This window comes from Manduca sexta, chromosome 18 (assembly GCF_014839805.1).
Source record: "Manduca sexta isolate Smith_Timp_Sample1 chromosome 18, JHU_Msex_v1.0, whole genome shotgun sequence".
NCBI lineage: Eukaryota > Metazoa > Arthropoda > Insecta > Lepidoptera > Sphingidae > Manduca > Manduca sexta.
The window spans coordinates 8,227,856-8,372,034 of NC_051132.1; the positions used below are offsets into that span (position 1 = coordinate 8,227,856).

A 144,179-nucleotide genomic window follows, 5' to 3' on the forward strand; every position below is an offset into this window, starting at 1 on the left:
ATGATCCAAAGCATTGCTTAGGTTTATACGTACATTCCAAGTTTACTACCACAATAATTACGACAAGTTTTGGTTCTTTATCACTATCCTAAATACAGAAAAAATATTACGTCACTGACATTATTGCAATTTATAATTGGCATTGCGAACAATCAAGCCATTCGTTTAACCTTAGGACTCCATTAATTTTAAAACCATAATGTATGTAGTATGTGTATGCAGTTTAAACGTTTCAATTAAAGAGTGACAGTAAAATCTTAAAGCGGACTAGTTACCGTATTTTATTGGAGGTCTACCAATATATGTATATCGTTGATTCTATAATATATTACATATATGTTATAAAATAGCTGATTTAGCTCCAATTGTCATAGACAACGCTGAGGTTTTTGAAGCTAAACTATAATATGACGATTTTGATAGATGGATCTCTAAAGAGTAGAAAATTACTAGGTTCATGCAGTTTAAAATCAAGAGGTACCAGTTGGTACATTTCTTCTAGTAACCTATTCAGAAACACGTGTTTCTGATTATGATGTTTAAAGCAATTATAATTACAATTTTTAGACGTTCTTTTTTTTATAAGAACTTACCAATATTATCCTGATGTAACATCAAATCAATTGATGGAAGGTCAAAAGTTACAAGTCAATTGACACACGTACATACACACAACATGTACGGAAACGAAACATCCGCGAACATTCGGAACGTACTACGCAGAAGATCCATGACCATCATCCCTAAATAACAATATGTGTTTATGATAAAACACTATTTATATCGCATTAAACGTACAGTGGCAACTGGAGACTCTAATGTACTTGGATGTCGTCCAATAGTTCAATGTGATGGACCAATGTCGCCTCTCGTATGCACTTCCTACTGGCGTTTGTACGCGCGGATTTAGAATTAGAAATAGAGGCTCGTGTGTTTCGGTTGGTAACACGAAAGACATGTATATATATACATACTAGGATAGATGTATATAAGTGACGAATGGTAATCACTTTAAACGATTCCATATATTCTACATGTTATATCATTTTGGTGATACATAAATAGACTGAAATTATGATTTTGGCCAAACAGAAATTGATCAATAATTATCAATAGATGTTAATTAAAATCTGATAGTAAATGGCTTGATGTGTAAGAAATAGTAATATAACATTTAAAGAACTAAATACTATGTTGTTTCACAATTAAAATTCAAAAGTAAATTGTTTCATAATTTGATACATGTTAAAAGCTTTGAGTTCATTTCTTTAACACAGCATACGTTTAGCAGTGGCACATGTACAGTCAGCTACAAAAGTAGATAAACTAATTTAAAATCGCCGTTAAACATTATGGCGCGTTTTAACACCTTGCGAACGGTGGTCGCTATCCGGGCGAATATAAAATATATCCTACCACCAGCAAAGATTTTCATAACAGTAGCTTACAAGGTTTTAAAATTTGCCAAAACGACCAACAATGATACCAGGCTGGGACAAAAGTATTTCTAATGCAAATTCTCAAGTGATTTATATACTCGGCGTATTTAAGACACGGACAAAGGAACATAAAACACTTTACATCGAGTTTATTAACTGGTAACTTAAAATATTACTTCTGATATTGAAAAGATAACTTTATTCAATTCCCTATAGGGTATATTATATGTTTTGCTAATGCCTTCAAATATTAGAACTTATAACTATTGAAACATTTTAAAAGAATTTTAATGCGATTTGACAGGATTTCATAAATTATTTTGCTGTCCCAAAAGGAATCATTTGAAAATATTACTAAAATCTTGCAATTTTTAAACTCAGATAACCTGTAGGTATTTGCTTAAATTCAAAATAAGGACTTATTCAAAAATTCTATTTTATTCACATATACACCCTCCTAAAGCCGTTTCCAGACGTGACAAGTGATAAATGTGTGAAAGAGGCTCCACTCGCAAGTTTTCAATGGGCAATTTAAAATTTGCATACTAGCTTAGCTATTCTGAACCCTATCGCCTATCCGATAAGGTCCATAAAGTCATGCAGATAATATAATTTATGTATGTTTGACAACGATTTATGTTTTTTCGAAAACAACGAACTGGACGCACCTTTTTGTATTGAATCGTAGTTGCGTGATGTATTGGTAAACAAAATAGATGGGCTCACAATAGCTGTGCTGAAAAATAGATAAAACATGCAAGTGACAAGTTAGTTTTGTGGATCATACACATTCTAAAGTATACTTTATGTTCTAATACCTAAAGTTGAAGTTAATTTTACACTGATTAGATTTGTATTTTAAAATAAATATTATATTTAAGTACTTAATTATAATTTGGTTTTCAAATCTGTAGCCTTTGTAGCAAGAAATAAAGTAATTTTTGTTTTTTATTATTTTACTTCTTTACTTTATTGTATTCAAATAAGACACAGCCTAGGCTTATTTTAGATGTAAGTATCAATTTAATTTTGAACTAAAGGTTTATATAATATTATGTGATAATGAATATGATCATATTATAGTATGATTATTAAAAATCAAATATCCCAAAAGAGCGGCGATAGCCTAGTTGGGTGTGGAACGAACTGCCGACACGAATGTCAGTAAAATCAATCCCAAGGGCACACACTTCAGAATTTTCTTAAATTTCGTGTGTAATTTTTGTGAATTATCGTCTTAACGGTGAAGGAATACATCGTGAAGAAACCTGCAAACCTGAGAAATTCTCTATAGGAATTTTGAGGGTGTATGAAGTCTACTAATCCGCACTAGGCCAGTGTGATGGACAAAAGCCTAATTCTTTTCAGTAGTAGAGGAAGCCCGTGCTCAGCAGTGGGACAGTATATTATACAGGGCTGATATTATTTGTTATTACTGACTGACTGCGTTTGCTGTTAAATGTTCGACTTAGAACTTAGAAAATGCAAGACACAACTTCTCAAAATCAAATCAAATTTCAATAATTCACTTTGTATTGGGTGCAGTAGCTTCAGTCATTTGAAGGATAAATTTAGCTGTCCTTTAAGTGGATGAATCAGACCGTAATATCATTATTAATGCTGGCATTCTTCTATGTTGAGGGGCTCCTGTTTCCGCACTTAGCCTGTAGTAGGTCGGGCCGTTGATGCTGGCAATCTTTTGAAATATCACTATTTTTCAGATTTTTTCGCAGTATTTTATATTTTAATTTGCTTCCGATGTTTCGCAGACTTTGTAGCCTACATAATCAACGGGGAAACTGAGGTGTTGGTCGTCCGAAAAGCCATACTTCATTCTACCTAAATTTTACAATTAAGTATATAAAAAAATCTTAGTACTCCTGTAAAAACATGGTCCGCTCATACGAAAAGACTCTAGCAGTATTTCAATATTAAGTATAAATTGAAATAAAAGGTGATGCAACATATTTTGTGCTAGCTGAAATAGCACGGACTAAACTGTTGATTAAAACAAAAACAACTCATTGGTTCAGGTGAACCACTTAAACAGGTGTCTAACTAATTGCTTACAATCAGTTTTATTTTACCAGTTTGTTCTTCGATGTGTTGTGTAGTTAAACAGATAATATATTAGGCAAGTGTTGAATAAAATATCAAAAATATTATACGAAACAATCTTCGTTTATTTTGCAAAAAGCACATTTTATTACATGCACATAATATTAGATGTTTCACTTAAAGGTTAAAATCTCGCCATGCATCGTTTTAATTTAAATAAATTAATCAATCAACTACAGGATTCAAGAAAATTAAGCTTATTTTTACAATAATTAAATTATTTTTACATTTTGATTTTAACTTCACAAATACTATTTCGAAATACGAATAATTTTAAAGGGTATTTACTATTCAGGAAATTAATTGATTTGCTATAATTTTATTGAATCCTATGTGTTACATAATAGCAATAATAATTACAATATTAATTAATTTCATCTATATCACGTGAGATAATCAAATGAATATGTACATCGCTTATCAAATTAAATTAAATTTTAATGTTGTGTGACGTTTATAAATTATATTATGAGCAAAATAATTATTCTATAACATTGACTTGATTTTTTTTTTGGATTTGAAATAAGAACTATTTGGGTGCGTTTTATAATAGACGGCCATTAATGTAGTTCACTATTATTGTTAATGAGCTACAAACACACAAGATATAGTTATTTGAATATATTTTTTCACAACATATCCGATAATAAATCATAACTATATTTTTATAATGGTTATATTCCAATCCAAATATCCAAAACAAAACCAAAGGTAAACCAATTAAACACAACTTTTAAAGAACATTACAACAGCAACTGAACTATCACAGACAAAATAACTGACGATAAAATATCATCCGCTGTAACAAAACACATTGACTATAGATTCGCGATAGCAAATCATTATTAATCACAAACAGCTCAGCTGGACAACAGGGAAGCTGGAATCTATTCTAAACACGGTCTACATAATACGCTAAAACTGTATTTATAATATTGCTGTTCACTAAATTCAATAAGGGCCATTTTTCTATGGCCCGACGTTGCTATATAAAAAGCTATAGGCATCGTCGCCTGATATAGACATATGATAGACACAAAAGCGCAATTTGGTATAAATAGGGATGCAGGTATTCGATATTGATAGTGGAGCATTGATTGTACCAGGTCGATATTACTGGACAGTTTAGTTATAGTGGACATTGTGTATTAATAAAAAGTCGTAAGTTCAGAATTTAAAAGTACAATACTAATGTGAATTAAGGCGAAGGGGCCCTATTCCGTTTACAGGGGTATATCCGTCTTTTTGCAATCACTGGCTTTCTAATCGAAGGACAGCTTTGATGGCCGTATAGGTAAATAGGAGATTTGTAACTCTCTTATCTGTACGGCTAGCAAAGCTGTCCTTCGAATGGAAAGTCCGTAATTGCAAAAAGACGGATATACCCCCGTAGACGGAATAGGGCCCTTTGATCTTTCAAGATTTCACGATAACATTATCAAACCTGCTAAATTGAATCAATCAACCACTCTCAATATGCCGATTGCTTCAACATACGAGATCCACGACAAAATACATCTCCATAGGTTCAAGAAAATTGTAACATCTAATTTATAAGTTCGATACTGAGACTATAATACACATTTCTAATATTAATTCACATTTTCTACAGACATTGCTAACAGATATTAAGGAATCAAAGATCTAGCGAGAGAGAACGAATAACATAATACAATGGACGGATTTTAAATGAAAATAAAAAGATAAAAAAGAAATAGTTTGAAAAGTTATTTTAAATGATTTTTCCGAACCAATCATGTGAAATAATTAATGATAATAACATTATTAAGTTAGTAAGAATTTTTTATTCTCACAATACTTTCAGAGATTTATATAATCAGAGAAATAGATTTTCAAATTTACAAAGGCCCTTGATTAAACAATGAAACATTAAAGGCGACATGTCGACAGTTGTAATATCTAAAGAAGTCACAACCATATATTATTACTTTTTTTTACATTTACAGCCTGAAGTGACCATTACAATGTCGGGCACTATACAGAGTTGGGCATCATTTGATTACAAAATATTACATTTAAATTACATAGTATTATTGCAATAAATATGAACAAGACCTCCTTTACACTTATTGTATTGAAAAATACAAGATTATTCAATTATGCCCAACATTGAACACTAAACAGACACTATGATTCGCTATACAATATATTAAATTTTTATACATCTAAACGTTCCACATATATATTTTTGAGCCTAATTACTTACATAAAAGGAAGACACATTGAATTTACAATAGCTATTGTATAAATTGGGTGATTTGAAAGTATTTATAATATATTAAAACAAAACTTTACCAACCACCCATTCTGTACAATATCGAGAACGCGAAATTTAATACTAAATTAATAAGGACACTGATAGGATGTAAAAAAACTTGTATATTTAATTGCTTATAGAAATTTTAACAATTCATAATATAATAGGAAAAAGAACGCTACGATTTCCGCCGTCCATACAAATAAATAAACTCTTAATCAAAATACAATTTTTTAAATAATTTTTGCCAGTTACAGCGATCAGAAACCCTTTCAATATAACGCATAAACAACCTTAACACATGACAGTAAAGGATAATATCCTAAACATCATGTTAATTGGGCCAGCTGTTTGCCCAACCAAGCTGCAAATAAACAAACTTTCTGATTATGTTTGCGGTATCTGTCCCGCACATCATTGCTGTGGCGTATGTTACCCTAAACATCGGAAAAAAATATCAGAAATTTATTTTCTACATGTAATTAAAGATGCGGGATTTCCTTTAAAATATCTCTACAATTATGATGCCAATAGATGAAATCGATCACATCGAATACCGAGCTTACGAACAGCCTGTTCCCTAAGTTAGTGTAAAGTCAACACGGCCATGTTATCTTCGTTAAATTAGCTAGGAATTGGTATTATGTATATAAATTTTATTTGTCATAAACGCAATACATGCGATGCGTGCCAGACGACCCAGAATGACCCAGAGCTCTAAATGAAAGTCCTTAACCACATGTGGTAGTGAACAGAGCTCTACACTACAGTTCTTAATAACCTATTTTTAATGTATCATGCTAACATCGGAGTCCGTACACACGCCAAAGCTTACGTTAGACAACTGCACAGATAACCCACTTCGAATACTAAGAAATTAACGTTGTCTTTGGATTCTCGCAAGTGAAATGCCCATTAGTTCTGATTGCAGGTATTCGGGTCAGCCATCCAGACCAGCCATTAAGGAATAAGCCGTCACACATCGCTGCCCAATTTCGGAATATCATTCAAGCTGCATTCGTTATTTTGACTAACTTTTCTGAACATAACTGGCGTACGCTTTCCCAATTTTAGGAAACATGTTTGAAATCATCAAAATTTGGTGGCAATTTGTTTTCTGAATTGAATTCAGCAGATGTATTGATTCACAATATAACTCTTCATAAGCGTGGTGTCGATGCGCAATTAATATTTAGGAATAGCGAGAGATTTAAAAAAAATATTTATTTTATAAATAAAGGCTCTATTAGATTAGAATTTAATTTCCTGCTAATCTACTTTCAAGCATGTCTCGCGATTTATTTATATCATAAACATAAAAATATTTACCGTAAACCGTTAATAATTAAATAAAATACCATGTTAATGTTTACTCATGACTCGCATAGGACAGACTTAGCCTAGTGTGGGAGTCACTGTTAATTATTACAACTTGCCTAAAATGTTCTTTTGGTAAATACAGATAAAAGAAAAGATTACCAAATTCGTTTTCTATAAACGTGACGGCAGAAAATCTAACATAATTCAAACAAAATTCAATTCTCGTAAAGTGCGAAGGGAAGCAGAAAGACAATCACAAGGTTAGTGATGTTAGATTCCATTAACATACTAACATTTACTTCACGTAACACGACACTGACACCAATCTAATGGGTTTTTGTTATAAAGTTAATAGTAGCACATCAATTATTTTAAAAATCGTTTTTTTTCTCTATTGAAGCGTTATTTGTCCCCATATTATCGTATCTTCCTAAACAAATTTAAAAATACGTCATATAAATAAGTTATCGCTATTCTAGACTACTTACCTATCGCTATATTTAATTTATTTATTTACAAAATCATGCAATAAAACGTTAAATAAATTAAAATAATTTATTCCCTATTTACATTACATTAGAATAAATAATTATTTACAATTTATTTAAACTGTAATTTAAATAAATAATATTTTATATTTAAATCAAAATAAACCCCAATCTCTAATAACTTATTGTTTAATGCTAATACAAATTACAATACTTTAATATTGCACTTACATTATTATGCTAGAATATAAAACAATATATAATTCAACTCAATCTTAATATAAATAAATATACTTACAATAATTATCAAATTACTCAATTATTTACAATAACTTTGGCCTCAATCTGTTTAATACAATTAGGCCAATACACAAATAATACTATTTTTACGAAATTACGTCTATTAATTTGATTAAATGTTTGACTCTATACACATCACTATGGAATGATTCTATGAAAATTTATAAAAGGAGTCAAAGTTTTCGAAGAAATAGGAATTACATTTTACATTATATTTTAGAAATAAGACGATCTTGTTATGTATACTTATAGGATCTAGTTATATACATAATTAACATATATATTTTTAGGTTGGTACAAACTTGAAATAAATGTTTAACGCATTTCATTACAATAGGACAAAATCGTGTCTTTGATCAAACTATGGATCAAATAAAACATACCATAAATTATTAACTTATAAAATTACGTAATTTGACCAGAATAGAGGAAAACAAACCGTTGTGCTAACAAATTATTATGAACTAATCAACACTAAATAAATGAATTTTATGATTTCTATCGCTGCAAAAAATATTTCTAATAATCCCTTGACTATTTTTTCTTTACATAATAACAATAGTCTAAAGGTTTTGTAATGCTAAATATATGTATATAGTTAATTATAGCTAAAGATCCACATTCTGACTTATTGATTACATTTTTAAAAATCCCCATGACTTACAATCAACACACTATTTGTATCTACCGTGTTTTAAAACGTATTTTTTGCAATACGATTAAAATCCCTAAACTTCATTTAAGTGTAACGAATTTCAATATCTAAAACGGTATACAATATCCTAAAATATTACGTATAACTTCATATTTACACTACAAGAGTTATCAGTCACAAACTTGGAATACTCGTAAGTACATACACCGATCTACTTCGTTGAGACTAGGCCTCTCACACGGCTGTCACCATACGGTTTGGCGATATTCAAAGGGACGCGAGGTCCGAAGTTCTCCGAGAGGGCACTGGGACTCGCAATTGCGCAGAGCCTCTTCTATCAAGTCTTTCCATCGCATCCAAATCTGAAGCACTGCGTCTGCAAAAACTGCAGAAAGCACACGCCAACGTGTTCTTGAAGGCATTACGAAAATCTCTATTAAAATACGCGTAGATAATCGGATTCAATGCTGAATTGAAATAACCAGTCCAGAACATGATGACAGTCACTACATCCGGACACTTACAAGTGTCACACAATGACGTCGACACGTAAAAGAGAAAAAATGGCAGCCAGCAAAGTATGAAGGCTCCCATGATGATGCCGAGGGTTCTGGCAGCTTTGTGCTCCCTCTTCATTTTTAATATATTTCTATCTTTGGTTGGAGTTGTGGCGTTGATGTGTAGAGCGCCATTTTTGTCGCCAACTTCTCTAGAATGTCGATGCATTAGCATCGCGTTCCCAGCTCTAGCGTGGAGGGCTTTCTCCTGTCTATTCGCTTCTTTGAATATAGCTAAGTATGTAAAGATCATTATCGTACATGGGATCCAGAATGAAATGGAGCTTGATATCACAGCATAAGGTTTGTTCACTTTGAATTCGCACTGATTGCTGTGCTGCACTCGGAGGTAGTCACTGGTCGTGTACCAACCCATGAATATTGGGACGTAGGATATCGTAATTGGGCTAAGCCACGTTGCTGCTAACATTATAAACGCCATCTGAAACAATAATAATCATGAATAAACATTCCATTCAAACTGTGTTCAATCAAATTTCATATTGTCGAAACTGATAGTAATTAAAATTGGTGCTAATTAATAAGTGAGTTTAAATAAATCAAAATATTTAAAGGAAAATATGAATTGTTGATGAAACATTCATTAAGTATTTCATAATTTAATTTATGATGATAGAATAGGGCTCGTTCTGATGTTTTTATAAATACGAGTTATTGTGTTATTTAATGCTCTCTGCCGTCCTATTTATATATTCATTTAATATTATTAGCCTGATATAATTGAACTTTATTTATTTGCGAAACAAAAACTGCTTAATTATATTCAATATATTTAAAAATGTTTGTGTTATAATTTACAGTGGTTGATCTAATCTATTTCATACATAAATGATCTAAGTAAATAACAGCTACTGTACCTTTTTTGTCATCTTAGTGGGATACTTCAATGGTTTGACGATAGCGTAGTACCTGTCCACCGATATACAGCACAAGTGCAATATAGAAGTAGACGTGAAATAAACGTCCGAGGAGTTCCACAGATCGCAGATGGTCGGTCCGAAGACCCACCTGCTGTAGAACTGGACGCTGAAGTTGAACGGCATCACCACCATAGCGACCAGGATGTCAGCAAACGCAAGAGACACGACGAAGTAGTTTGTTATGACGCGGAGTTTTCTGCAAGAAAATATTGATATTGAACAAATGTTCGCACGACTAAAGCCAATTCTGAATTGTGATTTTCTATTTTAAGCATTACGATAGCATTTTCAATGTTTAGATCAACGAGATAATGCATTTATTTGAATGAAAGATAAAAGCTAACCCCCTTATTCATAAACGTTATTTATCTAAGGACGGTCCAACGCTGTGATAACAAGTCTGTTTCTCAGTACTGACGGCATGGCAGCCTTCGCAGTGTGTAGATATAGGGCCATTATGATTCGCTAATATTGAGATACAACTTGAATCTATTTGGCTGTCAGATAAACAAAGTGAACAAACAGCAAGCTGTCAGATAAACAAAGCTGAGAAACAGACTTGTTATCACAGTCATGAATAAGGGGGTAAATGTAAAATAGATGAACCAATGAATTTGTACATAGACATAACCATTAATGACATGTCATTTTCACCTGTGTCTCATAACACTGACAATGACGAGCATGTTGCCGAGCACCGCCATGATGACGATGAGCAGCAGCACCGACATGCGTAGCTTGAAGAACACGCCCAACGACACCTCATCGTCGGTTGCCGTGCCATTCACCGTGGAATTAACAGCCGCGCTGACTGCCTGCTCGGTTGCGTTTTCTCGATCCATATGGGGCGGCCTGAAAGGGTTTCTAGTTGAATAACTTGATTTTCTATCTGTACTATTATTTAAATATTGGGTATGATATACGGATCTGGTAACTCAAAAATGATAGGACATAGCACCCTTGAGTGCTATGGCTACTTTTATTCTAAGAATAGATTTTTACAGATCTACGTACAGACACTATCTTAATATTGAGTTCATACTTTTGGAAAAAAATCATATTAAGATAATATGATTACTATAATATGATCTCAACTTTTACTTTGATTATTTCTAGATCAAATTACGTATTTGTCATTCTCAATAAAATTCGCATAATGTTTTAATATTGAGTATCACTTTAACCATTATTATTAAATTACTTCAAATTCCTTACCTTTTATCTCATCCGTTTTATTTTAAACTCAGAACAGATCCCTCCGTCCTCGCTCCCAGTGAACCTCTTTGGTTCCTCTTCAAGAATCATTATTACAACACCTACTTTACACACAACTTGAAATACTTAAGTTTCGGATGTAAACTTGACGTAACATTTTCTTCTTCACAACCCCTTTCAAGTTTTCAATCACTTTGATGTTCATCTTTTAATGTTTGAGTTTTCATGACGGTGTTTGGTTCTACATCTGAAAAGAAGAGAAAATGTTTAACAAAATTATCAGAAAATTGGGTTTACGACTTGAATTTAGATGAAATATTTTATAGATTTGACCGTCGTAAATTTTCCTTTACAAGGGCATTTTCGAGACAGTATTTAAGTAGAATAGTAAAAATTACATCTCACAAGTCACATTAAAAAATATTCGATAAATTTTATGGGATTTTTACTTTTATAAAAAAAGTCATTTAAATAAAATAATACATGCAAAGGTTACAGGTTCAACAATAGGTTAATCCCTAAACTATGAAAGTCAACATAACAAGAAATAAATCTCAGTCTACTTCAACAACAAGTATTAAAAAAGGACAATCATTTTTTTAAATCACAGAATAGCCTTTATAAAAATGAAAATTTCGTTCATTGTCCTTAACCAACGTGTTTTTTGTCCCAAAATTAATGTTTCAGAAGAGTATTCCATGCAATAATTACGCCGACCGGCCCTAACTGAATAGATATAATTTTTCACCGACACCAAAGCCCCTTTTCTTAATTTACGATCGTAATAAAGATTCACGCCTTGAAGGAATGTCTTTTTTATAAATGTTATAATAAAGTGCTTTATTACTCGGCTTATCACCCATGATGGGCCTTCCATGATAAACCGCTAAGCCTTTTCGATTCACATTTAATGTTTTAGTTCAGTCATCCGCATTATTTTTTATTGACTACTTATAATTATATTATTTGAATCTTTAAATCTGCAGTTTCATTAGAATTTGTATGTTTTTTTTATCGATAAACACAAACATCACGCATTTATCCCCGAAGGGTTATGTAGAGGCGCAGCCAGGGCACTCATTTTCGCCAAATGTATTGCGTCCCATTGAGCAGAAAAACCTAAATATCACTTTATCGACACGGGATTCGAACCCAGAAACCCAGAACGCTGCCGTATCGTGCATGCAGTACAACTACGCCACCGTGGTAGTCTTACCAACAAGTGCGGAGATAAATCCATTGCGATGTTTCTACCTTTAAATTAAGTTATTTGTTCAAATAATTTATTATATAGTTCATAGCAATGCTATTTATTATTCAAATTTATTGATGTACTATTAACTAATTAGTTTACTTGTGAAAATTAGAAACTTTCAACAACTACAAAAACAATTGCGAAACAATACGACTTATTAATTAAATGAAATACAATTTTTAAATCCATAAATTTAACCATTGACAGTTTGGATCTATATTAATAACGGGTAATATTTGCTACAAAATTAAGAAACATTTACCGAAAAACCCGGGACCCTGTTAACGATACTTTATCGCTTATTTACTCCAAAAATGTCGACAATAAATAATATTTTATGGCCTTTAATAAAGGTGTGGTCATTCTTAACGTACATTAAATGTTTGAACATTTGTTTTGATAGTGTTGGGGTAATAAAAGACATAAATATCCAGTAGTAGGTGTTAATAATCGCATAACTATATTGACCTTCGAATGCCCTGGCAAAAGAATAAAGTCTTTTGAACTCATTTATATTAATATATGAAGTGTTTGCTTGAACGTGCTAAATTTTGGAGTAGTGCAAAATGAAAGGAAAATATAATATTAATTATCTCTATCATTGTTATTACACCGGGAATAGATTTTTAGGCATGCAGAACCGAAGCAGGCTTGTCCAATAAAAAAAAAATTACGTCGAATTGAAAAACTCCTCCTTTTTTGAAGTCGGTTAAAAAGCGCAGTGTGACTTGATTTAAATCGTGTCATCTGTTGGATCCAAAATTATCCTTCAAACAAATTTCAAGCTGGAGGTAACTGAAGTTTCGCAAAACTTTTCAATGAATCTGGAGGCTATTTCAGAGATTAGCATCATATTTTCATACAAACATATAACAAATATTGCCAACTTTTCCCGTCCTTTTTTGTTGATTTTTCATAATTATTATTTGATACACACGTCCTGATATTTGGGAACACAAAAAAAAAACAGAGTCAGTCAAGCCGGTCAAGCCTTTCTCAAGCTGTTACATACATGTGTTAACTGATTTTTTTCTGTATACAGCATAACTTTAAGTATAGTCTACGTATATGTTTATCAACCAGTTAGTCTAAAAAATCGGCCCGAAATATATCGTGATAAATCCATCCCGATACTTATTTTTATCTTAAGAGCAAGCGACTGAACCGGCCTGAACAAAATTACCCCAAACAAAGCAGAACGGTTTATTATTAACCCCAGGGGTCGAGTTTACCGAAACGGCACGCGAAGAGTGACCTTTTTGCGGGCTTGTATTAGCTTGTTGTGCGTAATGATTTTTTAAATGACTCCAAAACCATTATAGGGATAATTGTGTACGTGCTGCAATAATCGTATATTTCGGTTTTTCCAGATCGTTGGGTCTTAAGGCCGAAATAATAGAGGCTATTTCTACCTTAATACCAGGCCAGTAACACGGATTTCTGCGGTTTTGAGGGTAGTTGTCAAGTATTATTATTAATATTATTACTTATTATTAATATATATATTATTCAATGTCTCGCGCTACAAAGACTTAGTAATAGAGAAAAATGGCAAATAATGATCAATGTTACAAAGGTCTTTTATAATTTTAATCAAGATAATTAGATCTATTTTTTACTTTAAAGTTTGTAGTCTATTATTGACTTTAAGTCTATTTTTTACTTTAAAGTTTCTAGCTTAAAATCTGCTTTGCCGGGATCTATTAATTGAAACAGGGTAGTATTTTGAACATATGTTCCCAAGTCCTTCACAGTATTACTTTAATAAGATGGAAAGGAAAAGAAGCTTCCTCAATATCTAGTAAGCCAATAATAATTTTCTTTTAATTTTTATCCGCGATGCTTTAGTACTGGCTTATCCAGTTGTAAACGTCCCTGTACTCGAGGTTAAAATGCCTTCTTAGTTCATTATTTTGTCTCCCACTTTGCTATGGAGGGAAGTAGACAATTAATATTATTTCCAACTCCTCCCTATCTTTTTATTCGTTTTTCGTTGCGGAATAAAGAAAAAATTGTGATTCCTGAGACTCGCCGAGCTTCACCGCTCGGTGTCATAAAATGGGTGGCACTGCTGTTCCTGGCTTACAGGAGTTGTAGTACTGTCAGCTGTCCCTTTCATAGTTCTAAGGTCAGCACTCCTTGACCTTGACCGTAAGAATAATCTAACTATTAGCGATATAAGTATGTCAAAATAATGTACTTGGAAACTTGGCGGACACAGTAGTATGAAAATTTTCACCGCTTACGGCCGGCAATGAACAAAAACTTTGTGTTCTAACAAATCTTTTTTTTTGTAACAATAATGAGACGAGTTTGTCGTCTGCTTGTTTTTGGGGAAAGTTTCGTCTGCCTGATCATGCCAGGTCCGTGAAATGGAGTAACTAAACCTAGAAATTAAATTAATTAATCACTATATACACAACACTAATAATTCTGATATATTAGATGTTAATTCACATATATAATATATTAAATTCATGTGCGCCAGTGGCGGAAGGTGAAATCTTCCGAAAAGGAACACGACATAGCATATACTTAGGTGCTAATATGCATTAATGCGGTCTGCAAATCTTTCTGATGAAATTTAAATTTAATATGAATTACGAAAAGGAAGTCGACAGGAATCGGGTTATATGGACCCTTCTCCACTGATGTGTGCACTTGTCTTTCTGGAGCATCGTAGCTCCTTAACGAATGGACCGATTTTGATGCAGTGTTTTTTACACTATCAACTACTGTTTCGAATATAAAGTAAAGCAGACATAATACCATTTGAGTTAATACTTTATCAGTATTGATTATCATCATATTTTAGCTGAAATTTACTTATAGTTACTTAGCGAAGTGTAATAATTTTACCAGGCCAGGAAGAAAAAACACCTAAATGATAACCTTAATCTATACAATTTCTCATTGAATTTATTTAAGAAGTTTCTTTAGTTGATACGACTATTACAAGAACGAATTCTTAACAATAGTAAAAATCGTTTATTCATAGTATTTCTTATATTTTTTCCGAACGGAATTTTTCCTACCAATGGTGCACAAACTGCGGGAGACACCGGGAATAGACGGTAAAAATTAGATAAAGAGAGTTTATAATCTACTTTTACACTCACACTACTATAAATTGAAAATAATGTCTACTATAATTTATACACGATATTACAAACGACTATGTTTCGCTGTTCAAAAATACGACAAAATCTCATATTGGAGTTGGCACTAGTCGCACTCGGCACCAGGAAACACTGAATTAAGGCAATTAAGTTCTTTTATACGTATGTCAGAGAGCCTAATTCCGTCTACGGGGGCATATCCGCCTTTTTACAATAGGTATTATAATCAAAGAAGAGCTTTGCACCCGTGTAGGCAGTCATAAATATCCTATTTACCTATACAGCTATCATAGCTGTCTTTCGATTAGAACGCCCATATCTGTAATACGACGGATATGCCTCTGCAGACGGAATTAGACCCCCTTTATATACATAATGAGTAGTGATTACATTATTAGTGTTTTATAACGAAATACTTTTATGCGGAGAAAGTCTATTTAAACTTCTCCGAGTGCCCACTCTGTTGAACGAGAACGTCGGCGCACTAGAAGTGGCAATAGCTTGACATTTTTATATGATAAAATTATTTTATCAAGCCCCGTGAAATGTCAATGTATTTTGCACTATTGCTCGCGGGTCCGTCCGCATTAAAACCGTTTTCCGGGATAATACTTCAGCTGCGTAATTTTCCTGAGAAAAAAAACAGCCTTTGTGTTATACCAGACTATAATCTTCATTCCAAATTTCATACAGATTTTACAGCCGTTCTAACGTGATTGCGTAACAAAAGTCGATTTTAAGGTCGACAACAGAGAAAAAAAAATCTCATACATTTTACAAACAAGATATAAAATAATTTGTAGGTGTCACACATAGTGTTACAACATGTTTTCCTTCCGTTGATCGATTAATATATGATTATCCATTAGGCATATCTATGTAAGTTTGATGACCATCTACTATCTAGCCATTAGCGAGTAATGAGGCATCGCCTATTTACAGTTATGTTATATTTAGGCTGGACTGTATTTACCATCTACTACCTACGCAATATCATGTTAATAAAAACAGGGGCCTTATTCTCGATGCCACACGATATTATGACAGTGCATCACAAACAAACAAACATGTAACGCACCACGTCGCGTTTAAGACAATAGAAATTGGCATACAGATATTATTCCATGGTAATTACACGAAGTTAACGTAACACTGCCGCGTTGTGAGTTAATACTGTCCTAGGGAATAAAGGGTCTGTGCCTGATAAAATATCACAAGGGGCGTGTACCTAAATTGAATAGTATTAAGTACGATATCAGAAAAATGTAAAATCTTTTATTCAACAGTTCTCACAAATTGCAATCTTAAGTTCTTAAGACGTAAAGGAGAATGCCCATTTTTGTATGAAAGTTAGGCTACGCTTGCGTCTGTACAAAACCTTCACTAAACTATAGGGAATATATCTTAAATCTTATATAAATTGAAAACAATTGGATATTCGATGGGAGTTCGGAGTAATCTGAATTTTTATAACTCGGTTATTTTGAGGTTAAGTATGGACTGCAATAATGTACGGTAGAAAGTACCTACGTGCCTAATTAAGTTCAGTATTGCAGTACCTACTTGATATTGCTATAAACAATTATTGGACATTCTTTTCACTTAGCTTTAATCGGCCTTATAAGAAACTGATAGGTATTAACATATCTGATGAGACGCAGCTCCAATAAAACTTCTAAGATAGTATGGCGGAATATTAGTTTTTCCATTAAGCATATACTATCCGACCCTTTGTGTAAGTACATATTTTTCTGACTTATGAATTATTCTATTACATGGACTAACTTAATCTTTATATTCACCTATCATTATCTCATTTCAATATGGCGTCAACACATATTGTAGAATAGATTCAGCTTAGTTTTTATGGCCGGCCGCATCCCTGACGCCAACCCTCTTTGGAGGATTCCGATCCCAGGCAAGTCATGTTAGAAACATCGAGATAAAATGTTGCTTGGCCTGGAAATCGAACAGGAACCCAGCAACTAACTTCACAGCCTGATTAGGCTAATAGTTACTTATCACAGGAAAAAAATAAAACAAGAAATACGAAATCCGATGTATATTTTTATATAGATGTTTATTTTTGATAGAGGTATATTTTCTTGGCTTCCCAGAAAACAAACAAGAACTTGATGTAGCCACAACACGCTTATAATACTGCTGAAGTGAGTGAATGACTTCTTGCAGTGCTGGTCGGGTCATGTCATATCGTTGTTGTCTGTGAACCTCTCTATTAACTGATCTCCAGCAGGCAGCACAAACTCATTCCAGCCTTGAAACCTAAAATATAATGTAGAAGTTGAGTAAACATGTTCAGATTATTATTATTGTTAAACTGTTTTCTTTAGTTTTTGCAAGATTTTTCCCACATTGTGGGTAGGTTAATAATAATCTACATAACTTACAAAGTGGATAGCTTGTCTAAGAAATATACTTATCGTTGCTGTGGCACCGCAATGGTGCAGTTAATACACCGCCGGGATATGTCGTATCGATTAACTGTCCTGGGTCTAGGCTCTAGACGACTTTGTGTTGCTACCTAAAAAGCTTCCGTCTCAAAGTTCGGAACACACTATACACCTTGTTTCTTAACAGTGAATTTCTCGACTCAACTTTAAAATACACATGAATAACACTCTGATCTTGAGTAAAATATTTTAATAATGAAATGTTTTCATTCAGACAAATCTAAAGTGTCAAATTGTCATTCATTTCAGTTGCCAGTGTAATAAAAATCAGTACCCATATATTCATTTAATTAAAAATAAAGTCCAGACATGCTTAAGCTGACTTTAGTATTTCTTTCAATGCAAGTAAAAGTCGCCATTTGTTTGTTTTTAGAAGGATTAATATTTTATCTTTTTTACCAGCTATTTGGAGTTTGGTCATAATTATTAAGTAAAATATTTTTTTTATAACAATATTTTTGTTTAATTAATAATATATTTAATCCATATATTATAGATTCAAGTACAAGCACATTTATTGTGCATATTAACTTTTTTTATTCCATTTAAAAGAGGAATTTGTTATATATTGGTATCAATTCGCCATATTGGCAGCAAATTATCCGGTGTTTGATTTGCAACAATTAAACAACTTTTTTTTTCATATCTTTAAAACCCCTATTTGCTTAAGACTGAAATAAATACAAATGAAGTAATAATTAAAATTATGATTTTACATGGTTATTTGATTAAGACGCATGACTGACGCAAAGATAGCCTGGTTTTGGGCATTGTCCTTTCAATTTCATTTATAGTTTTTAAAAATGCTTTAAGAATCAAACCAGACACAAAACATTGTTACCATAACAATAGACACTGCCACATTCAGAATTTTATATCCACAACGCGACCCGACGTTGGACGCAGCTTAATGTGCAATTTCCTCACAAAATTCGACCAATCAAAACTTTTGAATGAAACTACGGTGAAAAATAAAGTCCGTAGTTGTTAACGGGACTAGTGGGTTTTTGCGTTCTGTTGAACAACGTCCAATTTTCTCAGTTTAGTGGCTTGGAAGGTGATTTGGGATTGGCGCGCGGGTTTTATTCCCGACTCGTTTATTTTAGTGTTACATGAGCAAATGTGATTTAAAAGTAGATGTATTCTTACTTCACGTGTTATAATATAATAATAATATCAGCCCTGTATTAAATACTTGCTCACTGCTGGCACGGGCCTCCTCTACTACTGAGAGGGATTAGGCCTTAGTCCACCACGCTAGCCTAGTGCGGATTGGTAGACTTCACACACCTTCGAAATTCCTATAGAGGACTTCTCAGATGTGCAGGTTTCCTCACGATGTTTCCTTCACCGTTAAAGCGAACGATAAATTCACAAAGAATACACACATGATTTTAGAAAAGTCAGAGGTGTGTGCCCTTGGGATTTGAACCTTCGGACATTCGTTTTGACAGTCCGTTCCACACCCAATTAGGCTACCGCCGCATTAATTTCAATGCACGTGTTAATTTCAATGTAATTTTTTTTACAGTATTCGAATCACAAACAAATTATAATAAATAGTAAAGAATTATAAATAAATTAAAAATTATTACTTTTATAAATAACTCATATTTTTATGAGTCGAACTTTCTCGTGATGTTCTCAATATTACTAGAGGAACCCATGACCTGGCAACTCATTGAAAAACTAATTATAATCTAGAAACATCCAGAAGTTACATGTGATGTAAAATAATTATATGCTCATGAGAGGACGCGTCCGCCTGTTAATTAATACGATACTTCTTCATTACGCAATGATGACAATAATTCATAATTTAACCAATTTGCGGGTGTGACATGCTGCGTGACATTGTTATTCCAATTCCAGCTGTTTTGTGGTTGAATCAGACCACTGCAACGCATGAAACGCTCTTCACGCTTCATAATAATTTAGTATCATGTAAATTTATAAAGAGCACAGACAGAGGACTTGATAAAGGTCGTAGGAAGTCGTTGTATGCTGACAGTTTTGAACAGGTCAGTCTGAGAATACTTTGGGTAAGTATGTCTTTCAATGACCATACTATTTATCAAGATGGTGATAATGATTTAAATGCACAGGCTAATCGTAGAATATTTATTTATTTTATTTGCCACTTAACAACTACTTTTACAGGGTAGCCCTAATACAGTAGTGTTGAATTTCTTATGGTACTACTTACTTATACTATACTATAACATTATCCTTAAATCTATATTAACTATCTTTAAAAAATAAAGAAGTATCATCCTAAGAAATCTGATCAGTACGACAACAAGTTATTGATTTTTGTTATTTCACTCGTCAAGTATGGTAACGTTATATTATAATGTTATAAAGCATTTGTCAGCCAATTAGAAAATATTTTCTCCATTCCCGATCGTCCTTACTTAAACAAGCGATAGCTGCAATCAAATCGCGATTTTCGTAGAGATGCCCTTGAGCTAGTCGTTTTAAAATTTAAATTTTCTCCCCGCCAGAGATCCGAGCGCTCGCCAATTCATCTGTAAAAGCCATCAGAAGCTATCAGTAAAGTCCAATCGTAAAAGTTATTCTGAATTTATATCTCAAAATGCTATGAAAGGAATGCAAATCAAACAATTCACTTTGCTGCCTGCTTCAAAGCTCCTATCTGTAGGATTATTACAATTTCCAATTTTTTTTTGACATGGCAAAGTGCTACTGGAGTGCAGTTTAGTCGCAGTATAAGTAATTTTTTGTCAATATGATCCGTTTATTCATCGGTTGCTAGAATTATGCCGGTATTAATGTATTTAATGTTTGGTATAGTGTTTGGCACCGTGACTCGAGAGAATCATCCATTTTTCCGGGTTTCACCATTATAACTCAATCGCAGCTCGAAGTCAGAAAGTTGGCAGTGTGATACCCCCAAGCCTCGGAAAGTACGTAAAGCCTTTGGTCCCGAACCTGATCTCCCTGTGGTCATGTCGGATTTCTGTCTCACCGGACCATGAGAATATAGAAATAGCGAGTGCACCTGTGTATTGTGCACACATTCGTGCAATATAATATATCAGTATCAATTCAGAAAGAATACACACATAATTTTAGAAAAGTTAGAGTTGTGTGCCCTTGCGTTTCGAACCTGCTGACATTCATATCGGCAGTCCATTCCACTACCAAATAGGCTATCGCCGCTTTTTTATATTTCACTAGCTGATCCGGCAGACGTTGTCCTGTCTTAACTATGTATGCACGCGCGCATTCTGTAGATCGCGGACAGTTATTTCAAACCACTGACAGTTATGTTAAAAGTATTGTTGTTAAGTTTTCTTAAATTTTCTAATTTTCCGCGCAATTTTTTGATTTTTTTTCTTTCATAAGAACCTTCTGACAATAACAAACACGACAAAAAATTGTGAAATCGGTCCAGTCGTTCACGCGTGATGGCGTAACCAAGGGAAATAGGGATTCATTTTTATGTATATATAGATTACATGATAGCAACTGTAAATTTATTTTCACGTCCAAAAATCCAAAGAGCTCGATCTTACTCATTTCCAATCCATAAAAAATCCCAGATTAAGATGATCACCGGAACCGAGTTATTTTTTATCACGGAATCTGCACAAACATTCGTAGAACTATCAGTTTGTCCTTAATAAATCCGAGTCCATTTGGCCCGACCTCCCCAAGGGTGGGATTTCCTATTGTTATGCCGGGTGGCGATTTACGAGCTCGGGACGCCTTGACCCCGTTCTAAATGATACTATTGCCGAATATTTTTAGAATCGTCGGCTATTTTTGCAATATTTTTTAAGATTTTAATGGATTAAGTTCGGAGTTAAAATATGCTGAAATCGATTTAAAAGTAATACAAATTATTTCAATAGGGGTTCTCATATTAATACAACAAAAGGCATCTCAGTCATGTAGCATTAATTACTTGAAGATAATTAATTAATTTAACTTTTTGTTACAATAATGTAGCATTTATTTTATCTTTAAATATAATTAAATTTACTTTGAAATTTCTACATATTTATAATTTTATTTATTCCACGTATTAATAATTAAAATTTCATTCGTCTATATAAAACATTTAATTATATAATTTCTTAAACGCATTTATAGCCTTCTCTACGTAATCGTATAAGAAGTTTTCTCGTCTTGTTATTTTCCTCTTTGGTCACCTCCAAAGGTCACGGTGAATGACGTCACATGCCGTAATCTATGCAACTTTGAGAGAGCTTTTTATGTTGTTATTACGCTTCTGTAATAACAACATATTTAGATATTTTAATTAACATATCATTAATGTGTATATCCAACAATTATCATGCTAAAGTTTCTGTTGCGATCCCACGTTGGGCAAAATGACAATGCAATATTATTATATGTTATTATTCTGCTTAATGGCAGTCCGAAGTCGGGATCTGTGCCCGGTAAATGTCAATAATACCGCCTCTTTATTAGATGGGGCCGAACGTAGCTGCTTAAATGGGGGTGTACGAGTCTGCCTACCTCTACAAAGGCTGAACGTAATGCTACAGATGTATGAATACTATATTCCTCCTTTTATTTTAGTCGCTAAAAGAGATCGACTTTTACATTTGTTTACAAGTGGAATTACCATGACGTTCATATAATTTGCGCAGTAATTGGTAATTCCCTTAGGAAATCCGAAACGTGATTTAGTAGCTATGTTAACAGTCATGCGCTTCCAGCACCTTTAATCTTCATACTTACCGACTATTCCATCATTCCCTGCAAATCCTGTAAGCTAGTAGTATGCATTTTATGATAGCAACGGGTAAGGTTCGGCGAATCTCTAAGACCACTAATTAGGTTTAGGTTTAAGAATCATTTATTTCTCATAAGATTATAAATTAATCACTTACTGAGAAAACTACTTAACATAGTTATTTTATACAGGTGAGCATTTTATAAAGATTGCATACTGCTACAATGACAAGTAATTAATTAATAACAATGATAACAAAATTACAAATAAGAATTTCATAGTATGAATAATATGAGTACATTCTAATCTACCTTTAACCCGTGTTAAATAAATCAAGTAGAAACATAGAAAAGAGTTGAAAAAAGAATCTTCACATTTCTGAGTTCGGATTGTAATTCAGCTAACATAGCACGCGCAAAAGCTGTACACTCTTGAGTCAGAAGTACGTTTAAGTCGAAATATGCATGTATAACATTTTTTTTGTTAGTAGAACGTTTAATTCAGGATTAGAAGATTACATCATAATAACCCGTCTATTTTAATAGAATTGCAGTTCAAAAATTCCACTTTACAAAATAAATAATATTAAAAATATATACTTGGTAATAGTTATTAAATCAAACATGTATCATCTTGATTAAAATTTACTGCAATTTTCCACGTCATATTATAAATCAAAGAGGCTCAATAGTTGTCTGGGCTGAACCAAATATATTCTTAATAATTCTAATCTAGTACTTGAAATTCAAGCCTATTGGATATTTGAGAAATCAACAACTTGAATATGATCGACATTTAAATGTTCGAATTTAATTAATTAGCAAACTTCAATAATCTAATCCATGTTTATATCTAAAGAGGATTTTTTTTATTATTTAAGACTTAGCTATTAAAGTATTAAAGTCCCAATTCTAATAACTTGTTAGCATATAATATAAGTATATATCACAGGTTTAAAACCCAAGGGCAACTCCGCCTTATCTCAAACTTATGGGTGTATTCATTGTGAATTATCGCATGCTTTAACGGTGAAGGAGAACATTATGAGGAAACCTACATACCTGAGAAGTTCTCTATAACAATTTTGAGGATAAGTGAAGTCTAATAATATCCTATAGTTACGAGAATGAAATATGCCTATTTTTGACCCTTCGAAGACTTTGCAGCCTTCCTGATCACGGAGGGGGGCTGGGATTGGTAAGTCTGCCAATCCGCACTAGACCAGCGTGGTTGATTAAGGCCTAAATCCTCTCAGTAATAGAGGAGGCCCGTGCCCAGCAGTGGTATTATTTATTATATAGTACAGGGAAAAGTCAATAGATACCTCAAATTAAATCATCTCAAATATACAGCAACATTTAATAACATGATGAAGTAAGGTCCAATATTTCTGTAGCACCAAAAGTGATCTGCTTGTATATAAAGCGTTATAGCATAGTTACAGCCCTAAATATTTTCAATATTTTGCACTTTCATAATTAAAACAATTTCGTCAAAAATAAAGAAAGCCTTAACATTTGAAAAAGTGCTAAAGTTGAAATACGCAGATATTTTCCTTATCATAATACGGAGGGACGCAAATTCCTCCCAACAGAGGAAATAAAAACCAAATCAGGCTAAATGAAAACTCTTTCAAGAAATAAGCGAGGGCGGCGCAGTGATCAAATAAGTTACATTATGAAGAGCCGGAACTTTATGGAAAATTCAAAAAATCTTACTTTTTTTTTGTAAAATTTTCAACTTGAAATGCGCGGCCATGTTTTTTAGTTATAGAACGTTCTCAAAGTAAAATTACATAAGAATTCTTGTTAAAATTTTTAATAAAAAATATTAACGATTGGCTTATAAACTCATAATGTCAAATCTGAAAATCAACATATCTATTTATATTATTTTGTGGCTTCAAAACAGCAATATAAAATACAAATCAAAATATTATAAGTAATTTAACTATGACTACCGGTACAAAAATATAACAATAAATATGAACGAAAGTGCGTGATTCCATTCATTTGTCGGTCACGCTATGTAAGCAGAGAAATTTGCGTGCCACAAAAGGCAGTATTGGTTTTAATATATACTGATTAACTTTTATTAAGCGATGATTCCCCCCATGTCCTAGTTTAGTAAGTTTCAATCTGTATGGACAATAAAAACTTGATAAATGTTTCTAGGGCAGGGTAGTTAAATGTTAACGAGCAATTTTCTGAAATAAAAGACAAAGCAAGTGTTGGATGTAACCTTCATGTTGTTCTTGGGGTTTAAAAAAAACGATCATTTGAATTATTTACGCATATTTATTATTTATTAATTTGGTGTATACGAAAGAGTGTGTCATTCATTCATTCATAATTCTCATGATTTGGTTTGACATGTCATAAGTTCAGCTATGCTCGGCTACTTGATTAATACAGTATTTTATTCTATAACCTTTGTGCTCCTGAGGTTCGCTTCTCATGATTAAAATTTTATGATTGTTTATCTATATTAAGCACTTACCCGAAAACATAAGCGAGGATATTTTCAATATTTTAATACAAGAAAAATCTGAGCAGCATTATTAAACACAACTAGGTGTCGAACAGATAACAACTCTATTCTTAAATAAGGATTGTAAAGAATCAAAAAATGAAATTGTATCGAACCTCATCCTATTAAGTTTGATTCATGTTTTTTATTAAGAATCATGTGCTATAATCTATAAAATATAATAGTAGTTATACACTTCTTGGTGAAGAAATAAGTTAAGGTGACTACTCAAACGAAATTCGCAAAAAACTAACTAAAACATCAAATTACATAATTCCTATGCCCCATGCATAAATCCACGTGATCAAAGCGGTCAGTACTAATTCGCATAAACATAAGTCCTTCATTCGTTCAATTACGCTCTGAATAGTTCCATCAATAAAACTAATTGCACTGTTGAGTGAACGATTGTACGCTAACGACCGGATCTCTGACACGCGCGTCCGGACGTACATTTTATTTGTGTTTCCTATAGTTGCAGCACAACAAACTACTGATCGAAGTGTCAATAAGGGAGCGTTGGATTCGCTTGGTCATTTTGTACTTGAATTAATTGGGATTGTAATTTTTAATAATTACATTTTGTATGTTTTTTATTTTAATTTTCTCCCGACGCGACGTTGCGAAGATTTGCATCCTTCGTGGTCATAGGGAGGAGGTGTTGTTCAATCGAAAAGCCAAAGTTACAATATCTACGTACATTTTACAATTATAAAATTTTGTGTTTTAAATTTAGCTGTTAACGGATTTACGTAGAATGAGCTCCCAGTGTCTTGAAGTCATTGAATTTTGTTACATTTTATGTTCAAAAATATAATTTGCGATGTATTTTGTCTTCAAATAATTGTAGTATTAATAAGTCATTATAATGGTACAACTAAAAGAGCCATAAAATAAGTAAGTTGACGTGCATCTAATAAATTACAAAAGGATTAACACGTATCTAAATATTTTTATCGTAGGTGAAATTATACAGACATAACACTATGCGCCGATCAATAACCTCGTCAACGAACAACATTAATAACAAAGAATGCATTAAAAATAACATTAATTCCCCCACTGAGATAGCAGATATTGTGATTAACCATTACGCGAGGTCATCCAGTGGTCAGTAGAGTCATTTTCCATCTGGATACAATCGTAAAAAATATAAACTGATGGTCATAAACCAAAATAGACATTTGAGAGTTATATTAACAGTTCTGAATGAGTTTGAGATCAAATATTTATGCCACTTCAAAGCGGCAGCCAATTGGAACGTAAACTTATTTTTTTTTAGAGATAGGTGCGAACCTATCAGCTTGGACGTTTGACCTCTGTAGTAAGGCATATTTTTTATTGTAAACGTAACAGACATTTATGGCTACATATAAACGTTTACTCCTCCGTTTATTATGACTACTCGATGTATCAAATGTGTCGATTAATAAAAAAATACATATTATAATAAGTAAGTAAGATTAATAAAACTCAGTCATCAAATATTGTGACTTAAGATATCATATTTTGTACTGATGTTAATACAGGTTTTTACGTAGCCATTATCTTAAGATGCTGACCTTAATTTTACATCATCTCAAAATACCGAAGTACACAGCGAAACTGAATTGCATGTGTTAATACAGCCCATATTGGTTCAATTTTGCTTTATATTAATATAGACAAGTATACGTCATATAAAATTTTTATCCAAAAACATATTTAATGTTTTGTTAAAAAATAAAACACTGATGATACAACTTTTATCTATGTCACAATAAAATAAACCAGTAGCTAACTGGAGCGAACTAAAACGAGACAGCTATAAATAAAAAATGCATTTACTATCCTTCACTTACTTTTAACATTTTATTTAGGTACAATCAAAGGCTGCGCCGGTGGCGCTGAAAGCTCCAGTCAAAAGATAAAGCTCGTCGTATCTGCGAGGTAAAGCTTGCCTTTCGGGCTTCAGATAAAAAAAGCTCAGTGACAATCTCTGACGGGTGCCTTTGAGGGATATTTTGTTGCTTTTATTTTTAAAATTGTGCCACGTATGGGAAATATCGCGACAGCCAGATTTAACTGAGATAACGTTAGTTGTAGAGTCTGTTTTTACTTCTTCCCGTACATTGTAAATGCATATTTTTATTTTGTATATATTTAAGGATCGATATTAGTTATTTATGAGCTAGCCCTAACTAATCGCTATTTTCAATCAACGATATCAATCGCGTTTTTCAATCTCAAAAATGGACCAATCAGAACAGTTCTTTTTGACATACTTACAAATGAGTTATTTTGATTGGTTCATTCTCGGAATCGGATTGAAAATTGAGATTGGGATCGTTTTTTGAAAGCAACTGTAGATCAGACAATTTTGGGTATTTAGGTATTTGTTAATCAAGAACTAACTTTAAATGAATGTAATATGAAGCAAATGTTAAATCAAAGCATTTAATTTCGATACATCGTTGAGAAATATAAATCTTACTGTTGATTTTGTTTTTGTGGAATTAATTTAGTGGACCTAGGCTAATTTATATTAATTTGGTACGCAATTGCTATAACCGCTATGAATTTAACGAAAATAACTTATTTATATTACTTCAATTACAACTTAACAAATTTGTTTCAAGTATTCTAAATTCAAATTTACTGTACCTCCGTGGGAAAACATCCACAAAATGTTTTCACGGATCGTAAAATTCTAACTACAATAACAATAAAAGTGTGTTCCATTCATTCGGATATGACCCATAATAACATTGCGATAGAAACAGACAGAAAGCCCTGCTCCTTTATGAGTGCAATCTCGATGTGCGCAGAGGTGGCTTGTTTGAATTCCAATGAAGGACTCATTACCACAGACTTAAGTCTCATTGGACTTAATACTGTTTAAAGAAAATTGTAAAGTTCATTTTTCCTTGTGTCGTTTGTGAAACATGAGATAATTATAAGATTACTTTTAATTTATATATTTTATCATGTAAAATATATCTTTGACAAATATAATACTTATGAAGTATATATAGTGTTTATTTATGAATTACCAGTAAAGACTGCAAATATAAATTGTATAATGTAACACCGAATACATGGAATTTTTGTAAAAAATTGCCATTTATAATAGCCTATTTCTTCAAATAATGTGTTTAAATAAAGTTTTAAGGAAATTAAATTCATGTGTAAATTTTCAAGAAGTTCAAGGTTAGGTTTTGTTATAAAAATCAGATTGTTAAATCCATAACCGTTTATGCTGAATACAATCTCTATTTATGAGCTAAAAAGTACAAATCTAAATTATAATAAAATTACTTTATTTGACATAGATAACTCGTCTTTGGCCCCAAAGAGTTCTATCACAACTAGTTCATATGCATTATATTGAGCCTTTTCTTTATCTAGTTTAATATTGTTAAAAGACCTAGGCCCGTTCAGTTTGTTGAGCTTCATTAATTTGCTACCAATATATCACAATAATGTTTGACATTTTTATTTAGTTGATATATATTTTACGACTCTTTCATATGTTATGAGTATACAACTACAATAATACAACTATACAAATACTTATAATAAGATGTGAGTGTATAAGTGAGTGAGTGATAATGTAAAAGTAGATGACCAAATTTTAATTTTGAAATCGCGTTCAAACTATTTTGTCCGTATGAACAATCGTTTATTTTCACTAAAGAAACTCAAAGGGTTACCTTCGTTTTAAATAAAAAAAAAGAATATTCGATTACAGCAGTTAATGTGTGAAATCGTTTTAATATTATGAATTTGTTCAGCTATATCTAGCGCTGATTGTATTATACCAACTTATATAAATTCACTGGTTAGAGAAATAAATTTACTGGTAGGATATATTTTACATCCACCAGGATAGCAACCACCGTGCACAAATTTTTAAAACCGGCCGTAGATAGATCAGTCTGTGCATCTGGTGTCAACAGGCCGGCATAATTGTTTCAACTGCCCCGGGGTTCATCGTCTTTTGTCGGTCGACATTCTATTGCCCGCAACTCCACTTGCCATGAGGGGTAGTGGGATCAATTTCCCGCGCACGTATACAAAAACATAAAACTATATAGCTACCCGTTTATCTATCATAGAACACAAAATACCCATAATGTACTTTGAGAACTCAATATTACCAACTTTCAAACAAAAATAAAAGTTAATGTAGCCCGAGCGATAAGCCATTAAAATTTTGGTCATTAAAAAGATATCACAGTTTGAGCAACAGCTGAAATGCCTTTGGCCAGAATCCAAATTAAAAAAACTTGCACCCCTGCCCTCTTCAATAAAGTTTCGGATTGACGGCTATTGACTAGATGTTTGGTTCGAAAATTGATGTCTGACTTGAGAGCTGTGAGTTGAGTACTAGGTATATCGAAGAGGATTTAACAGTTATCATATTTGTTTTCTTTACACTGTATTACTGCTTTAATCAACATATATACTGCAGACAGATTTGACTGCTTCAGTGCCGTAGTTGTAATTGTACATAGTACGAGTACAATACCGCGCTGAGTCGCAGCTCGTAGTCAGGTAGTTAGCGATGTAATACCCCTGTACCTTGGAAAGCACGTAAAGCCGTTGGTACTGCACCTGATTTCTCTCCAGTCATGTTGGATTGCCGCCTTACAATTCTATGAGGGCGAAGGAACAGATAGTGCACCTGTGTATTGCGCACACACTTGGGCACTGTAATAAATGTCCTGCGTACTTGGCTGATCTCCGTTGAGATTGGCCGCCGTGTGCGAAATTTGTTCAGGAAGGAGAATTATGTTGGAGACAAATTTATCTGAACCTAAGCTGCACTACATTTAAAATACACTGACATCACGCCTTTATCCTTGACTGTAGCCCAGAGGTGCGACCAAGGCACCCACTCTTCGCCTGTGTGGTCTGTCCCATGCTATTTTAGCGGCATATAGGTTGCCGCCGCTGTAGAGGAACAGATGGTTGCGTTCCTCTATGGAAGGGGAAGATTTCCAGTCAAGCAGATGTTGCGCCTGATCGGCCGCGGCCCCTCCGACGGTTCCTATTCGGAGGTGTTATATATGCAACGCGTCGCTCAAATTGTGCAAGTGTAATCCAGGATCGTCTGTCGCCATCTTGCGTGTTTGCTATGCGCTACATCACTATAGTTCTGTCAATACTATTAACACTAAGTACTATTAACATTAATTACTTAACACTAAGTCTTCTAGAAGTTCCGCTGATGTTGACAAGATGGCGGTATGTATACTAATTGTACCGCCATATTGTGATAGGGGCCGAGTCTATCACCATATCAGGCACACATTTCCGACTGATATTGAGTAGAAAACATCAAGATCACTGCTCGACCTGGGATTCAAATCCGGAACCCTAAAGCGGTCTCGTACCGCGCACACAAAACAATTACGTCACCGAGGTACTCTCATTTAGAATGCTTACGTAATAACCTTGTGAAATGCATTATTATTGACGTCATGCATCTTTTTTCATCAAGTACGTAAATAAGCGGACCAATCGATTGGCAGACACCTGTGATGTCCCATTGCAATGAATTAATACTGCTCGTAGAATGCAGGTCACATGGTGATTGTAGCTGTATGTTTGGAATGCTTTCATATAAAAAAAAAAAAACCTGTATTCTGCTGTAGGAATAGCACTCTATGTTGATGACTTTTACGATGGTATTCTAATGCATTATTTATATTTAAAGAAACTTATCCTTATAACGCGTTTGAAGATCTGCATTTATATTGACAATATAGGAATCTAAATTAAAATGAACTTTAAGGCGTAGAAAAAATTCGATATATTCGATATAATCGAATCCCTCTAATTATAGTAACGGCAAAATAATAATCTACTATCGTGTTCAATGTGACTGATTTATAAATAAGCGTAATATAGAAACATGATTGAGAACAATTATGATAAAACATAGATCGCTTTTTAATTGCGCTTGTAGCGGCATTAAGGCAAACTTCGGTGGCGTGAATTAACTTAATGCTTGTTTGGTAGTTCTGAATGTGTAGTGCTGTGATTATATCTGTGTTTACATTTAGGTATTAGTACTGATGTATTATGAGGCGGGTGCTATATTTATTTTACTCACGTAGGTAAAGGGCATATTTGTTTTTTTTTTTATTGCTTTGAATGACGACACGAGCTTGCCGTTCGCCTGATGGTAAGCGATACGACCGTCCTTAAACAGCAGAAACACCATCCAACATCTAGAATTACAAAATATAGTTCGGTATGCCACTGCGCTCGCCATCCTGAGACATGAGATGTTGAGACTTATTATGTCCAGTAGTTACACTGGCTAGCATGTCCTTCTAACCGGAACACACCAGTGACTACACACTGCTGCTTGGCGGCAGAAATAAATATTGGTGTGGTACCAACCCAGGCGGATTCTCATATGAAAGACCTACCACCAGTACCACCAGTTTGTAGTTACTAAGTATCCATATAAGGCACGATGTTAGTGGAGACGTTGACAAGTTATAGTCATAATTTATTATTATTACTGTCACTTAATAAAAAATATATCATCTCAAATGGTATCTAAAGTTTTGACTTGAGTTTGAGAAAACGTTTGACAGATTTTGAGAGTTTTATGGACTGAACTGGATTGGACGGAACTAGTACATAACACAATAAAATAGAGACGGTCTGCAGAGCCCCATACTTGCCAAAAGGGTTGTGACTTAATATTTTCAGGTTATTGAAATACTTACATACATTTTTTAGATAAAAAACCACTAAGGCAACGAACTATAAAGACATATAGACAAACTTCATGATAGAAGCATTCTCCCCAGTCTAGATCAGTCATGTACAAATGAACAAGGAAATACGCAGTAGGTAGTTATTTTATATTTACAAAAATAACAAGCTAAATATCAAATTCGCGTGCCTCCGTAGAACCGACTAAACGAAACCCATAAATCATTATTTATGTGCCTCTAGTAATTAGACCGATACCGTATAACAAGGACTTAAGTCTAGTATCGTATATAGATTTTTAGTACCTAATACAAGATCATCATCAAGATAGATGTGTTGGAGCATATTTTAGAAATTATACCAAATAACTAGACTGATTATTTTAAATGAAATTTTACAGATAATCGCTTATAATATACGGAGGAGAAATTCTAAAAAAATAAAATATTAATACACAATGTATTACAATGATCGTTCGCACGTTTTCTTTTCGCCCTCATTTGTCGACTCGCCTGCGTGAAGAGCTTTGCCCGCTACAGAAGTCCCAAAATGACTATAGAGATTCATAATTCCATCTGTACGATGCTATCGTTATCTATTTAGAATCATATTAAATAATATCAATTAATTCCCATGAGAACAAATTGCACGTATACATTGTAGGCTATGTGTTAATCCAGGACAAGATCTTTCCATGCGCCAAATTTCAACCAAATTCGTTCAGTTGTTACTGTGTTTACGTCTAACAAACATCCAAACATTACCAAAAACTTTCGTATTTATATCATAAGTAACATAAATAACGTTTAAATTTTCACAGCAACTCGACTTTAAAATTGTAAACTTTACTAAATTCAGCTGGTTAAAACGACTTTATAATTTAAAGAATACGCTTCAAAATGAAACAATCCCACCACACTTTAAACTATAAGCTATTCTTACGGAAACGATCATGAACATCAATTTCCATAATGATATACATTCCTGCCAACACCGCTAGGTAGAAACGTGAAGATAAATCTAGATATCGGAGCGTGCGCGGCATTTCATAATTCATAGACTGTCTATAAAAGCAATTGAGTTTAAAACTGGATCCGCATCACACCGAAATGTTCTGGATAAATTAAATAATTAATAAATCTTGACTTTCGAAAAATATTTGTTTAATAAACTCATACGGAATTCCCAAATAAACTCGTCCGTGAATGAGTCGTATTTTGAGGGTATTTAGTGTTTATATCGGATTTTCCCTATCGCACTAGTAATTTGGCCCACGTTTAAATAAATAACTTGGATGGTATGATCAACTTTCCTGATGAAATATAATAATTCTTCGTCTTTAAATTCTACCTAAAAATGCCGTGGAAAGCCATTAAAATCGTATAGTGTATAGTATAGTGTAGCTACATTTAAATTTAAAAAAAATCCCCACCCCACTTTATTATGCTCATCATCGCTGCTTTTAGAATTGCACTCTTGACGGCTTTTTAAGGCGTCAAAAATATAAAAAATATATATTACAGGACAATTGCTTCATCTATAAGAATTTAGATTTCTAACAGTATACGTTTTAGGAATACGCAACACTATTGCACGATAGCGGCGGTAGTCTACTTGGGTTTGTATTCTTTGTGAATAATTGCTTTTAACGGTGAAAGAAAGCATCGTGGGGTACCTAGATACCTTCTTTATAAGAATTTTTAGGGTGTGTGAAGTTTACCAATCTGCACTAAGCCAGCGTAGTGGACTAGAGGCCTAATCTCTCTCAGTAATAGAGGGGGCTCGTGCCCAGCAATGGGATAGTATATAATATAGAGCTGATATTATTATATAAGAATATATTTCACGATAAGAAATTACGTTCAGAATTTGATTAGAGCGAGGCACGAGGAGTTTTAATAGTATAATCATATTTGAAATGATATTAATAAAGCCTCTGAGACAGATACGAGTTGAAGAGCTAACTTTAAACATAAATCTGTTACTCCGAAACATATACGCTTAATAACTTTGATTATCCACAGTAACTTTCTCGGCAACTTCGTAATGTGAATATTTTGAATCTCTGTTTAGAATCAGGTCGATGTTGATTCTATTTACATGTTTATGGAGACTCTGATTATGTTTTATATAGCCTGTAGGCTCTTATTGCTTGGTATACCATATAGATCTCTCATAAGCTTTAAAAGAATAAAGAAAAAAAATATTGTTTCACCGTTGATCTGTCTTGGCTGTCATTCATTTACCGTTCAGTTTGCTTCATATAATTATAATTCAGAAATATATTGATAACTTCATCCATAAACAAATTTTAGTAAAATTATAAATACAAAAGTAAGTATGTGACAATGTTTATAATACTTTTAGATGTTTATTAGAAGTAAACGCAGTAATAACAGAACGGATATAGATAAAATTTGGCACATATGTACACCTTCTTAATTAATCAAAAGCTACTTTTTATCGAAGTAATGTGCTCCCATGGGAAATGAAGTAATTTTTAACCTGATTTATTCAATTAGATGGTGTTGGCGTCATACTGTGTTTTAGGAATGGTTTTAGGGATTTTAGTAGCGGGAAGGGCTTACCCACGTAAGCCTTTTGCCCTGAATCCGCAAACATCACTTAATAATATATATTTTTTAAAGCATTCAATTTTTTAACCTTCCTAAATAAATAAATTATTTTCACAAATTTTCCTTTAGCTGGTTCTAATAAAAACGGTCAAGACGATCTATCGCCTGGATTATTCATTAACATATTACATTATGGTGTGAGTGGACGCCGATTGCAGAGCTGTTCCTACACCGATAAACAGCAATACGACTGCGTAAAACGTAATGGTCGACTCAGTATCGTAAACAACGCTATTGGACAAATTGGGCCTTGTGTAACGAAAATATAAGAACTATTAAAACCTCTGTAAGTGTTTTCCAATATCGTTAATGATTGATGTTTATTTGTAACTAATGTTAAGAATGCTATTTTTTATGATTTTTAGAACCAGAAACTTCTTGATGGATTCGACCAAACGGGTAAATTAAGTCCTGGACTATATTTTATACCGGAAAAGGCTTTAACGCAGGCTTCGTTGTAAGGCATCGCCTATAAATAATAAGACCAATGGCCAATGTCTATTAGTTTTTCAACATAAATAACAATCATGGTAGCCGCTTGACTAGATTGCATGGTGCATTTACATGGGTTTGAAGCCTGCGAAGTACCGAACTAATGATTAAAATTTATTTTATAAATTTCTTAAAACATACAAGTATTTTCAATCTTCATACCTTACTTCATATAAAAAAAAAACTATAGAATTTATTACAGTATCAATAAATTAACTGATGATCACTACAAATACCTCCACAGTAAGTACAATAGTTAATTTTCAGATAATTAATTCTAGTCCTGCTTTAATACATATAATAGACGATTAAACAAAGAGCTTAGAACTATTAATTACCATCGTAGTCTCTGACAATATTCCCGATCAATATGATAAATGAAATAGAACGACATAAAACCACTGCAATTGGACAAAAGGGCACCCTTGTTTATTCCATGACCACTTTCCATGCAACTAAACAAGCTTTTAATAAAAATTGCATGGATGAGTGTAGGCCTTGCCTTTGTATAGTTTGTTTATAGTTTCTTTGCCAATCGATACTGGTAGCCATGAATAAGTCAAGGTCGATACAGCGATTTCTAAGTTGTTTGCAGTTGAATTAGAAGTGATGGAAAGGTTATGGGGAAAAAACATTTTCGATTCACATTTTCGTTTCCAAAGATTGATGGTAAGCTTTTGGGTAATTAATATCGAATAAAGGAGAAGGAATGTAAAATGAAAAAGGTTTGGTCTCCGACAGTCGATGAGCAGTAGAATTCAGCATATTTCAAATATGTCACTAATGAGGCGGGACATTTAACTATCATAATCCCTTTACCCGATTCGGTTACTCAATGGCTTATGAAACGACATTTGCAAATAGCCTCATAGGCTATTGAACATCAGAATTAACCGGCAATTATGGAACAATAACTCCAAACTGGTATTCACGATGTATTTAGGAGATGATTCGTAGTCGAAAACATTGACTCATTGCACTTCATAGCACATACAGAATGATTCACGCATTCAATACTCGATAACGAAATGCATTTAGTTTAATGGTGAATTAAAATATGTAGGTAGATGAAATCCGTAGTGAAGCGGTTACTTGCAAACAATAAATAGGTATTACTAAAGTTTAGTAATAAAGATTACGGCTTGATGTTATGGGCTAGATATCGAAGGCAGTGGTATTATAATAGAAGACCGTAATGGACTAAATATGGGCCGAGTTATAAAGAAGTTTGTTGATAAATTTAGATTAGGTTTTTGTAAATCTCGTAATCTAGATATTTTCTGTTTTAAGCTACTTGATGTTTTGATGAGCATTGTTTAAAAGGTTTCTGTTTTGGATTTTTTATATTAGTTTTCTTTCAGCTATATGTTCTCTATCTATACATATAAAATAAAGTCCCCTTTTCTGTTTCTCTGTATGTTATCGATTTTCTCAAAATCGACTGAAAGGATTTTTATGAAATTTGGTATGGAGATAGTTTAAGACCCTGGGAAGGTAATGGGCTACTTTCTATCCCGGGGAAATACACAGTGGGACTTTTATCCTAAAAAATACCTTCACGCGGGCGAAGCAGTGAGCAAAAACTAGTAATAAATATTATTTCAATTCTTCACAGTGCAATACAACGTTCACAAACATTATGTAAAAATCTTGTAAATATTATCAAATATTCGTGGATAAAAGTCGTTATTACATAAACCAAACATGGCTACCATTTTGAAAACGGAACATAAAAGTTTAAAGCATCTGATTAAAGCGCGAAACGTCGACAGAAGTTAATATTTTATATTTTGTCGTTTTCATTTTAAACGTAGATTTATAAAGCAATTAAATTGTGCCTGCAATGCGCAACCCTGGCTAAACTGAATTAAACCGACGTTGGAAACATCTGCAGTGAATACTATGTACGAAGGTAACAAGATAATTTCTCCTTTAGATGACTATCTAAATAAGGTTTTCAGAGACGAAACTGTAAAGTGCTGGTCAATCTAATTAGTACGACTTTTGGGCTAAGATTATACAATCAACTGCCATGGAACAATAATAGGAAATAATCTAGATTTAAGAATTAAATATTTGACGATATCCTAATTAAATGCATAAGTTGCAGGAATGCAGTAAACATTTAATACGGGAATGAAAGATTTAATTTCTAATGGACGTTATTACTAACCGCCATTTCAATAAACGATCACAATCGCTTTATCAATCTATCGCAAAAATGGACCAATCAGAACAATGTTTTTTGACATGCTTACAAATAACTTCTCGGAATCGGATTGAAGATTGAGATTGAGATCGTTAATTAAAAACAGCTGTAAATGAGACTATTACAATAATACACATACTACATATTACGTAAACTACAATAATACCCAAGAAAAAAAATATCCTCTATAGCATTATGTAAATTATATCACGGTGTCGAAATAATAAAAACAGCCCAACAGGTATGAAAAAGACCCAACTGAGTGTTTAAAAATCGTTCGCCTGCGAAACGCTTTAATAAAACAGTACAGCGGATAATAACATGCAAATGGAACTGCAATCCTATGTAAAATTGTTTTAGTTTGCATTGTTTTCGTTTGTTTGAACTGATGTGTATAGAACTTTATTGCCAAACGTACCAAAATGGTTTGTGTAATGAATTTGCGTAATTTACGTTAGTAAGTACTGTAGAAGGCAAGATACGTTCGGTTTTGGTTTGGCAATGTTTGTTTATCTTGGATAGATGTATTGCCGTGCTTGTTCATTGTATTTGGTCATGTCCTTTGTACTCGGTTATATTGGACATGCATTAGTAAATTATAATGTGGATTTAATAATGTTTGCTATTATTCAATTACGTTCTATATTAAGATACCGTTGGCAAAACATTTTGCTATAATGAAAGATCTGCCTTGGTGACGCACTTATATTGCCTGATCGGTATGGCTTCCCCGGAGATCCTGAGTTTTGATCCCGGGTCGAGAAAAGTGTTATTTAGGTTTTCTGCTCACTATCAGCCCCATATGGCAAAGGACTCAATCCTAACACATCATGGAGCGAAACATACTTAATGAAAAATTAGTGCTCTGCACCTCGTGCCTATCCCTTCGTGGATTTAAAGGTGTGTAGAGTGTGCGTGTATGAAATAAGCGTGCTTAGAGTTGCAAATTATTGACTTTATTACTAAACTTTTGATTAACGGTGTGATATATCGAGTTAATAAAAAGTTATTTTTTAAAATAAACACTGTAGTATTTACAAAAACAATATGAACAGAAACTAATTCATCGACGATAAAGTAGAGGTAAACCTGTTTTTATTAATGATTGAAGATTTCTAATGAGTTGCCTATTGTTGGGATGTTTAGTATTAACACATCATTACAAACGAAAATATATCACTCTGTGCTTATTTTCACATTATGATTCGTCGACGTGTAATCTAGCAAATCTCACACATTCATATTCGATGACTAGTAGGTATTACGTATTTTTTTCTAATCATTTTTGGCTTAACCCAATTCACTGTCACGGTGTTCTTAGCAATTTGCTACATCGAGAATAGAAAAATAGAAAAAGATCTGTTGTTGGAACAACTTATGCACTAAGAATAATAATATACACTGATTACAAAATTGATTGATGCCAACAATGGGAACCCTCAATTAGCTTGTTGGGGTACAGGCTGAGAATTACATTTAGTAAAATAAATGAAAGTTCTATCAACATGGCTTCTGTTTTAGATGACATTTGTGTAGCTGAAACAACTTGAGGGCTTAATGCTATAGAAAGATTAACATCAAAACAAATACATTTAGGAATGTCTATATTCTTTATCTCATTGTGTCTCAATGCCAACTTGAGATCCTTAGAAGTGTGTAAGGCGTTAGCCAAACAGATAGTTCTTTTTAGCTATAATTCATAACTTACATAATATTAACATGGACAAGAGACAAGTACATGCAATCTGACATATTGTTTATACTTGCACTGCAAAATTACCCCACTGTACCTGATGGTAAGTGATTCCACTTCGTTCTGCGTTCCAATAGAATGTCGACTGACGAGAGACGGCGGTCGACACAATTATGCAGGCATGTTGAAACCGGATATACACAGGCTGACACCGGAACGCGACACACTTTAGTGAATCACCATGACGGCTTTAACACCTTATGTACGGTGCTCGCTATTCGGGCGGATATAAAATATATCCTACTACTAGCAAAGCTCTTGTAAGTAATGAAGCCCTGTTCACTAAGATGATTTGCTTCAAAAGCGCTGATAGTTCTAATAGCTACCTACATTCTTGTCCAGAATTACCAATGTATGCACTCACTAAAGCTACCAATATAACAAAGCTTAAATTTTCATTCACTTTATTCATTGTTCCCGATTTAATACATTCGATAAACAAAAATTAATCCAGCTCGAAGCATGAAAAATAAATGTCCACACGTCAAACCGCCGGATTTAAAAGCCAGTGTTCAAATAAAAGAGTGGTGGAGTGATTGGTTTCTGATTCAGATTTATAACTTTTATCAATTTTCAAGCGATTTTTAATTAACTATTATGGGAATGGATGGACTTTTGGTTGAGAGTTGTGTGGGTTTTCTATACTTTTCATGATTAGATTGAATTCAGGCTTGTGATACGGTTATTATGTCATATATTGTGGAGTTGTCTAAAACTGTTCATCGGCTTTCGGGGTACGAAGAGAAGAATTTAGAACAAGAGTCTGATAGCCATACTTTGTTTTGCTGTTTTATGCTTTTTTACGCGCTTAAAGAAATGACGAAGTCAGGAACTCGCAGTTTAAAGTTAGGTAATTGAATTGCAACAATGATAACAATGATTATGAATATATTTTGACTAGCACTTGCTTGTAGCTTCGGCCGAGTGGATCTTGATTTTTAATAAATATGCAGAACGTAGTCCTTTCTTTCTTGGGGTTTAAATAGAAAATAAAAAGAAAGTTTGACAGTTTTCTTTGTTGAGTTTGTTGTCTCTGGCATATTTTATAGAAAATATATAGATATTTTCTGTAAAATATTCATAAATAATGTTAATATAATAATGAAGTTTGTACATTTGTACATTTAAAAATCAGCGTAGTGATATAATTTTTCTATTGCTTTGAATGACGAGACGAGCTTGCCGTTCGCCTGATGGTTAGCGACAGGACCGCACATAAACAGTAGAATCACCATCCAACTCCTTGAATCAAAAATTATTGTTAGCTACTCCACTGCGCTCGCCATCCTGAGACATGAGATGTTAGGTCTTATTATGTCCAGTAGTTACACTGACTATAACCGCTAATGCGCCAGAGAACCAGATAAATAATATTGTATTACGAAATTGCATATTCCAGAATCCTCTCCCAAACGTTAAATTGATCGATAGTTTCGCAATGAGGACAGCACTTACAATAAAATAAATCACAATAAACGTATCTAAAACCATTCACAGTTGTAAAATGTACCCTTTCAATGTCTTTTTAAGTGATCTGATGTTATAAAGTCTCGTTCACAACAAAGAATATTCTTTTTATTAAATTCATGCGAAGTCAAAGTTACAATATCTACGTACATTTTACAAATATATATAGCATTTTTAGCTGCAGTTAATTCTAGTTTTAACAAAGGTATTCAGTGAAAACTAGTTTTAACTAGAGAAAACGCGTTGTAACTGAGAACGGGTTTTAACTGGAACATATATATTTTTATTTTAAATTTTGACGGTCCGATCTACGCAAAACGAGCTTTCAAGACAGCTCATTCTCCGTAGATAACCATCACCTCAGTCTACCTCGTTACCACGAATACTTTCCAGTCTTTGTAATGTCGGGATAAAATTATAAAAAAAACCCTCATTAAATCCGTAAAATTGTTTTATTTCAATCACAGCTGCTGTCATAATAACCATTTCCTTTTGTGATCAAAGGCAAAGTACTGACTTAATTGAAGTACATGTGTTTAATAATTAATCACTCCAAACCTCAAAATTTAATTTGGCGAGAATAGTTTTAAGGGATGCGAGCCAGTTGAGGCTTCCCACAGACCGACTACTTACACAAAATTGTAGCTTAATTATTCTTAAATGTGTTCATGTTTACCTGATACGGGTTTTAACGAGTAAAAACATTAAAATTGCAACTAATTTGAGCATTTAATCACGTTTACCTCTATACGATATATTAAGCTTCTTTATGTAAGACCTTTTTTAGTTTGACTAGACAAAGTAAGTGCTATTTTATCAGCCAATTTAGAACAGGATAGATAAAAAGAGCCGCCTAGAAAAACAAATAAAGAAAAAACTGCTTTCAGTGAAACGAAAATAAATAGGGGTTAAATTGTAAATTAGTTTATCTTACCTTTAGAGGCGATGATGCTCTTAACATTTGAAACTGGTCTACTCTACTGATCTATCAGCTAAAAGTTATTCCACGTATTTTTACACAAGTATTTATATAAATATATGTATTTGACAATTGAAAAATAGCCCTAAATTAAGTATGTAAGTACGCCTGTGACACTCTGTCGATAGAAGGATAAATAACCGACCCGATAGCGACCACCGTACATAAACAAGATATTAAAATGTTCCGCCTTCAAACACCGCGAACAAATATTCTAAGGTTTGCGCCCTTGTCACGCGCCATACGATTGCTTAATACTATATCTCAGAACTTGGATATATTTATATGTTACCTGTCAGAATTCACTGAAATGGCTCATGAATGTATTGAAATAAATTGTTAAAATTAAATCTGTATAACATCGCATTAGTTTCAACTGTTATGGTGTTATAATATACGTATAAATAAACAAAAATAATAAAAAAAAACCCGCCATAGTGGCAAGTGTGTCGCGTTCCGGGATCGGCCTGTGTATATGCGGCTTCAACAGGTCAGCATATTTATGTCGACTTCCCAGGGATGGCCATTTTACGTCAGTCGACATTCTATTGGACTCCACGCCACTTACCGTCAGGTGCAGTGAAGTCACTTTGACGTGCACGAAAAAAAAAGAACATAGAATAAATATTGCGAAATAAAACGATCACATGTGACTAGATACTAAAAGGTTTTTTGTATTATTATTAAAATGATTCGGTTTAATATTGTTAAGAGGTTTCAGTCTGTATTGTATTTTTGTATAATTATTGTACTATTTCAAACATGTGAATGTACTCAAAAATAATTTCGTGAACTGAATTTTATGAATAATATCAATCTAGTCAAGATTATTTTGATTACATGATGTAATTTATAAAAAAATACTACACCTTTCAAATAAACCGATTTTAAAAACTGTATTTCTAATTCACTCTGAATTATACAAAAACACACACACATTAAACCACGCCTCAAATTCTGGAAGGGTTAGGCAGACCAATAACTTCGGAGTTATATGGTCGAAGCTATATTCTCGTCCATATACATAAAATGTATTCTGATGATGTGATAGAGGGCGAGTCAAGCGTCATATCGAGCACAAATTTCAGACTCCGTACAGTTACTAAGTCGAAAAATCCAATATCACTTTACCGGCCCGCGGATTGAACACAAGGCGTCAACACGGCAGTCGTAATACGATACAACTACGCCATCAAGGTAGTCCAAATTACATTAAGGTCAGGGGGGCTATTCCGTCTACCAGGCCATATCCGTCTTGTTTCCATTTTTCCTTCCTTTTAGTAGTAAAACAGTAAAATATCCCCTATTTACCTATAGGGCTACTAAATATTTACTTCGATTAGAACGCCCGTAACTGCAAAAAGACGAATTCATCCCCACAGACAGAATAGGGCCGGATGGCACAATTTTCAAATCGATAGATTTTTTTTAAACTTTGCCACGATGCAATAGATGCTACTACGTGTTTATTTCTTCGTTCTTTTATTAAAAACTCAATTTGTTGTTACTGTATTGCCATGAAACATTTATTTCAGTTAATTGGAGTACAAACATCAGGTAATAGAAATCCGTAATCGAACTCTATACAATTATAGCTTCTGCGAAATAACCGGGAACTATAAAAATTACAATATAATTGTGAAAAATAATCTCTATTTATATAACAATTGTATAGTTTCAAGAGTATCTTTTGTATATTGAATTATGAGAAATTAGGGCTTCGAACAACATTGAAAAAATGTTGAATAATCACAAAACCTTTTAATTATGTAAATAATTTCCAATCATAAATAACAATTTGTATTTCTATGCATGAATTTTTTTCTTTGCATTTATTAAGATCATTAAAAATTCTAAAAAGCAGTGATAACCTAGTTGATTGTAGAACGGATTGCCGAGACAAATGTTCGCAGGTTCAAAACCCAAGTACACAAACCTCTAACTTTTCTAAAATTATGTGTGTTCTTTGTGAATTATCACTTACTTTAACAGTGAAGCAAAACATCGTGAGAAAACCTGGATACCTGAGAAGTTCTTTATAGGAATTTCGAGGATGTGTGAAGTCTACCAATCCGCACTAGCCCAGCGTGGTGGACTAAGGCCTAATCCCTCTCAGTAGTAGAGGAGACCCGTGTCCAACAATGGAACAGTACACAATACAGGGCTGATATTTTTATATAATTATAAACCTTATCATAGAAATCAATATCATAAAGTAAACAAGAGTCGGTATCAGATTTGATGGTGATTTAATACCAAACACGAGGTTCAAACATGGCATTATACCTCACGCAACGGTGGAATTCCAGTGAAGTTTGATTTATGAAAATGTACGCACGCTAGGTGACGCTTGTTTGTTAAGTTTTCTTTCACTGTGTTTCTGTTTATATTAGAATGGTTCCTGAAAGCATAGATCTAGATAGATGTATAAAATAGTATGAAGGATAATTTTGACTTTAGCTTACTAAACCACATTGGTACCTCCTCTTGGAAATAGAACTGAATAATAACTACTACTACTGTTCTAACAGTAGCTGTAAATAAAAGTGGAAGTTCCGAACAAAATAAATATCAATAAAAAGTCATTTTAATTTTACACGCTCCAATGCCACTTCTCTGAGAGAATTCGTCGGGATTTTTGGCAAATGTATTCTTTATTCGTGGATGATTTTTAGCGCAATGTTAGCAGATTAAGATGAGTATGTGATTTAAATTATTTACGCAATGTAGAAATCAGCCTGTAACAAGAAAACAAGACACGTTACTAATGACATGCACAAAAAGATCAATTTACGACGCATAGTAGTAATAAAGCACAAAAATATATACTAATGTGACAGATGTAATTTCAGTTCACATTAATTGGTTACTTGTATTTCAATTAAAAAATAACACATGATTAATAAAAACAGCTGAAAGAAAATATTGTATTTTTTTTTTAATACAGGATAATAATTGGAAAATTTCATGGAATTGCGATATTATTTCTTTCTTTTTATATAAATTTATTGATAGCACAAATAAACTCGATATTAAACACCGTTGTTTAAAGTGAAATTACAAGTGGTATCACACGCGTGAACGTTTTACCTTATATCAATTAAAAGGTTTTATTCATCACGTTCTGTTAAATATTTTTCAGAATATGTATTGGTCATATTTAAGTAAAAGATTAGTGATTTTTAGGATGTCTAGACCGATCTGTTAAAAGCGGCATGCATTCAGCGGGTTCCTGCGACCTGTGTATACAGAAATAGTAACCTATAAGTCATATCAAGGACTTGATATCTCTATATGCCTTATTCAATTCAAATCTGTTCAGTGGTTTTTGCATTTCCCTTTAACAGAAATCAAAATACAAACTTTCGCTTTTATAATATTACTAGATTTTGCTCGCGGCTTCACCCGCGTGAAGGAGTTTTCCGAGATATTTTTTTTCCGACTTACATCATTATATTATGACCAACTTACACAAATCATTATAAAGTGTAGCCTATGTTTTATTCTGATATATAACCAATATTACTGACATGTTTCATCCAAATCCGTTTAGACGTTTTTTCGTGAAAGAGGAACAAACATACATACAGACATCTTCACAAACTTTCGCATAATATTAGTAGGATTAATAATACATAACGCCGCGATTGACTGTGTCCTGAAAAATGTTCTCAGTATTTTAAAACCAATGGCACAAATCAGGGAATGCAAATTAAAAAAACTAAGCATTCAGTGCACGAAGTGGAAGAAAAAAAGCGACTTGATCCATTTATTTACATAATAGCGGGAAATGCGACGACAATACAAAACTTAACAAACTCAAATCGAGTGGAAAGATAAAGCATCAGTTTGCCTTTTTTTGTTCGCTCAGTTTATTCATTTATCAAGCTCTCTTATCTTTGATGGGTTTTTTATCTTTTTTCCAATAAATGCCAATAGAATCTTCGATCATCAATCTCGATTTTCCATTTAACTCGTATAAAATATGCTTGAAATAATCAGTTTCAAAACTATGCAGTCAATAAGAAAACGAAATGCATCACACGCTTTAAAAAAATTGTTGCAAAATTGATAAACTAAATTGGCTCAAATAATATTCTAAACCTATCAACTTACATTTATTTTAATTAATTACTTTAAAAAGGTAAATCAAAGAATAGGCAACCAGAGTGTTAAAAATGACACAATTTATGAAATAGATCAAAATGTCAGTGACAGATATTTCACCGCAATCTCAGTAATTAAAAATGCTGTACGAGAATATTTTTATCTGAGCTGTGTTAATGAAGGCATTGCGTCAATTATTATAGAGAGGGCTTAGTAACAAGGGCTACATTTTGATAAATCAAAAATTAAAAAGAAAGATTAACTATGTAAAACTAAATTCAGAGACTGAGATAGTTAAAGATTGCACTGTTTAAGCAGTACTTTTGTATCTTATAATGTTATTTCCTAAACACAAATAAGATCTTCTTCAATTTGGAAAAACCGCCACAAGAAGTGGTGCCTGAACCAAAGGATTCGAACCCAGGAACATCCTGCAGTCCATACTTTGATCGAATCCAATAAAGCGTATATAAAAAATAAATAAAATAGAAGATAATTTGTTATATTAAAACTGTTATTTGAACGCGAACAAAGTTCTTCTATCCAAGGATTAAATATTTCTGACCCAAACCAAAACTAGTTTTTAATATAATGATAATGGTACAAACGACAATTCTCGCAGAAATATCGCCGGCCGCAATGCGTTTTAATCATAATTTATTTCACTAATAACACCGTTTAATTTTGCGAAAATGTCGCGCCATAATTTTGAAACATTGGCGTAAGTTCTAAGAGTTAGATTTAAAAGTGTAATTTGTCAGTTGTGGACGGCAATTTTGATACTTTTCAATTTGGTGTACGGTCAGAATTATATTTATACAAATTACTTGAAATTATCTCAATATCATCGTTTTTCAATCACATTACTCTTTTCTAGTCGTAAGTAATCATGTCCACTGTCAAACATAGGCCTCCCTCAAAGATTTCCAGACGGACCTGTCGAAAGCAACCTATAACCAACGTGTTACTGCAACTGCGTTAACTGAAAAGTCAGTTACAATATCTACCTACATTTAACAATTATAAAATATTTATTTAAAATTTTGAATAGTTTAATATTGCTTTAAAAAGTAAGTTTTAAACCAAATCCCTCACGAACCGTATGACGACTGAGCATAATATAGTCTGGAAAATTAATTTACTAATGGTAAATACCGCGAGATGAGACCGATACAAATCACATTCTGGTCCGGCAACGCTCATTGTTCGCCCAAACAATAAATATTTCTCGACAATGCACATCAGTTATTCACATTTCAGAAAAAAAAAATAGCATCTGATTGTTTTTTCAATGAAATGAACGTTTATTTTGGGCATCGTGTTTTCATGTGCAAATACATTTAGGTAAAAATACTATTGATTTATATTATTGCGTAAAAATAAAATTTACTTTATTCACTGAATAAATTGTAAACGTAATTTTTTTTATACTAAATGGTAATTGGAATATAATTTTATATTAAAAATATACATATTGTTTTAGAGTAGTAGTGAGTATATTGTAACATGGATTGGCATTAGAATGTATAGTTACTACCGTAAATCAACATTAATGAACCATCTCGAAGATGGCTACACACGATGCAAAATATAAGACCGGTGAAACCAAAATAACCATTCCACTGACCCTCCAAGTGGAGGTAGCGACGCGTTTTTCGAAAAAAAAGGGTTAAAGACAATAATAATAATTTCAACATATTACGTGCACAATTATAACAAATATAATCAATTAATAATAGCTTTTAACACCATAGTAATAACTACTATTATATCACAACTGAATGCTCACAATGTCCTACATAGAATCAAAATACACATACGTATACGATATAACATCACTAATCACTAACAAAGACAACTAATTCTATCTGTAGACGGTAAGCCCCAGCTCCCAAGGGAATGATACCTGGCTTAGAATTGTACTAGTACAGCGGTCTTAATTGATGACCCGTTCAGTTCAGACTTATACCCGCTTCCTTCAGAGGGTTTCAGAGATCAATATTTGGGTAGACGTTTAAGACAGGTGTTTGCTCACGGTGGAGTTATTTCAGATGTTACGTGTATATTTTGTGTAGTACTTTTTGTTTTTATGGGCACGTAAAGTGACTCTTTTGTGTGGTGGTAATTGGAGTGGTGTCCAGATCGATTGACGAGTGATTATCCCTCGCCAGTTGACAGAATTATGCCGGCCTGCATAATCGTTACTCCGACGGATACGAATATCCTAACAGCAGAATAATAATGAAATCTTTCAGAGTATTCAAGAATTATTTTTGTGGAAACAGTATCCATTTCTAAACTCTCTCAACATACTTAATTTGGGAAATAATTACTCGTAGAACTAATTTAACGAATATTCTATATAATTTTTGACTTAACCACTAACATTTTGGAGATTAACATTAATAAGAAATGTCAAGACGTTTTTAAAACAAAAACCTTAATCTATAGAATCATGTTATCCTAAAATATATTAAAAATAATGACATCTTTTCTTTTCACTATAATCGCCGTAACTTTCACATTAACCTCAAAAGGAGTTTCCGAGTCAGTTTTGTGACTAAAATCTTATTCCAAAGGCACGCAATTAGGGTTGCCACCACATTATAATAAAGTGTTGTACTTTATTTCGGGTAATTGTACTCAGTACTTTATGAAAACAATAAAGTAGGCGAGAATACTTTATTTAGCATGATTTGACTCTTCTGGGATGATTCGTAAGAATTTGGGCGTAAAACGGCAGCAACTCCTACATTAATGGTAGCAAGTATTAATTATGATGATATTTTTATAATTCTGATTCATTTCAGTATTATTTTCTATTTCATTCACAGTGTTTAAATTTGTGTAGAAGAATACTAAATGGCGAGATGAAAGAATAAATCTCCTTTGAATCTGATACTGTTATTTGTCAAAAGTAATTAAAATTATGTTTATTAACGAAATAGCGGACAGGAATCGTTTTTTTTTTACAGGCACATCAAAGTAACTTAAGTGTAAGTGGAGTGGGGTGCAATAGAATGTCGACTGACGAGAAATGATTACCCCTTGACAGTCGACACAATTATGCCGGCCTGTTGGAACCGGATATACTAGTCGCAAAGGGTTATGTAGACTCTTCGCTACTGGTACTTTATTTGTCCAAAAAAGGAGTCAACCCTGCACGTAATACGAAAAAAGTAAAATAATAATGACTACAGCTTATCGTTTGTACTGGCCCCGTCAGCGCTCGTCTCGCGGGACGCATTCACAACGAAAAACAATAAACGTTAAGTTGTCCCCCGCGGGCGAGTACGTGCCGTCGACGATCAATCCGCGCAAATGTGTCCAAATTAAATACGAAACGTTGTACGTTTTCTTTTAAATCGTTCTGCCATGGGACGTGTTACTTTCTGGTTTAGATTTGGTCTGAACGTGCCATCACGTTATTTCATAGTTTAGATTTGGTCTGAACGTGTTATCTCGTTATTTCATGGTCTAGTTTTGTCTGAACGTATTATGACGTTATTTCGTTTTTTTTTTCTATTAGCGTCTTCCAGACCAACGTTAAATTTCTCTGGTGGATTGTCTTCTTATCTATACTTACTATTACCTTATTTTTGTATTAATAAAAATAAAGAGTTTGTTTGAATGCGTCTCCCAGTAACTAATAAATCGATTTTGATTTTTCAGTAAAGGAAACTACGTTACTTCTGAGTTTTATAGGCTATTATCCCAGGAAAATATATATTCCAGAAAAACTATATCACGCGGGTGGAGCCGCTGGCAATAGCTTGTCGAACAAATTTGTCAAAGATTTGATTTTGAAATGGTTTTTAATGGTCCTATAACTAAGTTGACTGAGCGGTTTTATTGCGACCAAATACCATACTAAATATTGAATTATCATACGGAGTTAACTAAGGTCGTAAAACCAAAGAAACTGACATAAGTTTCCTACAGCGGACAACTAAAATGTAATGTTTTTGAATTGACTAATAAACCACATATTTTTTGTGAGAATGCAATTATGCAGTATAATCCGTAGCGTGGGGCATAAATATTCTTTACAAACAATGGGTTCCCTCATTTGCTCACGTCTGCAAGATTAGGTAGACATCTACACCTTAAAGATTTTGAAATGATGATAACGTTTTTAATTTTGTTTCTAAAGGAATACATATTGTGATCGATATGATTTTCTACTTCCCATCAATAAGGGGATTTTCTAAACATTTTAAAATCAGAAATTAGATTAATAATAATAATATTAGCCCTTTATTATATACTGTCCCACTGCTGGGCACGGGCCTCCTCTATTGAGAGGGATTAGGCCTTAGTTCATCACGCTGACCGAGTACTGATTGGTAGACTACTCACACCCTCAAAATTTGTATAGAGAATTTCTCAGGTATGCAGGTTTCCTCACGATGTTTTCCTTCACCGTTAAAGCAAGCGATAATTCATAAATTAGACTAATTTAGCAAGAGTATCGGACGTTTGCTATAATTCGACATCACATCGTCACTGTTAATGCTACAGAACTCAGTTACATTCGGGTGCCGTAATTTCCAAGCCGAATGCGAGGTCGGGTATTAGGGGATTTTAAAGGAACAGTCACTCCGCTCTCCAAACCCACCACAACTAATCCAACTACTTTCGGTTTAGAACTTTATTAAGGTTAATAAGAATGTTGAATAAGTAACTATTTCTAAAGTTGCTTTTTTGAATGAACGGTCTGATGTAGACATAAAGTAACTAAATACAATAGCTACTGGTATCAAATATATTAATACCAATTCCAGTAGATGCGACATCAATTTTTAAAAATTTTTAGTTTATGAAAAATTTATGCTTACTATAAAGCAGAATAACTATGCAATTAAAACTTAAAATATCGTAGAGTACCTATTTTAGTCGTAATATGTTGTAATGCAAACTTCTCGCCATGTTAGACAAGTCGAATCATGAGCAATTTGCTCATTTTGATTTATTGAACAACATATTATGCCCATATTCATAATGAATAAAAGTCAAATTGTACGACTTAGCAGCAAGCGTGAAGCTCTCATATTCGTCACCGGCTATTACAATGAGTTGTAAACATAACTTATAGTTAAACCTTTGTCGAGTTACATAACTCTAATGATGAACAGGGGCCTTATTCTCTATCCCGCACGTTATTTTAACAGTGTGTAACAAAGATAACATGATACGGCCGCGTTACGCGTTTACTCTACCATACAGAATAAGGGCCCAGCGTGGAGTAATTTGTGGATGTGATAATAAATGCCATTTCTCTTAAACCATTGTAGAGATTGAGTGTGCTTAAAGTCATAATTACGTGTTATATAATTGTTAAATACGCCATCAAAACTAATATAAAATATAATAGATTTAAGAAAAAATATTTGAAAATTATCTACTTGGAGATGTACTTCTGCTAGTTCTTTAGATAAATTATTTAACACTATTACAAGTGTCATTAGAAATGGAAACTAACAATTAATAGTATGTATTATAGCATTGTTTATCAGTGGACTTTTGTGGCTGATGATGATGATTATAGCAACCGATTTTATCGGCAAATAATCCAAATAAACTATCAATTATGCATTTTGAAACTAACATAAACTCTTGACCAGCTGTTGGCTGCTATCTCACAAGTTTATACAACTAGGTACCGAACGGTTAGGTTCAAACTAATAAGCCAAAACTTCGATACACGAGAACATCAGGCAAAGTGATCTATAAAACAAATTTACACAGATTAAATATGAGTAATTGAAAGTTGTAGAATACTAGAAGAAACGGAACAGGTCGCGAGAAAACCTACATGGAGAATACTTCATAATTTCGAAGATATGTGAAGTATGCAAACCTGTACAAGACCATCGTGGTGAAAGTACTAAAGTCTGTCAGCAGTAGAGCATCCCCATGCCCAATAATTTCACAGTATTTGTATGTTTGCAGAACTGGTATGTTACTGTAATATTTAAATTTAAAGTAAAGTCCCTACAAATTTTCTCTACAAAAGACCTTAACAGTTCACTTATTTCGTCTAGTACGCTCTAAAAGCCATACATAGCTCTGAACTACGAGTATTATCTGTTCGAATGTTCTCAACTTGTTCTATAGTTCAGTAGTTTCTTCAACAAAAGCTGTTTTAGTTTAATCTACGATTGACTTAAAAGTATATTGTTTAATGGTACAAAAGACTTTCAAAACATAAAAAAAATATAAACATTTTGATCATCCAGCTGAATGTTTATATAAGTGAACATATTTAACTATATAATTAGTAAAGTTATAATTTTATCGTATGTTGTATTGAATTATATTATAATGTTCTATCTCACGATGAAAATCAGCAATAACACGAATAAATGGCTTCAATAAAACACTCAGAATGTTTTTTCCACAATTACAAAGTGCAATGTTTGAAGCCAAGAGAATTCAGTGTAAATTAAAATTTATATGACTGGTTGGCTTCGCTTGAATTCATTGAATACATTATAACAATGAGGTTTCCGTTGTTATTGGAATACTATCGTTTGATTGCAGCTCCGCCTGCATCAAATTTGTTCTTTAAAAGTGGACGATAGCAATAAGGGATAAAGCAGGTCAACAAGACCAATTAAAAAAATTAGCTATCCCACTGAACTATCTTCAAACAAAAAGAAAATAATCATTTTTTAAATTTTATTTGATAGCATAACTACTATAATACATATAACTATCGCCGCACAAAAGTAAACGAATATTGACCTATACGCGACTATGAACTACGAGCTTGTGTCTGTAACGACGTCCATTTCAGGATCTTGTCTATGTTAAATGTTAATTTCAAAAAACATATTTGACGTACACACAATGAAACCCGGTAAGATTTGGTATAATAGCGATATATAACAAAGAGAAACCAGCAATATACAGGAAAAATAATTGTCTATTATCTACAAAAGAGAATACTTGTGACGATTCGTCGCTTTTAGGGCCTCAAAACGAAAAAGTGAATCATGAAGACATTTCCTTAAACGCAATAAACTATAAACAACTATAAATTAAATGTCAATTTTAAAGAAAAACTAGGAGTCAGAAAGGAGAAAAAGTAGGATGGAGCTCCAGAAATCTTATTCATTCTGGAATGCAGGATGCGCAATGCAATAGTTAATTTCAAGTAAGTTGTAAGAAAATAGTACATCCCAGTCGAGAACACCCATTCATGCTCTAGCAACGTTTATTTACAGCCTCACTATACTTAAAAAAAAAAACAATGTTTTAATGCCACCCCCTCCGAAGCAATTATTGTGCGTCAGGTCTCCACACCAAATGCACGCCAATACACGGGGAGACGATTGTCGCGGCCCCAAGTACATAGGTAAGTGTGTATACCTGATGGTTGCCAATTCACATTGAGGCCTATGCCTCGCAAACATTTCCTGGCCTTCTTCTCTCGTCCCATCGTAAGAGGGGATCAGTATCAGATCAGTAATCAATCTTATCATTACTCCACACTTCCTTCCCCAGATATCCCCTTCCAACTTTCCTCCAGGTCCCTGCAGTCGGTAAGCAGGGGAATTGCATTACCCCATCTGCAGGTTTCCCCTGGTATTGACTCCGAGGTTCGATACAAAAAAAAAAGATTTTATGATATCAACAATGTAGGTGCAATAACCGTTATAATCATACTATCGAGTTTTTATTACTCTGCAACAATATTTAATCGTCATTAAAATGTTTACAAAAGCAAGATAAACGGTAACTGTGAGAATTTTCGCATAAAATAACACAAGGAGGTAATTTAAAAATCACAATGCATCGCAAACCGAATACGAGGCACGTTTTAATTGTAGCGTTTGCTGCTGTAATGTCCGCCGGCCATTTGTGCCGCTCTTTTGTTTCATTTCGCACGTAGGGATGTCCTTATCGATATTTGCGGGTAGGTTTCTGATTTAATATTTTTCCAGGGGCTTTTTGTGTATCAGATGGCTGAGAAAAAAAGAATATTGAGCGCTTTAAACATTTACTGGATTTTGTGAATGGGTGATAATTAGAAAATTTAAGCTTTGCTTCCGTGATGCAATAACAATTGGATAATTCTATGATCAAACAGCAAATTCCTTGCTGCTTCGTTCTGTTTTGAAATTTATCGTTTTTTATTTAATATTAATATTTTGTTGGAATCTGCATTTTCTTTTAATTTTGTTAAGGATATAAAATTCTTAATCCTATTGCTATTCTATCGCAAACTAATGCAACATAAGTAATATAGTTTCAGGAATCATCAGATATACATACACTACTTTTAGATTCAAGGTTCCTTTGATGACGTCATCTTGCAGCGAGGCGGACTCTTATGTCACTATAGTCCGAACAAAAGTGGTAGCAATTAGTACAAGAACCTCTTTAAAAGGCGCAGGCCTTGGAGTTAATAAAATATTGCACCAGAACAGTGGAGGTCCACTTCAGGTAGCGGTGGTCATTAGTAAGTTTCGGCCACGTTGGCACGTTCTAGATCTCTTTCAATCTGATAATAATAGTTCCAAAATAATATAATAATATACTTTTGTCATCAACATAATACAATACACGTAGAATATTGCAGACAAAATGTCTTTTTTTGTACGTTTATATATTTTTTTTGTATTAAAAATAATTATAAGTTGCATATCGATGTTTCGCCGTGCGCATCACTAAAGGCAAGCAAAGGTATTGTGTATCCAGCTTAATTTTCTATTTGGAGAAGCATTCATTTATCGGTCATTGTGTGATGTCACTCTTAACATTCTTTTACAAATACTTTGAAATACCTACACTTGTTTGACACAATTAAATTTACAATTTACTTTGCTAGTAATCCGTTTAATTTATCTGGGTCAGATTTATGTGGCCATGAATATAACGTTCGGCAATATCTGAGGTTATTTGATTTTTGTTATAGCAAAACTAACTATTGATCGCGGCTCCGCCCGATTGATGTTTTTTCCCCGGTAAAAGTCTTACTCCCTTATTCATAAACGTTATTTATCTAAGGACGGAGCATTGCTGTGATAACAAGTCTGTTTTTCAGTGCCGACGGCATAGCTGCCTTCGCAGTGCTTAGACATAGGGCCGTCGTGATTGGCTAATACTGAGATACTAGTTTAATCTAGTTGCCTGTCAGATAAACAAAGCTGAACAAACAGCAAGCTGTCAGATAAACAAAACTGAGAAACAGGCTTGTTATCACAGGAGTGCTCCGTCCTTAGATAAAAAACGTTTATGAATAAGGGGGTTAATGCGTACCATTTCTGGATCAGGAGTAGCCTGTATCCTAACAGGGTCTCAAACTACATCCATACCAAATTTAATCGAAATCGGGCTAGCCGTCAAAGGCTGAAAAGATAACAAGCAGACAGGCATGATCACATACGAGCTTTTGTTACACAAAATCCAATTTAATATTCGTCATCTTTCTTTTTAATATTTCTTAAATCGTTTATAAAACATAATATAAGTTGTTTGAATAAATGGTTTTTGATGGCCTAACAAATGCAGCAATTGAGAACATCTGTTGCCAAGGCAGTGTGTTTCGTAATTCGGAAAAATTGTATTCTTTGGCAGCGAAAAACAGTACATAAGAAAATGAAAACGTACTTATGTATTCTTTAATAATTATTCTTTTCTAACTTCTGTGTGGACTGCTAGGGCAAATGTCCGCAGGTTTAAATCCCAAGGGCACATAACTCTGACTTTTCTAAAAATGATGCATATATTCTTTGTGAATTATCGCTTGCTTTAACTGTGAAAGAAAACACTATGAAGAAACGTGCACACCTGATAAGTTCTCTAGAGTACTTTTCAGGGTGTGTGAAGGCTACCAATCCGCACTAAATCAACGTCGTGGACTATAACCTAATCTCTCTTAGTAGTAGAATAGGTCCATGCCAAGCAGCGGGACAGTATATAATACAGGGCTGATATTATTTATATTTAACTTCCATATATTACAATCTTAGTATGAAAACTGTAACTGCTCAACTGAAACCAACTATTAGGGTTTTGTAAAATCCTTTAAAATATGATAAACCCATTCAACTAACTCAAATATAATCAACAATTCAAAAAGGTTCCATGACACTTTTTTATTCAAACGATTTGCAAATATTAATTTGATAAAAGGCTGATGTCTTCAATATTGGGGTGAATTTTTCATGGACGCTCGGCATATTTGTGAGGGTTTCATTCATTGAGGCAGACGAACGAAATGCCTCAGATATACAACCCGCTGTGTCCTGCGGTCCAGACATAAGCGGGTGGGCTGCACAACGCTTATGGATTGACGCATATATTAGAGTATTTATTAAAATAAACGTACGTAATTAAATATTTCTTATGAAATTTATTACGATTTTTTTCTGTTTCATAATTTTTTATTTGTTTTAATACATTGATTCTGTATACTATTTAATAGATTTTAATCACGAGTAAACACCAAAAGGCGATTCGAAACAATAATAACTGAAAGAATTTTATTACGGTATTCAAAGTTTAAAGTAGAAATCCCACAAAGAAGTATATAAAGAGAAGTTTGTACAATCAACTGTTGTCGACTTATTTCGATTTTTGTAGGGGGTGTGGAATTTAACAATAAAATACAGACAATGAAACTTTAATGGATAAAAGCCGACTTCCAGATCTTAAGCTTACTTTAAGCATTTACATTCAGAACACTATTTCTATTTTATTTCCACGTCATAAAAGGAATATTTTATCCTTGCAAAAATCATCTTTAATTTTGCACGTTTTACGGAACATCTATAAACTTATAGCGTTTGATTTTCGCTCACAGGTTTACCGCATCCCAAAGAGGATTATTAAAGTACTCTCTGCACGAGTACTGAATGAAAATTTCCACTCACTGACGAAATACGACGAAAGCGTGTATATATGAAGAAGATACGATTTTTATGATTTTGGCTTAGCTTTATGATAGTTTTATTCGATTCGAATAAAGGTAGCAAGAATGAAATTAAAGTGATAGCATCATGCTTCGATAATTCAATATTCATTCGTTAAGCTTTTTAGACTATAGTTTTTTTTTCATTCCATTGAATGACGAGACCAGCTTTGCCGTTCACCTGATGGTAAGCGATATGACCACATATATAGTAGAAACACTATCCAACACCTTGAATTACAAAGTATTATTTGGTATTCCACTGCGATCGCCATCCTGAGACAAGAGATGATGAATATTATGTTGTTATTGCCCCCAAATTTAGGTTAACCAATATGGTTACACTTAAATAGTATATTATGTTGTATGCTATTTTGCTTAACAGAACAACGTAGAAAGGTTTAAGTGACTGGTAAACATCAAGCAATTTTGACTCCGAAAAGATTACATTTTATTATATTACAGGTAGCATCAATACTCCGAAAGAAATTATAAATTTGAACAGGTTTTACGTGACTTTGAGAGTCTACTATCCGGACTCGCTTTTGAATAATGGGCGTTGAAAATACCGGCAAATGGCATGACCTAATTATTTCCCTTTAGATAAAATTAGGTCAAAATAATGTTACTAGTTTTACTAATAATATAAAAGCGAAATTTGTTAATGTTTGGATGTTTGTTAGAAGTAAACGCCGAAACAACTGAACGGATTTGAATGGTATTGGGCACATTGATAAACCATATCTTGGATTAACACATATGGCTATTTCTTAACCGGGTAATTTGCTCCCAAGGGACATATTGGAATTTTATAATCTAACTAGCTTTTGCTCGCGGCTCCACCCGCGTTATAAAGTTTTTCAGGCTAAAGTTTTCCGTTATAAAAGTATTAGTTTCCCGGGAGCCTATGTTCTTCCCAGGGTTTCAAACTGTCTCCATACCAAATTTCATCTTAATACGTTGGGTAGTTTTTGAGTTTAACACGTTCAGGCAGACAAATTCAGCGGGGGACATTGTTTTATAATAAATTTTTGTATAACTTTTTAAGAGGAACAATCCCATCATACATCATTGTTGCATAACTTTAACCGTTTACGCAGCGCACGCAACGGAAGCTCTCAAAACTAATAAATTGTCCCCGTATTTGCAACATGTTTCATTACTGCTCTGCTCCTATTGGTCATAGCGTGATGATATACAGCCTATAGCACCCCACAAATAAAGGGCTATCCAACACAAAACGAATTTTTCAGTTCAAACTGGTAGTTCCTGAGATTAGCAATTACTGCTCCGCTCCTATTGGGTATAGCGTGATGATATATAGCCTATAACAATCCACTAACAAAGGGCTATCCAACGCAAAAAGAATTTTCCAGTTTGGACCGGTAGTTCCTGAGATTAGCCATTACTGCTCCGCTCCTATTGGTCATAGCGTGATGATATATAGCCTATAGCAATCCACGAACAAAGGGCTATCCAACGCAAAAATATTTTTTCAGTTTGGACCGGTAGTTCCTGAGATTAGCCATTACTGCTCCGCTCCTATTGGGTATAGCGTGATGATATATGGCCTATAGCAATCCACTAACAAAGGGCTATCCAACGCAAAAAGAATTTTGCAGTTTGGACCGGTAGTTCCTGAGATTAGCCATTACTGCTCCGCTCCTATTGGGTATAGCGTGATGATATATAGCCTATAGCACTCCACGAACAAAGGGCTATTCAACGCAAAAAGAATTTTTCAGTTTGGACTGGTAGTTCCTGAGATTAGCGCGTTCAAACAAACAAACAAACTCTTCAGCTTTATATAATAGTATAGAAGTATAGATTTCTTGAATAGATGGCGCTATGAATCGTTACAATGGTGTAGGGTCTTATATAGTGAAAAAGGCTTTCACGAGAGCGGAACCGCGAGCAACATCTAGTACCTTAAAGTGAATAATTCGAGTAATTTTTATACGAATATATTTTAAATATACTTGTTAATACTGTGTGGAAACGTAGCCAAACAGAATCAAACTTACAATCAACCTTTATCCAGATTATTTATTTAATATCCGAATAGTTTTGGTGTATTATTTACAATCGGTTGAAAGCCTTTGTTCAACGTTTATATTGGAATACGGATTGAAAACTGTGTACTTTCGGAATCAACTTAGGCAACATAATATAATTATATTATTTTAAAGCGGCGGCAACCTAGTAGGGTGTGGAACAGATAGCCGAGACGAATGTCTGCAAGTTCAAAACCCAAGGGTTAAGCTTCTTACTTTTCTTTTTTATTTAAAACTTACTACGTGTTGTGTCCATAATGTTATGCAGGCTTTATGACATTTTTTACATTAAATATCGATCGTTGATATATTTATAAACAAAAATTTAACTGCATACATATTTATAATATCTCATCTTTACTCCATATCCCATTTCTTGGTAATGAAGAACTATTAATTTATAACAGAGACCTAAGAAAAAAATTTGAAATAAATACCTAAGAGTGTCAAATACCTTCGGGTTAGTGATGGCTTTGTGGAGCAGTGAACGTAAATATCGTTAGCTATATGCAGTGCTCTATACAAACCTACATAGATAGACGTGTTGATAGATTATGCGATACGCTTCGTTGGTTCCAACAAGAGGTATGGTTACTTATGTCGACGTTTGAAATATAATAAGATAATCTTTGGCCAATATTTGATGAATTATTTATTGACAAGGGTTTTAAAGTCAATCTTGATACTTTGAATAAACCGTGCCAGTGTACGGCGCTCGTTACCTTAGAAATTAAATAAATACCATAATACTGGCTAAAATGCCCTACAAAACGAACCAATGTGCATTCACAGTTGACACTGTAGCTTACCAGCAAAAATAGACGCTATGGATACCCAAACAGATTCGCAGAGGAAAAATCTATCTAAACACAAATAGCGTCACAATCGCAAATCGGAAAACAATCAAGACTTTTTATCCTACAAATCTATTTGTATGCGTCTATTCGCGAGGGTAAAGACCGTAACGCAAGACAGTTTTATTTAAATCGAATCTCTATTGGGAGCGGGAATCGAACGGCGGACGTACGAAAGTAGATTGGAAAAAAAAGTATGAAACGGGTACACAGTTTCTGAACTTTAATTAAGATTTACCACAGTCCTAGTTTTAACTCTTAATGCTGTCCGGATGTCCTTTTCCGCAATAAAATGTAGTCTGATTTTTTTAACTATCTTGTTCTGAATGTAGGTATTCTTTTTTAAATATTGCTTTAATCATAAATTACAATCATTTATTTCTGAAACATAGGGAAATACAGTTTTTATTAATATCCGTAGACTTATTATTTAATTTTGTGTTGTTATTCTAGGTAATAATAATATTATTTCTACATTAAAAATCTTTATAATAGTATAGATAGTCTTGTAAACATTTTAATCAGTGCCTCGTTTAATCAATGGGTTGTCAATACCTTTAATGATTAAATGACGAAGAAAAAATGCAACGAACTGTGGATTTACTTGTATTCCTGCCAAGTTGTCAGTTCCAATAGAGTACACGTAAATGTGTTAAAAATTGATTAGTTAAACTAATAATAGGTATACCAAAGATTGTGGCCACACTTTTGTAGGGATAGGCCCTTTGTCGGTACAGCCGAAGCCACCAGAACATAACTATGAGAATATTATAATTAAATAAAGAATATAATATATTTACATTTTTTTATAAACATACCTACATATAAGTCCATGAGCAATTTGCCCGCCTAAAACTATGTGCCACGACTAACCATAACCAAATACCTTATAATCCAGAATGTAGAATGACAAACCTCGCTTATGACTAAACACATCATCTTGAGATTAAATATGTCTCATAATGCTCAGTAATTACGTTACAATGTTCTCTAACAATACATGCAACGTACGGCTTGAGGCAGAAATAGGAGACGTGATAGTTCCTACTACTTAGAGCCGTATTGATCAATCAATCTTATATTTAAGAACGATCTTAAGTAGGCATTTAATGTATACAACTATTTATTAAGCAAAGTTTAAGTTGTCATTTAGAAGCATGTTCTCAGCTGAATCGGCGTTGTTTAATAAATAGAACTGTTGTCTAAATTCTTCATATAATGTGACTTAAGATATCATGTGAGATGTGGGTATCTATTTATTAAATGCGAACTTAAGATGCTGACTTTAATTTGACAGCATCTCAGCTGATATAGAACTGTATAGCGAAATTGAGTTGCATCTATTATTTCGGTCCCTAGACAGATTATCTCACGCATACAAGAGCTCGAATTCTGTACCATCTTATAATAGGTACAATGTCCTTCAAATAATAGAAATCGATAGCTTAGTTGGGAATGGAACGGACTGCCGAGACGATGGCCTCCGAATTAAAAACCTAAGGCACACATCTCTGACATTTCTTAGTTAGGTATGTCTATGTTGTTTATGAATTGTTGTTTTGAAATCTACATACCAAAGAGTTCCTTCTACATTAGAATTTCGAAGTATATGAAGTCTGCGAAGTAGCACTAGACCAGCGTGGTGGACTAAGGCCTACACCCTCTCAGTAGTAAAGGAGGCGCGACTTTAACAATGGACAGAATAATACAGGGACGATATTTTTATGTCCTCCAAACCAGAATGAAAGTTCTTGCATCGTACTGTTTAGATATAAATAGGAAACGCGGTAGTATCTACTACTCATATAGAAGATTTCATGTATGTCAGAGCCTTTGCACCTATAATCTGAAGCTTGATCTATCAACTTGATTCCTGAATAAGGCACCTGACCTCTTAGTACCACATCTTATTATTACCTCATACCTGTGCAAGCTACATACCTTCTGTGTTATTACCTCTATCTTATAATTAATTGATAATTAACGCTTATTACCTTACTATGGATTATGCTGCGGTGATTCTGAAACAAAGATATAATCTGTCATTTCGCATGATACAATTTTATATTAAAGAATGATGGATAAAATATTAGCATAGATTAAGACATGTAAAGTATTGATTTCTTAATCTTTTCTTTGATAATCATCTTTGCCTGGTTAAAGCACGATATGGGATGGAATAGGGCCTTAATATTTGTAAGTACAAGACGTTAATTTGTATTTCCTACGAAGCAAACGCCTTATACGCCGTATATTGTTCCTTTTTTTGTTTGTATGCTAATCTTTCGAACTAGTGATGTAAAAAATAATCTTATTCATAAGAAAGTAAGAATTCTTTTTTATGAGTAAAGACTGAACAACCACCTTCACTCATCAGCGATCAGTCCTTTTTTTAAGTGACGAGACGAGCTTGCCCTTCATCTGATGCGAAACGACCGCCCGTAAACAGCAAAAACACCATCCAACTCCCTAAATTACAAAGAATTGTTTGGTATTCCACTGCGCTCGCCATCCTGAGACATGAGATGTTAAGTCTTATTATGACCAGTAATTACTGTGTAGTTACACTGCCTTCAATGTCGTTCATTCGTTCGTCATTCGTTCAACCGGAACACAACAGTGACTTCACACTGCTACTTGGCGGCAGAAATAGACATTGCGGTGGTACCTTTTTTTTTTTTGGTTTCGCGGAGAAAGTCCCTTATTACTACCGCCCAGCCTTCGTGGGGGGCGACTGAGCGGTTATGCTGGGGTAACCGTGCCTTACGGCCCGGCGTTGAGCCGCCCGGATTTGATGACGACCTTCGGGCGACCGCCGGGCCGAGTCCCTAACCCGAGTACAATTAACCTATGCACGGCCTACCAGCTAAAACTCCGCGGTGGCCCTCTTCGGCGCATTAGGGACGGCTGCGGGCTTCCTCTGACGGAAGTGTCTAAGTATTCGTCCGCAGCCGCCCCTGCGCGGTGCCGCCTTGCGGCCCGTCTCCTATGGGGGGGGGGGCTCAGAAGCCCCCACGCACCGAAGTACGCCCTCGGCGTCTACGGCAGCATGAGGCCAACTACACACTGCCGTCCATCCCGGGGTCAACCGAAAAATGTGCAAGGATGCACAAAAATGCACTAGGGCGGACAGCCCCCTGCTGCCCGCCGACGACCCCCTTCGTGGCCCCTATTAGTCGCCTCTTACGACAGGCAGGGGATACCGTGGTGGAATTCTTCAAACGCCCCCATTCCACAGGGCGGATTGCGGTGGTACCTACCCAGGCGGACTCTCACATATGAGAGACCTACCAGCAGTAAGTCTTTACCTTCTTCAGTATTGCCATTTTATCAAAACATTAAACACAATCAATATATTTTTGGTTATGGTTGAGCTCTTATTGTATCGTATTATTCCGAAATCCAATCTGCGAATAATTATAATGACATAATATATTCGCGTTGCATTACTGTGCAAAATTCATTATTCGTTATATTATTATTATGAATTTATTTATTGTCAAAACAGCACAATGCCCATCATATTATGCGTTAGTTAATCTTATAACAACATATTATTATGATGGTAGTTTAAGCTCCTGAAATTTGAATTATTGGATTAGTAAAATTCACCAAACATTGTCAGTCATACAATAATTGTTCAAATTGTATTAATGGTAATTATGATAATAGAGTAATTTAGAATGCATAATGGTGAAGATTAAGAGCGGCGATAGCTTAGTTAGGTTTGGAATGGACTGCCGAAACGAATGTCCGCAGGTTCAAATCCCAAGGGCTCACACCTATGACTTTTTTAAAATGATGTGTATCCTTTGTGAGTTATTGTTTGCTTTAACGGCGAAGGAAAACATAGTGAGGAAACCTGCATGCCTGAGAAGTTCTCTATAGGAATTTTAAGGGTGTGTGAAGTCTATAAATCCGCACTAGGCCAGTGTAGACTAAGGCCTAATCCCTCTTAATAGTAGAGGAGGCCCGTGTCCAGCAGTGGGATAGTATTTAATACAGGGCTGATATTATAATATTATTATGCATAATAAGGGAGCTTGTGAGGCCGGGATACTGTCATATGGTCTAGAAGTATTTGACATGTTATGAAGCTCATATTCAGCATTAAACATAGATGATGATGACGATTAGTTTAGTATTTAATTTTATAATATAATGTACCTCGAGAATGAATTAACGCATAGTCACGCATACTTATAGTACAATTAACGTAATGGTTTGAATTAAGTAAATTTTTCTATGGAAATTTGAACAGCGATCCACAGAGGCAATCTATCGTTTAGGCAAACGTGCTCCTCAGTGCTTGTGTTATCAGGCGTATAAATATAGGCATATAAATAGGTAATAGGTACGATTGATGTTATTTAATAAGAGAAATAGAACGACCTCGGTGGCGTAGTTTTACTGCATGCGCGGTACGGGAGCGCTCTGAGGTTCTGGGTTCGAATTCCGGGTCGGGGAAAGTGATATTTGGGTTTTTCAGCTCACTATCAGCCCAGAGTCAGTAATTTGTGCCCGATATGGGCTGTAGGCTCGACCCCTATCACATCACGGGACGGAACACACCTGACGAAATGTGGGTGCCTGGTTGCCCATAGGCTAGCCCCCTATCACTTCATGGGACGGAACACACTTGACGAAAAGTGGGTGCCTGGTTGCCCATAGGCTTACTCCCTATCACTTCATGGGACGGAACACACTTGACGAAAAGTGGATGCCTGGTTGCCCATAGGCTAGCCCCCTATCACTTCATGGGACGGAACACACTTGACGAAAAGTGGGTGCCTGGTTGCCCATAGGCTAACTCCCTATCACTTCATGGGACGGAACATACTTGTCGAAAAGAGAGTGCCTTGGTTGCGTCTCTGCATACCCCTTCGGGAAACGCGTCTTGTGTGTTTGTTTTCTTTGTTTTAAATACGGGAAACACAATATGTTACAAAAAGAACAACTACCGAAAAATACCTAAACGTTAACTCACTCGATATGATCTATACGTTACTATATAAATGGCAGCTAGGGGTAATGGTTAGTGTTTGATATTTCGTAGCTATGATATAGATAGTAATTATGAATATAGCCTGAATAGGTAGGTTCGACCGCAGTGTTGTCACTGTCTCCCAGAATATCAACGCGGTGGTTTTGCTGTTGCTCCTTACATGGTCAATGTTTTCATATTCTTATGCTTTTCAACACTCTTTAATGCTTAGTGGCTAGGTCTATGCGTAAACCCCCATCATTAGTTTAAAGTATCAACCAGTGGCGAAGGGTCCGTATAGCCCGGCTGTATATTCTTGCCGGCTTCCTTTTCCTAATTTATGTAATCACTACATAGTATAAAACAAAGTCGCTTTCTCTGTCCCCACTTTGTATGCTTAAATCTTTAAAACTACGCAACGGATTTTGATACGTTTTTTAATAGATAGAGTGATTCAAGAGGAAGGTTTATATGTATAATAACATCCATTAAATAGTGGAGAAATATTGCACCCGTGCGAAGCCGGGGCGAGTCGCTAGTATCTTATTATAATTAGCAGGATTTGCAGATCGCATTTATGCATATTGTTAGTGTTAAATACATTAGAACTTTATGCATAATTACTCTATGGTATTTTTTATATATTGTCTTAGACGTCTGTCAATCTAAACAATTAATAAAACCGTGTTCCATAAAATAGCTGTATTAATTAATTACATGCAAAATATAACAGTTAGTTCTATATAGTTTGTTTCCATTTTGGAAATTTCACCCTTGGCCACTGGTATTAACAATTTCTTTGGCATTTTGATTATTCTTAGACGATTTGTAGAATTGCTTGATTGTACAAATACAGACTATGGATACTTATCAATACCTTCATCACAATAAAACTTTTGAAATCAAACAAGTTCTCTGACAATCTAGATATTGCTTCATTTACTCCTGGCAAACAATTTGATTCGCTGATATTTAATACAAACTTGTGAGGGCAAAGTACGTCATACTAAGTAATATCCTGCTCTAATGAATGAGTGTTATTTATATTTATTTAAATAAATCATCGTGAAATAGCGACATATAAACACATGTCACGTATTCTATTACACACATGTAAACGCCATACCGCGCTGTATATAGCGAACATAATCGTCTGATATCTCTGGTGACATACGAACGAGTTGAGTTGCGAACTTGTCGAGTTTGTTCTAATTTATAGATGTCTGTGTGAATACTAAAGGATATGCATAATACCTTTACTTTAGATAATTCTGAACCCAATGTTACATAGGGTTTTAAGTGTATAATGAGTGTTATGAGACTATCATACAGAGTAGATGGCCGTAATCTTAATATCTATACATATTATAAAACAAAGTACCCTTTTCTTAAACTCCATTCCTATATTTAAGTTTAACAAATTTTCTGAACTTTATAAAAAAATCGTTCAATAATACAACTAATTTAAAGAAAATTGGAAAACTACTTAAAGTAAATATATCTTTCCTTTTGTTTCATTATTCTACTTTGAAAGTTTATTTGCAACGTGGGAATTGGAACGTGTTTTAAGATATTAACTTATTACAAACTTAATACAACATTATTAAATTTTAAAACTATGTCTATTACGAATACTATTTAGCGATCGAAGTAAAAAATATAATTGCCCTTTATAGCTTACGAAACTAATTAAACTAAATTAAACCCCAAGCAGTAGTTTTAGGTATGCGGTATTTTATTTATTGTCGACGAGAATGTAATTTTCCACCATCATACACTTTTAGTATAGTAAAGAATTGTTCTACGAGAACAGCATTAAACTATTTACAGACTAGACAACAGACTCCATAAAGAATGCATTTCATACATACATAATTTGATTCAATAGCCTAATGAGGTACAATCTAATAAGATTCATGGATAAAATTTCTGGAATATAAATAACATTTTTAAATTTATCCAGTTACTATACTCGGTTATATTCAATAAATAACAATACACTAAAGTGAAACCTCATTATAACGTGTAAACAACTTTGTTTTTGAAACATTTTATTGTTTATTTACGTTGAAAAATTTTCTGTCATTGTTTTTACTTCAACGGGAATATGTACTGCAATTTGTATGCGACTGATTGTGTGGGTTTTATTTCATTGCAATGACGTTGCATATCTTTCCATTCAGAATTTTAAATTTAACCTCTGTCGATGCGTCGTAAAGCGATGGATTCAGCGGTTATCTGCACTGCTGCATGCGAGGGATTACCAAAGATCGTACGTATTGCGACATCGTTCGCGAAGTCAATCTCAGGATGGTAGAAATTTTCAATCATGTAAAATGTCTATACACATTTTCTATCTTACTTATTATATGCCAAAGTTTGTAAGATATGGGAATAATACCTATCAATAACCTTCGCAGATCCTAGTAACTGATCATAATTGTATATCTACTATACTTTAATGGGATGCTGGCTTGCAGAATTTTATGAATAGGGATATGGCGTTTAAAACTTCTGGATACATTCAAAAAAAAGCGCAGGAGCGCGACTGCTACTTTACGTCAATTTTCTGCGTTAAACATAGAAACCATAGTACAGTCAGCCACAAAAGCAGCTGAATAAATTCAAAATGTCAAATAGCCCTTAAATTTTGGTGTCCGTATCAACAATCGCTTTTTCGTCACTAATATAAACATTAAATGGTTTACTTTATTTTATATTAATAAGAAAAATATATCTCAATTGAAGTTAATGCGTTTTGAAGTTTTAAATTTATTCATGTACTTTTATGGTTGACTGGACAAAAGTGAATGCGCTTTATTCGAGCCATAAACAAAAATTCAAGCAATTATTTTTAAAATGTATTCTTTCAAATTTATATAACTACTAATGAAAATACGTGTGATTAACAGTTTCCAAAAAAGTTTTACCCACATTAAAATAAATCTCTACTCTACAATTTTGTCGCTGTATTATATTATATACCTACATGTTATATAAAATAAAAAAAAATGTAAATTACGTTTATCATTTCATGTTAAATCGTCACTGCTCGTTATCCTTACCGCGCGTGTGTCACCTATAATTACAACATAACTACACGCTTTGGTGTACGTTACTCGGTAATGCGGCATGAATGCCCACAGTGACATGCGAGCGGGAGCCGGTGCATAACTAATTGTGCATTGTCTTGTGGGTTTTTAATTGTTCGATGAACAAAGCAACAGTGTGTTAGGCTCGGAGGAACTAACACGGAATATTTTAGGTTATGTCATGTATTGAGATCACCTATTGTATTGACCAGGCAGTCTTGATATGAGTTAACGATCGTTAAGTACTACGGATGCGATTTAACTGTCAGTTAGGTGTCAATTTAATATAAATTTTGACAGTTGATTTCGGTCTAATCGCATGGCCAGGATTTTACGATCGTTACCTTATGTCGATACTACCGCCTAACGTATGTAAATAAGAATAGAAGGAATGATTTAATATTTTAGTAGGCTGTTTAACTAACATAAGATAGTAAAAATATTTCACGCATGTACGAAAAAAATATCTTTACCAACGTCCCTACAAAAGACTTCGTATTCACTTAGTCTGCTAACGCCTTTGAAAATTGTATGTTGTACAATAGATCTATTATAAGTATAGGGAAAATAATACCAGCTCTGTATTAAATACTGCCCACTGTATAGCACGGCCTCCTCTACTACAGACAGGGTTTAAGCCTTAGTCCACCACGCTGGCCTTGACGAGCTGGCAGAAGAAACATACTTTCGAACTTTCATGGATAATTTTCAGGTATGTAGGTTTTTTCACGATGTTTTGCTTCACCATTGGAGTGAACGATATCAGATAAGCAATGCTTGTAACTTCGAAAATTCAGAAGTATATGTCATGATTTTCGAAACCGCGAACATTCGTATCGGCAGACGTACGATCGTTTCATTCCCAAATAGGTTATCGTGGTAGAAAAGTATGTCTTAATAGGAATACCAGGCCAACATCTCGGGTCAACTGAGGCTTCGGATCACTGCCCGGAATATTATAAGGGAGGACTGCAATTGAGCGTATATAGGCCGATTGAAAATATCGCGATTCTAAAATGAAAAAGAAAGCAATTTATTTATAGCTGTTATTTTATTAATACATTTCCGAAAGGTTAATGGTCAAGCTAATGTTTACTGTTATAGAATCATTTATCATAATGAACAGAATGAAATTAATTAATTATTCTTAAGGTGACCAGAGAATATAAACTTGGGTAACAAAGTAATTCAAATGTAGATTAAAAAGATTGATAATGTGTTTGTTTGGTAAGCTTAACTTGACAGCTGTAATCCCATGTAAACAATGTTTTAGCGAGTCTTAAATAATTAATTAAAGATATTTTAATAATAAAGTAATAAATGTAAGGAAAATATGAAACAAAAATCTTCGTTGTTTTAACTCTATCACGCTTGTAACAGAGGCGAAGAATTAACATTTTCTAGAAGAAAACAAACATATCTTATTTACTATTAACGCAATTCACAGTATAGACAATTTCATCCACGAAGACGCGCCCCACTATTATCCCTAATCACTTAAGTGTGCGTGAGAAGCACGAGAGCACACGCACACTACGATGGACAGCGTCGGAAAAAGTGCTTCGATCAATCCCCTTACCCCGCAACGCCCCCGCTCAAATGGTTGTGGGGCGCGTCTTTGTGAATGAAATGCCTACTTCACAAATTTTTAAAGGTACGCCAGTAGAAATGGGTCAATAAGAAATCTTCGCCACTGTTGTAGAATCTATAACTGCCACAACGGACCGCCATTTTTCTTTAATATAATATAATATCAGCCCTATATTATATACTGTCCCACTGTTGGGCACAGGCCTCCTCTACTACTGAGAGAGATTTTTTTATAACATTTCTTTTATAAAACTTATATTAAATATTCGTTAAAATCCTTGCAATGCCTGTGTCGGCACCACGAGTCAGTGTTATAAATATTATATATTAGTAGATAAGAGTATTACGAGCTTGTATCCCCGAAATTCTTTTATTATGAGTATAGATCACATATTATTTTATAACTAGGTTTGGCTCACGCATGCTAGAATTTATAAGATTATTTAAAAAAGAAACATTTCGAATATCGAAGCTTAGTATTTACTCGTACAATATTTATAGTTTATAGTATTAATATCGTTATCATAAAAATACGTGCTCCAAATGTTGGCTGAATTTGCATATCGAATAGTTATAGTACCTATACAGTTTTTTTATGCGAAATGAAATCACATCTATCGTCTTAAAAATATAATTTTATAATAAGTTACTCGAACCGTAGATAAAAAAGTGGAAGTTTCGAACAAAAAAAAAAACAATGTCAGAATTTCCAGTCATAGTGTTTTTGATTCAATAATAGCAGAGTCTAATGACTCGTGTATTTTAAGTCTCTGTGTATGTAAATAAACATTCAAACAACATAAAATATTGCTCCACAGGTTTCATTTTAAAATAACAACAATTTGTTGTTCATAGTAAATGCGAACGAACTCGCGTGCAAAAGTAGGCAATAAATTAATATTAAAATTATGATTATTACGTAAAATGTTGACTCTGTAGATCCTTATTTATTTTTTGTTTTAAAATACGCGAGAAATGTAGGCAAGTTTGTTATGAAGGGTTCTGTATAAACATTATGAACCACTGGAATCTTATAGGTATTTAGTGCAAAGAAAATGTAAGATATAGTATAATTTTAAATATAGGTAAATGGAACCATAATTCAGCAATACTTCGCTTCAATAGGCTGGGGAGAAATATAACTCAAGTGAGGTTGATCAAGGTTTTTCCAAAACTACACATGTAATTTTTTTACCCACTGCACCAGACGGTAAAGGTAGGGTCTAATAGAATGTCGACTAACGAAGATGATTAACCCTCGGCAGTCGACACAATTATGCCGTCCTGTTGGAACCGGATATATACAGGGTGATCCCGGAACGCGAAACACTCGCGTGGTCTACTATGGCGGGTTTCACCACCTTGTGTACGGACCACCGTAGCGACCACACTATCCAGGCGGATATGAAATATATGGTAATATGCTGGTGGTAGTCATCAGCAAATGTGGGTCATATTTTCAGGTCAACTCTTCTAATTATTTTAAGTCGCCCTGCGATAGAAACAATATAGTAAAGCCAAAAGTTTATTACGAAATATCAAAATCAGAGCTAGAAAAAATACATATACCGCTTGCACAACGAACCCTAAAAAAAAAACTGAATAAATCGTCACATATCAGGGCCATTAATTTCTGTGCGTTGTCGCTGTGGGCGTTTTATTTTTGTCGCAGCGTTTATAGAGATGAGGAAAGCGCGCCAGATTAAAAATTACTTTGTAAAATGTATTTTTTTATTTAATCCACAGTAACTGTGGGCGAGAGTGGCGCTTGCATTAAACGTGGATCAAATACTGTGTAATATCAATATCATGCCAATTGGGATATAGTTAATATTTATAACTGGTGCTAAGTGCGGTATCCATATTTTCAATTGCAATGTGCGATAACGTCCACTTTTGATATAGCTATTCTAACATTCTAATAGACTTTAGATTTTACAAACGTTTCTGTTCTATCATATTGTTTTCTTATTTATTCGTTTGCTGTGCCTACGTTACATATTTATGGTATATCATTCCTATATGTTTATTTGTTTTCTATTAGCGTTATGGACAACTAGCGTTAGGATTTCTTTTTCGACCGTGTTCTTGTAAAGGATTTTTAAAATACAAATTCAAAAGATGGCGCTGTATTTGTATACATTAGAGACCGCAGTCCGCGTTGCCTCAACGCGATCTAGTCTAAAATTTGCACTTGGCATTTATATTGTTATGCTTTCGATATTCGTTATCGTTTTCAGAACTGTAACTCTAATGTCCCTTTTTAAATAGTAAGAATTTTTCTTCTTATATTATTTTGGAACTATCAAGCTCTTTTCCAAACTGAGCTTCAGTGTTGCAACATCAAAATTGAAAGCCAAGACTGCTCTTCAAAACATATATCTATTTTCTAACAGTTTCTTTATTGGCACGTTTTCCGATCACGTTTAGATATTAAGGTAAAAAAACAAACGAATTCTTAAATCGGAAGAACTACTAAATGAGACCTAATAAAAAAATCACATTGCGTCAACTACATGGGAACATTGAAAAATGAACAGATAAACAGTAAATTTTATTTTAATATTCATATGTATGTGACACGCGACACTTCGGGATCCCTGGATGATGTCCAATACGAAAACATAAATAGAATGGAGTTTATTAAAAATATACTAGTCATTGAAGCCGCTCTCTGGACTACACTAATGATTAAAGACTTTCTTTTTCCAGTGGACGCGTACAATAATTTTTATTGGGTGTTAAGACTTAATTATTTGAGTGATTATTAATTTCAAATCTTATTTTGTATATCATAAGGCATTATTTATTACGTATCAATTAATATAATTTTAGAATTATTCATTTCATAGTATATTATTTCAGTGTTTTGACGGAATGATTCTCTTTGTCAGCATACTGTAATATTATATTGATTTTTTAGCTTTTATAGTCAGAGAAAGGTTTCTTATTTAGACCACTGGCAAAGTAAACTGCATTATTATTAAATATAATATTTTATTGTTGTTACTTCATTATGAAGCCGTAGTGGCGTCATTCCAGGTGTTCTTAGCTACTTCCTACTAAGTAGAGTTGATATCTCTGTATCTCTCATCTTTACTAATGAGCCAATTAGCCTTCATGTCTTCCGTTACAGTGTGAAAAATAAATGAATGCTATTAATCTACATAACGAAGAGATAAGAGTTTTATATGTAATCTAAAACTTGATTCTAAAAACTCTTTTACTGTACTAACTATATTATCCATTTTCATTGCTCACTTTAATCAAGAAAAACTTTGAACTGCGAGGAAATTCTATGATGAAAATTATTTTATTTTATTAATTTTTTTTTACTTATTATTGTACAGAAGAAATACGGGAAGTAAACAAGAGTAATAGAACATAAATCAGCCATTTTAAAAATTATTTTCTGTCTGTTTATGTGTTTGTTTGTTAACGCATATCTCTGAAGTTACTAAATGGTTTTTCCTGTAAATACCTAATTTTTACAGATGGAAAGACTAGTGATCGAGTACAAAATATATGTTATTTCGTTAAAATTGTATATTGGAGAAATATAAAATATGTGTTATGGTATAAAAAGACGTAAGGCACTCACGCCTTTTCCTCAAAGGGGAAGGGAGAGGCGCAACTGTTGCACGCACATTTAGCTGTGCGTATTCCGTTCCATCATATTTTAGGGGTCGAGCCTATCTTTAAGAAATGGAAGCGGAATAAAGTGGATAGAGTTGCTTGTGGCTCGGCATGTCACTCACCATACGAAACCCAATAGCTGGCATTTGCCTTTTGTTCCCTAAGTATGACGTCAGTCAAACCTATCCAAACTTACTATAGACAGAGAAAAGTACAGAGCATGACTGTACTAATTCCAAATTATTTAAAATAAACTTTATATAATGCATTGAATATTCTTGTAATCTTCGTTTTAAACAGCGCTTCATACAAACAATATTCAAACTTGAAATAATTCGTGTGTATTTTCGGGATGACATATTAAATATGTTGATGTGCGAATCGAAACTGCGACCTTACGTTCCTCAACCTCGCCGACGCCTCGAAAATTATTTCAGTCATCACTTAAAATAATATCACATTTGTCGCGGAAGTTTTTGCATGTACATAATATATAACTATGCATTGCAACATAAAATAGTTTGACTGCAATATTAATATTTATATCAAATATTATTGTAGTGCGCATAGGCCTGGATCAATCATATTAAATAGTAAGATTTGTTAGACCAAGAAATATAAATAAATTTAACCTAACATTAAAAATGACTTCAATGCGAAATACGATAATCAACGAACAAGGCTTGAATTTTCAACCATAATATAAAAATTATTCGTAAGATAAAAAACGCAAACGAATAAAAAATTAGAGTTATTTAATTCAGGGTCATGTTCACATTGAGTTATTAAATGAAACCATATACTAGTCATTACCTCTGGTAACATTGTGCCGAAAATCATCCATAAATAAATACCATAATCAAATATTATGCTTCTATTACTTTTTTGATCTTTTGATAATTTTGTAATTTCGTACAAATACGCCTGCGTAAATGTATTTCTAACAGAAAGTATAACGTTGCTATTGTGACAGATTCTCTTGTAGTCGTATTATTGGCATTGGGCGTGTAAAATTAAAATGCCTTCTTATTTTTTTTATTTTTTTTTTTTTATTGATCACCAACACAAATTACACCAAAACATATTACAATAATAAAGTTATAATATTAACTAGCTAAGTGCCATTGTAGTTATAGGTGAAGACTGCATGCAAATTATATTTGACAAAAAAAATATGTTTCTAAAATTATTAACATATCATAATAATACTCTAAAGATTAAAAATAAGGAAATTAAAATGAATCAATGGAATTGTTACAATTAAAAAAATCTTAGTGACTAATAAAGCCTAAAATTAAAAGAAACAAAATTAAATCAATTATATCACATTTAGTTTAAACAAAAAATATTAAATAAAACAATTCTAATATAAGATAATTAAAAAAATTGAAATATATAAACAATTGATAATATTTATTTAACTTATTGATAATATATATTTTGTTTAAAACTTATACTTTTTTATTTTACATCTACAGTTTGAGTAATTTATTCTAATATATGTTATTTTCAAGAAGATAAGTATGTGATTTCATTTCGTTACGTAATGTGACAATGACTATAAAGTGGTCAATTGGTCTCACTTTTATATTCCATTAGATTAAAATAATATGGTCAAATAACTATTATGCAAAATACAAAAAGATACCAGCTTCAATCTTCAAGCATAGAAGATTGTCGGCTTCGTCGCATATTTCACTAAAGTTATAGAGTATGATAAGTAATAATGCATTAGAGAGTAGTTTAACTTGCCTATTTGCATTCCGTTAGAAGTTGCGATGCGGTTCTCTGGACTCCTATATCAACGAGATGAATTAAATGATGAAATATTTGCATAGAACAATTGTTACGTAGGAACAAGTTGGCTTCACTCGCTAACTGATTAATTCAAGCTTACTTTTCGAATTAATTTGCCATAACTTTCAAGTGTTTATAGACACAATATGCATGTGAATCATGATTTCGTATGTTTACGTGAATATAAGTAAATAAAATTACTTCAGGGATTTATAGATAATTGTTTTTTTTTATTGTTTTCTTATGTTTGTTAATCCTCGTAACTATATTTTACACGGAGGTGGGAGGTGTCAACTGACAGATATACTTACTATGGTAGTTAGAAAATTGTACCTTATTTCATGTACCACATAAAGATTATTATTAGTACATACTATTATTATTTTTTTATTGCTTATGTTTCAAAAACAGCCTTCACGATAAAAGAGGAGAAATGAGACCAGTCCGTAAAGTAGTTTAATTTTAATTTCACTCATATTTTTCCACGTGGCGGGACGAAGCTGGATGAGGACTGCCCTGAACATAACAACCTAGTATGCATTGCAAGAAGCCTACATTCAGCATTGGGTGATTATATAGGCTGAAGATGAAGAAAAGAATATTTTTTTATCCTGGCACTGGTTGGTAATACTGCCTTGTATTGTGACTAGGTCCAATTTAGTGTGCCTAGGCATTAAGCCGATCGTTCATTGCCAACTAAAGTAAATTAGTTTAGTGGGCGGGAGACGATTGGCTTTATTGTATCTGTAATAGAACTCAAATGAAAAATAACCTATCGAAAGCGATTGCCTCCTTCAAGTTGTTCGCCAGAACTATAATGACCTATTTTAGGAGAAAATAAAACCAAAGCAAATTCAAACCTGAAGCGTTGAAATTTTGTGGAAAACAAAATTTTCACGCTTCAATCATTTGATTTTACAAAACACAAAATGTGCCAAAATTTGCGTATTAATGCGTTCTTTTAGCTATTTTGTAGTCTTAGATGCTTCCGAATAAGTCATCGTTAATCTATTTCAATATAAAATATTTCTATTTAAAACATAAATCCAAAGACAATGGAAGCAAAGTTTAGTAAGCCGCTATGTACCTACTCGTCAGTAAGTACATTGTTTGAGTTAGAAGTTACGTTCCGCGACACTGTTACAGGATATTTTGGATAAGCTTGTACAGAGTTTGTGCACGTACTTACTTTTAAGCCTGCTTTTTATACATAGCACGAATATTAGTATAAATATTTTGGAAAATAAAACACAATTTATTAGTATTTTTTTAATCAATAAAAGAAAAGAAGAAGGTATTTTTCCATTGATGATTGATATAAAACATACCAAACACTGGTGGCGGAACGTAAAATTTTCACAAAGGGAATCCAACACAGTATATAGGTAGGTACTAACTACTAATATAATGCATAAATGCGGTCTACATATCATTCTTTTGATGATTAAGTTCTACATTAAGAAGCCGGCTGGAATCGGTTTATGAACATTTCTAAACACTGATGATAATATCAGATTCTACTACAAAATTTGTAGCAAATAGAAACGGGGCAAAAAGGAAATCTAACGCCTAAATTTAACTAATACCAGACCACGTAACCACAAGAATTCTTCATGCGTCAACCTTTCCACTTTAGCTTCTAGGTATTTTAGTAATTTGTTCGGAATTTAACGGATGACATCCCTGTCGATATTTACCGATTACATCCGAATATAATGTGACAAACGGATTAAAACATGTGGATGTTCAAAACTCGTAAATATTGAATTACATCGATAAAAGTCCATTAGCACGGGTCACGGGATAACCCTGCGTTTTTAATAGTATTATTTTGTTTTGATTTGATTCTAAAAATACACATGGCAACATAAACGTGTCGCTTATAACGGTACGGGCAAAAGGATACATACATGCACAGAAGGAACACAAGTAACTATGAATTGGTAATTATATAAGTATACTAGTGTGAAATCATTGGAAAAAAAGGGACATAGATATTGGTGTTACGAAAGATCAAAGAGGTTACTACTTCATCTTCTCTACGTTTTGTCCGTGTTTGTGTTATCGGAAAATCATATCTTTTTCAATTTGAACACGCTATTTACTAATTTTGTTATAATAATGTACTAATTAAACATATTAGGCTGAGCTCTATTTATTATGAAGAAAACAAAACCCATTTCAATTTCTAAAAATGTTAAATTTAATAACACATTTCAACAAATTCAACCAGTAATGTGAGATGTTTTTTCGTAGAATCCATTATTTTTACACGTATTCCATTACCAAGTATCTGTCAGTTTTGATGTCAATATAACTGACACGCCTTGCGTGCGGTAACACTGACAGACATTGTGCTACATTTGATGCGTATGACACTCAGCACAGTATAATAGTTCCACTCGACAACCAGCGCCAGGCACAAATGCCCGGCATTTTCGTGCTGGAACCTTTTCGGCAGTATCATGGGATGCATACGGACTTTAAGTATTACTTGTACTTTGTTATAAAAAATTGTGTCCGTCCCAGTATAGTGTACGAATAAATGTTTCTTTTTTGTTTCTTTCTATGAATGTCAAAATCTATAATGTTTTGTAAAAAGTTTGTTTTGCGATACATAATCCATAAGGGCATTCAATGCTATTTTAGATTTTAACGGCAAAGATTTTTTGTGTACATCTTGTGCGGAGGTCAAACTCCCCAAATTGATACGTCTGTGGAGTTAGCAAAGACGTGCATCATGTTTTGTCGGAGTGTGCGAAGTGGACCTCATACTTTGAATTTCAATGTGGGCAATATAAATAGTTTGCTGTCAGATCTTGCGTTAGAGCGAGCTAAGGTTTTATTATAAAAATGTTTTATAAACGTGAAAAATGAGTGAACACCGGTGAAAGCGTACCTATAGAGCGACATGGTCTTGGAATTACGACCAAGCTTCTCAATTAAAGACAAAAAAATACAAGGGATTTATGTCTATGCCATTTCATATAAATTTTGACATATTATAATTCCACAGACTTTTTATGTCCATTACCATTTATTGTTTGGCAACTGAATCTTCCAAAAACTTAATAAACAAATAAAATGTATGTATATACTACGATATTGTTTGATTTGCATGAAGAATAATATGACCAATGATGATTTAATTTTGGCGTTGATTAAAAAAGAAATTAAAATAAATTACAATATACTATACTATAAACAAACGACATATTACTTATTATACAAAATTATTATTAATGTCATGTAAAGTTAAATTATCAGACAAATGAAAATTAGTTTACTAGGTATTACCTTAGGCATAGGCATTTATGCGACATATCTGAATTTAATTAAAGTAATAAATTCTTATGTATGGTCAACGGGCCCTATTCCGTCTACAAGGGCATATCCGCCTTTGTGCAATTACGGGCGTTCTAATCGAAGGCCAGGTTTGATAGCCATATAGGTATATAGGGGATTTTTGACTCTCTTACTTGTGTCCCTATCAAAGCAGTTCTTCGAATAGAATGCTCGTAATTGCAAACAGACGGATTCGCCCTTATAGACGGAATGGGACCTTATTTCAAAGGTAGCTCTTTAAAAACAGTTGATATAATTTCATATTGTGTTTGCTCCATTAACAGAGGCGAAGTTTCATGAAACCTGCGGTTTGTCGACGCTTACACTACAGTATTTCATAAATCGTAATTACGATTCCAAAAAAGGTATCATAATCATCAGCAGTAGGATGTCCACTGCTGAACATGGGTCTCCCCCAAAGATTTCCAGATCGACCTATGGGAAGAGGCTCTTTTATTCATCTGTCTACCTTTAAAAGTATACAAAATACTAATTATTAAACATGGATACAAGTAAAATCAACAACCAATATACTATTTTGTAATAAATCACTCGTTTGTCATGGAAAAGACGAAATATTCTTGATATAATTTCACAATTCTATCAAAGGAGTCAGCATTAATGGAACGCCTTGGCCAGACGTTACTCAGCTATATTCTTTACACAAAGTCTGCCTAGTTTGTACTATCATAATCGATTTACACAAGAATCTTTGGGATTGAAGAAAAATACACAAATTCCTCCGAGCTTATAATAATTATTGAGATTTAAAATGTATTTTAACTTATAGAGCCAGAAAAATTCACGGGTTGATGATTTGTATTTAAAATTTTCGCGGATATAAAAGAGTTGGAGTTTTTTGTTAATTCTAATGGAGGATCTAATTGCTGCAATTCTTTTATCTGCAAAATGTTTCTCTAGTAGAAAGTTATGATCTCCGAGTACTATAGGCTATTATTGCAGGAACGCCTTTTAAATCGTCCGGAGCCGCGGGCAAAAGCTAATTGGTATTCCATTTTTAAAAACGTGCAGAGTAAAGTGATTTCACTATACATGATGGTAAGTGGAACACGGTCCGGTTCGGGTGATAGAGTGTATTGTCTCCTCAGTCGACATAATTATGCCGGCCTATTTGAAAGCAGATAGACATGAGATACCCACACGCCACACACGCCACACACGTACGTGGACCTCTATGGCGGATTTTAAACACTATGTCCTGCGGTCGTTATTCTTAAATGGTGTACAGGGTCATTTTGACATCGCGTTGCTAAATGAACCCACATACTTATCTACTTGGAAATAACACTTTATAATAAGTTACTTGAGCCGTAGATGTAAAATAAAAAGGTGTAAGTTTAAAAAAATATAACAATAAGTAATTTTACTTTTACGCGCCCTAATGTCACTAATTATCCAAGGAATTCGTCGCAGCGCCAACACCATACATTCACGCAGTAATATACTCACGCACACGCCATATTCGCAATAAACTACAAAATTATCAAAAAAACATAAAACTAAATCCAGGTTTTTTGATGAAACTATTTGTTATTAATGGATGATATTTGGCACAATGTTAGCAAAGGTGAAGACGAGTATGTGGTCATATATAGTAACGCAATGTCAAAATGTCCCTGTATATGTATTGTCTCACTGCTAAGCACGGGCCTCTTCTTCTACTGTTAGTTCTTAGTCCTTAATCCACCACGTAGGCCTAGAGCGGATTTTCAAATTCCACATACCCAGAGAGGGACGATCTACGTATAAAATAGCAGAACCTCGTCCCCCTCCGTCACCTTCAAGAGAACACACCAGTGCAAGTAATTATTATATAATAATTATAATATCAGCCCTGTATTACATACTGTCCCAGTGTTGGGCCGGGCTCTGCCACTGAGAAGGATTAGGCCTTAGTCCACCACGCTGGCCTAGTGCGGATTGGTAGACTTCACTCATCCTCGAAAATTCCTATAAAGAATTTCTCAGGTATGTAGGTTGCCTCACGATGTTTTCCTTAACCGTTAAAGCAAGCGATAATTCACAAAGAATACACACATATTTTTTTACAAAAGTCAGAGGTGTGTGCCCTTGGGATTTGAATCACAACCAACTAGACTATCGCCGCTTCTACGTACGTAAGTTATTACTTTTAACTAATTAATGATTGTCAGTGTAAATATAAAAATCTATTGTTCATTCAAAATCAAAATTTTCATAGAGAACTTATCAGGTGCAGGTTTTAATGATATTATTATATCAAATCATATAGAATTAGCGAAAGGTTATTTTAAAAACTTAACAATCCTTTTTATTTTTGAAAGCTTTTCTTCTCCGACACTATAATAAAACGTGGAGACAAGCAGCGTAAATAATAAAATATACGACTACAGTTAGACGGAGTTCTATTAGTCTTCGTTGGCGTGGCTTTGATATGATTATAACAAATGGCATAACCCACTATTTCATTTTTATGACATGTTTATCTGAATAAAAATGAGACATTAAATATGAAATTATGGCAGAAAAAAGTAGTGCTTAGACTGTATTTGAAACGATTAATGGATAGAAATATAAGTACATATTATAAAATACTTCACAGACGTTACATCTAGCCGAATATTTTAGATGCAAACGAAATAAATGACAATCTCAAAAGGCAAATTAATAACACGATGTACTTCGAACTTCGATTATTTTTTATTCGTCATGCTCATTTAATAATAGCATTATTTCCCTATATTAAACTCACTTTAAATTCAAAGCATAAATCAAATCTGAAACAGTAATTGGTTGTTTACGTATGTGTTGAATATCATACAAAATAAACACTTGTGAAGTCTGTTTATTTGTGTTGGCTATAAAAAAATGTTATAACCGTCGGTAGTACGAGGCAAAATTACACATTCGTATGTGCGAAAAGTGTTATAGCTTTATACGAACAACGACGTAAAAGAAATAAATAGAACCAAATTGGCTGGTTCTTGATATAAATAGATGATAGTATATTGTTCTTATTCTTAAGTGTAATTTACATAAGCAAGTATTGTAAGTAATCAATTGAATTTTATAATTTACAACATGACCGATTGAAACAAGGTCAAAATAAACTTATATAATATGTATACATATATTAATTATCATCTGTAAATATAAAGATTTAAATAACTCAAAATAAAATTATGATAATATAGTAATGATGCTATATTATCTTAACTTTTTTTAATGTTGTTTCTTACTGTGAACATTGTTGTTTTTTATTATTCTTGACGACAAATATAATTCAGAATTCTCCTTCTATATATTTTCGTCAATGTTATTACTCATCCAATTTCGTATTTCACACACCTCGCAACCTTAACAACAAAACCTTGCGGATTGTACGTTGTTAATCAAATGTTATTTAAATATTATTTATTAATGAACCTCTTCTTTCTTCAGGTGTCTCTACATTACTAAAGGTTAGCAGTCAATTCCTTAAACCTTTCTTTGCTCATGGCTAGACGGAAAAGTTCTTCGACCGTTTTTACTCCAGTCCATTCCCATATATTGCGTAGCCATAACTTCCTTCTTCATACACTTCTTTTTCCTGATATTTTATCTCAATGTACCATATGGATTTTTATGGCATTATTGTCAACATGACATGTAATAAAACTAAAAACTGTTTAACGGATTTTATCGCGGTTTTTTATATTATTATTTTCTCCCGACGTTTCGAAGACTTTGCAGCCTTCATGGTCACGGGGGGACTGAGGTGTTCATCCGTAAAGTCAAAGTTACAATATCTACCTACATTTTTCAAATATACAACTTTTTTAAATTTTAGCTGTTGACGCAAACATGACATGCCTTTTGTAGAGGCGAACATATAACCTGATTGCAGCTGGCTTCTCTTCACGGAGAATTTATGTAGAATTTAATTATCATTAGAACGTTGAAGCCGCATTCATGCGTAGTATCTATATGTTGCGACGATAGCTTAGTTGGTTGTGGAACGGACTGTCTAGACGAATGTCCGGAGGTTCAAATCCCAAGGGCTTACATCTCTGACTTTTCTAAAAATTATGTGTGTGTTCTTAGTGAATTATCGCTTGATTTAACGGTGAAGGAAAACATTGTGAGGAAACCTGTATACCTGAGAAATTCTCTATAAGAATTTTCGAGGGTGTGTGAAGTCTACCAATCCGCACTAGACCAGCGTGGTGGACTAAGGCCTAATCCCTCTCAGTAGTAGAGGAGGCCCGTGCCCAGCAGTGGGACAGTATATAATACAGGGCTGATATTATTATATCTATATGTTGTGTCGGGTTCCCTTTTAGAAAATTTCACTTTTCGCTACTGGTCTTCTGTGGTTTAAATACAGAGCAAGAAGACCACAACTATATCCAGGAACTTTTTAACCTCAATGTCAAAAATATCCAACTATGGCATGATTTGCCTGAAAATCAAACCAAAGATATTTTTTTTGTTACATGCCTTAACGTCCCGACCTTGTCCGTCAACCTTGTATGAACTCATCACAGTGAAAAGATCCCAAAATAGTAAGTGTCCCAGCTAATAATGTGGTGGTGTGGCGCTCTGCCAATCTCATTATCAAAAAGCTATCGGCCTTACAACTTAACGATCTATTTACGACTTTAAAACAATGACTTTGGGTTCAAAGTTTGATGAATTATTTCAAAATATTGGCATAAAATATTCAGTGTCGAGTGCAATGCAAATAAAGCAACGGCATATTAAACAAAAACAAATAAGTATTACTTTAATATAAACACTTTGGTGTTAATGACACGTCTTGATTAAAAAGGTTTAGAATATTATTCAGTATTATTATATATTATTTATTATGCATTTTACTATGCATAGGATAAATTATTTTATATACTTAAATTAATTATATCAACACATTGAGATATAACATTTTAGAGCTAATGTAATGTTATTTTTTTCATTGGAACCTAATTTTGTTGGCGGTAGGGTATTTGTGCTGACCACAGTACATAAGGGTTCAACTAGTCATAGTGCCAGTTTAACATGTAAGTGTGTGTAATTGTGGGATTAGTCTCTGTATCCCGTTTTAAACAGGCCGACATAATTGTGTCGACTAACGAGGGATAATCATCTCTCATCAGTAAATACTATCTGAACGCCATACCACTTACCATCAGGTAGTGGAGTCACTATGCGGTGTACGTATACAAAAAAATATTAACGAACTTTGTTAGCGCCAGTGAGTTTTGTAAACACATTTGTCATTTTTATAACCAACAATAAAGGTATAAATAAATGTATAATTCATTGAGTGCAACAGAGAGACACATGGACTGGAAACGTGTAGGTAAGAACAAAATAAAAATATGAATTATTAGTTGGCATTACCATTTGAAAACAAAGATAAGCTAAATTAAAGTTGGTAAATGGAAACAAAAATAATTTTACGGAGATAAATAAAATTACCAAATAAACCTGTATATAATTTTCTTGCGGATTTAAAGTGTCTCTATGTTATTATATTATTGAAAAAAATATTTTAACATGGCGGTAGGATATATTTAATATCCGCTCGGATAGCGACTACCGTACACAAGGTGTTAAAACCCGCCATAGTGGCCCACGTAAATGTGTCGCGTTTCCGGTTCCAACAGGCCGTTATACATGTGTCGACTGTCGAGGGGTGATCATCTCTCGTCAGTCGCCATTCTATTGGCGGCAGCGCCATTCTATGTAACCCTAGTCCACTTACCATCAGGTGGTGAGGTCACTTTGTCGTTCTCGTATAAATAAAAAAACTGTATTTCTAGAAGAGACAGACAAACATTTGGCTTACACACTAACTACGTGTACTACTACGTATTGTTTTCATGTACAAAACATTTGCATGCTAATTCTGCCATATTACAACAAATCTGTTACCAAAGAGCTACGTAGCCAGATACCACGATGGCTTCAAAACTAAATTAATTTTCGTATAGAACTAATACAAGATTTACGCCAACATATTAATGGCATACTAAAATCTTGAAACGTAGTACGTGGAACTGATACTGATCTGAAACATTGCCAGCTTGAACACAGAATGAATGGCTGAATAATCGAGTTTAGAAATAAACCGCACTTGTATCTTTAGTGTGCTGTAATAGATTTTAGAGAAATGTAACTATTAGAGAGTTCCGGGTGTAGTTTCTACCCGGTCAGAGAGCACTTCATAATCGTCGATGTCTAATCCTCCCAATGTTCGTCCTGAGCCGAGGTTCGTGACACGTCAGTGGGTCGCCCTCAGCATGGTCACTTAATTTCTAAGGGTTTCGAGTGTCTAACGCACGCACCCAAAAGTCCAGTGTTTGTATAAGCCGGCCCTGCCAGGCTAACAAACATTAATAATATCAGCCCTGTATTATATACTTGCCCACTGCTGAGCACGGGCCTCCTCTACTACTGAGAGGGATTAGGCCTTAGTCCACCACGCTGGCCTAGTGCGGATTGGTAGACTTCACACCCCTCGAAATTCCTGTAGAGAGCTTCTCAGGTATGCAGGTTTCCTCACGATGTTTTCCTTCACTGTTAAAGCAAGCGATAATTCACAAAGAATACACACATAATTTTTACGAGGGGTACAATATTTCTTAATTGATAGAATTATATTTGCACTACACTATACTTAGCATCAAGTCTATCAAAATATTTGACAATATGAAAAGAATTTGAATATTATATCTAAACAATGTTTTATAATATCCTCTAACACGTTAAATGTAAGTGTATAACGGCAATCCAATGTACCTTCATTTGTTAGTAAATGTATTAAAGAAGAGAACATTACTTCGCGCAGTATAGCCACTTTCATTAATAAAATATGCCATCGTATATAATCGACCATAATCATTATTCTATTAATAGTCCAGTTTCAGGTCCGACATTTTTTACCAACGATACTTATCCATATTACGAAAGTAACTTTAATATAAGAGCGGTAATGTATGACATAATTACTCTAAAAGGATATTGATTGAAGTCCTATTCACGAGCTATCTGCCATGCAGTTAAACCACCGTTCTATCTAACGCATCAAACTATGTTCTAGCTATATTTAGCGTAATTTTCTATTAAAACTGGTATTGTTCGTTGTTTAATTCCTATTGTAGAATTATCGATTCAAAAGCCAGTGTTTGGTGAAAATGAAATTTATTTTAAAAGGCTTTATGATGGAGATTTACATGAGGAATAATAATATGTTATGTGAAATATTGTGAATAGGTAAGTTAGTTTTAAAGTGTAATGTAAAACCGAATCGATTTTACAATTACTATAATCAGGCAATATATAATCTTTTATTTTATTTCTTTTGTAATTTATAACCGAATTAATTTTACTAATATTAGAAGCATGCAATTCCCTAATATGTAATCTTTTATTTTAGTTTTATTTAAATCACGATTAAAATTTTTACAAATTGTTCAAACATTTTGGTTTATCTTAGAGAACTTCATGTTAATTTGATAATTTCATGAGATTAAACTCGAAGATCATGATTGTAGATTGTTGAAGAATCCATCAATCAATGGATTAGACCAGCATAAGTAAAGAACTTTACAATGAAATGATAAGATCCATGGAGCAGACGTTTAGCGCCACCATTTTTTTATCTTTATAGACACACACATCACGCATTTATCCCTGAAGGGGTATGCAGAGGCGCAACCAGGGCACCCACTTTTCTCCAAGTGGTTCCGTCCCATGATGTGACAGAGGGCGAGCCTATCGCCATATCGTGCACAAATTTCATACTCAAGGCTGATACTGAACAGAAAAACCCAAGTATCACTTTGCCACACTCGGGATAAAAAATGTAAAACAGTGTCGTGCCCTTTTTTTTGCGTCATTTATCATCATTAAAATGATGTTATTTTTGTTTAGTAATACATTCGTGTATAGAACTCTTCAGATGATATCATCGACTCATTACTTTATAAATATAACAATTTAAATGCAAATTTCAATTAACTTTGTCTTTCAAGGACCAGGGTAATAGCCTACAAGTAAACAATTTTTAAAACGTGGATAGCACAAATTATTTTAAATATGCGAGTAATTCCCTTGTATCGAATACAATGACAGTTATAAAGGCAAATTTACATGAGGAGTTTTACCTTCAGTTTTGCTTGATGTAAATCTACCTGTATACTACTACGGATTGAAGATTAACGCGCAGCTATGCGGCGTGGCGAGGTGGACGGAATAATTAAAGCTGTTTAATCACATCGGCCAGACTGAAAACTGAACTGATCGCTTAGCAATTTAGTTAGCCTCGTTGCATAAAGAATAATTTACTAAAGATGGCTTCCAAAACTTTTTTATTAGAATGTACCATATTGTTGACAAACAAGAAAGACTGAAGTTCATAAAATCGCATAATAATACTTTTATGTTCTTTTTTATCTTGGAGTAGTGGTAATGACTCTAACAACCGACTTCGACAAAGGAAACACTAATGACATTATGTTTTACAGTTTAGTAATGCTGAGACAGTATAGCGTAATAATTCATTTTGGCCTAACACGACCATTTGTAGCAAACTGGACTGAACTGATCTAATTGGTATGTGAATCAGGCAGAACTGCCTCAGGTTTGTTGTTCAGTTTGCCTTTACAATTTACAGTAGTATTAAGGTTCATGACCCGTCTGTCGTCAAACGTAAACAGTCTCGTATGACAATTATTTTGCGAAATACGACACGTCGTAATTGAATACCTACGATAAAACGTTTCTGTTCTCTGAATGTGTACGAGAAAACAGCTGTTGTGTCAGCCTTCAAATAATAATGATGGTTTATACTTATGGACTTGAAGGATTCCACTGAGGCTTGACTTTAATAAATTGTCCAATATTTTTTATGCCTTATTGCTTGATTTTAATAAAGTATCCATTACATATTTTATTTATAAAGTCACGTTTACTTACAAAGACAGAATTCAAATGCACCACAAAATACAAAAAAAAGCGAATGAATGAATAAATAAACAATATTATATAAATAATATAAATCTCCCGACGTTTCGGGAGAAGACTAAAATATTAATTGTAATAGTATAGAAATAGTTTAATTTTAATGTCTAACATTCGCGTAAAAATACGATATCATGATGAGTCGTATCACTCTATTATTAGAAATCGATACATCTGAGCCAAAAATGAGTATACGTGATAATGTTATCGTGTATCACTTTAAAATGGAACTATATTACGATCGGAAAATCCTTAAATATAATTTCGTTTCGTATTTGTACTTCAGAGAGTGGACAGCCCTATTCGAAATCCACTTGTTAAAATGTTTTGTCATTAACCTAACGTTATTTTATTTATAGATCCATTTATAAGGACAAAAACATATTATGATAACAATCGATTACTATATTTTGTGTTAATTTTATTTTAGCATTCATCGATAAATATAAGGACAGAGGCCGTCACTCTGGGGACCCTACTCCGTCTACGGGGCGAATCCGTCTTTTGCAATTCCGAATATTCTAATCAAAAAACAGAGTTGATACTCGTATAAGTGCAATAGAAAAAAATCTCCATCTTTATGGCTATCCAAGCTGTTCATCAATTGGAACGTGCATAATTTCAAAAAGACGGATTCGCCGTTGTAGACAGAATGGGGCCAACTGATTGTATATGTTTACTGTTGGCTTGATATATTTAGCAAAACTGAGCACTATACATCTCATTAGCACCTTTTGAAGAAAAAGTATAATACAAGTACATTTTATTTAATGATGTTAGACTCTAATTAAGAAGAATTGAAGCTTAATTAAATTTGATAATGTGTCTGAAACAATGGTATTTAATTACATTCGAAATTATTAAATAATTAGATTTAAATTGTCATAAAACAACACTTAAGATGATTTATTTTATAGTCTACGACTTAAAATTATCTCAGTATAATAAATACATTAAAACACTCCGATGAATCAGAAAACTTAATTACAAAATACAATAAAACTTTACTGAAATTAAAATCCATAAATACTTACCTGACTTGCTCTTACGTCATTTACAATTCAACCATCAGAAACTATGTCTAGTCTTTCAAACTCACATCGATTCGTATCCCGTATATCTTATCTAATCCAATTTCCTTTTCGTTTTAAAAATCTGTATCGTAACAACCTCTGGAAACCACATACGAAAGGTCCAACAAAATGGCCGGACATATAAATGAGCACGACAAATCCCTCACCGCGAACTATACAGTAACCTCCCTTGTATGCCCCAAGGTTTATAGAGCTAGTTAGATCTGAAAAGTGTTTTTTTTTTTGGAAGACTGTTAAATAGTGTCTGATGTTTTCTAGATTGATGGCGGTGAGTAGCTGATGTTCTTGATTTATTAAACTGAGTAAGGATAATTTTGACAAAAGGGAATGAAATTGATGAAACAATATATTGTGTATATTCTATGTGATCACAGTTAGACGTTTTAGTATAATAATGATTTAAGTTATGAATTAGTAAATTACTCTGATATTGCCGCGGAAATTTGCAATAACAATTTGATTAAAATAAACAATATATTGTGTATATATTATGTAGTCATAGTGTAACATTTTAGTATAATAATTATTTAAGTTATAAAATATTAAATCACTCCGACAATACCGCGGAAATTGCAACCAAAAAACACATTAAAGTACTCAACTATAGGTAGCTGTGAAACACATTACCTATTCAAATTTATATGGGTATTTATTTTAATTGAAATATAATCCTTATGAAGAAGTTTATTATCTTCGTATGCTCAGTTTAAATTTTAATTAATATTTCGAATAAATTCTGATTAATGACATGTAAAAACAAAATAGCTTTAATACACCAAATTTTATAATAAAATAAATTTCAAACTGCATATAATTCTGAACTTATATTATTATCTACTCCCGCTACCGCTTACATATTGGAAATCTTCCTACCTCCAGTAAAGACACTTTATTCGTCCGCATTTGAACATAAACTACGCTGAATCTAACACAACTTGTTACTGTAAAGAATTTATACACCATTTTGGACTTACAATTCCTCCACTGAATTTTGTTCGACTGCCATTTATCGTGGTCCACTGGCTGGCGAATTTAAGTTGGACCAGATTTTGGTTTTACGTATTACGGCTTTAAACGGACTTTTAGTTTAAATTGAACTGAGATTTGTAACTTTAATTCGGTTTGACCAAGTTTAAATATCTTGAATTTGTGGTTCAGCGAACATCAAATTGCCTGACTGGTTTACTAGTAAATACCAATACCACAAGAAACTCCATATTTGTTAGGTTTCTCGTAGAGTAGTCTTGGCATATATTGCTATTTTGTTTATCTCTGCCACTAATTAGCAACGTACATTGTTTTAGTTTACTGGCACACTGAAGATATAGTAATAACCGGACTGAATTATGAAATCTGACGAACGCAATGTAATGCGGTGCTATGATAACATCTACATCTTATTGGACCCTTGCAATGTAAATAATGTTAATACTAAAAACTATTTTAAAACCGATGGCTTAATAACTGATAGAATAGATCATGACTTATTATCAAAAAGGTTAAAAAGGGCAAGCATGTACCCAAGTAAGAAAGATAAAAATTAGAGTATACAGAAGTACTATAACTTAATGCATAGAATGTTAAATCCTCATAAATGAATTAGTCTTCAAAACTACAGATTATAATAAAGATAATAATTAAATTAACGTCCAACATAATTCCAAAGCGAAATGTGCACGTCCATCCCCACTCAATGAAAATAAAAACATATTTCGTTTCCTTTTAAAAGAAACTTTCTTCTCTCACCGGCCACAAAGTAAATGCTTTTCTAGGTCGTAACGTAGAACACTTTAGCTTCCACATGCTATAGTATTTCAGGCTGAAAGGAATACAGCGCTTGACCTCATTTTCCTACGCCTACGGAGGCCTGCCGTTTTATACGCGAGACATTAAAGAAAATCTCCACATTTTAAAACAACTTTAATATTCATTTGGTGGTTTTAAAGTACATTTTGAGTGGATAGTGCTGGCTAGTGGCCATACATATTTATTGCAATTTAAAACCGGGCTTTAATAAAATGACCTTTAGGCATTAATAAAGTAATTTTGTATATTTTTTATGTATATTTTAAAACTTCACAAATTGCTTTTATCCAAATAGTTCTAAGATTATATTATATAGACATTGGGCAGAATGTCATACAAACATTTTGCGTTTTTGTGATGCTTACTTAGTCTATCGTGAAATAGCAAAACATTAACGTAAAATACTTCATATTTTTCCATATCATGATTCAAACGTTTTTAAAGCGAATATTAGCACATTTTTTGTAAATAATATATTATTTTTGTATAAATATGTATCTAAAGACGCTCTGACACCTTGTCATACGGACATTTCAAATATTTAACTTTTGGAGCAAAATTTGGCCCTGATGCCCGGTCTATATCCAATTATATAGTTTTTGTCTTTGCTTTTATCCAATAAGAGGTTATCTATCGATGTTATCTTTACTCGCTATGTTATATTAGCTCGCCAATTTTCGATAGATCATGTAAATATTTGGATAGCATCAGTACCAAAATTAAGTCTTAATTCTAAATACTTGTTTCATTAGCATTCTCTCGCGCATACAATATCACGAATAATCACAACCATAATCGAGTTATCAAAGTGTTCAAAGTCAGATTATGAAGACGTTACAATTAATTTAATGCCTTCAAAAGGGAAATATCCAAGATCTCCAATTATGTACGCGATTAAAACATCTCGTTGATTATTCATAGTATTATTTATCGTGCTTACAACATTTAATAGATTTTGCTTCGAGGAAATTGACGAAAAGGTTTGATAGTCTGGTGACGTGACATCATTTCTGGTAAAAAATGTTGTTAAATATTTTTTTACGAGTAAAGATTTAATTGCTCAAAAAATTATAATAATCATTTTTAGAGAAAATTAAATATTAGACAAAACCTAATATTCTAAACGAAATTGACATAGTTAGTATAGGGTAGTTGTGAAAGATTCGTTTGAGTTGAAACAGATATCAATTCACAAATGTGTCCAGTAGATGCAGGTAGGCACGGACCCGAAAACAATAGATGTTTTCAAAGGCTTAGTGACGGATGCACAGTTTAATCAACAAATCGTTTGTATCACCTTAGTCTTTTTTTTGTGAAATTATCCTTTATTACACTAGAATGTAGAGTAGTGTGTGTAGTAGTAGAAAATGAAATAATTTTCTCGTTATATTTAATAACATGAGCTTTATGATTTGAAAAATAATATCTATTATCAGTTATACAACGTGAAATTAAATCACTATTGTACCGATAGTCAGTCAATCACATAAGTCAGGTGAGACTTTTCCGTCTAAGAAGGCATTATATCAGCCTTTTTGCAACTACGGGCGTATTATTCTTAGGACAACTTTGATAGCCGTATAGGATAAAGACTAAAAAATACCCTATTTTAGGTATACGGCTATCATAACTGTCCATTGATTAGAATTCCCGCAATTGCAAAAAGACGGATTCGCCCCTCTATAAAACAATTCTATAGCATTTAAAGAGCAAAATAAAAAACACTATAATTAGCGAAGTCAGACTTTATATCACTATTTATTTTAATTAGTTTTTCGTCGTAATTTGCATTGGAGATTATAATATGTAACTGACTGGGTTTTGAGAAAATAGTAACTTAGATTCCAAGAGAAAAGTGGCCGCGTATTGTGAACCTTGCCACCAACACCTGAAGGAAGACCACGACCACTCTGTCAAAAGTGATACTGATAAAAAGAAAAATAACAAGAAATGCATCAAATACGAAAAACAATTCGAAGTATCCGATGATTCTAATTGCCACAAAAGCAGACGTGGATTAATTAAATTTGATAAAGGCGATTTGTTTGTCAAATTCCAACGATTTTCGTAAAGCGTTTCATTATTATGCCATTTCATTACACGGAATGCTAATGAAATTGGAGGGGCTGGGATGAATTATTAATTTAAACGAAGCTTTGATAGGTTAAAGGTCGATGAATCCAGACATGTCCAGTTGAATACCTCTACGATGATCGTATGATGTGGGACAGCTTGTCGATACTTGTCGATAAATCATAGATTTAATAATTATCATCTAAATTAATAAGTGATGTTACGTCACAATACAGATATGACTACGACTTGCACAAGATAGAGAAGAGTGGCGTGACAAAGAAGCCTATACTCAGGAGTGGGTGGATACGGGCTGATTAGATAAATTATTAGAATAAAATATCAAAGTTATAAAAATAGTGGGTAATGAAGATAATACCTTTTTATAATCCTCACATAGTATGCATGACAAACGGTTTCGTACATTATAGTTCAAATAAATTGATGACCAATAATATTGCCTCAGTCAATGGCCGTCAGAACTTAAAAGTATGCCACACCCTCTTTTTACACGTTTTGTCTTGATAGAAATTGGGCGAAAGTCTTTGTTTACCATTTGGAATTATTATAATATTACTTATTCAAATGTTTCTTACAACTTAAAGTTTCAGTCATGCATAATCATATTTTTAATATCGGCTAAAACGGTTTAAATGACAACGATTTGGTTGCGAATAGTAATTATTCCATTGTCATAAATATGAATCGTTAATTATGTACGTTAAGCTTAACAAATTAGTTAAAGTTGTCATTATTATAATAATTTGTAGCTATAAATTGCCAAGGTTAGAACTCTAATCTGTACCAACTCGAATGCGGTCGCTAGATAGATGGATGTTGGTGACAAGTATTCTGAGACACTGTTCCACGGAGAACGCGATAAGCCATCGCACTGGCTTGTCAAACGATATTGTCAAGCTAAGCTAAAAGCCTTGAGGCGGCTTAACCATCTTGAGACTAGGTCAGTCGCCACTTACACTTATAAACACAATCTTAGATAATTTAATAAGTTTATACTTTAACGAAGAAAGGATGGCCTCGTTGTGAAATATCCCAAAAGAGACGCCAATTGCTTACCAATGTAAAAATGCTTTGGAACGTAAAATATCAAGAGTGATTAAGCCTGCTGGGCCTATTAATTTTCAATCAGAACGTCACTCGTAGGGTAAAATACATGAACAAAAAAAAATGTGGAAACGATTATTCAATTACCTCACTTTTATATGCAGCCAGGATATCTTGATAGATACCATCTGAACAACTGAACAAATAAGTACATTAAAAATATTGAGCAGTAAGTTCAAAATGTAATTTGTGTCGCAAACCAGCAACTGATGCGACGATCCGTCGATCACGTTTGATGAAAATTAGATCACGTCTAACGAGATGATCTTCGTAAATGGCGTTTATAGTCAGTACGCAAGATATCTAGGCAGGATGCGAATTCTTAATCTAAAAGTCATCGACGAGATTGCAAAGAAAGAAAAGGTTGCAAGAATATACGACTTTCTAGTAGATGTATTATACAGAGGCTTTGTGCTTGTATATGCAATCTCAACATAAACCACTTAATTGGAGGAATTTTATTTTATAATTATAATTAAATATTCTCATGTACTACCTTGACTTATCATAAGTGCAACTATGTTCGCCTACGTGATGAATAAAGAATTTTATTTTATTTTTTAATTTTCCCCTTCTTCAGCAATAGGTTTATCTGTCATCCCAATTATAGGTATATATCACAACTTTTTCATTCTTCAAGCATATATTGATCTGTCATCTCCTATTTGGCCAGCTAGGTTAGGTCCATGTAATTAGGATCGAGTCTATCGCCATTTGCCGGGCACGGTTCCTGACTCCGAGTTGATACTGAGCAGAAAAACCCAATATCCCTGTAAAACTATTGCCTGGATAGTATATTAGTAAGAATATTTAAAGGTTTTTTCTGTTGATACGTTAATTAGGGATTCGATTAGTGGTTCTAGGGAAAGGAAAGTTTTATTTACTGTTTGTGTTGCTATTTATAATTTAATTAACTCACAAATGATTTCAATAAATAAAATAATAGCGAATGAAACTTTTTAATTAACAGATATACTTACTAATAACTTTCTCTGAGTTTTCATTTAAACAGAATTTCAATATTTTGACTTTAAATTTTTTTTGTAGTTTACTTTAACCACGTAAAAGACTATAATAAAAAAAAAGTTTATTTATTAGTTATAATGTATAAGGGAAGGATCCTACTAAATAAATAGTACTCATGTATTTATTACCTGCATGTATAATAATATTTACTATTTTCTATCTGTGACGGAGAAGAAAATATACAAAATCCTTTCTCTTACATTGTTTAAATGAAATTTTACGTAGAATGCAATAATTTCTTGTTTTCGCCTCACAAGTATAAATATTCTATAAGGTGCGTTCGGGTAAGATCGGATACGGGGTAAGATCGAATTACCGCTGAAATATTTTATGAGAAAAAAAAATATTTTCGAGACTCCTTGCAAAAAACCGTCCGAAGTTAGCCAAACGGACCTTACTAACAATAATATTATTATCGAATCGATACCGAAACTATCGACAAACAGACCCTTCCCTACGGTTCCCTTCATAGACAATTGCCATTGTTCGGCGGAAGCACTGATTGCCGTGTCCCGTCCAGTGCCGAAACGCGTGGACGAACCGGATTAACTGATTCGTGCAATTGGTGAAGTTAGATCGCCAGTGGGTATACAAAAACATGACTAAGAGATAAATGAGGTATGGGCGAATGGTAAGTATAAACCTTCTTGTGTATACTGGTATGTACAAACGTAAAAAAGATTTTATAAAGTTTTAATACCAATGCGTGACGTTCGATTCATTCATCTGCGTTTGTTTTCTTAGAATTATCTTTACTTAGAGTATTTCTTGTCCTTCAAACCGTAAATAGATTTACGTAAAACGTAACAAATAGTTTGGATTTCACAAATCGTTCTATTTACCTTCTTGTGACAAAACGAAATCTCACGCCTTGTCTTTATGGTACAAATTCTTGGTAATAAAATCTTTATTTAAACAGACAGATGGGAAGCGACACCTGTCCAAAAATGGGAACTCATTTGCAAGTCTTCTCTGTTCGTATTTCAGTTTGGAAATTTCTTCTCAACTTACTCAGTATTTTACGGACTACTCGTAGAAATTAACGAGATTAAGTGGTCCGTGTACGATCTTGACACGCCTGAGGCACGAATTTTTCCAGTCCTGGAAACAGTGGGAGCAAAATAATATTTTGTTGTTCTGCTCGATCATTTGAAGGGAGAAAACATTAATCATGACCAGATATGAAGTAGATTGCAAGTTCTATTTGATTCGATTACCAGAATATTTTTATTTGAAAGACCACAGAGATCATAAATATCATAATCATTTTGCAAACTAACCATTTCCTATCTTCAAATTCACTACTAAAATTCAAGTTTTGAACAAGATTATTTCTTTATAAATCGGAACCAATTTTGAAAAAGAAGTTATGTTTCCCGTTGACGTGATGAACGTCTAATGGCGCTGTCGTAGGTAAGGACTAGTAAAATGGACCATCAGACGGGAACTGGCACATGAAAGCAAATACAGTAATGAAGCAAAGCTCAGGCTTCGGAAATACGATGCTGTGTTTGAGAGGTCTTTTTCTGTTAGAGGGAATAATTGTGTTTGATATTGGAATACTTTTGAAGTGTAAAAACAAATTATTCGAGACTTGCAACACGTAAAATAAAACGAATACCTTTTATGTTGATTACAATCAATCTTTTCTTTTAAGTTATCTGTGCGCCTTAATATATTGTACGGATTTGAGTTTCGCAAAAATATATAATTTTTAAGTATTTTACCAATTTTTGGTGCAATACTAAGTAAAATCTGTCCAACGTGAGTTTTTATTGTTATAAACGAGTATGCCACTCGCTTGTTGGTAATGGATACCATCATCCATAAACAGTCGCAAAACCATACAGAACTATGAACTACAAGAAACTTCGTGGCAATCCACTGCACTCATCACCCTGAGACATTAGAATTTTTTTTTGATGCTCCCCTGTTGTCAACACCGGGAGAATCCTGCAAATGGGATACTGGATTTCCCCAGATTAAAGACAACGGAGTTACATGCAAAAGAGGAGAGAGAGAGAAGAGGATAGTATTGTGGGAAGGAAGACATTAGATGTAAATTCTCACAATGGCTAGTAATTATGCTTGCAATGTTTTTCATATTGGGACACAAAACTGCATATACGCTGCCGCTTGGCAGTGCTAATAAACATCGCAGTAGCATCTACCCAGACGGTCTTTTGCTTACAACAGACCTACCAGCAGTTGTTTTACTCTATTTTTTTTGTTATTATTAAATATCCACATAATGATTTATGTTTAAAATTAAACTTAGACATAAAAATTAAACTATTTTTCAGATTTTATATTTTCATTTTCATTGGTTAACTCCCCCTCCCACCCCAGTGACCACGAAGGTTGCAAAATCCGTGAAAAAAAGTTTATTTTTAATAAACACCCACATTCCAAGTATAATTTCTAATAAGCTTTCATTTTGAATATTTAAAAATAGAATTATGATTATCTAGTCTTTACTCTCCATTATAAAGAATCTATATTCATCATTCTATTGTTAATAATCTATGGATAACATTTATTACGGATGATCTTATACGTTACTGTGTTTGGTCAGTTTAATGTTCCATGTCCTAACAAAACGATTTACACACAGCACACGATCCATTTGTTGAATTTATTATAGTTCAATATATTCGCTATTCGCCGCGTAAATAATGTTTTATTTGATTTTTAGTTTTATACAAATATTTAGAAATTTATAGCGTTCAGTTTATAATGAATCAAGACTTAATATAAAGCTGAAGAGTTTGTTTGAATGCGCTTATATCAGGAACTACTTACCAATTATGATTTTTTTTCACTAATAGGAAGCCACTTTACTCCTGAGTACTGTAGACTACTCTTTATCTCAGAAAGGCTTTCTCACTTGGATGGAAACACCGACAAAAGCCAGTATAATTATAAAAATAACAAACATAGACTATACAAGGCATTTGTGTCTTGTGATGTAACATGCATTAAAAGGGAATTTCGATCCCATAAGTCTAATATTTTTGTATCACCAACACTATTCTGTGTACAGGAATCGAATCAAGAGCAACTCGTTTTACACTTATTTGTTAATCTGTTACGACTATGTCTATGAGAATCTTTTAATTAGAAAACAATAGCTCTTAAAAACCCTCCAAGTAGAAAACAATTTAAGTAATAACTCCGAGCGTTTTCTTTATAAATATTTTCTTAAAATCATGCTCTCTTCATTTAATAGACAGAAAATACGAATTTGATGGACCCCTTGAGATGAATTAAGTTAACAAACAACTCAAGAGTAATTTTCTTATGGGATATTTGAATGTAATTTGTATCCATTTACGAGTTATATTATAAATTTATTTTGAAGTACAATAATTTTTTATTTATAGTGAAGTATATAATTTTAATGTTTTATTTGAAGTATATAACTTAAATAATTATGCTTGACTATTTTTTTTTTTTATGTATGGGCACGGCAAAATGACCCTACTGTACCTGATGGTAACCGGAATTGGGTCCAAAAAATATCAATGGACGACAGATGATTACCCCTCAGCAGTCGACACAATTATGCCGGCTTGTTAGAACTGATTAGTGCAAAGTGTGTAGTCAAAAATATTTATAAATTTCTAACATTACATTTCAAGACACGAAACAACTTCACAAATGTGAAATGATATTTTTTTTACTCAATATTGTCATCCCTCTTTAGAATCTTCTTTTAATAGTCACATTTGTGTGTTCATTCATGATATTTTATTTGCTATAAAGTTACTGTACGGTCAGCGGCGATAGCCTAGTTGGGTGTGGAGCGGACTCCCAAGACGAATGTCCGCAGGTTCAAATCCCAAGGGCACACACCTTTATTTTTTTCTAAAATAATGTGTCTATTCTTTGTGAATTATCGTTCGCTTTAACGGTGAAGGAACACATCGCGAGGAAACCTGCACATCTGAGAAGTTCTCTACAGGAATTTCGAAGGTGTGTAAAGTCTATCAATCCGCACAAGGCCAGCGTGGTAGACTAAGACCTAATCCCTCTCAGTAGTAGAGAAGGTCCATGCCCAGCAGTGGGCAAGTATATTATAATTCAGGGCTAATATACTGTACGGTCATAAGGTCTAAATTAGTATTTTTATTATAGTCCATATCGTTATCTCTTATTACGACAATTGAGACTAAAATATTCTTGTAAATATATGTATTTGAATTTCAAATAAACCACTAGCTCCTTATAATAAAAATTAGAATAACAAGTCCAGAGAATTGTACAGCGGTCCTTTTGCAGGAAGAGACTGTGGTTCTAGTTAAGCCAATCATAGGACAGACGTTCTAGTGATGTGGTACAATTTATCGATAAAATATATTTTAAAATATTTTTTACTTAACTTATAATATAATTTATTTAAATATATAGGCACTCTGTCATCCATTACCGAATATCGTGGAGATAACGTTATACCGCGTAATCAGCGTTGGAAAATAAGGCGTAATAACAAAAAACGAATCTTTCGTATAAATCAAAATTAAAACATATTTTTTAGCATATTTAATGAAATAATGTCTAGATAATATTGTTTTATTATGATAACTTCATTGAATTCTTTTTTAAAAAATATGCGCGACGACTGTTTAATACTCTGAAAAGGCGCCCGATTTTACCCCAACGCACCCTAACTACTTACGAATAACCGAAGTTAACTCTCATAATAAAATTCTACACGATTAAAAAAACCAATTGCAGGCAATATGCAACATAGAACACATAAGAGCAAATGCAGCGGCTTGATAATATGAAAATTGACGTCGCATGCGGGCGCGGCGTTCATTAAGGCAATCGAGGGATCGACATTAGTGATGTGATTATCGATAAAATCTTGTTAGTGTCGTAACTCCTTGAATCTAAGGCTTAGATTTCTCAGCTATAAATCTTGATGTTTGCGAAGCAGGTTTCAGGTGACCATTAATAAAATTAATTTTATCGATGTTCTGCATTTACGTTATTTAGTTTATCGTAATTTGGTCCAGATTCCATAGTACTTTATGAATTGGATATTGTAATATGTTACATTGAATAAATATATATTGTATTGGATTCTATTGAATTAGAAATATTACTAAGAAGAAAATAAAAGTATCTTCATTTTAACCGACTTCAAATAAAGAAGGACGTTGTTAATTCGACGTGTATTTTTTATGTTTTTTACCTCAGAATTCAATCATTTTCAAATCGATATGGAATTTTTTTTTTTTTATTTGTAAGTCCAAATTGATCCCATAGATTTTTAGAATCGGCTCCGTAGTTTTAAAACAAAAATAACTGAAATAAGTAGGTCATCCAAGTGATTGTAATTACAGAATTTGTTTTTCTATGACTTATTCAGTTGTGTTTTTTCGTTGGGTTTGGTTAGATCTTCTTCTTGCATACATGATATATCTATAGCGGTATACCTTCTTCCTTTCTTACTAAGACAAAAAAGCAAAATATAAAAATTATTATAGGAAATGAAGCCGCCTTATAAACCTTTAAAAAAAATATTGAACATTACCTAAATACTGGTTACAAATTTTCGATTCGGTCACTTAATAAAATTGCTAGTTAAACTGGATAAATACATGAACAAATATACGAAACCAATGTTTTGTTTTAATCAGATACCACCCTTTTTTTGTTTATAATAGTTATTGACATCTATTTAATTTCTTGTTATAAATAATAAAAATATTGCACTGATACATAATGTAGTAAGATTCTGTGTAGGTAGTTAAAACACTTTTTTATTACAATATTTCTTAAAAGGTACACTGGTTGGCAAATTGCCTAATAACAGAAAATTCATGTACAATTCTTCCTCTGAAATTGTTTCGTTAAATATTAAGAAGTTGCGGTAAATTTACGTGAAAATAAAATGGAGCTACATTTAAAGACATATTTTATTCATTATTTTCTAAAAATAAAATTATTTGAGGTTTTACTTGGGTACGATTATTTTAGACATTTATATCTATATATAGAGATAAAGCATTTTCCCTCACCGAATTCTATTTTAAATTTGTATTGAATTTAGTTTGAAGTAATAGATATAGGAAAAAGACTACAAAGATGCCAAAAAGTTTTTTTTTTTGTCAAATATCTGCAGATGTTCATTCTGAAAATGAATTCACTAGAGATAATGGTGCATATTCATTGATTAATGGATAAAGTGCGACTATTGCAACTAATTCATATGAGTAATGTTAATTTTGCAAAGCGCCGTGAGTTGTCTTCCATCACACATTACAAAAAAGTAACGTAAGTCGCTCGTGATTCTTATAATATTCTATATATTGCTGCTACTTTTACCTCGTTTACAACCATGAATACTTGATGGAGTTAAGAACCGTGCTTCAGTTTTAGCCAGCATAATCGTAGTTCATGCTAAAAACAATAAATACGCGGTCAGTGTATTCGCCAATGTGTACGCACCCTAAGTCTCAGTTATTTTGAGTTTTTAATTCTAAAAAATCTTGTCCAGTTTGACGCCACTAAACAATTTCCACCTGTCAAATATTTGGCTGTATACCAAATATTTAGACCGTTAAATATGATACTTATCACATACATGTGATGGTTCAGTTGCATTTTGTGAAAAAAATGAGTTTTATTTTTCAAGAATAGTAATTTGAAAATCTATAATTCGTGTTTTGACTCGTTTAAATAATAAAAACGCTTTACTTAATTAAAATTAATGACACGTATATTTAATGCTTCCTGTTGTTATCTTAATATTACAAATGAGTTTAAAAGTGCATTTATTTTTAACATATCTCAATTTTGAAAATTTATTATAATTCTTTTAAAACTGTGTCATTAAATGTATTTTTAAACTATAATTGTTTTTTGTTTATAAGAATTGAAAATTAGAGAGTCTATATGTACAATTTTAAAAACACTTTGCGTTTCGATTAGGAATGTTGTTACTTGTTTTTTTTTTCACTTCAACGTCAGGAAGTCGTTCAATTTTCCATTTATTATAGTATATGTTTTATTTTTGTTAACACTTATATTGCGAAAAATGCGATTTCCAAAATACTTTCAATTTTGGTAATTTTTATTCTTCTGAGGATATTTTAACTCACAAACAAACTTATAAACGGACGGTTCCGCACACCATTACCTAATATAACTCAATGTACAATTCACACACGAATTAAACCAGATTCTATTACAAAATGCTTATTAAAACTCTTGAGAAGATTCACTTTTGTGTTCTTATATTATTACGACTTCGCAAATATCTAAATAATATGGTATCCGATATAAGATATGCTCGTTATACAACGCCTTTTACCATATATCTAAAAGGTGTGAAAATACCTCGTGAAAATTTCACCGCAGTTAAAGTCGTGGAGATGATAATGACGTACCGTTGGCGTGAAAAAGAAAACAGAGAAACATAATATAACATTCCATTGAAATGCAATCTGCTTTTAATCTCTAATTTGCAATTCTTACAAATAAAAGAAATATATATTTTAAATAGATTTTATAACATATTTTTAAAAGGAAAATAAAGACTCTTCATTTTATTATTTATAGATTTTTAAGGGAAATATACAAGCAATAGTGAAAAATATAAAATAAAGCAAATCAGGTAATACATAGCTCAATTAAGTTTGCACTATTAATAAGCTCTTATTATGAGACTTTTTAATAGTTAAATGTAAAAACCTGTAGTATTTATATTGTCAAATTCGGTATTATAACACTGACGTCTTAGGGTGACGAGCATAGCTATTCTATGCAGTTTACGGCTAGAACCCTAGCAATTTTGCTATTCTGCGCTCTTAGTATTAAAAATCCAATATCGTCCCAAACAGAAAATCTTGAAGATCCAAAGATTAAATCTGTCACTAGATCAACCACAATAGATTACCAAACATATGATATTCTGCATTCCTTGAATATTTTACTCTTGTGTCTGTTACCATATAGTTACTTCTGGAATTATGCTTCGAAACTGTACTATGTCCAAAAGCTATGCTCAAATGGGCCAGTACTCCACGGCGTATGAAATCGGATTTGCGACTCCGCCCCTAGTTTGTGTGATGAACCATGAACAAAGCTACAACTTAATAAGGAAACTATCCACCTTTATAAAGATTACGATAGGGCCGTATCTAAGAACGTTTACTTTGGGAACATTCATGTCGAACTCAATAAGACTATTAGAGTGACGTCATCCTTCTAAAGATTGAAGATTTGAAACGCGAAATATGTAACCGGTCTCATATTTTACAAAAACGTTTTCGGTTTATTGTGTAGGAAAAAGCTACATCGGATACAAATATTCCACGAAAATAAATACACAAAATAAAAAATACTTGGTCAATATTCAGACAATGATCGATTTGGAAATCCTATTTAAGCCGAAACACGAGGCACTAATACATTCATTCATTTTCTTAGGTAACATTGAATTGTATGTACCTAATTTCAAGATCAACATATTGGCTCTCACTGAGTACTTGATTACGTAAAAGAAATGAGAAATCACTTCAGCCCGGTTATTAGTAGCCACGGAAATATAATCAGTTAATACTTAGATATTGACCCAAAATATCTTTGAGCAAAAACTACTAATAAGTAAAGGTTAATCGCATTAATCGTAATAATATTAATGAGGTTGGGAGGTCTCGAGCCCTCGTAATCCCCCGTATATTCCTATCCTGCTTTCCGATACATGGGATAAGCTAAAAGAGCGTGTTCAATTACGGAAAATTGGATTTGCCGTACACAAGTGAGGGAAATACTTATGTTCTATACTCGATGTGACTTTCGATTTCTATATACTATTTTTATAGTTACTGTAGTCTTCGCAATTCTATAATAGTAGTAAAATCCGTCAGCATTTTTCTTTCGATATTTATTCTTTTGAATCTATTCTATTTTCCTGTTGGCAGTTAACAATTTGAATTCAGTGTTAACAAATTATTGAGAATTATTCTTGTCTACAAACAGCGATATATATATATATATACTACGTACTAGATCTGGCGTTCCGAACACTTAATGTTCATCTGAAGTGTACTGCAATCCAGTATTGGTTGCCATTTTACTTATACCCAATTAAAAGCGCTTTAACACTGCATGTAGTTTGGTTAGACGATGATTGATGTGTAAGCGCTGCAGCGAATTTTAGTTCTAAGTCCAGATTTTGAACGACTAGTTTATATTGACTTTCATGTCTATAAATTATATTGACCAACAAAGAAGCCAGTTTACGATGCGATGTACAGGAATAATCGCGAATTTACCGCTGACGGACATCATTGTAAACAACTCCTGTCTAGGTCTAAATGATTGGAACATTTCTACCAATACACATTATCAATCAAGATCCCCTTTCTGGCATAACGAACGCAAACACAGATACTACGACAACTTTAATTTAATATCCTATAAATTATATCCGAGGTATTTCACGGTACATTAATGTCTTGTGATTTCGATTGTCAAGATGGGGTGCGTATTGAAATTGAAACAGATTATTCCAGAAAGGGCTCGAATGATGCCATGATCCGAGATTCTGTTTGCTAATTCTATTGTCAATTTCAGTAGTTTCGTAATCATTTTCGTAATCGTAGATGAAATTGATCGTATTCAGAATTTTAAAGTCAGTTGGAAATTGTAAGTATATTTTTCCAAAAAAAGTATTTGGAAATTTCTTAAAATGGTTGGTATTTAAGGCGGTGATGTACGTCAATCGTATAGACTACATTTTTATGCCCGAAATTCGCGTATCTAAACGGTTTTCGCAGAAAATAATAATACAACAGGAGTTGCTACATTTTATCAAAAAGTGTTACTTTTGCTACCATGCTGTAATATGAAGATAAAGATAAAAATAGCTATTAAGTTTGGCTTAAAACCAAGGCATTTGTCCAAATTAACAAATGTTGGCCAAACATCAATATCGGTGATAAATTACAGAAATGCTGACTGTCTGGGCGTGTGATAAAGTTGAAATCGACTTTATGTGAAAGTAAGAATAATGGGCCGTTATTTTGCCAAAGTTATCCCTTTTTGTAATTAACCAAGTGGAAAGGAAAGTTTCTGTGTGTTTCCTGTCGTAGGTGGTGATGGAGTGAGCGTTGAACTATTTTCAGATCGTAGCAACTGCGGCGAAGTTAAGGATTGGTTATATACACATCTAATACTAAGTACAGAAATCGGCGAAAACGAACTTACAAATGAAAAGATCTCTGCATTTGATTCAATATAGTATTTATGTAATAACTTAATAAGAAATTATGTATCACAAGAAATATGAAAGAAAAATGATAAAAAGATGTTAGATAGTAAAAAATACAATATCTCCTAGTCAAATTTCGGCCACGGAGGACAATCTCGACGGAGATCAGTCAGTTACCAGGTAAAGGAGTTATTACATTGGACAAGTGCACGTGCGCGATACAAAGGTGCACTTTCTGTTTCTTTACTCTCATATTCCAGTGATAGGGCAATTCGACATGAACGGGGAGAGATCAGATGCAGGATCAACTTGCTTTGCTTAGATTATGTTGACAACTGAAGTCTAAACTGAATATTCGTGATTACTGAGTGTTTAATGAAAGGAAAAATAACGCGTTCATACAAAAACGTCAGCTTTATCTATTTTAAGTAAATTTTATCGTATTAATATTATTTATTATATTTGATTAAAATTGAATGTCCCACTAAATGCTAATGAGAAATCGATAGATGATCTATTGGTTTGTCGTATTACGTATAAAAAAGTAACTTGATAAAAAAGCAGTTTCTAAATAATCTAGCTTAATTATTCATTGGAGCAGCCTACACGCTGTACAATATAAACCACAATGGTTGACGGACGGATACATTTTTAGACCACAGTGGCGGCTAGATTGCTGTTTAAATTTTTAACTATACTACCTTTCGTTTCGTTCTAACCAGTGCATTCGACATGAATACAAGCAAAAGTATAACGTAACTACTAGTATTAAATTATGTTTTTCATTACTTTCATTTTGGATGGAGATGTTAAGGAAATATAAAGATTAAGATCTGTTTCGATTGATCAAGTTACTTGGTGTACGCAGTCATGTGTCTAGGTCCACCAGGTAAAGTAAAATGGACATCTAATATAGATAACAAGAGCGTGGACACCAATTTTATTTGGAGCGTATTGACGTGACTCATGTATTTATGAGTTGAATATTTCCCTTACAAAGTCCTACGATAATTTTTATTGATGCTGCAAAAATTTGATTTAAAATTTTCATGTTGATAAAAATAAGAAAAGACAAAAATTTGTGGTTCCTCATTTATTTATCTTTCCGGATTATTGAAAATTATCACTGAAAAAACATAGAATTATGTTACCTACATAATATTATAATTTAATATGTCCATTAAGAACATAGAACCTTTTCAGTTAATAAGAAAGAAGTACTTACCACAATATATTTAGAAAAATGCGTTTAAAATAATCAATCAGCCTTCGTTGAATTTATCGTTCTTCCATCAAATCGGAAGCTTGACAAAATAACTACAGAAACGCTATTGGTATGTATAGAATTTAACAACCATTAAACAGACAATGTCTGTTGAACAAAACCCGTCACAATTGATGCATCAGGATGAATGCACGCCCGTACGTATGTGGGTCGAGTTTACAATGAACACAACAGAGCTACGAATATTGCGATGCGGTATGTGATGATGAACATTCTGAGGGTATCAAAGTATAAAACATTCGATTCCAGACCTGAAATAAAGATCGTTTAGAACCAATTTTGAATGTCAGAAAAGGTAAATATTAACATCATTGACACCGAATAAAAAAGTAGTCAATGTCAAAGCGCCTCTAAATATTACCGGTCATGGTGAAACGCTAATTTTATAGCTGAATTGTATTACTTTGTGATTATAAATTCTAGGTTCTTCTTATATTAAACGGATTGAAATTTGTGCCCGATACTTCCCTAGTCTTGCTGTCCACAATGTCCTTGGGACGGGTAATATAATCTTGATAAAATTCGTTAAAAAGTAATAACGTTCATTCCAAGAGCGCCGCAAAACAATGAATACCCTGTAAAGTATTTAGACAACGGTGGCTTTTCCATTATCAAGGGCATGCCCCAATAAAAACGAAAACACTCGGTCAAACATATAACTTCACATAATTTGGCATCATTCGTACTTGGCAGCATTCTAGCCAAGCAACGTTGTGAATACTATCATAGAAACAAAAATTGATTCTGTTTATTTACGTTTTATGATGCAATGTGAATTAAAATAGAAATAAATTAAGTTGTTTGGATTATGTCAAGAGGAAGCGATTCATTCTGTTCTCCTCGGTGAATTTCTTTAGCTCTGTGCTTAATTTAACTATTAGTATAAGGGAACCATGTGATTATCATTAACACCTCTAAAAGTTTGTGTGTACGACACTTTGGCTCATATTATTTTAAAGTAATTTAAATTCCATTTTTTTTAAACTGCATGAGAGCGCATATGACTTACTATAAATCAATACTCCTTCAGCTCACTGTTTAATGTATTAAAAAATCATTTATAGATATTATTAGAGTTAAAGTACATTTTAAAAATTAAAACTTAATAATTATTACCTAAGATAATAAATACAACGCTCGATACACTGTTTAAAGTGGTCAGATCTTTTAAACTTGGTAATATTAATTCTTTCAATACATAAACAGAAATTGAACGAATAAAATTCACAAGCAAAAAGTGTCGGCCAGCGACAAACAAAGAAAATAAAAATGGGAACAGATCAAAAAGACTTATTCGTCAGCTGTGCTAATTGGCACCCTTCTTACAAAGCAGACGTCGATAGCACAACTCTGATCGTAAAATATAAAAGAGAGGCAACGCGTTTTTAATTGATGCAAAAATTGAATATTCCGTTTTACGTGTGACAGCGTTATGTGATAAATGTACAAGTGGAAATAAAACAAGCACCAATTGAAATACAAATTGTACAGCTCCTGTTGTTTATAAGGTTAACATTGGAATTAGTCTGAGAGAAATAAGTTTATGTAATGTTTTTCGATGTGGATCTAAATTAATGTACAGATACATAGTGGCTACGATGACTACGCGCGGCAACTATCCCAAACATGGGCTATAATAACAGCCGCGCCCAAGGGGTATCGAGTCGCCTCCTCAGCCAATTCAAGTATTGCTGCACGAACACCCTACGGGACGAACCACTTTTGGTCAGATTTTAGGAACGAGGCAAAAGACCTGCAGGATATGCGCGCGCGATTTAGAACCGGTTATCTAATGTTTCAATTTAGCTTACGCCGCAGAGTCACATCCCAAGTCACAACCATGGATTACTGAGAACTTAGTTGAGCTGTAACTATTGCCGCGGGCAGTAGTCGCGCTTTAAGTAAAAATCATACCTAAAATGGCGACAAATAGTCATATTGGTGCGAACGGACATGGTGCGTGTAACTTCGCACGTAATGGATACGAGGGTTAACAAAAAGCATGAAGTGTATAGATCGGCTGCGAATTGAATAAAAATTATGACTGTTCTATTGTCCAACAATTTCTATTTTTTTATTTCTAAATGCCGCAAATTATCGCCATCTGAACTTGTCACATTAGCTTTCTATATTTCAGAAGTAAGAAGTTGACATTATTCTCTCGTCCAATGTAATATTCGTAAATCCGCGAACATTCAGTCGCGATGCAGATTGGCAATTATGATTCCCGGTTCATCGTTCAATCTTTTCATTGGATTCGCGATTTACGGCACATAACCTAATTTATGAGAATTTTACAATCCGTATAGTAATATGAATTTTAATATATCGTGCCTATTATGGCGGCAATTTGATATGTAGATTTGATTTAAATTAATGTATTTTTTTTAAATTCTAGTCGTAGATTCGTTAGGTGCATCAACGCCATATTCAGTAGTAAATTAGGATTTTTTAGAGGATTGAAATTAAAGTTATTGCTTGTAACCGCGATTCTGCTCGCGTAAAAATCCTTTTTCGGGAATAAAATCTTATCTACAGTACTCCCTACAGCTTGGCAACAAAAGTCCCATCTAAATATATTTTAGCCATTCGGTTTTGGAGAGACGGAATATATTAAGATTTAAATACTAACATTTACTGTATGGTATGGCCATAGGCGCGTCCCGTATCACGTCACGAAACGGAATACACACGGCGAAAAGTGAATGCTTTAGTTGCACCTCTGCCTACTCCTTCGATGCTAAAAGACGTGAGTGTGATGGTTTTATAATTCAAATTGATTATGTGTGTGCTGTGGTAAATCGGTATTATACTTAATACCGATTTACTAATGAAAATGTAGCCTTGTAGAACACAGCAAGTCATACCTCTATGGTGCTACCTGTTAGCATATACACTGTCGTTAAAAAATAACTAAGTACTAAACCAGACGTCCAAGGTACAGCCGTATGAAGTTGGTAAGACCAGGAGGCCCTATTCCGCCAACGGGGGTATATCCGCCTTTTTGCAATCACGGTTGTTCAAATCGATGAACGGCTTTGATGGCTATATACGTAAATAGGTGATTTTTTACTCTCTTATCTTATATGGCTATCGAAGCCGTCTTTCGAATAGAACGACTGTAATTGCAAAAAAACGGTTTCGCCCCTGTAGATGGAATAGGGCCTCTGACCCTACTTAGTAACCGAAGGTAGGTCTTGGGTAACGGTACTTAAATGCCAATACTCTAATAACCTTTTCATGTCAAGCCAACGCGATCAATATCGAAATGTTTTCTAAATATTTTTACTATGACCTCTAAAACAAAAGGTATAAAGCCGGTATCACAAGTGCTATATGAAATATGAAAACTTTGAAAGGATTTAATCTTATCTAACTTTTAGTGCTATCTTGATAACAAACAAATTGAATGTGATTCATTGATTAAAAACAATAAACACTTGAGTGTATCAATCAACAATACAACTGCATAATATATTGAAGAGGCGACGCTAAAATCTACTGAACGTAACGCAAAATGTAATCACTATTTCGAGATCTTTGGGCCGAAGTTTTAGAATCATTCGTAAATTTATCTAATGATCTATGTTTACGTAAATATTAGACATTGAAATAAAATTATTTTTCGGAGTTTATCGTGGCTTTTTATATTATGGTGTTCTCCCGAAGTTTCGAAGACTGCAGCCTTCATGGTCACGTGGCGGATTGAGTTGTTGGTCGCCCAAAAAGTCCCAATTAGACTACATGTTACAATGTCTCCCTACATTTTGAAACTATGCAAAATATTTTATTACTAGAAAGAAAGAGGAGAAATACTAATAAGAAATACTAGAAAGAAATACTAATAAGCTTATTTTACAAACTTACGAGAAACCCAAATAAAATTCTAATCGTGGAAGTGTTTAATAAAGCTTATTATAGTTATACATGTTTGTAACTTTCGCACACGGTAATATAATCACACGGTAATTTAATCGTAAATTATAAAGTGTTCACATCAAACACAAAAATCTTTTTGAAAAAACATACATAAACAAACGCAAAGTCATAACTAAATCGAAAATAATATGGATTTCTTTTAGCTATTCTCAATAATGCCTTTGAAATTTGATACTAAATCTAAAAGCTATTGTTTGGTATCAACGTACCTTGATTAATTTGAAACCTAATATTAAAACTCCAAAGTTATGTAACGTATACCGACTGCAGTTTTAAATTTCATGATAGAGATTCATTACTATTTATGCCGAACTATTTGAATACATTCATTAATTCACGCGATAATATATTACATAACCAGAATTTCTTTTTGGCGTTTTTAGCCTTAAAAAAGGCTTTTCTCTCAAAGTAGGTGCATCTATTTATAATAATAATAAATTCGTTTGTTGCGATGAGATTTTTTTGTTACTTAAACAAGGGGATATTATCATGATGTTTATTTTACTGACGATTAACCTGGCTCGACTTGACGATTATGCTCGCGACTCCGTCCGCGTGATTAACTTTTTTCGGAATAAAGTCCCGTTTTATATTTAACCGGGATAAAACGGAGACTATATTTTAAGTCAGACGTCTAGCTATACACCGGTGAAAATTGCATTCAATTCCGTGAAGTAGTTTTTGCGTGATGCGTGTACAAACTAACAGACATAATGAGAGAGATTAAAAAAAACCTGTTGTTCTGGTTTTCTAGCTCTAATAAATCCCTCCTATATTAGATTCCTTTCAATATCTATAATGTACAGACATCGTTCTGTTACAATATTATTCTATGTAAAGATTGCTCATTTAATTTATACTATTGGAGTATGATCGTACGTAAAGCTTGATATATTTTGAGATTTGTTCAATCGGTTCGACCTCTAGCTTGTCAATTATCTCTATAGAATCAACCTTCGTCAAAATGACAGTTAAGTTTAAATTAATGCGCACATAATATATTACGATACCATTTTAGGACACCCTTTACAAGAATAGAAAGATAACGTAAATTTTCATAACACTCTTAATATTGACACACTGACATCCAGGCGGGCGAAACCGCGGGCACAGCCAGTTAAAAATAAAGACATTGAATACTTTTATATTTACTTATTTTTCTAATTATAGTAGTTTTTTCGTTATACAAATTATGATTAATATTAGCCATTTGCTCAAACTAAAACGAACGTAGCAATCTTCCTAAGTATCCAATTAAGGGCATATTAAGTAAATCCATGCTACGAGTACAAGCAGATGGAAATCTCATTAAAACTTAGTAATGACTTCACCTCGCACTTAATTATGAGTTAATTGTCAATTTTTAATTAAACATCGACCTGATGTTTCATTTTAAACTCACTAAAGTGCTAGAGATCTTCTGAGACGGTTCCGAGATGCTGACAGTGTTTTATTTGATTACAATTTTTATATTTTGCAGTAAGTATATAATTTTATAATTTTAAATTTGTGATGCAGTATTATAAATCGTATTTAAATTCATTCCTTATTGAAATAAATGCAGGTGAAGCTTAGATTTTAACTTCTCGAAGATAAATAGAATTTGTTATGTTTGCTTAAAAAATATTACTTTTTCCCATCCATACTTTTTAATATAAAAGGGTTTTGAATAGAAATCCATTTTTATATTTAATACAGTGTCACTTTTTCTTTACTGCATTGTTGTTTTTTATTACTATTCGTACACAAAATGCAATTTAAATTCGAATATTTCATTTTGTCCTTTTCGTTTCCATAAAGGAGGTTTTACAGAGGATCCGAATTACACCATCGGCGACGAAACAACACAGGTCACAGAAAATATTGGAGATTTCAATCAAACTGTCGAATCTACTACTTATGCAACTGGGGAGTCTACGATATCCAAATCTTCGCGATCTACCCGTCATTCAACCACTAAAAGGCGCAGAACCCCACGTACTACCTATCACACTCCAAGGACCACGTTGTTCCAAAGATATCATTTCGAATCAGTTGACTATAACGACCTACCCACAGATTTGAAAACATATCATACTGATTGCTACGCACAGTACATTAGATGTGTTAGGCACAGGTAAGATATGATTCAAAAGTGGTATAATTTGGTGATTGATCAATTCACAGCTTTATTGCCTTTGCAGAACGGATCATAATCCAGTATGCGGTTATAACACACACTCTGGATATTATGACGACTACTACAGCGCTTGTGAGATTGAACTACAGAATTGTTTGTATCGAATGCAAAAAGGACTTGGCTTATTCGGCACAAATTATACTAATGGTAATATTATTTACTAGTATAATACTATTATACATATATCAGCACTAGTTCAATATCTCTCTTTTTATGAACTTTAAGTGAGTCAGAAATATATTAACCAACATATGACATTTTGTTGGTAGAAAATGGAAATCGAACTTAGGTAATTTTTCTATGAAGTAAGTAATTTGAAGAATTTGATAAATAATATTTATTAATTTTTGTTCGACAACGTTACTGTATTTTTAATCCTGAAAAGAAATTCTCCGTTGTGGCCACAATAGATTTTTTTACTGAACTTAGCTTCTTTTAAAATGAAAAAAATTCTAAGGCGTTGCGCAGACGCTGCCAACTTGTTACCAAGAAACACTTTACTGTAATACTACCAGTCGCTTGAGTAACAGAAACCTTCGAAGACGGAGAAATAACTGCGCATAGCCTAAATGCTGTCGAGTAAAAATTTTTGATGAATGTCGATTCTAAAAACTAAAACCTAAAACTGTATGACGACATCTTACGTTGTAATTATATTCCTCAGCTCTTTGTTTCAGATATCATTTTCTACAACGGCGAAGGATATAACTGTATATATTATTTACGACGAGCGAAAAACGAAGAAGAAATGCACAAACTATATTTTGGCGTTTATGATAATGATGATCCAGATTACAATAATTGAATAAAAAATTGTTATGATTAAAAATACCCAATTTCCTGAAAAACATGCTCACAAGTAAAATTTATTAATATGAAATGTTAAATTTGCAATTAGTTTATATTTATAGTGTCTAAATTCTGAACAATATATTTAAAAATGAAAAAATAAATGCTGTAAAATTATATTTAAATAAAATTACTTTAAAAAACTTACTAATCCAATGTAGTCAATCCAACATCAAATCAGACTTAGGTATATCTGGAAAGAATGAAAAAGAAATTAAAACAATTAAAAACAATGTTATTCAACTAGAAAAAAAGGTTTTCATATTATCATCTGACTGGGTGAGTATGACGGCATAATCCATTGCTGCTGTCAAGCAGCAGCGTGCACTGTGCAAGCGCTGTTGCTTGGATTTTAGGAGTTTGCAATGACTTTAACGGTGTAGGAAAAACATCGTTAAGAAACCTGCATACCTGTTCTCTATAGGAATTTTGAACGTGTCTCATGTTTACCAATCTGCATTAGGGCATCGTGGTTCACCATGGTAGGGCATGGTGGTGGTGGTTAGTTCACTAATGCCTAATCCCTCTCAGGAGTAAAGGAGTCCCGTGCCCAGCAGTAGGGCAGTATATAATACAGGACTCGTATAATGATTATTCTTATAGTCACTGGGAATTGTTGTACATAAAAATATGTACGCAGTACATAATAAGTTAAAAATATACAGTACATATTAATTATTAATATTGGATCCATGTTGCTTCTGTTTCTGACCCTTCGTATTAATTACCATCAGGTGAGTGGATTGATTATCTCTTCACTTGGTGCAAAGAAATGGAACTAATTAAGTAAAAAATTCGCAATAATCACTAATTCCTTTAATCAAATTTTGGCAACAGCTATAACTTTGTAACTTTCAGTTTATTTACTTTGTAAATCGATGTAGTGATCGATAAGAAGCTATGTTTACTTATCTTATGTTTACGCGAATGATTGACATTGAAATAAAACTATTTTGTCTCGAAGACACTGAGCTCATTCGGTGTACATCGGATCGTCAATAGCTAAAATAATAAAAAAAATAGTATAACTGTAAAATGTAGATGGATAAGTGTTATAACTTTGACTTTAGATGACCAACAACTCAGCCCTCCTCGTGACCATGAAGTTAGCAAATTCTTCAAAAGGTCGAAAGAAAATTAAAATATATAAATCGCGATAAAATTCGTCAAATAGTTTTATTTAGATCCACTGACTCTAAAATAATATGTCGACTATAAAACAATAAAATGTTCATAACATAAAAAAATACTACTTAAAATGAATCCTACCACTAAAATTATTCATCCTTTCGATGCGAATGCTTTATAAATGATCGCTTCAAAAATGCTTACTTCTTTCAGCTCTCTATATCTGTTTTCAGATCAAATGTATGCTATTCATGTTGATTTTAAATCAGTAACCGTAGTATTTTCAACTTGTAATTAAGGGCGGCAATACAAAGAGCCACATTATGTGGTTACTGTTATCCTGGTTTACCACATTTGAAATTCTAGCTTGTGTTTCGGATTTATATGCTATTGTTTTACGTTACTAATTGCTGAACACAGTTTCAATCAGTTGATTAATTTCATAATTAATATCAACTAACGCATTAATGATATGTGGAAACCTTATGTTCTTAAGGGATATTTCCCTCTGTTGCCTACACTTATCTATTTATTCCAAATTAGATTTCCGGAGATTAAAATTGTCTATCACCATATTTATAGTTCGTACTCATTGCCAAAATTTCAAAATCAGTTCAGTAGAATAGCCGGGAAAGCGAACCAGACATTTGCTTTCGTATTTATAATTTTAGTATTAGTATGAATGCAATACAAAGCCTCGAGTCTTGTTAAGTAAAGCGAATTTATTGAGACCCATAACAAGCTAACCGCGAGATCTTCAAATAAGTCGGTCTAAGCCCTTATACAAATGACGTCTCCAAAAACTAAGAACATGAAAGTGGCTTTGTAAATTTGACCGAGAATAATTCAAGCGTTATAGAATCAAAAGGGACTTGAGACTAAATAAATTACCTAATAACCTCGTTAAATTGTAACGATTGGCTTCATTCAATAATTGGAAATAATAGAAAATATTTTGCGTTATATTCAACACGGAATAATGAGTATCTGTTTATTTAATAACAAAATCGAATGAAAAAAAATTGTGGTCACAAAAGCTTTCCCTTGTAGTTTTGTTCAAGTCCTAAGATTTTACTAGAGTAAAACGTGGTTTCTATTATTCAACAATAATGTATTTTCCTAATAAGAACATTTTTCAGAGTTGAATGAGACAGGAAGATAATGCCTTACAAATCATTCATCATTTGTTGATAATTATTTAGCTCGATGCGATTAGAGGGTCCGTATATTTCTGACTGAAAGTATGAAGATGCCGCTCCGATAAATTCTCTTGGTGTAGTAGGGCATGCAAAATTAAAATTTTATTAATATTTATTTTGTTCAAAACTAAAACTATTTTATTTTATATCTATTCTTAAAATAACTTATTGAAAAGTGTTGTTTTCAAGGAGACTAGTAGGTATATACTTTAATTTATTAATGCAATATCATTGTATAATATCAGTGCTTGCAACAATTTTAAACTATAACTTTGAACAACCAACGAAATGCTAATAAAAATATCGAATTTTTATGTAAGTATGTACTAAAATCGTAATAAAATTTTTATTATCCCATACGTGTCCCCTCACCATATCTTCCAACGTCAAATTATCTAACCCAAACATTTAATCTTAAAAAACTCATTACACTGAGATTTGTACTTTCTTTTCTTAACCTAAAGGCCATAAATACAAAAGACAGCCAATCTAAAACTGGGTCGTGCAAAGATAAAAGAAGTTTGCATACATTACAATAAGATCAGGTCGAAATAAATGTCTTTATTAAGGATTCAGCCAGGCCATTTTCATCGTAATTAGTTTTTTTAAGTCCTTCCACTTTGGCACAGCTGGCGACCCGAGATATAACGAAACAGGGAATCAAGTATGAAGTGGCCGTTTTAGGAATGCCAGGGGCTATAGCCAAGACCTCTTTCTGAAATCGTTAACGCTAAAATCTAAAACGCTAATGATATGTCATTCCCATACATAATTTTAGCGTCAACGATTGTAGAAAGGAATCTCGGTTATGGTCTCTGTAAGAGTTGAGCTGCTGCAGTTAGAGCTGTTAGAGTTAGTACAGATTAGGATTTCTATACGTGGGTTATTTGAAGAAATTTAGGTGAGTGTGAATTAGAGATCATAAGTTTGAATTTTTTTTATGTTGACACCGAACAAAATACGAATTTTATCGCGGTTATAAATATATTGTTATTTTCTCCCGACGTTTCGAAGACTTTGCAGCCTTCATGGTCACGGGGCGGACTGAGGTGTTGATCATCCGCAAGTGAAAGTTACTATATCTAGCTACATTGTACAATTAAATATTTAAATATACATAAAATCCGTAAATAGTTTTATTTCAATGTCTTACATTCGTATAAATATAAGCAATCCGAGTATACTATAGTCTAAATTATAAAAATGACATTTTCATTATATACACATCAATGAATTTAATATTATAATAATATATATTTTTAAGTTAATTTTCCCTTAAGCGAATTGTGGAATATTTAAGTCCGCAGAATATTGTATTGAAATTACTTCTACCGTTTCTTCTACAAACATACTTCGGCAGAATAATATATCTAACTATACTGCACAGGAACGACAGCTCGATTTAACTTGTTCCACTATTTTTAACAAAATTTCTAACGTTTCTACATTTTTAGAGCGAAATCAAAACGTCGTGTTAAATCTTCCTAAAGAAATTTACTTCTGACTTGAAATTACTTTTAAAGAAAAACCATTTCACAGTTAAGGCTTTTCTTGTAGAAATTATAACGACTAAGAAATATATATTATTTATAAGTTGCAATATTTTAATTGCTAATGCAATAAGCTAATGAATATTTAAATATTATATTTGCAGTGTTTCAAATACCATCGTAACAATATTTTATTTACTGTTCTTTATATTCGCAGTTGACAACTGTTAACAATTTTCGAGAGGTTTAAGTAATAAAAGACACCCGGCGCTTCTCAAAATAATGTACACTTTAACACAAAAGTAAGACTTTTGTCTGTGTAAGTATAGACTTTTGTCATCGATGAAATGAGAATGGATAGCTTGTGATTTTGACTTTAGTTTACTATATTTGTTATTAAAAGGCTTTTTCGCACTTTTATTACATACTGCTTCTTCTTTTCTATTAATGGCTGAAGAGCCAAAATTTGGCGCATACAGCATTGACGATTCCTTTAATTTCGTACATGACTATAATCAACTGTTTTTATTCATAAACTTGGGTGAACCAACCAACCATTTCTCGATTTATTAAAAATATTTTATTTTATACTTTAACAAAATTTTGTTTCTAAGAAACACAAATCTCGAAATAAAAAATAGACCAAAATATTTGAGTTATAGTGTATTAATTTTTATATCACGCAATGAAACTGCAGAATTAATAGTTATAGATATACATATTATATACTTATATATAAACCGAAAAATTTGTTTGAACGCGCTAATCTCAGAAATTACTAAGCCGATTTTGATTTATTTCACTATTAGAAAGCTTCATTACTCTAGAATGCCATAGGCTAGTTTTTATCCAGTAAAATTATTCATTCCGAAAACCTTTTTCACGCGAGCCGAGTCGCAAGCAAAATCTAGTATTTAATAACCTAAGCACACTTCGCTTAAGATTTTATGGAAGGAGATATGAGCGAAACCTAATAGCTCAATGCTATATGTACAAAGTTATGGAAGAACGGTATAATTCAATTTCACGAAAGACCTTAGTAAATTGCGACAAAATTGAGCAAGCGTAGTCACTTCATGTCAATTAAGGTTAGATTCATCTAATGAATATCGTTTGATACAGTTTCCAAATTCTAGCTGATAGTCTTTAAACTTTGCCTTTATCATTAATAATTAATAACAGTATAACAGTAACAGTAGGCGGTACATACTAATTCGCTCTGTTAATAAAATAATGACCTATTTCGGAATTGTTAATTTGTGACGGTCGTCGGAAACAAATTTTTGTTTGCTACCTTTTTTTGGAAGTTGCTATAAAATTGAGCTTATTAAAGATAGGTAAAAAATTAAACCTTATAGCATGAAAAAAAGGGAAACAGCTTTTTAGCTGTTTCCCTTTTTTTACAAACAGAAATTAGTTGTTTGACGATTCCAACAAATTGGCAATTTGGAATGGGTCATTATTTTATTAAGAGTGTGCTATATTAATAACGTATAGTATGCACAGGCTACTGTTGAGGGCTTAGTCCACCACAATAGCCTAGTGGGGATTGAAAGTCTTCACATATGTGTATATCCGGTTTCAATAGGCCGGCATAATTGTGTCGACTATGCAGGGGTTATAATATCTCGTCAGTCGACATTCTATTGGACCCATTCCATACTAACAGGTGCAGTAGAATTTAAAAGGTACGTCACCTTTCAAATTCTTAGGTGTGTAAGTTTCCTCAAGTTGTTTTCCTTCTCCGTTAAAGTGAATAATTATAATTGATAAACAATACACACATAACAAAAAAAATTCAGAGATGTATGCCTAGGTGTTGAACATGCGAACATTTGTCGATAGACGAAACTATGTTAAGTCTTTAATGATTTAATAAAAAAGTAATAGAACTAGACTTTCAGCCAGGTACGGCATTATTTCTAACCAAAGAAATACAAAATTAGTTTTTATTTTCTAGTCAATAGCATGCATTGCTTTTCGCTACTTTATCGATTATGGACTTCGGCATTAAAAGTCGTGCTACAACTTTCATTGGACCGAAACTTTGAGGACGAAGGATCAACAAGTTTGATTGAAGTCGTGTGACGCTCATAACAATTCGATTGTCATAGTTATACACCAAGTAAACTATACTACAGCTACTATCATGCTTTCTCTGCTTTTGAGTGCCTCGGTGGCGTAGTTCTGATTGTACACGGTACGAGCACGACTATCGCGCTGTCCTGGATTCGAATCCTGGGTCGGGCCAAAATAATTGTGACTAGGTTTTGTTCATCTTAAAATTACTCAATCGCCGCTCAGAGTCAGGAAGTTGGCGGTGTGATACCGCCGTGCCTCGGAAAGTACGTAAAGCCGTTGGTCTTGCGCCTGATCTCTCTCCGTTCAAGTCGGATTGCCGTCACACCGGACTATGAGTAGGAGGAATAAAGAGTGCACCCGTGTATTTCGCACACACTTGTTTACTATAATATCTCCTGTGCACTTAGTTGATCTCCAATGAGATTAGCCACCGTGACCGAAATTCGGTTAGGAATCATATCATGCTTTCTGAAAACATGTTTGAAGAAGGTGCCGACCCCACTTAGAGTGTTCCAGAATTTAACAATTCATTTTATTATGCAACAGAATTAATCACTTTTTATGTTCAAGAGAATGTTAGACATTGAAATAAAACTATTTTAAGGATTTTACCGCGGTTTTTCTAAAATGTAAGTACATATTTTAAATTTGACTTTTCAGACTTCGTACACCTTAGTTGCCCCCGTGACCATAACGGCTGTAATGCCTTCAAAACGTCGAGAGCAAATGATAATATAAAAAACCGAAATAAAATTCAGATAAAATTTTATTTCAAAGCAACAGAATTGTTAGTTAACTCTAAATTGATTTATCAGACAATATTAATTTTCCTACAGCCGTTGAGGTCTTGTGACCTCATTGCGTATTGATAAACTTTATAATCAAAAACGTAATAATATAATTACCGCGGAAACCTCAAAGCCGCGGCTCAACAAAGCAAACTCATTAACCATTGGAAACTTCGACTCTATTGATTGATTGTTACCTAAATAATGCCAACAATGGCATAACTTCGAGATTAAAACCGAAAATTTACAGTAGGCTAAAATAATTTTGAACGTCCAAGGAATTTCCCGATGAAATATTTCAACTGGCCAGTTAATTGAAACGAGGCTAGAACTTATCGGAAAATTAATAACTATTCTCACATTCGTATTGCTGCGCATTTTTGGAATACTTTTCGGTATCGATAACAATTTCATTGAACACGAAATGCATGGTATTATATCTCTTAGAAATCTAAAGTGATTTTCACATTAATTATATATTTTCATAGAAGTAATACACTTTATGATGGCGTTTTATCGTAATAAATAATTATTAATAGATGGAATAGTGATACGGATTATCCCTTTAAATACATAAAATACTAAATATTATTAACATATTACCATATCAAACCCTGACCTTTAATGGAAGACTGATCCCGGGGGCCTGATTGTAATTCCTGCTTATTAAATCACCGTCGACCCAAAATTATATTGAAGTTTAATTGATAAATTAATATGTAACCACCTTACAAGTCCATTACTGCGGCTCAACTTTGACAAAGGAAAGTTTCGTCAAATTTAAATTTGCTTCGGCGCGATTCAATATTAAATTTACGGAGGTATGGAACATGTCCGAGGTACAAGAGGGAATTTCATTGAATCTAAATTATGTGATGATGGGTATATATATAATACCACGAAAAGACAATCTTTACCTTTTTTTTATTGTTTTGAATGACGAGAAGAGCTTGCCCTTCGCCTGATAGTAAGTGATACGACCACCCATATAAAAACACCATCCAGCACCTTGAATTACAAAGTATTGTTTGGTATTCCACTGCGCTCGCCATCTCGAGACATAAGATGTTAAGTATTATTATGTCCAGTAGTTACACTGGCTACAATGTCCTTTAAACCAGAATGCAACAGTGACTACACACTGCTGCTTGGCGGCAGAAATAGACCTTTCGATGGTACCCAGGCGGACTCTCACACATGAAAGACCTGCTTTTAGTAGAACGCAAGTACCTTGTGGCAATAATATTATAACTTATTGTACGAGACGTTATTAGGAAGGTTCCAAATATTGGGATAAAGGTAAAGTCTAAATTTACCCTCCGTGGACCTCTTTACAAAGAACATTAATTTGGCAGTTTCTTGAATTAGAGATGAACTCAAAACGGACCGTCCTTAGACAAAATTTATCTTGACCTAGTTGCGACGTAAATATGAGACGATAAAAACGAATATTCGCCAAATAAAATATTCCTCAAATGCAGTGGAACGGTGCTGTAGAAGCGAGCATTATTAAAATAAAATATAACTCTGAACCGAGCATCATATAAAACTTGAAACAGAGATTATATTATTATCGTATACTAAGATTTTTCTCATTACATTCGCAATATAAATTTTAACTTCAGCGAAATTTCCCCTACCATGAGATGACTTAGCTGAAATATTCTTTTTTAATTTTATTCAAAGTGAATTTCGGATCATTGCAATATAGATTTATTTTCGTAATTTAGATACATCTTTTCAATTGTTTAAAGTGTTTATGACCTTTTAGCATATCTCGTTCTCAGTAGAATTTATAAAGTCGTCCTTATATCTAATATACTTAATGGATTTTATTTGTTGTTGAAACCATAAATAAGTCTATACTTTCTCGAAGAATGAACATGTTGAAAATTCTTCTAACAATGTACATATTGTGGGCGTAGAAAACGCCTACATACTATATGTTGATAGAGTTTATAAATACGATATAATAAAAGAAAAAACTTACTTTTGTCAATATATTTATACCGTTGTTTTATTTAAATAGTAGGTTTTCTTATAAATATGGGATAACTTTTTTTTTATTTCTTTGAATAACGAGACGAGCTTGCCGTTCGCCTTATGGTAAGCTATACGACCGTCCATAAAAAATAGAAACACAATCCAACACCTTAAATTACAAAGTATTGTTCGGTATTCCACCGCGCTCGCCATCCTAAAACATGAGATGTTAAGTCTCATTATGTCCAGTAGTTATACTGGCTACAAAGTCCTTCAAACCGAAACACAACAGTGACTACACACTGCTACTTTGGCGGCAGAAGTAGACATTGCGGTGGTACCTACCCAGGCGGACTCTCACATATGAGAGACCTACCACCAGTAACATAACTTTTTAAAAATACTAAATTTCTCATTATTTACGATTATCTTTATTTAAATAGTATGATGTTTTTTTTACACGAGCACGAAAAAATGACTATACTACACCTGATGGTAAGTGGAGTGGTGTCCAGACTCCAGTCTTCAGATAGAACGTTACCGACGAGAGATCTATATCCCTTGCCAGTCGACATTATTATACTCGCCTATTTGAAACAGAATATACACATTTAAATCCATCTAATATAATGAAATTAGACAGATAAATGGTAATGATAAGCGGAGTATGTCAGTTTGTTGCCAGTCAACACAATTATGCCGGCATGTTGTTCATTCTAAAGTATCTATAAAACATAACATTCCAATTTACATCCGTCACGTTCGTATTCAAAAAGTAAGGGCTTACTTGAGATAATGTTCATTCCACATTTGAAACGACTCGTAGTGGAAGTTTCCTCGCATCACGTAAAATGTATGCTTACAGCTCGGCGATAAACATCACTTAATCCACGTTATACCAAGTTTTTGACTTATAAGTTAATGTAACTGCACGGTTGGGGATTGTTGAAATATAAGTTTTGTTTGTTTAATAAATGGTATAAAACTCTGATATTAAACTTTACGCCTCTAATACGGGAAAGATAGAGATGTTTTTCTGATTTTTATTTATCTTATTTTTTAAGCGTTCTGTGTGGTTAATGACAACACTGCTAAAAAGCTGGCCATCAATGGGTTTTGCTTCTCGTCTTATGCGGTTGTCTAAAAAAAAAAATTGGACAAGGTATATGTTCAGACTGGATTGTGCTACAGATTTTGTTTTGGATAGCTTCACATGATAATAAAGAACGTGTACTCGTAAACAGGGACGAGCAAATCCTCCAGAAATACTGACAAACTATGGTGTTTCATGGATTGTCTATGGCATTGTTCATTCCTACAAGCGTGCCTTTTTATTACGTCAGGTGTGACGTTATATCCGTTAAACAAAAAAAAAATACCCACAACTTTATGCAATAACTTTATATATATCCTTGTAACATAGGCACGTTTTTATGTTTGTATAGTTTTTATATTGAACAAATTTGCATTCATTTTTGGGAAGTTACTCCGTTAAACGAATCACAGAATGTTTTATTCTCAACAAATGTAATTGTATTACACCCATGGTAGGGACAATTTCGATACGTCCAAAGTTAATAACTTGGCAACTACTTATTTAAATACGGTAATTTCTTTTCCACAGTTAAAGCATTTATCAATACTTTATTAACTTACAGTATGATTTAAATAATTATTGATTTTTTGTTACAGATTCTAGTATTATTAAGCCGTATGTGTACTATTTGTTATAAGGCATTTCGACGCGCGGGTCACAAGTCTGTTGTTCCTAAAACGATCATAATTATTCATTTATTTGTGCTGTTTGACAAAATTAAAATCTACTTAGCCATTATGCATGAAGACATGAAGTTTCCTGTGTTTATAAATTCTGATAGACGGCAACAATTATTTCTCTCTAAGAAGATTAAATTGCCTCTAGCTAAATACTACGTAAGTAAAAATATATTATGTTTACGTGAATGTTAAACATTAAAATAAATATATTATTCTATATTATAATTTTCTCTCGAATTTTTGAAGACTGCGGCCAAAATTATAATATAAAAATCCGCGGTAAAATCCGTAAAATAATTATATTTTAATGATTATGGAAGTAAAATCTGAATCTGAGTGCATATTTACCGAGATAAAAAATAGCCTATGTACATCCAGGACATGGTTTAGTCGTGTGCCAAATTTCAATGGCCTTTAAAATTTAATACGACGAAATTTTAAAGGCCGAAATATCCATGCATATTAATTATTTTTACGTTTTTCTTTCAACTGCGAGAACTAATCACTAACTAGACGTGAATTTAAATTCTTTACTTGCCAATACTTGTTTAGTTACCCAGATTAAATCCGAAACAAAATGTATGAAAATGGACCTTGAGCTACCACCTTAAGAAAAAACTTTTTACTTGTTTTTAAGCACATTGCGAGCGAAGGTATGAGATATGGCATAATTAAAATTCATATTAAAATGTAAAAAAAAAAAAAAATGTTACAAATATATTAAATAAGACGTTAGAATTTTAACCATTAGACAACCTCTAGTATGATTCATTTAAGAAAATAACTAAAAAATGGTATTAACAAATTATGTTTACAAAAAAAAAATAATGAGGAGATATAAAACTAATGCTATGCAAATATTTTTATATCTAGATGTTCTTGAAAAGAACTAGATTGGCGTCATAAAGGCAGAATACTAATCAGTGTAAATTAATTCATGAATATTCTATAGATATGGTGGTATTTGTCATAGTTAAATAAATAACTAGTCCAATAGCGGACTATTCTGTTCAAAGATACAAGTCTAATATACAATACAATTACTTTAGATATAATACAAATCAATACAAATTATAACATGATTAAATGTTAACATTGCACACAATATATATAAAGATATTTCTATATAACGTGATAATGTAATATCATTAACTAAGAAAATATTATTTGTGAGTTTTTTAACATTATATAACTATAATGCAGAAGTACTATTTTAAACAATACTTATACAAAATGACTCCTAATATTCCACTTGTAGAAAATATAAAAATATCACAAACAAAACTATAATGTGATTTGGATTACATAATAGCTTTTTCGGAGCATTTTGTACAATAAATCCATATTTAATTTGGGCGGAAAAAGGTGTACCTTTGCAAATTTCGTAAGGCCCCCAAGCATTATCCGGGGCTCTAAATCTCGTGGGTCCAACGTTATTTGACAAGCTATAAAAGTACTTCTTTCGTAGTTTATTATGATAAAAAAATATGAAAGAGAGAAATCCGGGAATCCCTAGAGACATTATCGTTTCTTTTCTTTTACAGTAAGTTATAAATTGAGTATTTTTGTGTACTCTTAATAGAATTCGATATGTCTACTGAATAGTTCTTAGCACTTGAAGCTTAGACGATGCCAACCAAGTCCCTGAACATGGGGCTAATATACTATTATATAACATTGGATTATCACTCTAATGACACATGTTTTCTAAATATTAATAATCAATATTCTTCGTCACGAAGATGTATGATAAACAAAAACGATCATTCAGAGCGATTCTGAACAGAATTTTTTACATAAATATAACTAAATGACCCCTAATTTTACAATCGTTTCCACACATTAATCGATTTTTTATTTTACTTTTTATAAAAGAATAAAAAATATCTACACTTAATACATTTTATAAATAATCCGGCCTGTTCTACTAATATTATAAAAGCGAAAGTTTGTGAGGATAGATGTATGTATGTATGTTTGTTCCTCTTTCACGAAAAAACTACTGAACGGATTTGGATGAAACTTTACAGTAATATTGGTTACACATCAAAATAACATAGGCTACAATTTATAATGATTTCGTATAATTTGGTTATAATATAACACATCAAGTAAGTCGGAATAAAAATTATCCCGGAATACTCCTTCACGCTGGCAAAGCCGCGAGCAAAAGCTCACATATAAAAGTCAATTTTCAGAAATACTCAAAAATGATTATCTCCTCAACCTTCAAACAATTATTTAGATAGTTTTGATTGTTAAACGCGAAATAACGATATCGCAGGTAAGATTTTAATTGGATAACCCTTTACAAAATTAGCGCCGGATACAACAGCGGTTGTACTAATAATAAATCATTTGGCTTAGCGTCCTACATCCATTAATAATGGGAATAATTAATTTATGGTGGTGTATCAAATAGTTTTACATTTCGCTTTAATTACGAGTAAGGGTTAAGTGTTTTTAATGAAATGTATGATGTTTTATATTAAAGTAATGGACGCACTTGTGTTCTGTGCTTATATTATTACTAGGTGGTGTCATAGTTCCATGAAAAGGAAATGAAAAATCAGCTCTAAATAGGTTTATTTAAAGCTGATTTTTCAATCGTCGAATAAAAGTATAAATAGAATAAAACATTTAAAAATACAATCGTTTTAAATAATTGTAATGTTCAACTTTCATATTTACAGGATATTATAATTCTTCGATGGTTTCCTTTAATACAATTAAAAATTAAACAAATACTAAAAAGAGCTGACAACCGGCAGACAAGTCAGTCGATCCATACTTGTATGTTTGTATAAATAAATACCACAAAAAGCTATACGGTTAATTATGTTCCATAAAAGGCACCACAAAAGAACATTCCACCATTCACACGATTCCACACAAAAGATGCAAAACAACGCAATCAAGGAACCCATCATAATCATATCACCGTGCATGTGAAATGAGGACGCACACAAATGTATTAACCACAGCTCAGGTGTAACAGTATGTTAACTTAGTTAGATTATGTACGATGCTAAAGCGGTTGACCATACATAGTTTGATACTGTGATCAGCTTACCACCATCTGGGATGGTTTACTGTTAAATCGTATTTTAGTATAAGAGAACACTTGAAGGTTAAATGATCTTAACTGTTCCCATCGGTTTCTTCTATCTCTACTCTTCTTTTATTTCCTTCATTTCTCTATAACTCTTTTTAAACAGAGTTAAGAGCTTGCCAGTATCCTACTAACTAATCGGCCATATTTCTACAACCTAACCTGTCGCTGTAAAATTTGAATAAATAATTATTAGACAGATGGTATAAACTCTGTTAAATATTGCTGTACTTAATTAGGGTTAAGACTAATTAGTGTTCTGTTCAACAAGTTTCACCGTGTGTGATAAAATGCGTGACACTGTCGATACTAGCTTGCAGGAGTTGCAGGGTGTGAGGGCGGGAGTCTCTTGCCTAATCTTAAAATTTAAAATTATACTCTTATTGTCTTATAATCAGATTACTACAGAATTGAGGTACTGCACCTTGAACTGTGATAACAAATTGCCTGAAACCTCATTGCCAACCACAAAGAAATAAACTCCATGATATAATATGAAGTCTCAGATGAGAAAAAATCGCATCAGAAAAACCCGCTGAATGTTGTGTAAAATGTTAATAAATGCAAACCTGGAAATTACAATTCTTTCCTTCTGTTAGACACGCAAATCTTGTGCTGGAAGGACTTAAAAGTGATTGCAGCTTCCCTTGAGAATTTTTATGTCAGTCAATCCATACTATGCACAAACATTTCTTTTTGTCACGTTTTGACACCAATTTTCCAAATTACAAAAAAAAACATTTAGGGAAATTTACAATAAATAAAAATGAAAACAGAACAATTAATTTATCTAAACAGAGATAAAACAAAAAAAATCTGGAAATTGTTTTCCAGTTTTGCAGATTACCTCATGCTTCGAATTACATAACAAAAATTTTGGTTAAAAGTGGGCGATCTCATGAATTTACCTGAGATACGGAAAATGTAAAACTAGTTAGGACGATAGCCGTCGATCAACACGATGCAAACCTGATGCAACATCGATTGAAGAACGATTAATAATCTTATACGAATTACTTTGTTGAAAGGTGGATAAACAGAAATATCAATTTTGAGAATATATTCGAGAAATGGCTTTAACAGTTTTATCTTGCAAATTTCGTAAATATAATAGAGTGTGATATTTGGAAGGTTATGTGTTTGGATGCTGAAGATATTTAAATGAATATACAAATGGAACAAGTCTCGGATTAACATATATACTACGGCTTTATCCGGCGAAGTGAACAGTGGGAATTTATTTCCGATAAAAAACTGCAAGAAGCGGAGTCGCTATTATTTTGTTTTTATTGCTTTTAATGACGAGACGAGCATATCATTTGCCTAACAGTAAGCGATTCGGCCGCCCATAAGCCGTAGAAACACCATCCAACAACTTGAATTACAAAGTATTGTTTCGTATTCCACTGCGCTCGCCATCCTGAGACATGAGATGTTATGTCTTATGATGTCCAGTTGTTACACTGGCTACAATGTACAATCTAATCTAGATAATATTATAATCTAATGATTAAACAATAAGTCTAGTAAAATAAGAGCAGATAACGTCATCAAACTAAAAGGAGTCAAGTTTTAAATTTATCAATAAATGCCTACACTCCTATTATCAACGAAAGATCGATGGAGACGAAATAACCTCTGAATATGTCACCAGCTTTAAAACGTGTGAATATTTTTCGCATTTATTAAAATGGACAATGCTGCCACCCTTTTCAATGGACATAACGTGACATCCAACAACATTTTTAACACATATTTCTCATTCACGGTTGAATGAAAGTTAACGGCTTTAACAAACATTCAGTAGAGTTTTTCTTCATGTTTGAAACTAGTGCGTTGGCTTTAAAATGTAGAAAAACCCACGGCAACAATGAGACGCGTAGCTGACGGTGGTACAGTCAGCGACGAAAGTAGGTAAACATTTTTTTTTCAAATCGCTTTAAAACTTTTATTTCCTTGTGCATAGTCGTTTTTTCTTTAATAAAATGAATTTCGAATGGTTTATTCTATCTTAGATAAAGAGAAAAGATTATTCAATTGATTTTAAAACGTAAGAGCGTTTTGAAATGTTTAAATTAATCACCTACTTTTATGGATGACTGTACATTGTCAGAGCAATGATATCATACGTTTACCACTAGGTTATATTTATGGTACCATACACCTCTTAAAATATCTTTTTCGCTCCTCAGTGAAACAACACTTAATTATTTATTTTACGTCAATTATAATCTTTATGCATTAGATTAAATTTTTCTTTCATTCAGAGAGTTGTATAGCGCAGCGACGTCCATCTACAAGGTACAAGACGACTTGATAAAAGTCGTAGGAACACCCTGGTTGCAGACAATTTTTGAGAGGTCCATCTGCAAATTTAAGATCTGTGTTCAACAGTGGACTTCGTGAGGTTAATGATCATGATGATGAGATTCTAATTATACATAACCAGTGAGTAGATGGCTAATTCAACATTAAACTACGGATATTTACTTTATTGACACCATGGTGACTTTTTTTTCAATTATTTATTTTGGTACATCATCAGCAAGATTTAACAAGTTTCTCGAAATTATATGATAATAAATAATTGTAGGTTTATGCAAATACGTTTAGGCATTAAAAACATGTCCTAGTTTTAACTAAAACCGTATGAAAATTATTACTTTTTAAAAATATTTATTTTCCAACTACTTAGTCAATATCCAACACCACAAAAAGTCTACGTAAATATTGAACATGAAATTTTTTATGAAAATTATTCACACGTACAAACGTAATTAACTTGCTTCTTAATTACTTTTTTATCGAAAGAATGATGTATGTAAAGTTAATGCACGACCGGTAAATGGCTACATTAATTAATAAAGATTAATTATTATTTACAGTCATTACGTATTTGTAAAAATATGATTTATTTTCATAGTTTGGAAAATGGTATTCTTGTTTAAAAAACTGCTCGAAGTACCCAATATCATAGATATTATTATAAATAGTTGACTAAGGTGATTTCTACGTTTCTATTAGAAGAGAAGTCATCTCGCTATATATTCATTTCATAAGTCAGCAAGGATGCAAAACAAGTCGATCGTAATTGGTCCAAAATTTAAAAATCGAATTAGACTAGTCACCGTGATTTATAGTTAAGAAATGCAGACCTAGAGAGAAACAAAGAAAATTTTCACAAATAGCAAATAAATCCTCGTTTTTACAGTTCAAAATTCATAAACAGTTCAAATAACTCGTACATTTAAAAGAAATGAGGTCAGCAAAGCCTATTCCATATTTCTAAATATTCGTTGCCATAGCAACCCTGGCTAACGAGTTTCTAAATGAAAACTGCTTTGTGCCTTCAAACAGGGAATTTTGTGAAAACTATAATCGTTATGTCGATGCGAGTAAGGCGTATTTTAATTAGAGACCAAATTGGAACAGGGGGAAACGGGGTTAAGGGAAATGTTTAAATATACTTGCAGGAAAATAATACCAATTAGCACGGTGTCGGATTTTAAAACTTAACATGGCATTTGTAGGCATGAGATTCGCGATCTTGTCAGTATACAAAGTATCACGTAAAATTATTATTTAGACTTATAGTGCGTCTTTAGATTTTTTTTAATGTACATTGTCCATTTTTATAGCCCTCAAGTATTGAGGCGACCGACGAAAATAATACTAAATTTGAAATCACATTATGTAACCTATTACCTCATTTACCGATAAAGACAAAAAATAAAAATGAAGTAGTCAGACATGAGAGGTTGTCTTATTATGTCGAGTAGTTACACTGGCTACAATGTCATTCAAAACGGAATACAACAGTGACTAAACAATGCTGCTTACCTACCCACAAGTAAATTACCATTAATAAATTAAGAATTCGAAATTTAAATTTAAACAGTGTTCGATTCAAATCCGTTATCGTCTCAGCGCAGCTCTGAGCGCAGCGCTGCGTGATGCCGGCTGAAGTCGTGTTAAAGACAATTAATCTGACTACAGTAATTATCCCACTACGTACACATGTTAACAATACCGTGTCTAAGACAAATAAATAAAAGAGTTATCCGTTATTACAATGACACATCGTCGTACAAACATGTTTTGTTTAATTGTTCTGTAGAATAAAGTAAAAGAAATACACGTCGAATTGTTATTAACAACAGGAGGTTATCCTACTCCTTTTTTGAAGTCGGTTAATAAAACTTTGTTATTAGATTAGCTGAGCCCGATTTCTCTGAAAAGTTGGATACTAACGCTCCATGATGTGACGGAAAGCGAGCCTATTGCGTTATTTGGCAAAGATATATTATGTAGCTAGTGAATGAATGGAATACAATCATTTCTGAATGGAAAATTGCACTTGACCTAGAATACGGATCCTAAAATTTACGATTCGCAACTCATTAATGCTGTCTCTTGTCGATATTATCAAATAATGCTTACATATTATGAAACAAAGTCGGCCTGCGGCGTCACTCTGTCTGAACGTGATAAACTCAAAAACTACGCAACGAATTGTCATAAGATTTTCACCAATAAACAGAGTAATTCAAAAGAAATATTTATCTGTATAATTCATTATTGTTTTGTACGACGGGAAACAATAGACGGAGTAACCCAAGAGGTATGTTTATGTGTATAATTAATTAATGTTTTGTACGACAGAAAAAACATCTAAGCATAACTATATGCTCTGACATCCATCCATAACTGGGGCGGATTGCGGTAACAAATGTTATTAATAAAAAATATATAAATACTGAAAGAAATAATAATTCTCTTTTCAAATTATTTATCATTCTCATACACAATATGCTTAACCTCGGATTCGTCAGGAAACGATTGTAATTTTGTTGTAGAATTACCAAATCATTGATAAATGCTTAGAGTTCTTCTATACAATGACTAAAACGCATTGAATAATAGAAGAATTTTTCATAGTTTTACTCGCTCATATCGTACACTAAAAAATTAACTTGCCATATTTATTTTAACTTGCTATTTTTTTTTGCTTTGACTGACGAGACGAGCTTGCCGTTCACCTGATTGTAAACGATACGACCGCTCATAAACAGTAGAACCACCATCACGCCGTGAAGTACAAAGTATTGTTTGGTATTTCACTGCGCTTGCCATCCTGAGACATGAGTTGTTAAGTCTTATTATGTCCAGTAGTTATACTGTCTACCATGTCCTTCAAACGGGAATACAACAGCGACTACACACTGTTACTTTGCGGCTGAAATAGACATTGCGGTGTTACCTACCCAAGTGGACTCTCACATATGAGGAACAACCACCAGTAAATATATTTGAACAGAATGTTAGCCTGGCTGAAACCTAACATCTTTGTATATTTACATCATAATTATAATCAACTCTAGGATATCCATACAGACCTTTTGGAAATGGTCTATATCCAGTGAATTTCTGTGACCATTTATGTGACAATGTATATTTGTAGCCTTAATTGTAATTACAAGTTGCTTGCCGGAACTTTATACAGTAAACAAAATTCCACTGTAGATTAATTCCCAGGTCCATAATTTTATCGCAATGCAAAAATTGCAATAAATATTACAAATGAGCAATTAAAACATTTTATACGCGAACATACATACTGCATAACTGGAGCTTGTAAAATTATATACTATTATTATTGGGTCTATCGTTAATACAAAAAATGATATTTATTATTCTACATATTTTAGATTTAAAGCTGAATTTTAAAATACTAAACAAAAGTTTTTTTTTTTTTTGTTTTAACAACTTCGTAAGATATTTGTACAAGAAGAGAAAATATAACACCTTCTTTTATTATTGCTTTGAATGACGAGACGAGCTTGCCGTGGAAACACCACCCAACAACTTGAGTTACAAAGTATTGTTTTGTATTCCACTGCGCTCACCATCCTGAGACACGAGATGTTAAGTCTTATTCTGTCCAGTAGTTACACTGACTACAATGTCCTTCATATCGGGACACAACAGTGACAGTGAGTGTACACACTGCTTCTTGGCGGCAGAAATAGACATTGTGGTACCTACCCAGGGGAAATCTCACATATGTATGAGAGATCTACTACCAGTGAAATGTATAAAACCACATAAATGCATGGCAAAGAATGACTACGGAACCCACGTTATTTCTATAAATGTATAACTTGCCACATTTTTATCTCCATTCACAATTGGCGTATGATTGTATGTTAGTTCGCGTAATGATCGTCTCAATAGTTTTGACCCTGACTCACTGATGCAGCTACGTTGGTTGTACTTCAATACATATGTTTCCGGTGCTATTGATTTCATTTGTCACTTACACATTTTGAAGTACGTATATTTACATGAAATGAAGGAAACATATAAATCTCTTAAAATTTATTCGTTAAAACTTTTGAACGAATGTGTATTCTAAATTAAAATGATAAAGTGCAGAATCGCATGTCTGCTCATGTCTTAATCATAGACATTGAATGGCCATTATCACAGATCACAAAACTGTGAATTTGAACCTTATGAATTCACTTACTTCTTTAACTATCAGGCATTGCCAGATAACATCGACCAACAGCTATGTTATAGTGCAAAATGCCACTTCAACGAGATAGTTTGCAGAACAAACACTTCTCATATAACGCAAATTTTTGGTCAATCCGCTTACCGCCCAAATATTAGTTCATAAATGTTTACACGCTCGTATTAAGATGTATTTGAATGGGGTGAATTTGATTTATTATGACAGTGAAGTAGGATATATTTTATATCCGCTCGGATAGCGACCACCATACACAAGGTTTTAAAACCCATAGTTGCTCACGTAAGTGTGTCCCGTTTCGATTAGTCTGTGTATATGATGTTCCAAAAGGGCGGCATAATTGTGTCGACTGGCGAGGGGTAATCGTCAGTCGACATTAGATTTATTCTGCCTAAAATGACTATATATCTGCCACTGAAATGCCCATAGCATTAATGCGGTAAGCGGTAAATAATATAGCGCGTCATAAATGGAATACTGCGAAGTATGAGACATGGCCGCGATTATTATCAGTAGGAAGAAATAAATGAGCACAATTATTTCGAGATAGTATCAAGTTAATTTGTAAGATGTTTGCTTCTTCCGTTTTTATGATTACAAACTTTTAGCTGATTTCAAAATATGTCCACTGTTTTAAGAGTTATAGTTAATTGAAAACTCTATATCAACCTTATTTTGTTGCATTTTAGGCAATTGTTATCAAAATGTCTATTGTGTTACAACTGCAAAATTTTTGCCTACAAAAATATAAAAATTATAAAATGTTTCCCGTCATTATTAAATGCATTTTTTTAATAAAAGGGACAATCATATTTAAGTATTTCCCATTATAATAAAGTATTTATGAAGTATAAGTCTACAAGTCACAATATTTTCCATCATGTAATAATTAAATGCGATTTTTTAATAAAGGGGGGACAATCATATTGAAGTGTGCTTCTCATTTCTGCGGCCTCACATTCTTACGCGGCCGTCAGGGGAAATAGATCGCATACCACTATTGTCATGCCTTATTGAGCTGGCTGTATTGTGTTTATCTTCAAGACTGGGCCTTGAGGGGTGGGTGATGTAATTGATTGTAGGGTTCTAGAACAAAAACTGCTCTAAACAATAAAAAACAACAATTGTATTTTCTTCTTTCTCTGTATTATGTACTGTCGTTTATCCTTTAAACTGATTTTAAGGAGCAAGACCAGAATTTCTTGCTCGTTCTTCTCTGGTAAGAATTACTTTCCGAACTGGTGGTAGAGTTAATTATTGACGGAATCTAAATAATGTACATTTTACAGGTTCAAAATAAATTATTTTATTTCATATCATTTCAAGAATCTTAACACGTTGGTTGGTTGTTATGGTATGACATATGAATAGAATAGTTATAAATAATTTCGATAAATGCAAACAAATATGTATTTCAATTATAACTTAATCTGGATTACAAATATAAAACACACGTAAATATTACCTAATCCGACACATGTACACACACTCCTTTAATCCCCAAAGGGGTAGGCAGAGGCGCAACTGGTGCACCCACTTTCCGCCATGTGTATTCCGTCCCGTGATATGATAGAGGGAGAGCTTATCGCCATTGGGCACAAATTCGAGACTACGGGCTGACACTAAGTAGACAAATCTAATATCACTTTGCCCGACTCGGGATCAAATCCATGAAAGCATGCAGTCGTACCCTAATACAACAATTATTGAATTATGTATCATACAAACTGTAACGATACTTTGTTTCAATAAATTAAAGTTACTTTATACATTTTTACAATAATACTATGTTGCAAAAGTTGTACAATGTTGCAATATTTGTGTATACGCAAACTACATTTGTCATATCAGAAAACACAGAATGAGAATACATACCAAATGTCTGTTATGCATCTCGTAGATGTTTCCGATACACGCAATGTTCATGTAACACGTCAATATTCACTTTGCGAGATCTCTTTGTCACATTTCAGAGAACACGTCGATACCAAGTCAATTGAGGTAATACTTTGTATGGAAATCTTGGATACTGTATTGCGTACAAATAGGGTAAGCCAAATTTGATCTTATTGTTACTTTAGAAAAACATATTTCAGTTTTTGAAAAAATAACTATTGCGGGCTCAGATAGGGGTTCCGGCAAAATACCCTGGTAGGTTTCATTAGTAATTTTGGATAAAAAGTTGTTGTTTATTTTGAGTAATTTTTGCTTATACCTTGACCTGCGTGGAAGTCTTTTGGGGAAATAAAAGTTTTATAAGATTCGTCCATTTGGTCACAAATTGCCTCTAAAAAAATGATCGTGCTGTTGTCTCGCTTCTGTCCCACTCCCAAACACGGTCCCATTAATAATTTTAATAAAATATAGCGATAGTATGCAGGTCGATATTAAATTTTATTAATTGGTATTCTATTTATTTATCATTGATAACAATATATTTATGCCAAAAAGTTAGCAGCTTATCAAAGCTTTTTATTGATTGATATCCTAAATTTACCTTATCTTGTACAAACTGTTTACTTGCATAGTCAATATACATTTTTTTCCTCATTTTTTACTTAAATAAGTTTATACGTCAAAAATAAATATCAATACTTACGCTAAGTTTACATGTCAAAAAAATATCAACAATGTTTTTTATGTTTTTTTTATTTTGTTAAAAAAACTGGGTATAATACTTATTATTTTTAACTTATGTAAAATAGTTCATGCCATCACAGGGTGCGTAGCGATAACATTGTGCCTTTCTAGATATGAATACTACATCCGAAATGGACTTGTGTTTAAGAAATTATGTTCTATGCACCGTGCGTACTTAAATTGATGTCGTTGTTCGTCAGTTTGTAGGGACTAGAGCTGGAACTATTATTTCAGTCATACTGCCACGCTTCGGGCCAGGATTACTACGTCATGCCACCCTGACACAATTCGAAGACGCTCAACAAAGGAGTAAGTGCAACTTAATAATTTAGAAATTGGTTCATAGTAGTAGAATTGGGAATATAATAATATCAACCCTTGTTATTTGTCGTCCCTATATCGCAGGGGCCTGCTCTAATACTTTACTCCAAATTTAAGTATGTCTGGTCCAACATAGAGATGACATAATATGATACTTAAATAAATTCGAAGTCGTGTCGTTAAGCAATAGTTACTAACTAGTTAATAATCCAACTTACATTGTTATAAAACAAAACTATATAATAACCTATTATTATTTTTATATTATGAAACTTACACACCATGATTTAATTAGACACCATGATTTTCGCTTTAATTTCGCATACGTACCAAGATTTGTAACTGCTGTTCACTGGGTAGAAAGTCACTAGTATAGTTAGTGGTATGGAAGGGTCCGAATGTTAATTACTCCAAAGAAATATCGGCCAACGTGTGTTTGTTTTCGACATCGTATCGGACCGTCGCGTCGGGTAATTTTCAATAATAATCGTGCAAAAATCAGTCATGATGTCAAATAGTTCGCGGGAATTAACTTGATGATCTTATCTTAGATCTCATTAATAACAACCATCCGATTATATCGTTGCGAAAGTACTTTCACAAATAGAGACCTTTCTATGCTAAAGTGTCAATTTCCCCCCGCAAATGTCTCCGGATGTAGCACCTTTCACCTAGTTCACCCTTTTCAACCCTTCACATTATATTCGCGATCAAATTTATGATAACTACCCTCTTAAAATTCGTAATGTGAGCTCATAGTTAGTTTACGTTATTAGGTACCCAAGGGCGGAATTTATACACTTTCCCCCTTATTCATAAACGTTTTTTATCTAAGGACGGAGTAAAGCTGTGATAACAAGCCTGTTTCTCAGTGCCCAACGGCACTGAGAAATAGACATAGGGCCGTTGTGATTGGTTATTATTGTTGTATTTCAATATTAGCCAATCACAACGGCCCTACGTCTACGCACTGCGAAGACTGCCATGCCGTCAGCACTGAGAAACAGACTTGTTATCACAGCCTTACTCGATCGTTCGATAAAAAACGTCTATGAATAAGGGGGTTTATTTGTAATATGTCTGTCATTCAATGTTTTGTCTTGCTATGTTCAATGACATTTGCCGTCAGAGGAAGCAAGACAAAACGTACAACTACGACAGATGTATATATTTTATATTTTAAACAAGGGATTGCGAATATTTTTGTTTTGGAAATAAAAGCAGAAACTGCATGGATTAAGATTCAATTTACAATGTAAATAGAATACGTCATAGATTAACAAATAGACAACTTTAACTATGAAAATCTGTGTTAGGGCTGTTGAACTATAAGTATATAGCAGAGCGCAGCGCGAAGTTTTTTTACTGTCAAACGATTATCGACATTTTTTTAATTGATAAAATATTAAAGATCCATTAACACAGCAATAAATACATCACATTGCGTCATATATACGTCTGCCCTTACTTCTGCAGACAGAGCCGCGAAAAACACCCAGTTTGAAATAATGACGTAGACCAATATAAAAAGAAAAGGTTGGTTGTCGCGACAGCACGGCCCCGATACTTTATACCCGCTTATTCAGTCTGACACAAAATATATCACTGTATACATAGGACAAAGCATGTTTGTGGCTCGTTCTAACGAGATTCTGTAAAAACCATCTGGTGAACACACGTTGCATGATTTTGAAGACTATGGAAACATGTTTTTTTCTGGAAGGACAAAAAATTGTGTGGTATATAAGGCAGAGAAGAGCGGTGAAAATGTTCAAAAAAGTTATCTTTTTTATGCTAGTGGGACTTATTTGACAAGTTGAAAAAGTAAGCGGTATTATCACGTATAACGTAGTCTGGAATTTATGTCCGTTATGGGGATAGGATTGCTCTATCTGATCATAGGACGGAATGCGGGGCTAAAATACGCGCGCGTGTGTGTGTGTTTTATGTTATACTAGTCGACCCGACAGACGTTGTCCCATCTTAACCTATGAATTTGCAGCGCGCATTCTGTCAATCGCTAACAGTTATTTCAAACAATTGACAGTTATATAAAATATATAAATTTTATATTCGTTTTGTTAAATTTTCTAATTTTACGCGCAATTTTTTGATTTTTTTCTTTCATAAGAATCTTCTACTGACAATTACAAACACAACAAAAAAAAATAGTGAAATTGGTCCAGCCCTTTAAGCGTGATGGCGTGACCAAAGGAAATAGGGATTCATTTATATATATATATATATATATATATATATATATATATAGATAGATACAATTAAGAGTTATAACATTTTTTCTTTTCTTAAAACTAAAAAAAAAGTACAGTCTTATAAAAAAGAAGCCAGCTCAAGCACGCAAGAGGAGATAAAAAATACTTGTAACCATCCGTTACAATTTATATAGGGTGTGTAGTTGAAATCTCAGATTAAAATTAACACGCTAAATATTCAAAATATTTAATCACAAAGTGCCTCGCTTACCTTTAAGTGAGTAAGTTTCATTGGCGGCCTTAACGAACGCAAGGCCCCGGACGGAACTAAAAAAAATACCCAGTTTTTAACAGTTTCGTTGGTAAGATCATAAAAAAAGGTTGTCCAAGGCATCGCAAGAGGCCCCTATAAGTGCGTCCCAGGCGGTTGCTCGGTTCATCTACCCCTAACTAGTTTAGCTTAAATCCCATAAATCCTGAGATTAGATTGGTTACTTCACAAAAAATCCACAATTTATTAGTCTAGCGTGCTGAAAACAATATAAAGTCCAGTAAATATCACGTATACGCGACATATTGTTATAATTTATTCCAACTCGCATGGTGTGAAACGGTATAATGGAAAAATTACACACAACATAATATATTCATCATGCCTGATTTTTCTATTCAGGGGTAGGCAGAGGTATCACACCACGATGTAGGCTACACCGAGGCAGTCATACCTGACTGAGTAAAAATTTAATATTGAAAAAATGTCCCAAATGTTAAACATTAAATCGCACTCTTAATAAAATAATGACCCATTCCAAAATTGCCAATTTTAGTGTTTTCTCTTTTTTTATGCTTTTCATTATTTACCTATCTTTAATAAGCTCAATTTTATAGCAACTTCAAAAAAAAAGTAGCAAACAAAAATTAGTTTTCGAACGACTGCCACAAATTAACAATTTTGAAATAGGTCATTATTTTATTAAGAGAGCGAAATGTTCTTAAAGTTTATTGTCCTATTGGCGCCAAGTTGCACAGAGCATGCATTGCCTCTTTAGGCAAATAGTTTTACAAAAAGTAAGTCGTAAAACCTGTAATGAGCACATAAAAATACGTGGCGCGCAACAAAATTCACAAACAAAAACAAAATGTTATACTTGAGCTCACGTAATGACAAAAATTGCTAGACAATGCTCGGCATGTTTAAGTGTGGTATTCGGGAGAGAAGTTAGCGATGCCATTAAATTATGCATAATAGGTTCTATACCATTGCGCGAGATTATTATTTTTTTATTTCATTCTATATACTTATACGGTTATATAAAGAAGGCTTTAATGCCAAACGTATTGCCAGTCAAGTTTAAAGAGAAAAAATAGGGGTACAAAAATAAAAAAATAAGATTTAATACGATTACAATTTCGTATTATGTTTTCGTATTCCAAAGGAAAATAATAATTTTAACAAGCAGAGTTGTGGTGCTCCTTTTGGTGATTTTAATAAAAAAATAAATGACTAAATTCTACAAAATCGCTGTCAAATAATTTATAGATGTTTAAGAATTGCAAAGCAAATAGTAACAAGATGTTGAAGAATTGCAAATACAATTTTCGTATTTTATGCCGATCTTTTGCAACAAAAAATAATCAAACTTCAACTTTGTCTACTGACATATCACGTCAATAGCCTGTAAAAATGTCAATGTCAATTGCTTGAATGCCTTTGCAACGCGTCGAAAACTTAATAATTTGCTACATCAATGTAAAACGTTCCTAACTCGCGCCACGCGCGTCAAAATTATTTATCACCACGGCTGTCAGGGACAAGTTTCAGCTGGAATGATGCATTGTTTCGAGCGCACACTTTTGTCCCGTAATCATTGTCATGGGACGATGGTAAATGTCATTTTTGTCAACGCTGCTGCAGACACCATGATTTATTCTTTGATTTCGGATATGAACCGAGATTTGTAATTATCACTGTATGGAAAGTATCTTTTTAAATGTGGGCATGGCAAAGTAAATCGACTGCACCTGATGGTAAGTGTAGTGGGGTCCAATAAAATGTTGACTGACGAGAGATTACTACCGCTTGACCGTGTGTTATTTAACTAGTGTAATAAGTGATTGTAAAAAATAAAAAAAAATATAGAGGTATCACAACACGGTTACTAATTATTGGTATGAAAAACCGGTTAAATCAACCCTCTTATATCCGACTGGAATTTAGAACCGGAGCCATTTTTTTACGTAACAATTAGATTAGGACGTTGCTTGCTCCTCTGAATGTCTTCTGAAGTATCCAATCTCGAATAAATCGCGTTTTTTTATTAGTAGTGTAATAATTTATAAATTTAAATGTTAAGATAAACACAACCATCTGTGAAGCAGATTGTGTTAGAGCTTCTCCCGTTTGAGGACTACGCAAATATTTTGCAAAATAATAAATTTTGTACGCAAGAAGAAGGAATTTGTATCCGATCCGACCAGTATCCGTCGCTCTAATTCTTTGAATAAATACCGTGGCGGGTAAACTGCCCGATTATCTAAAAATATATATTTTATGGAAAATTCCTTTGGATTTTAGGCATGAATTTCTTTGGATTGTTTTAAGATATTTTCCCATTATTTCGTAGCGCATTTTAGTTTATACATTAATCGGATGCTAGATTGATCAAAAAATATTGTAATGCATATTTCATAGTTCATTTTGGATTTGATACCAATATATTACGTACTATGGAGATCTAAACAACCTAAGGAATTCCGTCCTTCCTCCATTCCTAAGGCATAAGGATATTAAAATTCACGAATACTCCGTCAGCTTACATTAACGGAGTGATCTTATACACTTCAAATATTTAACATAAAATTGCAAAGCTGCAGCGGTATTTGGACTACCTCGGTGGTGTAATTAGAGCTCTGACGTCCCGAGTTCGAATCCTCGATAGGGCAATCATATTCTTCTTCCCTTCTACAGTTCGAAGTCTGGGACTTTTCCGTAGTATTACGAGAGGCTTGCCCCCTTCGTAAGACGGAACACATTTGGCCATAAGTAGATGTCCTGGTTACATTTGCCTACAGCTTTTGGTATAAGGCTTGAAGTCTGTTTATGTTTATTTTCGAAGTATTATATTGTTGGGAATATATTTATTAATTCAAATGTATCATACCGAAACTGTAATGAAAGCAACCGTTCAAACATAAAACGTGAAAAAATCAGTGTCATTACTTAGCCTGGTTTCAGCATAATTTAGTTTTCACCGCGACACACTAAGTGATTAGTGTTTTTTTTCTGATTTAATCCAGTAATATTGTTAATGCTCCGTACAAATTTAAGTATTAGTATAATGAAATCATAATATACACTTTTTGATAAATTTGCTTAGTAATTGGAAAAATATCATGGATATATATTACTCGGATTTTAAAGACTGTGGTAGTATACCAGGTAGACACAATCCTTATATATTCCCGTCCAATTTCTACAGTCGCCGTAGCCGAAATCGCCTAGGAAGACATCATCATCAGACACAATCCTTACCATTTACATATTACAAAGCAAAGTCCTTCGCCGCGTGTGTCTGAACGCGATGAACTCAAAAATTATTGTACAGATTCCCATGAAATTTGCTATGGAGATAGTTTGAGACATTGAGATGGACAGAGACTTTCTAACCCAGGATAAGTATAACGGGATTTTTATCCCGGAAAAACTTACACGCAGCCGAAGCCGTGAGCCAAAGATATTAAGTAAAAAAGACAATATATAAATCATATGTTTTAACCCATTTTCCTGTTTAAACACGATACTTCACGGTTGACTTACAGCTGTCTAATTACTAGACCAATAAAGCTTTATAATTATATTCTTCAAGTACCTACAAATTCTATAAAGTCAAATATTACGTTGTTCAAACAAAATCCAACCTAATTGCGCAGGAACTGTTTGTGTTTCAACATTTGATATAATTTCGGATGAAATATCTAGAGACGATCTGTTTAATATTAAACGTTGCCAACTAAATTTGCTTTATTATCTAGTAAGTAATTAATATTGTCATGTAATACTTATTTCATGAGTTTTTAGTAGAAATTAGGCTTAGTTTGATATGTTATTTTAGCTTCTCTTGTGTGAATGTTTAGAACTGCACGATGTCTATATTAAGAGCCAACAAATCTCAGTTTTTTACTTAGATATACAATATCTAACACTAATTTCTGCTTGCAGTATCGCTCGAGTTCAAGCAAACTTAACAACCAGCAATATCATAGCTTCCTATACTGAAAGAAGAATTAGCGTGTTCGGAACTCCAGCTATATAATATTAGATACTGACACATATCACGCCTTTAACCCCCCCGCCCCCTGGTAAATAGAGGTGCAACCAAGGCAACCGATTTTCCCTTATGTGTTCCGTCCAATGACGTGATAGGGGGCGAGCCTATCGCCATGTCGGGCAAGTATTCCAGATTTCGGCCTGATATTGAGTAGACCCAAAATCATTACCTGGCCTGGGATTCGAACCCAGGGCCTCAGAGCGATGTCGTATCGCTATCATATAATATTAGAATTTATAGTAACATGATCATAGGAGTGCAAAATTTCTCTCAATAGGATAGACCAACGGCTACCCATCAATAAGACTTTTCCCGAGGGTCCTCAGACGAACGAAGGTTAGACCAATAAATCAGTAATTTATAGGAGATTAGAAACATAATGGCCTGTCCCTTGACAATTATGTTGGTACAATTTAGTGATGATAGAATAATTAACATTTTTTTTTATCAAACCGATGGAAAAAATATTTTTTGTTGAGTTAAAAAAATAATCCGCTGTCTTAATTGCCCTATTGTACAGCGTTTATTGACAAAAATAAAAAATACGTATAGTTGATTTGCAACTTTTAACTCCATAATTACTAACATATTTCTTTTCACGGGTAAAATCGCGGTACAACTACCATTACTTGGTGAGTGGAACGGTTATGTTAGTTTTACCGGTCTTACGGCCTAATGTCGTCACTCGAGGGTATAGCGTCATCCGAGCGAGCATTGCAGTCCCTAACCGAGGTTAAACCTATACCGGGGTATATCCCACATCAGCATATCAACTAAAACCCGCGGTGGCCTTCTTCGACGCATACGGGAATAATTATTAAAGTGAATATTTTAGTAACATCGAAGTTATATAACAAATAGACAATTATGAGGATAATTGTTTCGTTAAAACAATAATACGTCACGTTTTTATTGACGAAGCAAGTTATTATTATTCAACTTTATTTAAGTTCTATGGTATTTAGTCATACTAAAATATAAATCTATGAATTTGTAGTGATATAATGGTTGAAAAATATTTTGTATTAGCACCTATAAGCTCCTATAATGTCCATTGCTAGTTCAGTGTGATTGCAATGTAACTCCATTTAGCCCTCCTTATCCATTTTTTTTATTCTTTATTAGGTTTCCTAGCAGACTTACTACGATTACAATAATTAAAATATAGTAACTTAAAGCTATAATATAAGCTCCAGTTAAGAAAACTTAACATTTATAAAATTAAATTTAAAATAGATTTCAAGCGCAGCAAATTAAACAAACACAATATCGTAGTATAATTTAGAGGCGTTCACGCAATAAGTTAACCTATGCCCGACTCATTAACTCTTGCAGAAAAATTTAAAACATTCAAAGAAAATAACTCACATAACGAGAAGCTAAAAATTGTACGAGCTGTAGCAAGTATAAGAATAATTTCCTACACATATTAACTATTATAAAAAAAAATATGTATTCTTATTTTAAATGTTTGCCGTGTTGTCACTATATCAGTTAAATGTAAATGTAACAAATCCATCGCTTACCGTGACAAAAGGCGCGAGCAGCCAATTGGCCTTCGGTTTTTATTTTACACCAGACATGTGTTTCACAGGTCTAGTATTTCGTATGACAAAGGTTTGTTTAAATACCTTTTGTGTGCGGTTGCTCGCTTCATGAATAATACCAGTGAACTGGTTTTATAAGAGTGGAAATATCAAATTTAAAAATGGAAGCCAACCGCTGCGCTTTTGCTATCCTGGTGTTTATCTAGAAAATTTGTTTTGTGAGCTATTACGTAACAAATACAACATATATATATATATATATATATATATATATATATATATATATATATTTATATATATATATATATATATATATATATATATATATATATATATATATATGTGTGATTTGTGTAATAAAAAAATATTGCAGGAAGATT

At 33.2% G+C, this 144,179-nt stretch overlaps 2 protein-coding genes across 3 annotated transcripts; one reads left to right on the forward strand and one right to left on the reverse strand.

The window, feature by feature from the left end:
* Positions 1-6,076: 6,076 nt before the first annotated feature.
* On the reverse strand, positions 6,077-112,851 carry LOC115448049 (octopamine receptor beta-2R). 2 transcript variants are annotated; one of them, XM_037440121.1, is made up of 6 exons: positions 112,806-112,851; positions 61,598-61,624; positions 11,312-11,558; positions 10,751-10,948; positions 10,034-10,292; positions 6,077-9,597 (listed from the first exon to the last, which is right to left on the reverse strand). In XM_037440121.1, the coding sequence occupies exons 4-6, from the start codon at positions 10,936-10,938 to the stop codon at positions 8,866-8,868; spliced, it is 1,179 nt and encodes a 392-aa protein (XP_037296018.1). In that variant the 5' UTR covers positions 10,939-10,948; positions 11,312-11,558; positions 61,598-61,624; positions 112,806-112,851; the 3' UTR covers positions 6,077-8,865. The 2 variants fall into 2 exon arrangements, with proteins under 2 accessions (XP_037296018.1, XP_037296019.1); XM_037440122.1 differs by lacking the exon at positions 61,598-61,624.
* Positions 110,911-112,708, forward strand: LOC115451918. The gene is made up of 4 exons (XM_030180331.2): positions 110,911-111,108; positions 111,430-111,745; positions 111,813-111,955; positions 112,486-112,708. The coding sequence occupies exons 1-4, from the start codon at positions 111,066-111,068 to the stop codon at positions 112,611-112,613; spliced, it is 630 nt and encodes a 209-aa protein (XP_030036191.2). The 5' UTR covers positions 110,911-111,065; the 3' UTR covers positions 112,614-112,708.
* Positions 112,852-144,179: the final 31,328 nt, after the last annotated feature.

What these genes read in the sequence shown, in the direction of transcription:
- LOC115448049 (XM_037440122.1), bottom strand. Translation starts at nt 10,938, where the DNA reads ATGGATCGAGAAAACGCAACCGAGCAGGCAGTCAGCGCGGCTGTTAAT. An exon ending in GTCAGTGTTATGAGACACAG is followed by an intron (nt 10,293 to 10,750) that starts GTGAAAATGACA and finishes ATTTTCTTGCAG; the next exon opens with AAAACTCCGCGTCATAACAA. An exon ending in CCACTAAGATGACAAAAAAG is followed by an intron (nt 9,598 to 10,033) that starts GTACAGTAGCTG and finishes TTATTGTTTCAG; the next exon opens with ATGGCGTTTATAATGTTAGC.
- LOC115451918 (XM_030180331.2), top strand. Translation starts at nt 111,066, where the DNA reads ATGCTGACAGTGTTTTATTTGATTACAATTTTTATATTTTGCA. An exon ending in TACAATTTTTATATTTTGCA is followed by an intron (nt 111,109 to 111,429) that starts GTAAGTATATAA and finishes GTTTCCATAAAG; the next exon opens with GAGGTTTTACAGAGGATCCG. An exon ending in ATTAGATGTGTTAGGCACAG is followed by an intron (nt 111,746 to 111,812) that starts GTAAGATATGAT and finishes TTGCCTTTGCAG; the next exon opens with AACGGATCATAATCCAGTAT.